The 144,179-nt window shown below is 45.7% G+C and overlaps 1 protein-coding gene across 1 annotated transcript; it reads right to left on the bottom strand.

The window, feature by feature from the left end:
• Window positions 1–46,161: 46,161 nt before the first annotated feature.
• Window positions 46,162–112,131, bottom strand: LOC310922066 (Krueppel-like factor 9; the record flags this gene model as incomplete). Its single annotated transcript, XM_083882386.1, is given in 5 exon segments — window positions 46,162–46,361; window positions 111,062–111,310; window position 111,313; window positions 111,316–111,455; window positions 112,032–112,131. Coding segments are annotated over 5 exon segments (690 nt in total).
• Window positions 112,132–144,179: the final 32,048 nt, after the last annotated feature.

Raw genomic sequence — 144,179 nt, 5'->3', positions numbered from 1 at the left:
AAGAACTTAAGACACCGCTCAAAATTCTGCATCTTGCTCCTATCTACTTCCATTCTAAAAACCCAAAACCACAAATTTTCACCTGTCCTGGGTTGCAGTGTAGGCTGTACACAAAGTATTTATTCTATCACCATCTTCATGAACTGTTGAAACCAGGTGGGCTAGTGTTTTCCCAAGCCCCCTGCCTTTTCTGCTAATGGCCCATTAACGCCTTTGGGGTGTTTTCTGCTAATGACTTCTGGGGTGTCTCCTGCTAATGGCCCATGAGTCACAGGTAACTCCCTCCAGGGGTTATCTCTGTTAATGGGCCATCAAGGACCCATTTCACACTTCTCATGCTATTGTGAGATGCTCTGCCCAGAGGGAGGAGCCAAGCATTCTCACCTGGATATAAGCTGGGATTTGGGACAGTGCAAGCAGCACTTACCCACTGGATTCCCAGAGGACCAGAGCTCCCAGACCTTTCTACAGGATCACTGCTTCAGGAAGAGCACTTCACCTGGACTGCTTCCACCATCCTGCTCAGGTTGTATTCTGACCCTGTCAGTGATCCTTTGTGTTATTGCATTTATTTTATTTTATTTTTACCTTTTTACCTTTCTTCTCATTAAATTATATCTCTGACTTGGAGCCTCTCACTCGTTTTGCTTTCAAACCACAACATTTCTTGGTGCCCAACGTGAGGCACGAGGCACTGAGAAAAGTCAGAACTACAGTTTTGTATTTGAGAAGACACCTGTTTGCTATGATGCTCAACATGCTTACATGTGTCTTATACCTATCTCTCTATATTTTTCCACACATGAGGCACTATCTGCCGGTCTTAATGCTCCTGTGTAGACCAGGGTATGGTACTAAAATTGCCTTATTAATCTATTATGCCCATTGCTTGATAAACTCCGAGGCAATGAACAGCATTCAAAATATATACCCAGTTTTGGATTCGTTTTCTGGTCTAGGATGCTACATCTGGGGCCTCAACAATCTTACCCAGCCCCTGTGGGGAGGAGTAAAGAATGATTTTTTCCAGCTTTTCAGGCATAACACAGCAGTTTTTGAAAATATGGAGTACCCTCATGATACCAAGGATAGTATGATGTTGTTGTTAACCCTGCTTTCTCTTCTCTGCACAGCCCTTTGTTTTTTCTGCACCATGCTTAGGATCAAAACACTACATGGTGTGATACAGTGTGTTCTTAAGGAAGAGGAAGAGGGAAAGAGAAGCAAAACAACAGCATCATCATCTACACAGAATATTGCAGAGGAGAAAGAAGCCAAAAGTGAGGCAACGGTGTCCACATCTATGCAGACTGTCACAGAGGAGAAAGAAACCAAAGGTGCTGTCAGCATCTCCAAACAAACCGTCACTGAACTGGAACCACCTAAACCAGTAGCAGTTGCCACCACTCAGAAAAAGAAGTCAAGGAGCAAATCAGTCCCCGTAGTGACTGACGAGGATGCAGCAGGACCTTCGCAGCCAGCAGAGGAGACAGAGATAGAGATCATCACTCGCTCTCTATCCCTGGGTGAGTTGCATGACCTGCGAAGGGAATTCACCCGCCAGACCGAGTCCATCCTGACCTGGCTGCTCCGCATCTGGGACGCTGCAGCCAATGACACCATTCTGGATGGAATTGAGGCCAGGCAACTGGGATCGCTGTCTCGGGATGTGGTCATTGACCAGGGGATTGGGAAAACCCAAGAACCTCTCAGCCTCTGGCAGCGACTGCTAACAAGTGTGAAAGACAGATACCTTTGTAAAGAAGACCTCCAAGTGCACCAAGGCAAATGGAGCACAATAGAACAAGGTATCCAATGCCTGAGGGAATTGGCTGTGCTAGAGATCATTTTTTCAGAAAACGAGAGATTTCCTAAAAACCCAGATGATGTCCAGTGCACATCACGGATGTGGTTGAGATTTGCACGGCTTGGACCAGAGATGCACTCACGTTACCTGGCAACACTGCAATGGAGGGAAGGTGAGGACAAGGTGGGTGTCTTGGCTAATAAATTAAGAATTTACGAGGACACTGTCATCGCGCCAGTTCGCACCCATGTCTCGTCTGTGGAAACAAGACTGGCGGAGCAAGTCTGGAGCTTGATTGAAGAAGGCCATCAGAAATTAAAAGGACTTAAGGAAGAAATTTACCATATCTCACCAGAGCCGACGAGAGTCTCTGCCATTAGGAGCAGGCGTCCCCCAGCCAGGGAGAGAGGATACACACCACGGGGTAACCTCTGGTCTTTTCTTAGAGAGCATGGAGAAGATATGAAGAAGTGGGATAGAAAACCCACTTCCACTTTAGCAGCCCGGGTACGTGAACTGAAAAGTGGAACACCTACCACAAGAAGCCCATCTAGAATCAAGGTTGCCCCAGTCTCTCATAACTCCAGACGGTACAGAAATGATGATATGACTGATCCTCTGGAAGGGACCTCAGAAACATACGTACAGGAGGAGAACAATGTATGCCATGACCAGGAATAGGGGTGCCCTGCCTCTAGCCAGGAAGAGGAAAGGGATAATCGGATCTACTGGACTGTGTGGATCCGATGGCCTGGCACATCTGACCCACAAGAATATACAGCGTTGGTTGACACTGGGGCCCAATGTACCATGATGCCATCAAGGTATGTAGGAACAGAATCCATCTCTATTTCTGGGGTGACAGGAGGGTCCCAGGAACTGACTGTATTAGAGGCTGAAGTGAGTTTAACTGGGAACGAGGGGCAAAAACACCCCATCGCAACTGGTCCAGAGGCCCCATGCATTCTCGGCATAGACTATCTCAGGAATGGATATTTCAAAGACCCGAAAGGATATCGTTGGGCTTTTGGAATAGCCGCAGTTGAGAAAGAAAACATCAGACAGTTGAATACTTTGCCTGGTCTCTCAGATGACCCCTCTGCTGTGGGACTGCTGAGAGTCGAAGAACAACAGGTACCAACTGCCACAACAACAGTACACCGCCGCCAATACCGCACTGACAGAGACTCTGTGATTCCCATACATGAGATGATCCGTAAACTGGAGAGCCAAGGGGTGGTCAGTAAGACTCATTCACCTTTCAACAGCCCAATATGGCCTGTGCGTAAGTCCAGTGGAGAATGGAGACTGACGGTGGATTACCGTGCTCTGAATGAAGTCACGCCACCACTGAGCGCTGCTGTGCCAGACATGTTAGAGCTTCAGTACGAGCTGGAGTCCAAGGCAGCAAAGTGGTATGCGACCATTGACATCGCCAATGCCTTCTTCTCCATTCCTTTGGCAGCACAGTGCAGGCCCCAGTTTGCTTTCACCTGGAGGGGCGTGCAGTACACCTGGAACCGACTGCCCCAGGGGTGGAAACACAGCCCCACCATCTGCCATGGGCTGATCCAGGCTGCACTGGAGAAAGTTGAGGCTCCGGAACATCTGCAGTACATCGACGACATCATCGTATGGGGGAACGCCCCAGGGGAGGTCTTTGAGAAAGGAGAGAATATTATCCAAATTATGTTGAAAGCTGGTTTTGCCATTAAACGAAGTAAGGTTAAGGGACCGGCTCAAGAAATCCAGTTCCTGGGAGTCAAGTGGCAAGATAGACGTCGTCAAATCCCCACAGAGATAATAAACGATCACTGCCATGTCCCCACCTACCAACAAGAAGGAAACACAAGCTTTCCTAGGTGCCATAGGCTTCTGGAGGATGCACATTCCTGAGTACAGTCAGATCGTGAGCCCTCTCTATCTGGTTACTCGCAAGAAGAACGATTTCCACTGGGGCCCTGAACAGCAACAAGCCTTTGTTCAGATCAAACAAGAGATTGCTCATGCAGTAGCCCTTGGCCCAGTCAGGACGGGACCAGATGTGAAGAATGTGCTTTACTCTGCAGCCGGGAAAAACGGTCTGTCCTGGAGCCTGTGGCAGAAGGTGCCTGGGGAGACTCGAGGTCGACCATTGGGATTCTGGAGCCGAAGCTACAGAGGCTCCAAAGCCAACTACACTCCCACAGAGAAGGAGATCTTGGCCGCCTATGAAGGAGTTCAAGCTGCCTCAGAAGTGATTGGCACTGAAACACAGCTGCTTCTGGCACCCCGATTACCAGTGCTGGGGTGGATGTTTAAGGGAAAGGCTCCCTCCACACATCACGCCACTGACACCACATGGAGCAAATGGATTGCTCTCATCACACAGCGCGCCCGTATTGGGAACCCAAATCGCCCTGGGATTCTGGAAGTTATAACAAACTGGCCAGAAGGTGAGAATTTTGGATTATCGTCTGAAGAAGAAGAAAAGCAAGTAACGCGTGCCGAGGAAGCCCCACCATACAATGAGCTACCGGAGACTGAAAGACGATATGCTCTCTTCACTGATGGCTCCTGTCAAATTGTAGGCGCTAACCGGAAATGGAAAGCTGCAGTTTGGAGCCCCACACGACAAGTTGCACAGGCTACCGAGGGACAAGGTGGGTCGAGTCAGGTTGCAGAGCTTAAAGCTGTCCAGCTGGCTTTGGATATTGCTGAACGAGAGAAATGGCAGAGGCTCTATCTCTACACTGACTCATGGATGGTAGCTAATGCTCTGTGGGGATGGCTGAATCGCTGGAAAAAGGCCAAGTGGCAGCGCAGAGGAAAACCCATCTGGGCCACTGACATTTGGCAGAACATCGCTGCCCGAGTAGAGAGACTGACAGTGAAGGTTCAACACGTGGACGCGCACGTACCCAAGAGCCGGGCTTATGAGGAGCATCGCAACAACGAGCAGGTGGACAAAGCTGCCAAGGTGAAAGTATCCCAGGTGGATCTGGACTGGCAGCACAAGGGAGAACTGTTCTTAGCTCATTGGGCCCATGATGCCTCTGGTCATCAAGGAAGAGATGCGACATACCGATGGGCCTGTGACCGAGGGGTGGACCTTACTATGGACAGCATCTCCCAGGTCATCCACAACTGTGAGACCTGTGCTGCAATCAAACAGGCCAAGCGAGTGAAGCCTCTGTGGTATGGTGGATGATGGCTGAAGTACAGGTATGGGGAAGCCTGGCAAATTGACTACATCACCCTTCCCCAAACCCGCCAAGGAAAGCGCTACGTGCTGACCATGGTGGAAGCCACCACTGGATGGCTGGAAACCTACCCAGGGCCTCATGCTACTGCCCGGAACACCATCCTGGGCCTGGAAAAACAAGTCCTGTGGAGACACGGCACCCCTGAGAGAATTGAGTCGGACAACGGGACCCATTTCAAAAACAGCCTTATAAACACCTGGGCTAGAGAACATGGTATTGAATGGATATATCACATTCCTTATCACGCACCAGCTGCCGGAAAAGTTGAACGGTGCAATGGACTACTAAAGACTGCCCTGAAGGCACTTGGCGGGGGGACCTTCAAGAATTGGGAAATGAACTTAGCCAAAGCTACCTGGATGGTCAACACCCGAGGGTCTATTAATCGAGGTGGTCCTGCCCAGTCTGAACCCTTGCACACAGTGGATGGAGATAAAGTCCCTGCAGTACATATGAAAGAAATTTTAGGGAAGACTGTTTGGATTAATCCTGCCTCAGGAAAAGGCAGACCCATTCGTGGGATTGTCTTTGCTCAAGGACCTGGTCACACTTGGTGGGTAATGCAGAAAGATGGGGAAACCCATTGTGTACCACAGGGAGACTTAATTTTAAGTGAGAACAGTGTGTAACATTTTATTCTCTATGTGTATGCATATCTTTGTAAGAATATATTGATTTGGATATGATGTAGATGGTAATAGAATAAGGGGTGGATTATGTCCTGGGTTGCAGTGTAGGATGTACACAAAGTATTTATTCTATCACCATCTTCATGAACTGTTGAAACCAGGTGGGCTAGTGTTTTCCCAAGCCCCCTGCCTTTTCTGCTAATGGCCCATTAACGCCTTTGGGGTGTTTTCTGCTAATGACTTCTGGGGTGTCTCCTGCTAATGGCCCATGAGTCACAGGTAGCTCCCTCCAGGGGTTATCTCTGTTAATGGGCCATCAAGGACCCATTTCACACTTCTCATGCTATTGTGAGATGCTCTGCCCAGAGGGAGGAGCCAAGCATTCTCACCTGGATATAAGCTGGGATTTGGGACAGTGCAAGCAGCACTTACCCACTGGATTCCCAGCGGAGCAGAGCTCCCAGACCTTTCTACAGGATCACTGCTTCAGGAAGAGCACTTCACCTGGACTGCTTCCACCATCCTGCTCAGGTTGTATTCTGACCCTGTCAGTGATTCTTTGTGTTATTGCATTTATTTTATTTTATTTTTACCTTTTTACCTTTCTTCTCATTAAATTATATCTCTGACTTGGAGCCTCTCACTCGTTTTGCTTTCAAACCACATCACCTTGTGACAAACTAAAACACTATCTAATTTAAACTTTTTGTTGTTTTCATTTCATCCATAAGTGTTCAAAGTTTTTCCCATGGCTTAAGGTCAAAGGTAATGCTTTCCTGGTGTCCCAGCAAGGGTCTCGGAGGCCCCAGGGCAATTCGAAGGGTTTTCCCCATGCCCTGGACTCCAACATCATAATAGTTAGAATATACAAAATTATGCACAATGCAATTGTTCACCACTCACTGACCAATGGCCAGCCATTCCCCAAGCAGCAGTCCCCAGTCTGCTTTCCCCTTCTGGTTTATATGCTGAGTATGATGTCATACAGTATGGGATATTCCTTTGGCTAGTTTAGGTCAGCTGTCTTGGCTGTATCCCCTCTCAATTTCTTCTGCCCTCCAGCCTTCTCACTGACAGGGCATGAGAAGCTGAAAAATCCTTGAATTAGCATAAGCATTACTTAGCAACAAATAAAAACACTGATGTGTTATCAACATTATTTTCATAAGTAATCCAAAACGCAGTACTGTAGCAGCTACTAGGAAGAAAATAAACTCTATCCATTATAAAACCAGGACAACTATGTGTGGAGGTTTACAATGCTTAAAAGAATGAGAACTGCAAGTATATGACCGTAGGATGTAAAATACTTGACTGCTATGTGTTTAAGATGGCTCCATTATTCACAATCGAACGTATCAAAAATAAGTTAGAAGAGCATCAAAAAGAAGCCCCATTGATGCATTCTCTAACATCATATTTATTAGAGGAAATAAGGGAATCTTTCTCAGTATAGTAGCAAATCAGACAACAGAGGGAAACAAATTATGTACTAAGGCATGTAAAATGACGGAAAACTGGCTTTTGCAGGATCAGAAATATGTGCTGATCAGTGTAAACAATACTCAAGGTTGTGACTGCTTTTATTTTAAACCAACATATTTCTTTCAATTGCATATACTTGTAAGAAAAAAAGACAGGGAAAACATACCTCTGATAAAAATGGCTGGGCTTATTTCTGTGCTACATGGAGTAGATATTCATATATGTACAGTGCTAATCTGAAAGATTGACAAACTAGTATTTAGTATTGTGCATGTTTGTTCCATTTTTTAGAAACAAAGCATTTTAAAAATCAGTGTTGTACACTGATTCCTTTCAGAAACTATTATGCACCAAGCATGTCAAATCTAATATCTATACTGAACTAGAACAAGTAGGTCAATCTGAGCAGAGGTGTTTAAGTAGTAGCTAATTAAATATTACAAAAACCCAAATTAGCTTATGTCAATATTTTAATGACATTTGGACAGGTGCCCAGTTAGCTAACAACTGACCTGCTGCTGCCTATTTGCCCACTATAGCATGTTTACTGTAAAGATTTATACAGCAAATTTTGATTTTCCAAGTCAAAATTTTTGCATGTAGAATGCATCAAGCTGTGAGCACATGTGAACAATAGTGTATGCTTTCTAAAAGAACATGCAAAATTCAAGCTGAATCAGAAAAGCAATTACAGAATCCATGGCACTAGTGTAGTACAACCACATTTCTTTACCAGAGCATAAACATGTTTAGATTTATTCAGACATACATCTTTGAGTTCTGATGACAACAGAGTTGACTACAAATTATTGTCACAGTTCAAGGAGGAGCTTCACAAGACGTGATCTTCAGCAGGCAGGCACATCTCAAAGTAAGCGAATAGAGTTGGCACAAAGATCTCATTGGAAAAGGGGACTCATACTCTGAATGGCTATCCACTAGAACTTGAGCTGAGAGTGCCTTTAAAAAAAAACCTGAACAAGTGAGCAGTGACAAACAACGATTTCTAAAAATATAGGCTATATCTGAGTTAGAAAATTAAACATGTAGCACTTTCTATTCTGCAAGTAATTCTCTAGAGGCATTCCTGTCTGTCTGAATTTTTCAGGTATTTCAAAATAAAATTTCATTTATTGAGATTGCCATCTATGTTTAAAATAATGATTTATAATAATGCTTAGAAAATGTCTATAAAATATTACAGTCCAAGAAAGAAATTTAATTCAGCTTGCACTTTTTAAAAACTGCTAGCTGAACTGTTTTTAAGAAGAACTTTGTGATGTACTGCTATTTAATATTTAAACATGATTAGTTTTAGTTTAAGCTTGAAAATGACCATATCCACTTTTTAATTCCAGTATTTTACAAAACAGTTGTCTATTAGTTTGTATTAAGCCATATGAATACAAACTGTGTTAAAGAAAAAACATTAAAGATGTTCTAATGGAGCATGGTACCATTCATTGCTCAAATGCCTAACAGCTCAGAAATGATACAGCAACATGCTTTTTTCTAAGCACTGTAAAGAGAAGGAGGATCACTTATTCTGGCCTCTCATCGCAAAAGCATAACTGGATCTTTCAAAAAAAAAAAAAAAAAAAAAAGTCTAATATTGGCAATGCATTCCAGTTGATCTAAGATCAGAAAGATATAAAAAAAGAAAAAAATCTATATAGTAATCAAGATGAATTATATACCTAGTAGCAGTTTAAAATATTTCATTTGTCTTCCAAGATGGACATTTTTTTGTTCTTATATAAACATGGATCCTGAAGTCCAGATAAAAGGATTTGTGTGATCATATCCTTACTATCCTGCAAAGGAAAGCAAAAAAGCACCAGACTCAGGTGTTTATTGCTGATACACCACTTTCTTAATAAGTCTTCCATCTATTAAAAGCTTTAGTAAATACTGCACTTTTGATGCTTACCAATTTTTGCCTTTTTAAAATTTTATATATTCTCTGTATTCTTTACAAACATATTTAGAACTCTGTAGCCTATTAGTGCATTTGTAGCTAGTTTTCCCAGTACTTTTCCCTGCCCTGATAGGCAGAAAGACAAAACATTCCAAAGCCCCTATCCTATCTTGGTTCTCTATAGTCCTTCCGAGCTTGTCTCTCCGGCTAGCTCTGCTCTTCAGATACCATATAAACGAGTTAATCCTTTGGTTCCAGATTTCAGACAGAGACGTTGTCACAGTTAGATACACGAAAAGAACCACACTCACCCGTCAGGGAGAAGCAGGGAAAAGAAGGCAGTTTATTATGATTTAGGGTTTATATAGTATTTGGGATTTGGTCAAGGATTGGTCATAGAGAGGAACACCTCTCTGACTCCAGTGGTCAATACAGAAGTCCATCACCGAGAGGAATGAAAACAATATAGACTGTTTTGAGAGATTTTGAAGGAAGGTATGTAAATTATCATCAGAAGGCTTGGTATTATGGCAATATCTCACCCTTTCTGTGTTAGTGTAGTGGTGTGGTTTTGGTTTTATCTGTTTTATGTATGTATTTGTTCTTTGTATTAAGTTCATTTTTATAAGTTATAATGGCTTGCTCCATGCTACCCATGTTCCACCCTTATTGGTTTCACCCCAACCCCAGTTATATGTCAGTCAGAAGTTATCCAGCCCCTGGGTCTTGTCTGTCACTTTGGGGTCTCTCCCAAAAGTCTGGAAAGTTCCAGTAAGGACTCCAAGTGATTGGACAAGACTTCAGCTGTTTCCTCACCCGAGTTATTGATTTGTTACAATGTATGTCATTTATTTGGAGAGCCATACCCTCTTGGTCCCTGATTTGTCCCCAGTTAAACCCATCCCTGAGTTCCTCCCTCCAATAAAAGGTGGTGCATTTGGGGGTTTCCCGCTTTTTTTCCCTCGCTTTTCCCCCCGCTGCTTCTGCTGAGGAGTGTCTGCTGGAGCACATACCCTGATGAATAAAGCCAGCAGTTAACCCAGAACAGCCTCCCTCTTTTTTCCTGCTGTTGTTGCTTCACTCCTTCAAGCAAGAAAGAACTCACAGGGGTCGGTGAGGTTCATTCTGCTACTGAGCTGTACCCTTCACTGTCGAGGTGTCAGGGCTAGCCAAGGCAGAGACAAGACACCTCTACATGTTAGGAAAAAAGAAAAAGAAAAAAGAAGAATGAACATTGTTCAGTCTGGTGGAAGGACCATTGGAGTGAACACTCACATCCTCTGCATCTGAATCATCACTTGATGGTTCTTCCATTTGCTGCCCTTCATTTGGTCACAGTCTCCAGCTTTCAACATGGCAGGGTTAATAGAATTCTGTGGCACCAGTAAGGTGCTTGATGGCATGCAAAGCTTTGCCAACCAATTCTGCAGGGTTTCACCCTGCATTCCCCATTTTGGTTTAAAAGTTGTTTTTTTTTTTTTTTTTTTGGCCTCAACGATGTTAGCTGAGGAAAGAACACACAATCGCAGAATTGCATGTGGTGCTTTATTTCAGAGTTTTGGAAGCCAGGGGTCTGGACAGACGACCCAAATCAGCTCACCAACATGCTGAAATGAATACAATTTTATACCTTTCTTGTTACATAAGATTTGTGTTAATCATTAAACTCCATTGTTCCATTGATTCCATCCTGAGGAACAATGGTCTGCGTGATTCTTGCTCAAGATTCTGGTTGGAGAAAATAATCATATTTAATTACCAAACTAATATCACAATCGAAAATTCTACCATGCGTCATACTAATGATTATATCGGTACAGATCCTCCTGACCTAACTTTACTCTTTAAGGCCTGTACGTTCTACTAGTATTCCCCCCTTTCTCCCCCTACCACCTGAGCAAAGTTATACTTCATTTAAAACAACAGCATGGAATAACATCCTGGTTACAGTGAAGCCGATCCCCTGTTCTCGGGCCCTTGCTACTTCAGAAATCAATTTAACCCTATGCTATCAATGACACAACACAGAGTCGTCAACAAATGAAGCAAAGCAGCATTGCTGACTCTCTTCAAAACTGAATGACTCAACTGCTGTGCCATGTCGGCAACACAAGCGAAATCCATGACCAAATTGAAAGGTTCCTGGGAAAACTTGGAAATGCCATGACAGCAGCCCTCAATGCAATTGGGCTGACCCATCTTCATGACCTACCAAACTGGCCACTCAGATCCATCCTCCAAGTAACAATGGCCTTTCCTGTCCTTCCCAAATCGTCAGTAACGACAGTGCACTGGCTCCTCGGTATTATTAAAGAATTTTGGCACGTGCAATAGCTCATGGCTGGGCAGATGACAGGTGATCTGCCCTAAAAAACTTTCAGATCACTTCACAGAAAAACACTGCTTGCAAAGCTCCGTTCAAATGCCTCCCATAAAACTGAGAGTATGAATTTTACAAAAATCTGCACCCATCAATCGCAAGCACTGTTGCCTGCATTTAATTATCAATCGAGCAAAGCTCAAACAAAAGGATCACCGTCTTTTGCGGCTGGTGTTGAGCAATCTGCTCAGACAATGTATCTCATCTTCTTTGCGGCTGAAATCGAGCAATTAGCTCAAACAATGTATTTTTCTGTGTTTTGTGGCAGATGGGGCAGGATGACCCAGTCCAAAAACGTGCAAGGGATTGGACATTCATCATTCCATTGGCCCACGATACCTGTAGAATGCAACTAAATCACAAACAATCTTTCAGATTTACAATGAGGATCAGCCAATCTGCGGGAAGCATGGTGGCAACAGCGTATCAGCCTGAAACTTCTCCATGCTGTCCACCACGGCATTAACTTTTCAGAGGTCTTGCAACAACCTCCATTTCCCAGAGTTCTGTTTTGATGCAGAAAACAGGAATGTCCCAAGGACTGTCCCAGATGATCCTGGTCCAACAGCTCTTGAAACAAGGCTCAAAGGGTGACTAAGTTGTCTTGAGAGAAAGTCCTTTCCCCAGTGCCAAGGGGCAAGGGAGAGGAACGCAATGTCCATTCCAGGGACAGACAGGGTATAAATCGTCCAGAACAGTCTCTGGCCAGAACCACAATTCCGTGAGCTTGAGCCAGCCCGGTAGCTTCAGAACAAGCAGTCTTCTCGCCACTGGCTCTCTGTTCTGTGAAGAGAAAACTCAAAAACACAAGGTGAACAGTCGTGATCTCCCCAGGGAGGCGCTGGCCTCCTGGTGCCCATGCCCCCGCCTGTGCCCGAAGCGCATCCCCCGGGGCCAGCAACCACTGCAGCCCCGGGTTCTGTGGGAGGCTGTGGGCCCGGGCCCGTCAGCTCCAGGGACGCTCCAGCCCCAACGGAGCCCGTGTCTGTCGGCAGCGCAAGAGCGCTGTCCACCGCAGCCCGAACAGGGGACCCAGTTTCAGCCACGGGCCGAGCCGGGGCATGCGCACCCGGCGGGGGACAGACCAAGGCCATCCCACTGTCCTCCTGATCCAGCACGGGGGAGGGACGAAGCGCTGGGAGGGGCGCAGATGGCAGCGCCGCGGCACCAGCCCCCGCCACGGCCACAGCCTCAGCAGGTGGCGGGGAAGCCGGCGCAGGCGGCGCGGGCCAGGCTGCACCTGTGAAGGGGGCGGGGTGCGGCGCTGGGAGGGATGCGGCCGGCGGAGCCACGGCACAGCGCCCCGCGACACCCGCAGCCTTAGCAGGCTGCGAGGGGGCAGGCACAGGCTGTGCGGGCGGGGCAGCCCACGCGGAGCAGGCGGGGTGCGGCTCAGGGCCGCTCGGGCCCGAGCCAGCCCCTGCGGCATGGGCTATGGCTCTCGCCGCGCCCGGCAGGGCAGCCATGGGGAGGGGAGGGGCCGGCATGGTCCCGCCTGTGCCTCAGGGATCCATCGGGGGCGCCGTCCTCCCCGTGTGGAGCGGGACGGACTGCTCGCCCTTTGGGGTCTCCTTCACCGCTCCAGGCGCAGAGCCCTCTGCGGCCGCCTCCGGCGGAACCTCCACCGCCCCCCCCCCCCCATCGTCGGACGAAGTTAACTCCACGTCCACTGCTCCGAGGGGGTATTCTGCGGCAATGTCACACGGAGACGCCCCAGCTCCGGCCTCCAACAGAGGCGCTGGTCAAGTCAACGACCCCTCATCCCCCCCAGCGCAGGAAGGGGGCGGGGGGGAACACCCCCCCAATCCTCCGCCTCCTGGGCGCAGGAATGGGCTGCGTGGGCGACACAGGCCCCCACGGGAGCTACCCAGCTCTTATAATTTGCCACAACATCATAAACCTGTTACCAGAGCTGCACTAACTCCACCAGAGGTGCATCGCAACTTGCAGTCGAAGCCCGGATAAGGAAGGCACCAAACTGGCCCCAGGCATCCCATGCCAGGGCATTCGCAGCGTCAGGGAAAGACGTGTAGTATTTTCCACAAAAATACAAATGCCTAAGATCGTTGCCAGAAATGGGAGCCTTTTTCTGCTCCAGCTTGCCTGGCCAGAATTCCAAGGCCTCAGCCTCAAACACGGAGAGACAGAATATCATTTCCAGAAAGGCTACTCACACACACACAGAGCTGTTACCTGAAAACAATCTGACTCCACTCCCTGCAATTCTCCCGAGCGGTCACCAGATGTGACCCAGCTGCAGTCAAGACACGGACGGCGTCACCAGTTGTCACAGAGACACGAAAAGAACCACACTCACCCGTCAGGGAGAAGCAGGGAAAAGAAGGCAGTTTATTATGATTTAGGGTTTATATAGTATTTGGGATTTGGTCAAGGATTGGTCATAGAGAGGAACACCTCTCTGACTCCAGTGGTCAATACAGAAGTCCATCACCGAGAGGAATGAAAACAATATAGATTGTTTTGAGAGACTTTGAAGGAAATGTAAACTATCATCAGAAGGCTTAGTATTATGGCAATAAGACGTGACCTTGCTTGGAAGAAAGGAGCAGCTCACACTTGGTGTTACTTAGGAAGGTGTTTATTCAGGGCGAAGGCCCAGGTGGTCAAAGCGTGAGTGAGTCTGAGAGTTCTTACTTGCCCTTATGAACATGGGCGTTACCGATTGAAATGAGAGGGAGTGACTTAAGTACAGGGGGGTTTGACATTGCCATATAGGGGTAAAAGGGGTATGGATACCTGAAGCTTTGGCTAATCCACCTGGCTCATCTAGAGCCATCAAGAACCAGGGGTGTGTTCACTGATAAGATTCAAAGCTATACAATGGCCTAGGCCAGGGCTATTAAGAGACATACAATGGGGAGGGCCAGGGCTATTATGTGGCTTAACGACCGTGATCAAGGGAAGCAGGGTGGGGGTGGATGAACACTTACAGAAACTGGGATACAAAAATTATACAAACTTTAGAAAACCCAAAATGCACACTGCAACAGTTCTCCTTAGGAGCCAAGGGTGAAAAACAGCTCTTAGAGACACATTTTCATCAACAAAGTACAGCTAGTACCAAGGGAGGGGCTCCAGAAAAGGATTGAACCAGAAGGGGGAATTACCTCATCACCTGTGCTTCTAATTGGGAATTTTTGTCAATTACACTAATTTACTAAACTTATAAAACTGTATGCACCCCCATGGAGGGTGGGCTTTTGTGGACATTTTTCCATAACTGCCCCTTGAGGCCTCCAATAAAGATCCACTTTTATATTACCTCCTATACTAATATTATCTTGAAAGTGTGTTGTTTCATTTCTAGGTTGAAGAAGGCATCACTATGATACCCAGATCGACAGCACAATACTTTAATATCATAGAAGATTTGTATCATCTAAGATTCCTGAATTCTCTCTGCAAAACACAGCACATGCCAGCAATATTCCAGTATAACTACATATGACTACCCTGCATGCATCTTAGTTGGTCCGCATCTAAAAAAATCAAGATATTTTTAACAAAACCAAGAAGACAACCCTAGAGATTTGATATAAGCATACAGAATATGCTAAATTGTCTTGGTTTGGAGACAAATTCTAGCAGAAAAATGCTCTAAAATGAGTGGTTTTCTCTTGAGAGGGGGCTTCAATAACTCCCTTTTCTTCTGGCATTTAGAGAAATGAACATCAGGGGATGAAAGTGAAAAAAAAAGTAAAACTGTTTATTAACAAAGTGTGAGAAATGAACCTCACTTTAAAATTTTTAGAGGTTTAATAAGGGATAATAAGGGACAAATCAATAACAGCACTGAGTGCTTGGTGACGGCCAGTCACACCAGCTAACTATAGCAACTCTTCTTATATACTTTTTCCATTACATTGGTCAAATACACATTCGTAAAGATTATACATATTCAGACATTTCTTTGCAATCATTTGCATGTCTTGAGAATTCTTTAACATGGTTTTAGAATATGTGCAGTAATCATGTATTGTTGTTTTGAGGGTCATGTGTCACTTCCTCACAACGGCCTCCTGTTCCATGGTTTCAGCAGGCGACAGTTATGGATAGTCGAAGGGTCAGTAGCAGGGGTCCTCATCACATCCATTCTTTAAATGTTATCTGACCCTGCCGATGGTTTTAGCTATTTCCATTATTGTAAGTTAACCACAAATACTTTAAATCAACATCAGCTATTTCACAAATATATCTGAGTTATTCTCATTATCGTCAGTTAGTTACAAAAATAAAAGCATTAGTTATTATTTCACAACTACAGCTACTTCTGCAAAAGTTAACATTATAATGCACAACACATAGCATCTACTTTAATATTTTGTGAAAGCCAAAACTATAATATATGTTTATCACACTGTCCACAAACTAAAATATCATCCATAAATGATGTTCTGAGGATATGAGCTACACAGGGGCTATGGCATTGGCCACAAAAAGCTGACAAATTATACTATATCAAAAGTAGTTAAAAGTGATTACAAACTGTACTATATCAAAATTTTTGTCATTAATAATAATTTGCAAAAGCCAGTACATAATAGCGAAAGCCAACAACTACATAGTTATTTACAACACGAAGAAAGATACCCACAAAGCACAGGAAAAAAAAAAAGAAAATTGAACCTTACACCCCACCGCCAACTCATCCCATGGTCGAGAGGCAAAGATGACGACTGTCTTTCTTTGTCTCTGTGAGCAGAGGAGAAAAGAATTCACGCAGCAGCTGGGAACCGGTTTGATTTTCTGGTCTTCTCGCAGCCAGCAAAGTTGGTGCAGTTTAATGTCCCTTCTTTCACTGGCTTGGTCTTTCTGGGGTTCGGACCAGCCGGATCCACCCCACAGGCTCCCTGGGCTGGAGAGAAAAAATCCAAAAAAACTGCCGAAAGGATTTGCTGGTGCAAAGCTTCCAGGCTAGGGGAAGGAAAAAAAACCCCCAAAAAACCCCAGAAGCTTCTTGCCTAAGTTGGTGAAAATTAATCCACCAAAAAGGCAACAAAGTAGCAATCCATGTAGCTGCTGACTACACCTGAGAAAGAGATTGAACAGAGCCTGCGTCCAGGGTTTCCAGGCTCTGGCCCTACCCCCTGGTTCATCTTAAAGATACTGCCAACATTTCTCGGCATAAAGCTTAGGGAATAAAGTATGACCATAAAATCACCCTAAGACATAAGTTAAGTGCAATTAAAATTATAGTCTTCTACACTGACATACATTATGACATCCTGGTCATAATTATGAGCACATCAGAAATCTATGAAATAGCAGAAATTATGACATACATTATGAAATCCTGGTCATAAAGATAGCATGACAGCCAGCAAGATTATGACCATGGACTTCAGGAGAGCTAACTTTAGCCTCTTTAGGGATCTTCTTGGAAGAATCCCACTGGATCAGTCCCTGCAGGAAAAAAGGGTTGAGGAGAGTTGGTCAATGTTCAAGGCTCACTTCCTCTAGGCTCAAGAACAATACATCCCAATGAGAAAGAAGTCAGGCCATGGGCACAAGAATCCTCTGTGGATGAATAAAGAACTCCTGTCATTGCTCAAGTATAAACAAAAAGTTCACAGGAGATGGAAGCAGGGTCAGGTCACTTGGAGTGAATATAGAGAGGTGGTCAGGATAAGTAAAAATAAGACTAGAAAGGGCAAGGCCCATCTAGAATTAAATCTGGCCAAGCATGTCAAGGATAACAAAAAGATCTTTTTCAAATACATAAATAAAAAAAGGGAAACAAAGGATAATGTGAGTCCATCAGTAAATGGAGAGGGGACCCTGGCAACAGAGGACACAGAAAAGGCAGTTACTGAATGCCTTGTTTGCATCGGTCTTCAGTGACAAGACCAGCCCCCAGGAATTTCTGACCCAGGAGACCAGGGTAAAAGAATGCTGGGAAGAAGACCTTCCCTTGGTAAAGGAGGATTGGATTAGAGAACACCTAAACAAACTCAACATTCACAAGTCCATGGGCCCTGATGGGATGCATCCATGACTGCTGAGAGAGTTGGTGGACATCATATCACAATCATCTTTGAGAGGTCACGGAGATCAGGAGAGATGCCTGAGGACTGGAAGAAAGCAAATGTCACTGTGGTCTTCAAAACAGGCAAGAAGGAGGTCCTAGGGAACTATTGGCCAGACAGCCTCACCTCAATCCCTGGAAATGTAATGGAGTGCCTCATTCTGAAGGCCATCTCTTGGCACATGGATGGCAAGAAAGTGATCAGGAGTACTCAGCATGGGTTCACTAAAGGTAAGTCATGTTTGGCCAACCTGATTTCCTTCTATGATAAAATATCTACCTGGACTGATAAGGGAAGACTGGTAGGTATTGTCTACCTCAACTTCAGCAAGGCTTTTGACACTGTCTTTCATTAAATACTCATAGGCTAACTCAGGAAGTGTGGGTTGGATGAGTGGAAAGTGGGATGAACTGTAAACCAGTTGAGTGGCAAATCCCAGAGGGTTGTACTGAGTGTCACAGTCTAGCTGGAGGCCTGCCATTAGTAGTGTCCCCCAGGGTACTATACTCGGCTCAGTGTTGTTTAACTTATTTATCAATGACTTGGATGAAAGGGTAGATGCCTCCTCAGTAACTTCACTGGTGACACAAAGCTGGGAGGAGTGGCTGATACCCCAGAGTACTGTGCAGTCCTTCAGAAAGACCTCAGCAGGCTGGAGAGATGGGCAGAGAACCATCTGAAATTCAATAAAGGCAAATGCAGGGACTTGCACCTGGGGAAGAATAACTCCATGTACCAGTACAGGCTGAGGAATGACCTACTGGAAAGCAAGTCTGCAGGGAAGGACCTGGGGATCCTGGTGGACAACAAACTGTCCATAAGCCAGCAGTGTGCCCTTCTGTCCAGGAAGGCCAATGGCGTCCTGGGGTGCATTAGGAAGAGCATTGACAGCAGGTTGAGGGAGGTGATCCAGCCCCTCTACTCAGCCCTGGTGTGGCCACATCTGGAGTATTCTGTCCAGTTCTGGGCTCCTCGGTACAAGAAGGATATGGAGCTCCTGGAGCACATCCAGTGAAGAGTTACTAAGTTGGTCAAGAGTCTGAAGAATCTTTCTTATGACAAAGGCTGAGGGAGTTGGGCCTGTTCAGCCTTAAAAAGAGGCAACTGAGAGGAGACCTCATTATTGTGCATAAATATCTAAAGAGTGGGTGTCAAGAGGATGGAGCCAGCCTCTTCTCAGTGGTGCTGAGCAATAGGACAAGAGGCAACAGGCAGAACCTAATGCACAGGAAGTTCCACCTGAACATGAGAAAGAACTTTTTTACTGCGCAGTGATCATGCACTGGAACAGGTTGCCCAGAGAGCTTGTGGAATTTCCTTCACCACAGATAGTCAAGAACTGTCTGGACACAATCCTGTGCCAGTGTTCTGGGACGATCCTGCTTGAGCAGGGAGGTTGGACCAGATGACCTACTGTGGTCCCTTTTAGCCTTATCCATTCTGTGATTCTGTGGTCTGAATATACTATGAAATGAAATGGTGAAATAACTTTGTTTTTCAAGCAGAGGGTGGGAGGACACACATTTCAGGAAAAAATAAAAAATGTCACGTTTTAGGCTTCCAGGATTACTCACCTGTGATAAATTAGTAGTGGGACCACACTAGCAAAGGAACTGCAGAAATTGTCTGACAGGAAAGCAAGGGCTGTCTTCCACAAACAAATGTGAGAGAAGGCAAAGTATAAACTAATCTGTTTTGTTCTTTTAAAATCTAAATTATTGCCCATCCTAGTTATTATTATGTCTGTAAGTCTTTACAGAACTTAATGTTATAGTTCCATTTACAAATAAATGCAATTGCAACAGAGATTTTAAAAAAAGATACTGATGTTTTATTGCATTAGTCATTGCAAAAAGACTGATGAAAACTGATGCTCTGAGAAAAGAAAGCAAAGATCAAAAAAGATTTTAAATAGCATAACAAGTAGGATTAATGGATACAGTGAGTAACGAAAGTTTGATATATTGTATTTAGCTAATAAATTAAATGATTTTAAATTTTGTTAGGAATTGTACTGAAACTAGTTAAGAAATCTATGTTTTTGTAACTTTGTTATTTCAATTTTTATAATCCTGTTATTTTAGATGCTTTTCGTTTTAGTTAATGGATAATTTTGTTTTAATAAAATGAAATTAATGTTGTGGGAAAGAACAGAGAGTAACTCAAGCTTAGACTCTGATAAATGTACCTGTACTAAAGAGGGTTGCTACACCCCAGAAACTTCAGTCAAAAGATATTGTTTTAGTTAGAGAAGCCTTGGAGTTATTTTATTACTAGAGATGGAATAAATGTCTAAATAAGCAATTAAAACAATAGGATAATAAATGGAACACCATAAGAGGAAAAGGTGCATGCATATGATGTAACTGGATGGATACAAGAAGGGGGGAAATTACGGGAAGCCTTTGTGTTACAAAGTATATAAACCCTGGAAAGTTTTTGTTTCTTTGGATATTCTCGGCAAATAAATGACCACTTGTCCTGACCTCTGGGCAGAGTCATTACTGGGATGCAAATTCAACCACTCCTAAGTTGTTGAATCCTAAGTGTTATAAATAGCTATGTAGTTACTGTCTTTAACTATTATTAGCTTCTGTAAATTATTTTGATATAGTACAGTTTGTAATCTCTTTTTAACTGCTTTTGATATAATATAATTTGTCAGCCATTTATGGTTAATACCCTTATCTCTGTGTAAATTGTATATCTTAGTGTAATAAATATATATTATAGTTTAAGCTTTTACAAAATATTAAAATAAAAAATATATACTGTATATTATAACATTAACTTTTGCAAAAGTAATTGTAATTGTGAAATAACTAATGCCGTTATTTCTGTAACTAAAAATAGTGAAAAAACTAATGTCAATTAAAAGTACTTATAAAAATAGCTAGAATGCCTATATGATAAATAACATTGGAAAAAAACAAATAACATCAAAAGAACAAAAAAAAATCTACCACTGACCCATCAACTATCAGTAACTGTCAAACCACAGACTAGAGGGCCTCATGAAGAAGTAAAATACACAACTCTCAAAATCACATCTACATTGTAGCACATACTCTAAAAAATGAAGTCAAAATGCGCACTAAGATAAAAAAATCCTGAAAAATGTAAACTCAAAAAAATATTTAAATATATATCTTTATTAATATACATTTAACCAATGCAATGAAAGAGTATATAAAAAGAGTTGTTATAGTTAACTGTGTGCTTTCCTGCAGTTTGCCAAGCACCCCAGCACTAAATACTGCCCCTTATTAAACTCTTAAAGCTTTAAAAATTAAACCTTGTTTCTCACATAAGCTTTTTAGCTTAGCCCTTTGTTTTGGGAAAAACGAGGTTCACTTGTAGCATTGTGGCAGGATTGTAAAATGCTGCTACCTTCTTGAAGCGTCTCCTTCAGAAGCCGCTCAGAGCAGGCCACAGGAACAGCCATTTCAAGTCCATGCACACATACATGCCTCAGCAAAAGAAAGACAGGAAGGGCCTCCTGTATGATATTTTCCAGCAAGGTTTATTTCAGCATGCAGAAGGGATCATGGACAGAAGACAAGACCATGTGCTGTGTGCCAGCTTAAGTATGTGGTACAGTAGACAATGATCTGATGGCACAGGGGCAGTACAAAGGGTAAGGCAACCTATAGAGGGGTATAAGGGATGAATGATTGGGAAGGGCAGGGTTAAGTGACCAATGAAGGAAGCAATCCAGGGTAGATTGGCAGTAGTTCTGCAAGACACCATGAAGGAAGTCTTCTCTTTCAGCCTAGGCAGAGAACCTCTATGGTAAATCTTTCCAGGGCAAAGCCTGGAAGTTTCCCTGAGGGGGTTTTTAGGGTTCGCTTATTCACTCTCCTGGTAAAATTTAAAAATTTAATAAAGGACAAGAGGAGACAAAAATAAAGCAAATTTTAACGGCCATGTACTTGGCATTCAGCCGAGTCCACACCTGCTATTTTGGAGACACTCTTTACATACCTTTTTAATTGCATCATCCTATTGCATATTCATAAACAATTATGCATATTTAAACTTTTCCTCAAACTAGTTTACATGTTCCCAGAACTGTTAAGCATGGCTCCTCCTCGAGTCCACCTTTTTAGAGCATGCACATTTCTTGACTGTAGCCTTAGTCTGTTCTTATTATCACCTCCAGCTTGGATTTTGGTCCATACTTTCTACAGATGGTAGGTGCTGATAGTTGGCATATCAGTAGCAGGGATCTTCATCATACGTTCATTGGATGTTATCCCAACCAAGCAGGCAGTTAATTATCACAAGCATAACTATATCAGCTATTTCACTACTATGTCTAAGTTTAGTTAATAGCAGAAATAAAAACTATATCTTTATAGCAAAGTTACTTTAACAGTATACATATAGCATCCATTTTAATATTTGTGAAAAACCAGTATTACAATATGTATTTATAACAATTTCAATTGGCACCCCAGATGGGACCTCTCCTGTATTTGGCTGCGGATTTCTTGGGATTAAAGACCCTCTAGGCCCCACTCTCGTATTTCGGTGAGAGATTCCTGTCTGAAAAGGCTTGTCACATTGATAAAAATGAAATTTGGAATGTTTGTCTTGTAATGTAACAGTGGAAAGCCACCTCTGTGGCACCCCCCCCCCAGACCACCTTAAAAACAGACAGCGAAAGCTCCATTCAAAGAAGTCCATCGCGAGCGCCGCCGAGGTCCGAGAGAGAGGGCTTCGAAGGGAGGCAAGGCGCGGGCCTCGCCCCCCCCCGATTCCCCCCCCGTGCGGGCGGCTGTCTGCAGCTCCCCGCTCCCAGAGCGAGCCACTGGGGCAGAGCTCGTCCTCGCAGGCTCCGTGCTGCGGCGCGGCGGCGGCGGCCTGGGGTGAGAGCGAGAGACAGCGTCGCAAGCGCCGCCGAGAAAGCCGAGAGCGAACAGAGCCGGCCGCTCCTCCCAGCGCCACTGCGACCCCCATCCGCAGCCAGCCGCCGCCGAGAAAGCCGAGAGCGGGCAGGGCCGCCCCGGCCCCGACCCCCGCCGCCACCGTGGGGCTGGCTCTCAGCATCCCCGCAGTCCCCGCCGCTGCCGAGCCGCCCGCCCTGGCGCGGCTCCAGCCGCTGAGCAGCCGGCGCGAAAAACCCCAAAGCCCGCAAAACCACCACGTGGCACGCCCAGACCGCCGCCCCGCTCCAAAAAAAAAGAGAACCCACGCCCGCCACGTTCCATCCCCACCCCACAGCCCCGGCGCTGCCCACCATCGAAACTTCCAAGACGCCATATCTGGTTGCGAAACTGCCATGAGAGCCCGCAGCCCCTGCTTCCCGGGGGCGACCCTGTACATGCAAATTAGAAATCCGAGGTGCATCTCGGGACTCTTTTAACACCAAAAACCCCTTATAAAAATAAAACTAAGTAAAATTAAAACACACAAAAACCAATACTAGGCCGTGTAAACCCTAAAGTATCAGGGGAACTGATTTTTCCAGTTTTTGTGACTCGCTGTGACTTGAAAGTACCAAGCCAGAAGTGAGACCCCGAGGAAAACAAAGGAAATTCAGAATGTTAGGTATACTCCCGACGAGGGAAGAGTTCTCCAGCTCTGCTGTCCTGCTGCAGAACTGAAAGGACCCTCCTCCTCCACAGCGCAACGGGTGGCCACAACCCCTCGAGCAACCATTGTAAGAGCTGATTAATAAAGGCATTTTAAGGAGAAAAATATTATCTCCACCCTTATTTTAACAATGGGAATAGACAAGATTCCCAATTTTAGGTAAGAAAAAGCATCCATAACAAGTTTTGAGTTTTGGAGTTCTGACCATTCCAGGGTTTGGATGCTGTACATAAGCCGAATCATGTAAGAGATGCAGGACAGAGGGTATCCAGTTGCTAGCACCATGAGATACGCATTTGTTTGGTTTGTAATATCTTTCTTTTATTCCGGGTTGACATTTTCATCAACATAATGGATTGGGTTTTGGAGTCATAGTACTTTGCACAGTGGCATTGATTTGGGCATATTGTTGTTTTAAAACCAGCATTAGTGCTGATACTACCTGTATTTGGGTGTGAGTAGGCAGATTCCGTAGCTGTGGAATATCGACACTTGAATGAAGAGATGGGACTACTGGAAGGCTATTAAACTATTTATTACTCAGATAAACATCAGCCTCAGAGGTCGTGAGATTTTAGAGGAGTAACAAGTCAGCCATAGCGCAAAAGTAGTCACAAGTTTCTTTGTTACAAGGCAAGATATAACATTCTGATCCAATGGAAAGTTGCCACAGAGTTTATTTTGTTTTTCTAACCTATCACCTTTGCTTAATTCTGCTGCACTGCATCTATCCTTCACCCAATAGCATGCTACCTCATGTACACACATATGCTTCTATTATAACATCTAAACTCTTAGCTTACTCTATAACATCACATTACTACACTTTAAAACCCTTCACCATCTTATCCAATACAGTTTCTTACTTAAGGCATATCCTTACTTGTAACTATAGGAACGTAAGTTTATAATTTTTCTGTGTGCCTTTATCATTGCATCAACCCAAGCTTCTCCCAAGGCTGCAAATCAAACCCTTCAGTATCTGTGGAAGTTTCTATCTTTCCATTTCCCACAGTGGAACCCCCCCGTTGTGTTTCTGTGTGAAGAAGTAGCAAGGTAAACTCTGATTGGTCTGTTGAATAAAGTGTATGCTGATCGGTTTAGTGTGAGAGAGTATATGCGCTGTGTGTATTGTGGTTATGTTTTGTGCATAATTGATACCCTTTATCTGTTGAGCTTACAGTGTTTGCACTATAAAGATACAGTTTGTATTGCTAAATATGTTAAATTTGCTGTGGTTCTTTTGAATTCATTGTAGTTCCCATGTAACTATTGATAGGGAAGATGTGTGCTAATGTCTTTACAAACAATATGATGGGTGAGGGTATGGGTGTTAACGTCTTTGAAATGGGTCTTACTGTCTCTCCTAACTTCAAGCAGCAGGTTTGTTAGAGAGCCCAGACAGCCTGATTCCTGAAACAGACAAGTGGGTCTGCACAAGCCTGAATTTTGGAACTTTGCAATAAAATAACAGGTTCAAGGCAGGATATGTGGCAGGCAATTCAGGAAGACTGTACCTTCCTACAACCTCAGCCAATGGGGAAAGGAACAGGCTGGGACTGGCTGGGAGTTTAGGATAAAAGGGGGCTATGCCCTCTGAAACATATAGAGAGAAAACTCCGGGGCTATGTGCCCCAGTGGACTCTTTCCCTTTATTCAAATAAAGCTGAAGGACTCCTCTGTCTCCTTTATGGACAATGACTTTTAATAGTGTGATTTTCCATACACTATAATATTTATTGCTAGGTGATAGCCGCTGAGCTTGTCAACTGATCTATTTGATTCAGAGCTGCTATTTCCTGTGTGTGTGTGTTTGACGAATCAGCAAAACAGATCACAAAGCTTGTCTTGCCAATTGCTGCCGTGTTTGTTAAGTTTATACCAAGTGTTCTTGGGGTAATTGCAGACAATTTTATATCTGGGGAAGGCACTAGGGGGAACCTTTCTACAGTAGTTAAAAATTTCCTGTTTTAAACCATCTATACCCATCCCTTGAGCATGTTAAATGTTAATACAAGAGAGCCTAACTGATGCAGTGGGAAGGCTGACCTGAAACAGAGACTGGACAGAGCTAGAGAATAAAGTAGGAATTTACTGAAAGGCCTCCAGGATCCACCTTGGGCAGGACAGGAGCCTGACCAGGGCTACACCCAAGGTGAACTTAAAGTGGTCACAAAAATGGCTAACCAGTCACGAGGTCTTACGTTTTTATAAGTTTTGGTCCATTTGCAGATTGGGGTTTAATTGTCCAATTACAGCTTCAGGTTGTGATGTCCCATCCTTCTTGTTTCTCTCTTTGTGTTCACCATTGTTTATGCTTTCGAGCCTGAAAGTTTTACTCATTGTCCTTGGTCTTCAGTAAGAAAAGGATTTGTTTTGTCAACCTACTCTGTGAAGAGAGCTTACTAGCACTTAATATGAGGTTCAGAACTACACCCCTAGGCAGCACAGAATCTGAAAAACATGAAAGCTAAAACTTAAGGCATCATTTCCCCCCTTCAGAGGCTTGAAAAGGCCTCTTCCTTGTCGAGTCTCTATTCTAAATATCAACTAGTAATAGGTATTCAATAACAAATAAGTATCTAACAATAGTAAACAGCTAATAATAATAATCTAACAACAGATAAATATCTAGTAACAGTAAGCAGCAAACAACAGTAAACATATAATAGTAGATAAATACCTAGAAATAATAATTATTATTATTAACAGTAATAAACACCAACCAGTACTAATGTCTTGTACAGTTAGATATCATGCAAAGAAGATTAATGATTATTGTGAACAGTTCTTAAGTACAGAGGAGAAATCATTTAAGGCATGCTTTCATCTGCATCAGTATCAGTTTTTACAGTTGTTTCAGGAGCAGAAGCTTTCTTAACTCTGGAGTTGTGAATCCAGGGTCCTTTGCCAGGAACTTTGACTGCAGTGAAGGTGGTCAGCAGAATTTGGAAAGGTCCTCTCCACCTGGCTTGTAGAGGATCATTGTCCCACCACTTAACATAGAACCACTCTCCAGGTTGGATAGGGATGTGCACGTGTGTCCAGTCCTATGGTTCTGGATAGCACGATGTAATTTTAGAGCTTCTACAAAGTGGAACCTAAAGCCTTTAGATATCTCTGCAAATCATGTTTCCCCTTCATGTGAATTTCACCTGGAATATGTGGAATCTGATATGGTCTGCCATATAGCATTTCATTGGGACTGATGCTATCCCTCTACCTTGGTTGTATGTGAATTCTCAGTAAAGCTATAGGCAAGGCCTGAACCCATGTCATGGATGTTTCTTGACAAATTTTGCTAATTTGTGTTTTGAGAGTCCCATTCATACGTTCAACATTACCACTCGCTTGGGGTCTATAAGGTGTATGCAGATCCCAAGTAATTCCCAGAATACGACTAACTTCCTTAACCACTGTTGCAACAAAGTGTGGTCCCCTATCTGATGACATTCCCAAGGCAACCCTGAACCTTGGAATTATATGATTGAGCAAAACTTTCACCACTTCCTTGGTTGTATTAGTGCGACAGGAGTAAGCCTCTGGCCATCCACAGGTGTCAATGAATACCAGTATGTGCCAGTATCACTCTTTGCATGGTAACTCTGCAAAATCTATTTGCCAGTAATCTCCAGGAAGATCCCTTGCCTTTGTTACTTCTAACACAACTCTTTTCCTCATGTCAGGGTTGTTTTTACAGCAAATTTCACATTGGCTCACTACTGATTGTATATAATATCAGTAATTCCCTTTCGTATTACTACCTTTCTTAGATGTTTCAGAAGGTTTTCTACCCCAAAATGTGTGCTTTCCTGTTGTCTCTGAGCTAGCTCTGAAAGGATATGGGGTGAGACTACAACCTGATTTGCTGGTGTAGCAACCCACCCACTTTCTGTGATCTCAGCTTAAAGAAACTTGATTAGTTTGTGGTCTGCTTGGTCATATTTTGGGGTGAACCCTGACAAATCAAACTCTTTTTGTGGAATTACTGCGAGAATACCTTTTTCTGCAATCTTTGCTGCTTTACCATCAAAGCGGTTTCCTGGTTCTGGAGTGGTTTTCCCTTTTTGGTGACCTCTACAATGCATGATAGCTACTTCTGCAGGTTTTTTAATGCTCTCTAAGAGGGTGAGTATTTGTTCAGCATGTTTGATTTGATTACTTTTAACGTTCAACAGTCCTCTGTCCTTCCAGATGGCTCTATGGGTGTGGACAGCACTAAATGCATATTTCAAGTCAGTCTGTATATTTACGTTATTTCCTTCACTCAGGTCTTGGGCTCTCATCAATGCAATCAGTTCAGCTTTCTGTGATGACACATCTGCTGGCAGGGCCTTTGCCTCAATCACCTTATCCTGCTTGGTTACTGTCATCCTTTTGCCATTTCTCATGAAGCTGCTCTCATCTGTATAAAGCTCCCAATCTGGAATTTCCAGGGGCATGTCTTTCAGGACAGGTCAGCTGGAATAGACCTCTTCAATTGTCTGTAAACAGTTATGTTCAGGCTCATTGTCAATTAAGGTGGAGGACAAAAACATGGCAGGGTTAACAACAGAAGTTGTTCTCAAGGTAACATCATCCTGTTCTAATAATACTGCTTGATGTTTAAGCATCCAGTTACCAGATAGCCAATGCTCCCCCTTTTGTTCCAGTACAGCTTCTATGGCATGGGGTACATACACTACAATGTGTCGCCCAAGGATGAGTTTTCGGGCTTCCTGGATCAGGACAGTGGCTGCCACAGCCTTCAGACACCCTGGCCAGCCTTAAGCAACATTGTCTAGCTGTTTGGAAAAGTAGACCACAGCCCTCCGTTGGTTCCCAAGGTGCTGTGCTAGTACCCCTAAAGACATATTCAGTCTCTCATATGCAAAATGTTTAAAAAGCTTAGTTAAGTCAGGTAGTCCCAGTGCTGGAGCTGACATTAGAGAGTGTTTCAGCTATTTAAAAGCTGCTCTAGTGTTTTCAGTCCATATGATAATTCCTTTTTTGGCTGCTTTTAATGCTCCATATAGGGGTTTTACCAGCAGTCCATAATTTGCTATCCACAAATGGCACCAACCTACCATTCCCAGGAAAGCTTGCATCTCTCTCACAGTATGGGGCTCTGGTAGTCAACAAATGGCTTCTTTCCATTCTTTGTTGAGCTGTCGGTGTCCACAGAAGATCTCAAATCCCAAGTAAACTACTGCTTCTTTGGCAATCTGTGCTTTGTCTTTAGAAACTTTGTACCCATTCAGTCCCAAAAAGTTTAATAAACTTATGGTAAGTCGTACACAATCATCTCTAGTTTTGGCTGCAATCAGGATGTCATCCACATATTGAAGAAAAACTCCCTCTGACTCCTATCTTTCCCAGTCCTCTAATTCCTTTGTTAGCTGATTTCCAAATATTGTTGGGCTGTTCTTGAAACCTCTGGTAAAACTGTCCAAGTGAGCTGAGTTTTCCTTCTTGTCTTGGGATTTTCCCACTCAAAAGCAAAAAGCTCCTGGTTGTTTTTATGCACAGGAATGCAGAAAAAAGCATCCTTTAGGTGCACAACAGTAACCCACTCTTATTTGTCTGTCAGTGTGGTCAAAAGGGTGTAGGGATTGGCTACCACTGGGTGTCTATCCTCTTTAATTTTGTTAATCGCTCTTAAATCTTGTACTAATCAATAACTTTCCATCTGCTTTCCTAATAGCTAAAATTGGGGTGTTGAATTTGGACTCACATTGCACTAATAAACCATGTTGCAGAAAATTTTCAATTACAGATACCAATCCCTTGCGGTTCTCTAATTTCAAAGGGTATTGTTTTTGCCTTACCGGTGTGGGTCCTGGTTTGAGTGCAATACTCACTGGTTTTGCTCATTTGGATCTTCCTGGCATATCATTGGCCCACACTATTGAATTTACCACATTTCCAACTTCAGCAGGTGTTATAAATGAAATAGCTGGATTGATAATCAAAAATAAAATTTATTTCACGTAACAGTGATCTCAGAAAAGTCACAGTAAAAGGGACAACTCTGATCCCGGGATCGGAGCTGGGTGAACCTCGGACTGGCCTCTATCGCACCAGTCTCCCCTCGTTCACAAATCCTGCCACCGAAGGTGCAGTTTATATACAGTTTATTTTCCCTAAGGCAAGGTTTCTTTGTCCACTTCTGCTCAGATCGCATATTCATGCATCTTCTTTTGGGACTTCTGTTCTCTGAGATGGCTTTCCGGGCAGGGGTGAGAGATTGATTAGATTTCCGAGAATGCACACTCCTGACGACTCTGGGCTTGTGTCTTAGATGTATATCTGGTATCAATCACCTAAGCGGAAGCTGACTCACCACCGCTGATGGCCCATCATCGTCGGCTGCAGCTCTTTTTCTGTTGTAAATTTGTGGTTCCTCCTTGGAGCTGCCCGTCCTCTTACAGTTGCAAATTAGCCTTCCCCGGTAGCCGCTTGTGAGTTCTCAATTCTATATTTCCTAATTCCCAAGCACAAATTATTTTATACAGACATTACACATAACAGCAGGGATTTCCTTACATTTTTCCTGTATAAAAAATGCAGCAACTTGGACAAATTTATATTCAGGAATGTCAGGCGATTGAAGAGTCGGGGTTTCCATGGTTTGCATCATGAAGCCGATTTTATTGAACACACTGCTGGTTTATACACCTTTCAAGCATAACAATATCTATGTCTCTTAGTTACATTGCTTAACTATGGGCTAGTACAGACTTGTACAGGCTTGTATTGTCTTGCATACATACATACACCCTGATCTTTTCCTCCTTCAGGGTCTTGCCTCAACTTGCCAGGGCTTGTAGCCCTCTAGCACATGTACTTCTGTAATGAGTTCAGCAGTACTTTGAATCCTGCTTCTAAGCTGTATTCCTACATTTCCCCCTTCTCTTTCCACGTTTAAGATCTTTTTTGTAGACTTATCAATCAGTATCTGAACACATTGTAAAACACATGGCAAAAAAATCATCATAAGCAACAGTATGGCTAAAACATAAATTACTGTTTTAACTAAATGCTTAAGCCCCCATCTCCAAAGTAGGTGTTAAAGTTACTCACTATTATTTACAACCTTTAATTTCGTAACATTCTCTCAAAAGGTCTGTATGCTAGCATGAATAGATTGAGAGTGGTCAGACAGATTAATGCAACACAAGCCTTCCAAGTCTTCACATCTATGTCCTGGAAGTCCTACTTCTGTTTTTATCTTGGTCACAAGGGTTGATTAACAATTAGGTAATTTTGTTTTTCCTCTGGGTCTCATTTTCTTGGAGGCGATTAAGGTTTGTTCAGATGAGCAAGTAACTACTTTGGACCTGTTGGTGATAAAATACACGCATACCTTCTCCCTAGGTTAGTAAATTAGCTAGGTCTTATCATTGTACACTCAAAGATCTTTACATAAAAACTTTTAAGAATTGCCTCTGCACATGCAAATCTTTAAAGCAGTATTGCTCTGCTAGAAATCAAATTTGATTTGCTTTGAAAATTTTTACTGTCAATATTAATGTAAATGTTCCTAAAGAGCCATACTCTCCCTTCTTTTTTTTTTTTTAACAATATATGTGTCTTTTATTATGAACATAAAGGCAACATAAAAAGTAAAACAATATGTGACAAAACAATAAATTTACACTAAGCAAAAATAAATCAAATAATATATGCAATTAGTTATATATAAAAAATTAAATGGTGATTTAAAACAATGCATTATCAATTCTCTAAATACTATACTATTACCCAGAGTCTGCAATAGCTAGTAAACCTCATTTTAGAGTGAGGGCTTGGAGAACTATTCCCGGGTAGAGGTTTCCAAGTTCACTTCAAAAGGAGGTCTAGCTATTATGGATCCAAATTTGGCAAGTCAAAATTACCTGAGTACAGCCTTGGTGCAAAAAACACTTGGGTTTATTGGCATACTTCTCAACCAGTTAAGACTAGGACTTGGCCATTGCTCAGGCCTTAACTGGAAGAGTTTCTTTTAAAGCGAGGGAAACCCTTAAAATAATGGGAAGTTGGATGAGAGCAAACACAGATCCAGCCACTATGGTTAATGCTACGTTTCTCTGTTTATTTCATCTAAAATGGCAGGTTATATAGACTTCTATATAGTATACAGTTACATTCTCATTGGCATACAGCACAGGGAAAAATACAAACAAACATTGTTTTACTTGTTCCTTAAGGTGACTAAAGTGTTCACACTAATAACTATACTTATTAACCTCTAGAAAACCCACTATCCCTTGTTAACACCTTAACACCGAATTTCTAACTGCACCACAGGCTTCACAGGCCTTGGTGTGGGGCCCAGGCTGGGGTAGCTCAAACCTCACTCCAAATATAGATCATGCCCTCATTCTCTAAGTAATTCTGCAACATCATGGTAACTGGATATGGGTAAAGAAAAAGGCTGTAAAGGAGGGGGGCTTTGATATCACAGCGAAAATAGTCGTGCCAGTCAGGCTTCATGGCACATGGGGAAACAACCCACGGTGGGAATCCCTTGCTTATTTGGAAATTAAGGTACTATGCCACATGGCTACAGAACACAGGCTGAAGTCTCCCTTTTTTGCTAATTGTTGTCAACTCATCTTATGACCCCTCATGATTTAAAGGGACTGGTGAACTTATTATTAACCCAAACTCAATATGCTATTTTTGATGCTCATTGGAAGAAGGGGTTGGAAAGTAGGGCCAGTCTCCCCAGCTGTGGTGGAAAGCATGTTTTAAATTTTGCTCTGTCTGGACTGGCTTGAGGGCTACTGCATGAATTGTTTCCTGTTTACTTCAAAGGTTTGTTGCTGCTCAGGGCTCCATTTGAAATCATTCTTCTTCCAGGTCACTTGATGAAGACGGCTGACAATCAGACTGTAATTTGGAGTGTGCATTCTCCAGAAACCTACAATGCCTAAAAAAGCTTGTGTTTATTTCTTGATAGTTGGTGGAGACATCGCTGTTATCTTATTAATCACATCTATTGGGATCTGATGACATCCATCTTGCCATTTTATTCCTAAAAACTGGATCTCCTGTGCACATCCCTTGACCTTACTTTTTTTTATAGCAAAACTGTCTTTTAGGAGGATTCGGACTATTTTCTTCCCTTTCTCAAAAACTTCTGCTGCTGTATTGCCTCACATGATGACATCATCAATGTATGGCAGGTGCTCTGGAGTTTCACCCTGTTCCAGTGCAGTCTGGATCAGTCCATGGCAGATGGTAGGGTTGCATTTCCACCCTTGGGTGTGGCCAATTCCAGGTGTATTGGATGCCCCTACAAGTGAAAGCAAATTGTGGCCTACACTCTGCTGCCAAAGGGATTGAGAAAAGCACATTAGTGATATCCATTGTGACACCACTGGGCTTCCTTTGACTCCAACTCATATTGATGCTCCAGCATGTCTGGTTGGGCAGTACTCAGCAGCAGCATGCCTTCATTCAGGCCATGGTAGTCTACTGTTAGTCTCCATTCTCATTTAGATATTCACATTGGCCATATGAAACTATTAAAGGGTGAGTGGGTCCTGCTGATCACTCCTTGGCTCTCCAGTCAACAAATCAATTTATGGATCGGAATCAGGGAATCTCATTTGTTACAGTATTGCTGCTGGTGCATGGCTGTGGTAACAATCAGGACCTGTTGCTCTTCAACCTTAAGCAACCCCATAACAGAATGGTCCTCTGAGAGTCTTTGCCAAGGATGCACAGAGCCTCTGATCCAGGCACAGTGGGGTACTTTTGCATTCATTCCCAATCAGACTGATTCCAGCCTCCAATACAGTCAGCTGTTGAGATCCCCCTGTCACTCCAGAAATACAAATGGGTTCAGCCCCTGTATAGCTTGAAGCCATTAGGATACACTGTGCACTGGTATCTACTAGAGTCTCATACTCCTGTGGGGCTGATGTGCCAGACATCTGATCCAGACAGGTAAGTAAACCCGGTTGTAAACTCTTTCTGGCTAGAGGCAGGGCCCCTCTAATATTGATCATAGATTCTCTACTGTTGTGGTTTAGGAATGGTATTCTCCAATAAATGCTCCCACTAAAACCCACATGCTGCTTCCCCTCCCTCCTCCAATTGGAGGCACAAAAGGCAAAGTTCACAGGTTGAGATAAGAACAATATACTAGAAACAGCAGTGAGAGAAGAGAAGAAAAGGAACAGTAACAGCAACAATATTAATAACAAAAGTGTACAGAAAAGAGACAGATTCATGTGAAAAAAAAAATGCTTACTGCAGAGCTCTTACAGAGTTCAAGTCCTGATTGCAGCTACACCACCTTGACCACTCCCTCTGGCTCAGGACTGGCACCACCCAACTGCTCCGTTGGTCTTGGGACGGATGCCACCTAAACTGCTACCTCCATCTCAGACTCAACCATACCCCATCACTCCATCTGCCACACTTGCTCAACAGTAAGGAATCCCTTCTCCCTGGAAAAGAGTCCCTTCCCCAGGCCCTGTTGCAGTGTGCATTTTGGGTTTTCTAAAGTTCTGTATGGTTTTGTTATTAAGTTTCTGTAATAGTTTACCCCTACCAACCCCCCTTTCCCAAATCCCTGTTGTTTCCCTTACAATAGCCCTCTCCCAGTCCATTGTAAACCTTCCCTGATAAGACCCATTGACACACCCTAAGGTGTGAGTGCTCTGGCTAAAATTAGGTGACTCAGCCAGGCTTCAGGTTCCCCACTCCTCTTTTGCCCCAAAATGACCATGCCAATGCCCCCTGTTCCTAAGTCACTCCCCTTCATTCCCAAAGGTAATGCCTCCTGTACTTAAGGGCAGGTAAACCCTAGAAATCTTCACAAATCTTCACTTGCACCTGGGCTTCAGCCTGAATAAAACCTTCCTGGTCCCCAAGTGTGAGTCCACTCCTTCTTCCAGCTGGGAACACATCTCTGTCTGGGGTTTGGACCCACAAATAATAACTCGTTTATATGGTTATCTGAAGAGCAGGCTGGCCAGTGGAAAGCTTGGAAGAAACCATAAGGCCCCAGCAATGAGGTGACATAGTCTAACCTCAGGGTCCCAGCCATGCCCCCTCCTGACTACTGCAAAAAATTAACCCTGTCCTGGCCTAAACCAAGACCTTATCCATCCCTTATTCTATATCACTACATCAGGCCCAGATCCTACACATTCCAACTATATACATATATATATAAATATACACAAGCTCAAGTATAATTTTCTATTGACGATTGAGAAAGAGATGGGAAGACTGATTTGCTGATCAGAATTCTTTTCTCCTGAGATATCCAAAAGCTTACATACTATTCTAGGAAGGCTAGTAATTTTTTACTACGTGTGGGCGCTATTTTGCGGACACACAGAGGACAGCGGGCAGCAGCAAGTCAGACATGGAAAGTTTCTTTATTTTCTAACTCCGTCAACTTATATACACTTTGTACAAAAGCCAAAAATTGGCTAAAGAAATTGCCACCTCATGAACCTCGTTGGTCACTATTACCATCAATCAAGTTCCTCCTCCCAGAGGAGAGCTATGCAAACACATAGATAAATTCTAAAAATACATGTAGTTTACATGAAGCTGTGTGAGAATCATGCTGCGAAGATTCAAACACTCGAAAGCAAGAAAATTCAGGGCAACAACAATGACTGGGTTAAACATCACACAGACAAAACTCATACATTTTACATCTATTGCTTGCAGTGGTTTCATTCAATCTTCTCCTTAATCCAATCATCTTGTAATCATCAAATCTCTGTTCTTGCCAAGACATCTTGGTTATCAAACTAACTATGCTAATTAAATCCACAGTACCCTCTGTCCCATGTCCACAATTTTCATAGTCAATGGCCATCCCTCCAAGACATCTGTTGAGTTCATTTACTCTCTGACCCTGGGGTTCTGGAGTGGGGGATGCAAAGGATCTGAGGCCTGTTCCACCCCAACTGAAAAAAAGAGATGCTGGCAGCTTATGAACGGGTTCCAGCTGCTTCAGAAGTGATTGACACCAAAGCACCGCTCTTTCTAGCACCCTGACTGCCGGTGCTGGGCTGGATGTTCAAAGGGGAAGTCCCTGCCATATGTCATGTCACTGATGCTCCGTGGAGTAAGTGGGTCAAGCTGATCACACAATGAGCTCAAATTGGAAACCCCAATTGCTCAGGGATTTTGGAAGTCATCACGACCTGGACTGAGGACAAAAATTTCCGATCATCCTCAGAGGAAGAGAAGATTACATGCACTGAGCAGGCCCCATCACATAATCAGCTACCTGAAAATAAAAAGCAATAGTAGTGGGAGAAGGAATACCTAGAAAAACTTGAAAAAAGTAGAAAAACAAGACTCAAGCATAAAAAATAGCCTTGCCAAGATATTTGAAGCTGCCTCATACACCAATCAACTCATGGATTTCATCAAGTGCTGAAGTATTTTTTTTAATAATAATTCAGATTGGTTTACATGATCCCACACTCTCCAACTCAAATCATTCAAAACATTAGGGTTTTTTAATATTCTTTTTTTTTAATTTGAACATTTTATATATATACATATGTTAAAAAACAGTCTAATTTTTCCCCTTTTTAAAAAATTTTATATTATTTAAAAGACAACTTATCAACAATGCAAATACAGTACCAAAAGAAAACTGACACTGGTTCATAAAGTCCCTTGGGAAGAAGCCCTTAAAGACCAAGGGGCCCAGGAAAGCTGGACAGGCTTTAAGAGGGAAATATTGAAGGCACAGGAGCAGGCTGTCCTTACGTGCCAAAAGATGAGCTGTCGGGGAAGATCAGCCTGGCTGAGCAGGGAGCTTTTGCAGGAACTCAGGGAAAAAAAGAGAGTATCGCCTTTGGAAAAAGGGGGAGGCAACTCTGGAAGAGCATAGGGATATCATTAGATCATTGTTGTGGTTTGAAAGTAAAACGAGTGAGAGGCTCCAAGTCAGAAATACAATTTAATAAGAAGAAAGGAAGATAGCCCAGAGGGAGGATGGCTTGGGAAAACACTGCTCCAACAATTGGATTCAACAGTTCATTAAGATGGTGATAGAATACTTTGTGCACATCTTATACTACAACTCAGGACAGTCATGTAGGAAGAAAATTAGAAAGGTGAAAGCTGAGTAAGAACTCTAATCTGGCCACTTTTGTAAAAGATAATAAAGTGGTTTTTATAAATATATTAATAACAAAAGGAGGCCCAAGGAAAACCTCCATTCTTTATTGGATGTGGGGGACAATATAGTTACCAAAGACAAGGAAAATACTGAAGTACTTAATTCCTTCTTTGCCTCAGTCTTTAACAATAAGACCAGTTATCCTTAAGACAACTGGGCCCCTGAGATGGTAGACAGGGAGCAAAAGGGACCCCCTGCAATCCAGGAGGAGATAGTGACCTGCTGTGCCACTTAGAGACTCACAGGTCTATAGGACCACATGGGATTTATCCTAGGGTGATGAGAGAGCTGACAGAAGAGCTTGCTAAGCCACTCCATCATTTATCATCAGTCTTGGTTAACTGGGGAGGTCCCAGATGACTGGAGGTTGGCCAATATGTCGCCCATGCACATAGAGGACAACCAAGGGATCAGGCCCAGCTAACATGGGTTTAGGAAAATCAGGTCCTGCCTGACCAACCTGATCTCCTTTTATGACCAGGTGACCCCCCAAGTGGATGAGGGAAAGGCTGTGAATGTAGTCTACCTGGACTTTAGCAAAGCCTTTTATACCATCTCCCACAGCATTGTCCTGAAAAAGCTGGCAGCTCATGGTTTGGACAGGCACACTCCTTGCTGGGTTAAGAACCGGCTGGATGACCGGGTGTCACAATCTGCTAATAAAAGCCGGGGTCACGATAGTTCGTTAACTGATCTCAGAGTGCAAAAACAAAACAGAGGAGATTTCAGTATTAATCAAAACAGATGCACTTTTATTGAGTGCCAACAGCAAATGCGATAGAAGGATTTTAAAAGAAATAAAGGATAGAGAGAAAAAAGAAAGAGAGGGTGGGTAATAGCTACCAACAGAGAGATGAAATCCTCATGGTCCAGCCAATAGAGCCATCTTCTTCTGTGGGGTGATCACAAAGTCTTTGGTTAACTCAGGGGTCTTTTATAGTCTTTTCCAAAGCGACAGGCAGTTGACCAAAAGGTGGGGAGATCATTACGGTGTGTTCGTTTTGAGAGAATGAGAACAGGTACAGAAACAGACCGGTCCGTCAGCAAGTACAGTCAATTCACCGTGACTTGCCCATTGTTTCTGCTCAGGTTCCGATGGAAATGCGTGGTAGATTTTTCCATCTAACACACCTACAGGCAACACTTGGCAGACGTCCCACCTCAGCCAGGCCAGAACTCCTGTGCTGGGGTTTAAGAGTCCTTTAGGGGTTTCAGTCTCTGTCTTTGATGATGGTCATGAGGCAGATGAGGGATCTTCAGACCATCTCTTACACTGGGCCCAGAGAATAGTGGTGAATGGTGCCACATCCAGTTGCCATTTGGTCACTAGTGGTGTTTCCCCGAGGCTCAGTATTTGGGCCAGTCCTGTTCAATATCTTTATTGGTGATCTGGATGAGGGGATCAAGACCACCCTCAGTAAATTCACAGATGACATTAAGTTGGGTGAGAGTGTTGGTCTGCTGGAGGGTAGGAAGGGTCTACAGAGGGATTTGGACAGGCTGTATCAATGAGCTGAGGCCAATTGTATGAGGTTCAACAAGACCAAATGCTTTATCCTACACTTTGGCCACAACGACCCCATGCAGTGCTACAGGCTGGGAATAAGTGGTTGGAAAGTGGGCCAATGGAAAAGGACCTAAGGGTAATCATCAACAGCTGGCTGAACATTAGCCAGTGTGTGTCTGGGTGGCCAAGAAGGCCAATGACACCCTGGCTGGTATCAGAAATAGTGACCAGCAGGACCAAGGAAGTGATTGTTCCCCTGTACTCAGCACTGATGAGGCCACACACTGAGTACTGTGTCCAGTTCTGGGATCCTGTATCAGGAGGCTCTGCCTGGAATGGGGGTAAGAGAACTTGAACAATACCCTATTTGCAAAGCTACCAGCAGTGAATGGAGAAGGGGCCATCCTGCTGCTTTTGGTGTTGATCGATGATGAAAAAATCAATCTGAAAGCTAAATATTCTGATAGCGAGATAAAATATGGTAGACCTGATAAAATACCCGCATAAAGGAACTAACAGGTGATACTACTGATAAATTATCTGTAAGGAATAAGAGCTTGACTCAGCCAATATATCAAGCAACAATCAATTTATTAATTCATTAATTCAAATGATAAAATATGAGCAAAGCAGTGCACTGGGTACAGTGGGAGTTTCCCCTCTAGCTGCACACCAAATTCTGATTTTTGCTGGTATTTATTGAGCATCTTCATAAAGCACTTCTCAGCAGGTTTTTTTTGTTGTTTCCTCCTAGTTTCTATTTGTGAAGTCCAATTTCTATACCCCATTGTGATCAGTTCCTATAGGTGATGTTGAATTTCTATACCCTAAAGTTGTAAATCAGTGATGGTGATGTTCAATTTCTTTTTCCACAATCATACATCAGTGATGGTGAGGCCCAACTTCTCTTCCCAGGGCCGTAAATCAGTGATGGTGATGTCTAGCTTCCTTATATTTGTGATGGTGAGGTCCAGTTTTCCTTTCCAGGATCGTAAATCAGTGAGGGTGATGTCTAATTTCCCTCACCAGGATCATGCATCTGTGATGATGGGGTCCAGTTTTCCTTTCCAGGATCCTCAATTTTTTTAGCTTAAGAGAAGCTCACTTCCTTCTTTTATTTAGGTGATTACACTTTTTTTTTTTTTTTATTCTAAAGCTGTAGTTCAAAATCTCTTATTATAAAGTGGTTCAAAGCTTATAATAATTTTGTTTCAATGCAAATAATAATACTTATGCACTCTTCTATCCTACATGCTAAAGGCCTAAAAAAAGCCTTAAAACTTATATTGTGAAAACTTTAAAACTCATATTATTCACTTATCAGCATGCAAAATATTTGTCCAAAATCCTCTTTCCATGCTTTTTCCTTTGTTTATTAAAACTCATTTTTATAACTGTCCCGTAGCCTCATTCCACACATTTCACAACAACTACACAGGCCACCTTTTTTTTTTTTTTACCTGACATGAAACACAACCTCACATTTCACATTATCTAAAGCTGCAGAGCTGACACAGATGTCCTGGAGACATATGACTGACAGGCAATCTGCTATAAAATCCCAGTCTCAAATTTTAATGGCAGTGGCTATTAACATGTCTTTTCTTGAGGTGTGAGTTCGGACACCCCTCAAGGTTATTCCTTGAGACTGAGTAAAAGATTTGCCCATGGTTGTTGGTATGGGTGAGTAACATCAATCTCTACTTAATAATTGTTTTTGTCAGCTTTAATACAATTGTTTTGACATAAGTGCTTCAATGTTGCTTCATAGTGCATGCACTATAGTAGTTGCTATAGCTCCTATACTGTGTAGTAAATAATTCTGATAAAGATATTTTTGTCTAATCGTTATCATAATAAATCATATAAATTTATATTAATATATTTGTTTTGCCATCCTTAATTGTGTGGGACAAAGTTGTATAAAGGCTCAATTACACCTCTATAATCCTTTACACATTAATTGTTGACAAAGTGTAGGGCTGATTTGATCCAGCCACACCAAGACTCCTCTCTGGGAAGGAATTTAGAAAGCAAGGGGGTCCTTTCTGCACCTTGTGACTCAACAGGACGGATTCTCTAATAAACTTTGTATGAAGTTCCCACTCTGCCCATGTCAGTGCCTCAATTCAGGAAGGATATTGAGGTCCTAGAGCGACTCCAGAGAAGGGCAATGAAGCTAGTGAAAGGTCTAGAGCAGAAGTCTTATGTGGAACAGCTGAGGGAGTTGGGATTGTTTAGCTTTGAGAAAAGGAGGCTCAGGGGAGACCTTATCACTCTCTACAGCCATCTCAAAGGAGGTTGTAGCAAGGTGGGGGTTGGTCTCTTCTCCCAGGCAACCAGAGCCAGGACGAGAGGACATAGCGTCAAGCTGCACTAGGGGATGTTCAGGTGGGACATCAGGAAGAATTTCTTCACTGAAAGGTTGATTAGGGAGGTGGTGGAGTCAACATCCATGGAGGTGTTTAACAAAAGACTGGATGTGGCACTCAGTGCCATGGTCTAGTTGACAAGGTGATGTTCGGTCATAGTTTGGACCCAATGATCTCAAAGGTCTTTTCCAATCTAATTGATTCTGTGATTCGTGGAGGCTGTTGAGCTAGACCATGTTAGTACAAACACACTCCCCTGGAGAGAAGCTAGACAATAATATAGACATGCCCCCTTAGAAAGGGAGCGGTTAGGCCAGACAGAATATAAACACAACCCCCTAAAGGAGAAACCCTGGAAAACAGCTCTCTATGTTATGGTGAAGAAATGTGTTAATCAGTTATACCCCATTGGTTCTTTTTTACCCCAGCCGATTGGTCCATTTTGGATCCTTCTCCTGATTGGTCCCTTTCCCAATTCCTCTCCCCATTGGCCAAGTTGTGAAACCCCACCCCTAGCTACCCTATATAATCCCACTTGCCTTGGGCTCTCTGGTTCTTTCCCTGTGGACTTTGTGGAATAAAGAAGCTTTCCTGGAGATCGGAAAGACTCCATCTCGCTTTTACTCCTGTGTCACCCAGGGCAGTAAACGCAGCCCTGCTGCTCAGGCAGCCTCACAAAGAGCAAATCACTGCACTTGATAGTGCACCTAAAAGCTGATCACTTTGCACCTAAAGGGTGCACAAATAGCTGAATCACACTCTGCCTGAGAGTGCCTGTGCCTCTGTCAATCTAAGTGTCTTTTTAAAGACACTTCTAGCGAGGAAGGTGGCAGCACCTTCATCACCGGACCAGATCGTGACAGTGGTTCTGTAATTACAACTGGTTAAATTGTTGGAATATATTTTTTTATAGTTTTATAGATAACTAATCTGTAAACCAGCATTTTGAAGTATATGTTCAGTCTGGTCTATGCTGTACTAAGTTGATCTGCAAAGTGAAAATAAGTCTGCAATGAAAATTTGTTCAAAACAGGTGTTGTATAGCTATACCTTTAAAACCACAGCTTCTCTATAGTAACAGGTTTTCTTAGCCAAGGAAAGGATGTTCTAAATTCAGCACTATAAAATATTTCCAAAGTAGTGCAAGTACATACAGTATTAGAGAACCTGATTGTCCTTTATTTCCCAATATTTGCAACACTCTTTCAAAACTTGACTTCAGGATGCAAAGAACTAACCTAGAGTTTGTATCTGTAGTGGTTTGAAAGCAAAACCAGTGAGAGACTCCAAGTCAGAAATACAATTTAATAGGAAGAAAAAAAAAAGTAAAATAAAATAAATGCAATAATTCAAAAGACCACTGACAGAGTCAGAATACAACCTGATACCCTATTGGCCAGGCTGTTGGAAACAGTCCAAAAGCAAGCCCTCCTGGAGTGGCAGATGTGATCCTGTTGGAAGTAGAGATGGTCCTGTAGAAAAAGGGTCCAGAGACGGGTCTGGTCTTCCTTCGGGAGTCCCGTGGGAACACTGGATGTCTGGTGACACTTGTGGCTCCTTTTTATCTAGGTGGAAATGGTTTTGTTCCTCCTCCCTGGGTAGAGCATCTCACAATGGGATGATGTAATGTCACGTCATTGGTGAGCTTTAATGGCCTATTAACAGAAGATATCCTCATGGAGGTAATGGGAGAGTGAACAGAGATAAGAAACAATGCCCCACCTGGTTTTAATCACTGGCTTGTTATCAGAAAGGCAGCCGCCCCCTCACTCCTGGAGTTACAACAGATAAAGAAAAAACACCTCCCCAAGGGGTTTCAACAGATGGAATAAACTTTTTTTTTTTTTTGTTACATAAACCAAGACAGTATCATGCTAGATTTGTTCAAGATGTCTCTGCTTATTGCAAGGAGGTTGGACTAGATGACCTTTAAATGTCTATTCCAACCCAAGCTGTTCTATAATTTGATGATTTGTTGTTTGCTTTTACTAAATAAAAAACAACAACAAAAAACCCACCATAAGAAAAAACCTTAAAAAGCCAAACAAAAAAAAAAATAAAATATAAATCTCCAAACTTGATAATTCCCAATATATTCTATTAGTGGTTAATCGCAGAATCACAGATTGGTTAAGGTTGGAAGGGACCACTGGAGATCATCTATCCCAATGTCTCTGCTCAAGGAGGGTCTCCTAGAGCACATTACTCAGGATTGTGTGCAGATGACTTTTGAATATCTCCAGGGAAAGAGACTCCACAACCTCTCTGGCCAACATGTTCTCAGTCATCTTCACAGTAAAGAAGTTCTTCCTCATGTTCAGGTAGAACTTCCTGTGTTCCAGTTTCTGCCCGTTGCTTCTTGTCCTATTGCTTGGCACCACAGAGAAGAGCCTGGTCCATCCTCTGACATCCTCCCTTCAGATACTTATAGACATTGATAAGGTCCCTTCTCAACCTTCTCTGGGATAAACAGGCCAGCTCCCTCAGCCTTTCCTCATGAGAGGTGCTTCAGTCCCCTAATCATCTTTGTAGCCCTCTGCTGGACTTGCTCCAGGAGCTCCATGTCTTTCTTCTGTTGGGGAGCCCAGAACTGGACACAGCACTCCAGATGCTATTTGACCTGCTGACAATGCTCTTCCTAATGCAGCCTTCTTGGCTACAAGGGCACACTGCTGACTAATGAATGACATTAATCCCATTTGTCCTATGAAGAAATACAGTATACATTAGAGCAAATCAGATTCTGTTTAGGAGTGGAGTTTGTTTCGGTGAAGTTTTTTTTGGTTTTATGTTTACTTTTTTGGTTTTCAGAAATAGGGCTTTGTCACAAGTAATAATGACATGTTTGCATGTACCATGGAACAAAGTACTGCCATCTATCAATTCTTTTAGAATGTGAAGAAGCAATGACAGTTCTTTAAATGTGTATTCTACCCCAACTATTCAAGCTTGGATCCCTAAATGAGGACATTTACATCCATATGTAGGTTATTCCTGGTAGCCAAAACATTTACGTATTAATTTAAGAGGTGTTTATCAGCTATAGCTCCGCACTGTAGTTGATAGGATATGAGGGTGTTTCATATTTTGAAGGCTCAGGCCTTAAATTTCCAAGTACTTAATTTGCCCTACAAAATGGCAACTATACAAACTGCATGACAAACTCTAAAGTTTGTGTGATCTTCACAGAGAAGAATGAAGATGAATGTGAATACTATTTTGAATGTCACTGGGTTACACATTGCTGTGACTCCACTCAACAAAGTAGCTTTAACAGGTAAGCAGAACAATTCTTTATATTTCTAGATCAATAGAAATACTGCAGTTACCTACTTTTATTAGGAAGATCATGTGGTGCTACAACTCAATTTAGACAACAGAAATTAAAGTTTGGTTTCTAAAATAAATGTTTCAAAAAGATGAAACAAAGTAAGAAAATGTTTTTCACAGAAGAAAGCACATCTTTTTTTATTGCATAGACTGCTCAATATTCCTAATGTCTTAAAAGCAGTTCTCCTCACATAGATGAAATTTATTATGAACTATATGTAAACTATTTCTAATGCTGAAAGCTATATACAGCAGTAGAAGAAAATATTGTCTGAGTTGATTTTTTATGTATGTTTCTAGGAAGAAAACTTTTTATCAGGCAATACAATAATATACTGTACTTACAGATGTACTAACAATAATTTTGTATAAAATGTTTACAAGATAACCTACATTCATTTGTGGGGGAAAGACTTTGGATTTCAGTATGATTATCCTGAGGTGAATTTGGCCCAAACATTCTAAGGATTGCACTTCCCATTCCTCTTCTAGAGGGGCAAAAACAGAACAGAAAAATGTTTCTGGAAAGAAAAATGTGTAAGTATAATTCTATTCTTATAAATAGTTGGGGAGGGGAAAAAAATCACCAATACCCTCTTTTAACAGCAAAGATAGAATATTCAGATAATGACAATGATTTAAAGTTTTCTTTCAATGATATTTTTGCTTCTCTTAAAGAGCAAAACATAGTTTTAAAATAAATAGTCTTTCTCAATATTTGATGTGTCATACATTATACAGGTACAATGCAAGGTACCTAGAGCAGCTTATGACACTGGAAATATTATGACATACTTTCTGTGTTGTATTTCCAATTAGTTCATGGCTTCCCCCCATACTCTACAGCAACAGCTATAAGGAGATATGTGAACCCTTTCAAAATGGTCTTTACAATAATTTTAGCTGTTTTCCTTAATAAAGTATTTTTAAAGAAATGTCTACTCTCTCCATATGCACACACAACTGTGATTGGATTTTGCAGGAGTTAGGTAAGCATACAAAGAGAATAAATCTTTAAGGCAAGTATATGAAGAGAAAAAAACTTTAAAAGGAGCAGTTTATTAAGGTAACAGCTGCTGTTGTTCATTAATTCAAACAAAACACAGTAAAATAAAACACTGTTAGTGGCATTTCTATAGTAGAGTACTGTATTTATTGTCAAATGAAAGTATAGGGTTAACTGAGAGATGTATTTTTTTTTTGTCCTCATACCCCTGACACATTACACAGGCCGATTTCTATTTTTTCCAAGTAAGTAAACAATAGAGCTAAATACACATACTGTCAGTAAATGACTGAGCTGTTGTGACTTTCTTTGCTTTAAGTGTCTGAATTACACACTGGGAAAAGTGCATCTTATATTCAAAAGTATAGTTAATACAAAGAAAAGTTGAAAAAAACACGTTTACTTTAATGGGTCTTCTTGAGTATAAATTCACTTTGTAGTGGTGTGGAATTGGGTTTTTTGATGGTGGTATAACTTTGTATCCTTGTTTCTGTAAATGTTCATCCACCCCCATCTCCCTTCCCAGATACCTGTAATTAAATCACATAAAGGGTTCCCCTTTTCCACAGCATGTCCCTTAATGGCCCAGGCCCAGTCTATTGTATGTTATCAATACCCAAGGCCAGTGCTTTTCTCTCTGCTGATAGCCCCAGCTCTGCCCATTGTGTCTCTCAATAGCCCGGGCTAGCCCATTGTATCTTATCTGTGAACACACCCAAGGTTCTTGATGGCCCGGGCAGGCCAGATGGCCAGAGAGGCCTCGGGTATCATCCCACCCCTTTCAACCCCTAAATGGTAATGTCACATTTTCTCTTTTTGAGTCACTCCCCTTAATTTACATCGAGTTCCACCCCTGTTCATAAGAGCAAGACAGACCCAAAAAATCTCTCTCTGGTCCTCACTCTCGGATACACACTCAAGACTGGAACACCTGGACATATGCCCTGAATAAACACCTTCTTTACCACCAATTGTGAGTAGCTCAATCTCTGAAATAAGCACTCTTCTGCTCGGGGTCCGGACCTGCCTAAAACTTCACCATATCATGACAGAGCCCAGCAAGTCGGAGGGCTCTCTGGGAACTGTGATATTTGTTTTTGTGTATCAATCAGACGCTATTAATAACGAATGCAATGTTTCTCTTAACTGCCTTTTTAAATGAAGGATCATTCTGAGGTGGAAGTAACTCCACTTTTAAAATAAGCTATGGAGTTTTTACTTGAGAATTATTTAAGTGACTCAGAATGTGGGTTTACTCAAGAAATTTTAAATACAAGCAGCATTACATTGTTCAACAAAACATCTCCATGATAGCAATCAGCAAGACCTTGGAATCACACTACTGTAGTGTCATAGGCCAAACCATCCAGTCAGACATATATACACCTGTGTCAATGCTTTAAGTTACAAAAGAAAGTCATTGTCTAGACCAATCACCATCCCTTCACTCCTTCTGCAATCTACCTGTTCAAGATCATTGTTCTTAGAAAAGGGTGAGGAAGGAGTCACAGAGTATTATTTTTTAAAACTTTGGCTACATGTGGTTTCAAACTGAATAGAAACTCAGAACATCACAGCAGTGGACTGCTCTTGCATTATTCACCATGCCTTTGTCATGCCTGTCTTCCTCACTCCTCTCCCCAGACCAGTTCTGCCTTCACAAGGAGATGGACTTTTTGGATCACTTGATCATGCTGAGGTGAAACTTGGTCTGGGACCAGGCATGCTTTGTCAGGTGGTTGCTCTGCATGAACTGCTTCTCACAGAGGGAGCATGTAAACTGTTCTTCACCTGTGTGGGTTCGGTAGTCCCAGGTAAGCTCATCCGAGCGAGAGAACTTTTTAAGGCAGCTGGACCACTTACAGGGGAATGGTCGCTCACCTACAGGAAGGAAAACATGACAAGAAATTTAGGTGAGGGATATAAACACCAGCACGTACAAGCTTTTTAGCAGGACAGCTTAGAAGCTGGAGAATATGCTGCTGAAGGGAAAAGCCACCTTTATTTATTGCCATGGTGTCTGTCTGCAGAGCTGTTGATCACTTACTCCATCAGGTTGTAGTTTCACCTCTAGCAGAAGCCAAAACCCCCTCAAATTATGTGAAACTCACACTAGTGCAGAACCTTACATGTTTCTGAATGTTATCATAACAACAGATGAGCTCTGCCTATTCTTGTACATTTTTGATGTTGTGCTCACTTCACTGTTTTGAGAAAGGAACACCACTGTTATTCCTCTAACACTTCCATTCTGCTGCATAAAATAATCTGTAACTGTTAGAAAAGAAGAAAAAAATCTCATCTAGGACAAGTAAGTCCACTCTGGGAAGAACTGAGTGGGGAGGGGATTGGGAGACCTGTGCAGCCTCAGGGTGGCAAATATGCACAGCAAAAATATTGTGGCTATAGAGAGAAAGCCTAAGCGCCTCCTCTTTTACTTTCCTTTTTGCCCAGAAATCCAAGCTGGTCTACAAAATAAAGGACTCCTCTCAGTCTTTCAGATGGCTGATTTGAGGGCAAGAAAATGATCTCATTCACAGCTCTATCAATAAAAACGTTTGCTATGATGGTAAAGAACAAAACCAAACACCTTTAACTAAAATACACTGCATCTGTGTTTTAAAAACAACAATGTAAGGAGTGAGCAGTATTCACTATAATTTACCTAACACCCCAAATCCCTGCAGTTCACCTCTGCAGGTTGCATGGGCCTTGCATTGCTACATACCAAATTCTGCAGATCTGGGAAGTTGACTGTGGTGGGTTGACCTTGGTTGGCTGCCAGATCCCCACCCGACCACACTCATTTTCCCTCCTCAACAAGACAGCTTGAGAAAATAAGATGGACAAGCTCATGGGTTGACAGTCAGACTACTTTGTCCCAAAATGACCGGCATTTGGTAGTATTAGCTAGATGAGCAAGAGTTTGCATGTTAAGGCCTCTTAGGCCAGCCAAAGCATAGCCTGCTTCCTGGGCAATTTCTTTCCTCATCTCACAGCAAGACTGGCTCTTGGTCAAGGAAAAAGACAGCAGAAATAGTAAAATGCCAATTTAGTCTGGTACATTAACCCAGGGCAGGGTGGAAACATTACTGCAAGAAATTCTGACCTGTGGAAATTTTTTTTACATATTTCTTGGCTTCCTGGTGTATGTTTTTAAACATGGTTGGAAGCCTTTCTGTATAAAAGAAATTAAAGCTTTATGTTTGCTCATATACCCATAAAGGTATATCAAAGCTACAACCCAGGGCAATACTGGGAGGTGTGCACAACCATACAGAGCACTTGTGTGATGGCACCATGCTAACTGCTCTCTTCTGGCTTTGTTTGATGTCTGCACATGATATTTGAGTCAATATTTCACTTGTACTAGCCTTTTACTATCCAATGGTTTCTGTCACAGCTTCTTGAAGCAGGCATCAGTAGGAGGTGCAGAAAAGCTTTCTAGATTCCCCAGGGAATGTAGGAGAAGTGATATAAAACTTGTATGTCTGGAGGCATCTAGTAAATGGCTCTATATCAGGTACCTACACTCCAGAGCAGTGGAAAAAGTTCAGACATTCTGCTCCTTTCCTGTGGTGGTGCTTAAATTCAATTCCAATTGGGTTTTCACTGCTCCAGTTTGGTTTTATAAGTTGTGTTTTATAATTTTGTAATTATTACTATTGTTTAAGATGGCCTCTCCTTCCCTCTCCTTCTCCCCTTCTCTCCTTCCCCCAGACTTTCCCGCCAAAACCTTGGTTGTCCTGGTAACCCTATCCCATAACAGTTGTTTACCACTTTTCTGTTAAGTGTCAATCTTTAAGTTATATAACTTCCCCACCCCCTCATCATGTATTCCTCCTCCCCAAGTTACTTATTATTGGTTCAAAAGTTGTGCATTCCCTCATTATACGTTGGCAAAAGGTTGTGATTGGTCCCACGCAATCCCACCCCTGTAACCCACTCAATAAAGAGCCGTGGCATCCCGAGGTCAGCGTCTCTCTCGGAGCGCTGCCTTGGGGAACACGCACCCCTTGGTTGCACATCCTGAGAGTCCCGCCTTTCTATTCTGCGCACTATCCGCACCGTGGTAGGGTTTGCTCACGCCTCTGGCAAAGTGGCCCCCGGGTTGTAGTGGCGGCAGGGCTGGCCGGAGCTGCACCCATTGGTAAAGCCGAACCACTGCAGTCTGGCGCCCAACGTGGGGCTGTCACGCGTGGGCAAACAACAGACGACCCGACGGCGACGGCACTGACGAGGCGCACTCAGTTCGAGAGCGTCGCGGGTGAATCCGGTCGATCGGGACCTTTACGGATTTTTCATTGTCGTCGCGCCTCCTGGTGGAAGCAGCCTTCAGGTGCGCTCCCGGGAGGACGAAGAGGGTAGCTTCGCAGCACCCAGTGGAGTCCTCTTCGGTGCGGATTGATCCCAAACCAAACCGCCGTACCCACGCAGGAACCAAGGGAAGGGTAAGTGTGAGCCCCTAGCCCTCACCCTACCCAAAAAGGGGGATCCAGCCCAGGACCTGCTGTCCTGGGGGGATCAAGCCGCGCGGCACTCGGGGGGGGGTTGTTTTCCTCTCTCGGGTTTTTGTTTAAAGGTTCCTGGTTTTATTTTGTTTTGTTGGTTTGTGTTTTGTGTTTCCGCGGCTCCGAGCTGGTGCGCCTGAGCCCAGCTATCGGGATCGGGAGCGACACGGCCGAGTCCGTGGTCTAGTGGTTAGGATTCGGCGCTCTCACCGCCGCGACCCGGGTTCGATTCCCGGTCAGGCGGGACCGGGACCGCGGGAGCGGCGGGACCGGAGCGGCGCCGTGCTCGTTCCTTGGCCGGCCCGGGCGCGGGAGACCGAGGTTCGATTCCCCGACGGCAAGCTGGAGCCCACCCCGTTTTCAGTCTGCGCACGGGCGACAGACGCAGTTTAAAGCGGGTTTTTTTGTTTTACGAGGCACCTCCGGGGCGGAGGCAGTGGGGGGGACTGCCTGACCGGAGTTTTCGTGCTGGGATTCGATTTTTAGTTTATTTTTGTGTTGCGGTACGGTTTGGAAGTTAAGAATGGGTGCCAAGCTCTCGGCAGAGCAGAAAGGCGTGTTTCGTTGTTTTGTTGGCGTTCTCAGTTTTAATAATGTTAAGTTTTCCGAAGGAGAGCTGAAGCGGTTTGTGCGCATGCTCTTTCTGCACTTCCCCAAGACTACGCCGGAGGTTGTGACGGAGCTCCGATTTTGGGGGCCTGTCGTTTTAAAACTTACCAAATTGGCCACCTCTGGGGACGAAAAGGCGGCGAAATATCTGTTCTGGTCCCAACAAATTCGGACCGCCGTAAGAAATATGAAAGGAGTGCAGAAAGAGCAGTCTCCTGGAGAAAGCCCTGTTTCCCCCCGTTGTTCCCGTTCTGTGTCCCGCTCCCCGTCACCCCGCCGCGGCATTCTCAGGGACGCAGCGGGCAAACCCCAGCCCGCCAGCCCTGGCTCCCTCAAAATGCCGACCCCCCGCCCGGGGCAGACAGGGCAGTCTGCCCGGGACATCCGACGGAGCCCTGGCCACGCTCCCGAGGAATTTTCCCTTCCCCGAACCTCCCTAAACAAACCCCGAGTTCGGTTCAGCGTTAGCGGAGGAGAATGCACACAAAATGCCCGCGCGGAGCCGCATGGCGACCGCATGGCAAGCGCACGTGGCGCTCATGCGGAAAAGCCGCATGGCGACGGCGTGGAAAGCGCGCATGGCGACCACGTGGCAGGAGCAGGCGGCGCCCATGCGGAAGGCGCACGCGGCGGCCACGCGGGAGAGCCGCGTGGCGGCCACGCGGGAGAGGCGCAGGCACGCGGCGCCCGCGCGGCAGAGGCGTGGAATGGCGGCGGCCGCATGGCGCGATCGTCCTCTTTGTCCACCCTGCCCGCCATCCCGCTGCCGGAGGCGCCGCTCGCCGCCGCCGCCATGGCCCCGCTCCCGTTCCCTTCCCCTTCCCAGTCTCCCAAGTTTTCTCCCACCAACCCTTTTCTGTCCCCTTCCACTCTTCCCCGAGGCCGTCCCTCTCCTGAAACCCCTCCCTATGACCCCCCCACCTGCCGCTCCTCCCAAGTCTCCACCCAAAACCACTCCTCCGAAGGCGTGCCTTTCCCAGACCCTGACACGCCCCCCTCCCGTCGCAAGCCACGCCCCTCGGTGATGCGCAGCAAGTCCCGCCCACTGCCCTCCGGTTCCCACGCCCCTTCTTCCGGTTCCCACGCTTGGGGCTTGGAGGGGGAGGGGTGGGATCCAGGAAGTGATGACCCCCATGTCCCTTCTCTCGCTCCAGTTACCTACAGGAGGGGTAGGGGAGGGCATGAGGAGGCAAAATGGCAGCAATTGTCCCAGAACGTGGTCAGGGAACTCATGAAGGCCCTCAAGGAGTACGGCCGCATGAGTCCGTACTTCCTTGGCTTGTTGGATGGCCAGATTACCGGGAGTGATGTAGTCCCACATGACATCAAGTACCTTTTCCGGTGCTTGCATTCCAGAACTGAGTATCAGCTCTGGTTTGCAACCTGGAAAAGGCACTTGCAGGACGCCCTCCCAGGGTGGTCAAACGATCCTGACACGGCTGTAGACAATGAAGGAAACATGATTACGCTGTCACAAGTAATGGGTGAGGGAGAATGGGAGATGCCACAAAAACAAGCTGAAAGCCTCCCAAGGCCGTTGTTGAAACGAATTGCTCAGGTTGCTGTGAAAGCGTTTTCCACCATGCGGCCTTCCGGCCCCATGGAATCCTATTTAGATATTTTTCAGGGACCTCAGGAAAACTTCCTGTTGTTTGTGGAAAGGCTTACGGTAGCCATAGAACAGCAGGAAGAGGACGAAGTGGCAAGGAACAGGCTTGTCACGTCGCTGGTGTTCAAGCACGCCAATCAAGTCTGCAAACAAGCCATGCTCACCCTTCCACGGAATCCCAAGCCGACATTACAGGACTATGTCGAGGTGGTAACTGAGGTAGTCCCCCTGATGACACCGGGAAAACCAGAAAGGCCGGAACATCGAAAGAAAGCCGTGAATGCAGCAACCGCAGCGACCCCAACCTTCCATCAGGACAACGCGGCCGTGGTACCAAAACAAGGGAGACAGTCATCTAGAAATGCAGCTGACAGGCCTTGCGCCTTATGTGGCAAGCGAGGTCATTGGTGGCAAGCTTGCCCCCTGAGACAGGAGTTTCAGGAATTTAAACAAATGAAAGAGGGAGGAGGAGGAAATGGGAGGGGAGGAGGCTCCCAACAAAAAAACGAATAAGGGAGCGCGGAGCCGCCCAGTGCGATGACCCCAATCGGGCGGTCCAAGCCGGGGGAGGGGGAATGGGGAATGTTGATTTGAGTCGCACCGGACATGACATTTTAACGAGCTTGACTTTTTCTTCCCAGAGGCAGCAGAGGAACCCTCTGCAAAGTCCGAGAGAGAATTCACCAGACGAGACAACGGACTCCCCTTTGAGGAGTCTTTCACCTGATGATCCTGACCCGAATATGCCTGTTCCTTTCGCAGGAAAGTCCTTGACAACAACAAGCGAGGGAGTGCCCTTTCATCTTCAACTATCTGATACCCTGTGGATCCGTGATGATGAGTGGCACCGCGTGGCGGTATCTAAAAATCGAGGTACCTGGCACAAAATTGGCACAACATATGTAGTCGTGGGGGATTGTAAACATACCCCGCCGGAGGTCGAGATTGTTCCCCAAACCACTCCTGCGGATCCCGAGTGGTTTGAACTCTGGCTCCGCTGCACGAGTCCACCCATTTATCTGTCAAAGGGACAGATAGTCGCCCAGGCAATACCATCACTCCCCGAAAGGGTGTGTCCCGAGGGCGACTGCAAGACCTGCCACCCCCAGATAAGCACAGTCATGAACATTACACATGACAGACCTGAGGAGGTGTGCAAACTAAGGGTGGGCGGGGAGACCACCATCATTAAGGGTCTCCTTGACACAGGGGCGGACGTAACGGTGATCCCTGAACACCTATGGCCGTCACGTTGGCCGTTGCAAACAGTAGTTGAGCAAGTTGAGGGTGTTGGAGGCCTTCAATTGGCCAAAAAATCTAAAAACATGGTACAAATTAAGGGGTCCAATGGGCAATTGGCCAACATCAAGCCCTTTGTTTTGAACTACAAAGCACCCCTGTGGGGGAGAGATGTCCTGGCCCAGTGGGGGGCAACAATTGAATTCCCTGACCCTCCACAAAATTTTCGGGCTGCGGTCACTGAACAGCGCCCCACCCAAAAACTGAATTGGAAAACAGATTCTCCAGTTTGGGTGGAGCAGTGGCCGCTTTCTAAAGAAAAATTAAAGGCGCTGAATGAGCTCGTGGAAGAGCAACTCCGAAAGGGTCACATAGAGGAGACCACCTCTCCTTGGAACACCCCGGTGTTCGTGATACAGAAATCCGACAAGACCCGATGGAGGCTTCTCCAGGACCTCAGACAAATTAATGAGGTCATTGAAGATATGGGATCTCTCCAACCAGGGATGCCTTCCCCAGCCATGTTGCCCCAAAATTATAATCTGGCAGTAATTGACATCAAAGACTGCTTTTTTCAAATTCCTCTTCACCCCGACGATGCTCCGCCGTTTGCGTTCTCGGTTCCTAACATCAACCGAGAGGCCCCGAGGAAGAGGTATCAATGGCGAGTTCTTCCCCAAGGGATGAAAAACTCTCCCGCCATTTGCCAGTGGTACGTGTCTTCCTTGCTGACCCCCGTGCGTGCAGCTGCACACCAGGCCATCATCTTTCATTATATGGATGATGTGCTCGTGTGCGCCCCCAGCGACGACCTGTTGACGCATGCGCTTGACCTGACAGTGGCTGCACTGGTTGCTGCAGGGTTCGAGTTGCAGGAAGCAAAAATTCAAAAGATGCCACCATGGAAATATCTTGGCCTCGAAATTAATAAGCGGACCATTGTTCCGCAAAAATTAGCTATCCAAACCAAAATTGAGACCTTAGCGGATGTGCACCAGCTGTGTGGGGCTTTGAACTGGGTGAGGCCTTGGCTGGGTCTTACCACCGAGGACCTAGCACCTCTTTTCAATTTATTGAAAGGGGGAGAGGGGCTGAGTTCCCCTAGGTCACTCACCCCGGAGGCACAGAAAGCACTGGAAAGGGTTCAAGAGTTGATGTCCACCAGACAGGCAAATCGTTGCCATGCTGATTTGCCTTTCCACTTTGTCATTCTAGGAAATCTGCCGCACCTCCATGGAATGATATTCCAATGGGACAACGGGGTGACCAGCATACCCCGGAAGGACCGAGGCGGGAGAGATCCTCTTCTTATTATAGAATGGGTCTTTCTCAGCCACCACAGGTCCAAGAGGATGACACGCCCACAGGAGTTGATGGCTGAACTAATCCGGAAGGCCAGAGTCCGCATTAGGGAACTGGCCGGTTGCGACTTTGAGGTGATCCACGTACCAATTCGGTTGAGTACGGGCCAAATTTCAAAGGCAATGTTAGAGCACTTGCTTCAAGAGAACGAAGCACTTCAGTTTGCCCTGGACAGTTACACTGGTCAAATTTCAATCCATCGGCCTGCCCACAAAATTTTTAATTCGGATGCTCAATTTAAATTAAATTTAAGGAGTGTTCAGAGCAAAAGACCGCTCGAAGCCTTGACAGTTTTCACAGACGCGTCCGGAGGGTCCCACAAGTCAGTGGTGACTTGGAAAGATCCTCAGACTCAGCAGTGGGAGTCTGACGTTGCTGAGGTGGAAGGATCCCCTCAGATTGCTGAGTTGGCCGCAGTCGTCAGGGCCTTCGAAAGGTTCTCTGAACCATTTAATTTGGTAACCGATTCGAGCTATGTTGCGGGTGTGGTGTCCAGAGTGGAGAACTCAGTTCTCCAAGAAGTGACTAACATTGCTCTGTTTAAGTTGCTCTCGAAGCTGATAAGGCTAATCTCCCACCGAGAGCAACCGTTTTACGTGATGCACACCAGGTCGCACACGGATTTGCCGGGGTTCATAGCGGAGGGAAACAGGAAGGCTGATGCTCTTGCTGCCCCTGTCGCGAAGGCCCTGCTGCCCGACGTTTTCCAGCAGGCAAAGCTCAGCCACCAACTCTTCCATCAGAATGTGCCAGGTCTGGTCCGAGGATTCAAACTGACCCGAGATCAGGCCAAGGCCATTGTGGCGACCTGTCCCAGCTGCCAGCGACATGCAGTCCCAACCCTGCATGCCGGGGTGAACCCCCGAGGGCTGAGCAGCAACGAGGTTTGGCAGATGGACGTTACTCATGTCTCCCAGTTTGGGAGGCTGAAGTACGTCCATGTGTCTGTGGACACCTTTTCTGGAGCAGTCTATGCCTCCGCCCACACAGGGGAGAAAGCAGGGGATGTCATTAAACACCTTCTCCAAGCCTTCTCTTTCCTAGGCATCCCTAAGACCATCAAATCAGACAACGGGCCAAGCTATGTTTCCAAGGAGTTCCGCAACTTCCTCCAGCAATGGGGAGTAGAACACAAGACCGGCATCCCCTACTCCCCGACAGGCCAAGCAATTGTGGAGAGGACACACCAAAACATCAAAAGAGTCCTCAATCAACAGGGACAAATTCTAAAATTGGAGTCACCCCAAATTCGATTAGCCAGGGCCTTGCACACAATTAATTTCCTAAATTGTTCATTCGAATTTATGAATCCCCCAATAATTAGACACTTTGGAGGGAACCCAAATTTAAAATTAGAGTCCAAACCGCCAGTTCTCGTCAAGGACCCGGAGACCATGAGAATGGAAGGTCCACACGATTTAATCACTTGGGGACGCGGGTACGCCTGCGTATCGACACCCACCGAACTTAAATGGGTGCCGGCCAAGTGGGTGAGACCTTATGTTCCCAGGGCCTCCAAAGGGTCAGACCATCAAGTGAAAAATGTCGCTTGGCGAAGGAAAAGGAAGCCCGTTGGTCCGGAGGAAGAGAGGTCTGCTCCTTCCTTCCCCATTCCTCACTGGCTTTTTGTTAATTAATTTATTTTGTTATATTTCAAGTTACAGAACAGCCCAGTCGGATGCCAACTGAGAGCCCCAGGAGGACGGCGCATCTTCCATCTCGCGATCGTCCTGACCGTCCTTAGTCAAGCCATGTCCTGGGAGGTTCCGCAGCCTAAGGCTAACATCTGGAGGACCCTCGCCAAAGCCATGGGGCAGGACCACATTTGCCTGTCCCAGGGCTCGGCGCAGGACCCTATAGCGTCCTGCCTAGTGGGGATCCCTTTCCAGGAATCGGAGCTCCCCCTCGATCTCCTGAAATTAAAGGCGGAGTTTAACAGCCATCCGCCTCCACCCCCAAGATCGGGTGGCCGGCACCGTGCCCCCCAGAGAATCTTTCCCTACCCCATCATCAACCCTTTGATTTTATGGCGAGAATGGGTCTCAGCCTACCTCCCCCGAGCCCAAAGCGAACCTCAAGAGCTGGAACTCCTGGGTTCGTCCCCTGCCCCAAATTGCATTCAGTTTGTGTTTACTCCCCCCCAATGGGAAGCCAAACAATACACCAATCTGTTGCAAGTCAAAGAGGCCTACTACGCCACCCCGTGGTGTAGGCGGGTCGCCCATGTAAAAATGGCTTCTACCTTTGGTGTGGTCCCTCTTTCCCTCCCCAAAAGTGTCTTTTTAATTTGCGGTGACCGAGCGTTCACAGGCATCCCCTCTCGGCTTTTAGGAGGCCCATGCACCCTGGGCAAGCTCAGCCTGCTGGCACCAAACAAAACCACAATCATGAATTGGATACTGAAAAATTCCACACGGCACGCACCAGTCAAAAGGCGAGATCTGGCAAATCTCGACCCTGACTGCAAATCGGACGTCATCCACTGGTCCAAGGCGAAAGTCATAACGGTTTTTCTCCCTTGGGTTTCAGTGGCAAAAGCTTTGGGTGAATTAGGCCAATTGGAATGTTGGGTGTCTAAGCAGGCCAACCTGACTTCAGCTGCCCTGTCAGACCTCCTCAAAGACGAGGAAATAACTAGGCAGGCCACGCTGAAAAATAGGGCAGCTATGGACTACCTCTTACTCCTCGACCACCACACGTGTGAGGAGTTTGCGGGTCTATGCTGTTTTAATTTGTCCTCCAGAGCGGAAAACGTAAGATCCTCCATCAAAAAGATCCAGGACATGGTCCATGAAATCAAACAAGAGACTAAGGACTGGTTTGACCAACTGTTTGGAAACTGGGGACTCTCAGGCTGGGTCAATTCTGCAGTAAAAACGGGACTCCTAATTTTGTTTTTGTTACTCATCATTGGAATTGCGTTTGGCATCATCCGACGATCCACTCAAAAGACCATCACTGCAGCCACCTCTTCACTCAGCGTGAACAACGTCTGGGCCAGTGTTCCTCCCGTCGAAGAGATTGAGATGCAGCAACTCCCGCCATGGGAAGACGAGGAATACCCTGACCCAGAAGACTTTTACACCGGAGACTGATGACGAGAGGTGGCTCACGGAACAAGAACAGTTTCAGGAAATCTATCCCCCGAACAGATACTACTAAAATCCATCACAAAAAAATAAAAAAGGGGGAGATGTGGTGGTGCTTAAATTCAATTCCAATTGGGTTTTCACTGCTCCAGTTTGGTTTTATAAGTTGTGTTTTATAATTTTGTAATTATTACTATTGTTTAAGATGGCCTCTCCTTCCCTCTCCTTCTCCCCTTCTCTCCTTCCCCCAGACTTTCCCGCCAAAACCTTGGTTGTCCTGGTAACCCTATCCCATAATAGTTGTTTACCACTTTTCTGTTAAGTGTCAATCTTTAAGTTATATAACTTCCCCACCCCCTCATCATGTATTCCTCCTCCCCAAGTTACTTATTATTGGTTCAAAAGTTGTGCATTCCCTCATTATACGTTGGCAAAAGGTTGTGATTGGTCCCACGCAATCCCACCCCTGTAACCCACTCAATAAAGAGCCGTGGCATCCCGAGGTCAGCGTCTCTCTCGGAGCGCTGCCTTGGGGAACACGCACCCCTTGGTTGCACATCCTGAGAGTCCCGCCTTTCTATTCTGCGCACTATCCGCACCGTGGTAGGGTTTGCTCACGCCTCTGGCAAAGTGGCCCCCGGGTTGTAGTGGCGGCAGGGCTGGCCGGAGCTGCACCCATTGGTAAAGCCGAACCACTGCACTTTCCCAGGAAAAAAAACATTTCTTATAATCTATCTCAAGAAAGCTCTTCAGCCTGCAGAAATGATGAATTCTATTTGAAATTTGGTATCTAGGTTGGATAACAAGGTGCTGCTGACATCTGTGCTCTAGTCAGACATTCCCTCCCCATACATGTTTTTCCCCTTACTACTGCTAAGGCTCACAATGAGCAGAATAAACCCTTAAAAAGAAGGGGTATTGTGTACTATTTCCTTTGTTGCCAACATGCTAGTTTTAAAATAAGCTCTAGCTTGTTTAACCTATATTTTAACCTAGTGGCCACTGAATTATGAGCAATATCATAGAACCATATGCAATAGAATCAGAACAAGAGAGAAAACTTTATTCAAAAGACATATCCAGGGCAGCTTACAGAAGCAACAAATAAAATAAATTCATTTAAAGGTGTTACAGTGACAGATAGTCTGTAGCTGGACAAAATAAATCTGATCATAAGAAATTTAATTTGGCTAACCTGGCTTGTTCTAGAAACAAATCCCTAGGTGAACAACAGAACTCAAACAGAGACATCAGCCAACCCCATCCAAGCCCTGGATGCAGACACATCACTGGCCAGAGATCTGGGTGGTGCAGAGATTCCCAGCCAATTGGCTATCCAAGCCCAGGAAATTCAAACTTCCTATAAAAGGAAGCTTTGGACAATAAAAGAGGTTGTTTGCTGATGACCCTCAGTGTGTAGTGTGTCGTGCTTCTGTCTCCAACCCACAACCATCACGTAACAAAAGGTTATTGGAATAGGTATTTTCAGAATTCCCATTCTTTGGCCTGTTTACCACCTGGGATATAGTGGTGGACATAACATTTCAAGCTAACATCAATTCTCTATCGATCTTTTCTGAAGTCTAAAGAACTTGCACTTCTGCACCAGATCCCGTGTGGATATAAAGCCATTGTGGATACATTTGATTTCTGTTCTCTCGCTCCAGTTGATCTTTTCTCCCTGCTCCTTCTCATATGCTCTCTCTCAAACTGAGTTTTTAATTCCTCTGCAAGTTTAAACTCTGTATCTAATCTGCTTTTTATAAGCTGAGGCAGAGTTCCAGGAGAGTGGGGGCACAAAAAAAAAAAAAAAAAAAAAAAAAAAGAATATAAAATGTGCATTAGTAGATTCATTAATAGCATAAATCCTGATTCATTATTTGTCCTCTCACTACAAGATGCTATTCTAGATGTAGATGACTGAGGTTAGGAGCTTCAGTTTAGTGGCTTCAACAAAGATAACTTAATTTAGACAAGCAACTGATAAAGAAGTTCTGGACTGTCTAATTTTTCCAGAGGGAAAATGAAAAAGCAATGTTTGAAAAAGCCGAAGACAAAATTGATAAGCACATACTTCGGCTATTAAAGTCTAATAAAAGGAAATGCACTAGGACTAGAACAAACTGAGCTCCTGTGATGCAGACAATTTTAAGTTCACTCCACAGTTTATTAACTTCAAATTAAATAAATTACTGGAATTGTTTGAGCAGTGATTTTACAGAAGACTTTCAGAAATTGCTGGTGGTGTGAATGGAAGTCTGACCAACAGCTTTGTTTTTCTGGCTGACAGTAGTGAAGTTGGACACAGCCATGTCTGGGATCTATGTTAGTTAATGCAGAAAAATTTGTTATCAAATAATGCTTATGATACTACTTCACACATTAACAAGGAAGTCAAATGAACTGTAGTTGCAATTGCATGAATGGACAGCTAATTAGACACCCTTGATTGACTTACAAAAGACACCATCAGGTACATGGTAGGACTGTGCTGCCTAGGATGCATAATAGCAACTATATTAAGTATCAAAACTGAAGAATAGTTTTGAGTTTGACTTATGGGATGCAGTGTCTGTACTCAATTTCCATTCTGCGTCTAGCCGTGTAGCATGTCATAGCTGTAGCCGTTATCTACTGCTACAGGGACTTCCATCTCTGCCTGCAGCACATACCCTAAAATCCAGAGGTAGAGCCACAGCACGGCTGTCCCCTGCCTGCCAGGGATTTGAGGGAGATGATGGGAAAGAGGGAGAAGGAAAAGCACACAACTATGTAAAGCTGAAATAAGGAAATCTTTTTCCATCTGGTAAGACTAAGACTAATTAGGGAAACAGGACTACATGAAGCCAGAGGTGGGAAGGGGAGGGAAGAAAAAAAAAAGGAAAAATGAGCAGTCCCACAGCTTCAACTCTATGTGGTTTGAATAGGAGAATTTAGCATACCTTCTTGTCTTTGTCTTCCAAGATCCTTCTGAAGCTCTGTGGCTGCTGAAACTCAAACTTTCTAAATAAATCTTGGTATCCTGAAAAGATCTGGTCCTGAACTACAATCCTTGACTTAGACATGACCACAATAAGCATTTTTTTCTTTTCTTCTTGCTGTGAACCCACTCAGTCACCACTCCTGTGTTTCTCAGTGTCTTACAAAGTATCAAAGGTTCTGTAGATGGATGAGTGCAAAGAATATGGTCTTGCTCATTGCAGGAAAAAAAGATGGACTGGCTTTCTTCCTTGCTTCAGATTAGCTGTTATCTCAGGTCTCTTATTTTTGTCTTCCAGTGTCCTTGTTTTTCCCACACTCTGAATGAGCAATTTCCTGTGGGACATGTGGACACTCAATCAAAATCCAACATATTCTGATGAAGACGAATTACACAGGCATCTGTACATGCACTTCTGAGCAGTGAAATTTCAAGCAATCTTTTTCCTCTTCTGAGAGAGCCCAAAATCGGATCATTAAAACATGGTAACCAAAGCTATAGATGCTGGCGAGAAACAGCATAGAGCAAGATCAGCAGTGAGGATGATATATATTTATAAAACAAGGACTTCTAGAACACTTAAACACCATACAGCTAGTCTTGCAACAGATTTAACAGACCTCTAATCAATGTCAGGTGATTACAGAATAGGCAGCAGATGAAAAAATTTGCATCAATAAGTTTATTCTACCAGCATTCAGGACTTAACACCACAGGTTGAATAAGTTGTTAAAAATGCCACATTCAGCAATCAAGTACCTGTTCATGTAAGCAGCTGTTGAGTGGTGGTTTTGAGTTTCTTTCAAAAAAAAAAAAAAAAAAAAAAACAACCCAAACCCAGATACAAAAAGACCCGCTACAATCCAACTCTCCTGAACTGTTGGGAATTCTAGCTCACATCTTGAAACTGCAAGGCACGGTCTTTCTGTTACCCCCATCTGATACAGTGTCAGATGTAAGGAACATCCTTGGAGATTCTCTACTGTATTACATCCCTCCCCATATGCCCTAGAAAAGGTTTGATTTGGGGGAATGTGCTCCCTTATGTCTATTAGTTAGGGAACCTACCTAGGAGAGGAAAGAACTCATCTGAGAGTTCAATTCACACTTTCCATAGCTGAAAGGAATATCCTCAGCAATAGCCACTCGGGTTCTCTGGGACAAGTCTTTGCCTTTTTTCCTTTTCCATCTTTTCTCAATTTGAACTTTCTCCATTTTGCAGTATTATTTAAATATTAACTGAGCAATGGAGAGAGACCAACTCAGCATGGTGCTTAGGTGTAGGCATGCACCTCACATGGTGGGGTCTGCACCCCCACAGTAGCAGGAGTTTCCATTTTAGGAAAGGATTTGGCTTTCATTCTTTGTTTTACTTATAAGGTAAAAAACAAAGAGTTTGATACCTTATTTGTCTGCGTTCCAGCACAGACACCTGTTTGATCCTTGAAGCTGTACCTCAAAACCCTGTTACTATTTCTATTGGGCAGGATGCCAAGAATCCCGCCTTACTTGTTGCATACTTAAGAGAGTGCACAAAGACTTTCAGTGCATTTTGGGGTGTTGTAGCAGGTGCAAAGGTCCTCCTTGCTCCTGGCACGGCTCTTCTCTCTTTTGTTCTGTATGGTTTGTTGTTTTCATCTTAATTAAAACATTTTTGCTTTTCAAACACCTCCAATGGTGCCATTTTGCTAATATTTTTAAGCCATTCTGGGGCTGCTGGCCAAACCCAGAGGTGATGCACCTGCAAGGAGCTTATAATACCTGGCTCCCCATAAATGCATCACTTAGGGCACTTACCTGTTAACAAGAAGGTTTGGGTTCCTGTTTCATCTAAGTAATTAAGTGCTTGTTAAAGAGGAACAGCTTCAACAAGGTAAGGAGCATAAACTTTCTCTGATCAGAGGAGTCTCTTTCTAAACTCCACAGAACAGGAACCTGAAAACTGGTCTTTCAGCTACTGATGGCATTTTCTAATTACTGAGCTGCTAGGTATAATAGCATTATGGAACTTATGCCCTTCCTCCTCTCTAGCACAAAGGAATAACTTGGCATAGGCACTTTGCTTCAGAAGAACGTTCATGGCTAGGCATCCTGAGCAAATATAGGACCATCTTTCTCTCCAGCCTAGAGGCAGACACTGAACTACCAACATGCTAACACAGACAGCCCTATGCACAGCTGGGGCTCACTCTTTCAAGTGCTTGGCTCTCCTTCTGCATTTCTGTTGCAAAGTGTTGTGGTTTAAAAGCAAAACGAGTGAGAGGCTCCAAGTCAGAGATATAATTTAATAAGAAGAAAGGTAAAAAGGTAAAGACAAAATAAAATAAATGCAATAACACAAAGGATCACTGACAAAGTCAGAATACAACCTGAGCAGGATGGTGGAAGCAGTCCAGGTGAAGTGCTCTTCCTGAAGCAGTGATCCTGTAGAAAGGTCTGGGAGCTCTGGTCCTCTGGGAATCCAGTGGGTAAGTGCTACCTGCACTGTCTCACATACCAGCTTATATCCAGGTGAGAATGCTTGGCTCCTCCCTCTGGGCAGAGCATCTCACAATAGCATGAGAAGTGTGAAATGGGTCCTTGATGGCCCATTAACAGAGATAACCCCTGGAGGGAGCTACCTGTGACTCATGGGCCATTACCAGGAGACACCTCCAAAGGCCATTAGCAGAAAAGGCAGGGGGCTTGGGAAAACACTAGCCCACCTGGTTTCAACAGTTCATGAAGATGGTGATAGAATAAATACTTTGTGTACATCCTACACTGCAACCCAGGACATAATCCACCCCTTATTCTATTACCATCTACATCATATCCAAATCAATACATTCTTACAAAGATATGCATACACATAGAGAATAAAATGTTACACACTGTTCTCACTTAAAATTAAGTCTCCCTGTGGTACACAATGGGTTTCCCCATCTTTCTGCATTACCCACCAAGTGTGACCAGGTCCTTGAGCAAAGACAATCCCACGAATGGGTCTGCCTTTTCCTGAGGCAGGATTAATCCAAACAGTCTTCCCTAAAATTTCTTTCAAATGTACTGCAGGGACTTTATCTCCATCCACTGTGTGCAAGGGTTCAGACTGGGCAGGACCACCTCGATTAATAGACCCTCGGGTGTTGACCATCCAGGTAGCTTTGGCTAAGTTCATTTCCCAATTCTTGAAGGTCCCCCCGCCAAGTGCCTTCAGGGCAGTCTTTAGTAGTCCATTGCACCGTTCAACTTTTCCGGCAGCTGGTGCGTGATAAGGAATGTGATATATCCATTCAATACCATGTTCTCTGGCCCAGGTGTTTATAAGGCTGTTTTTGAAATGGGTCCCGTTGTCCGACTCAATTCTCTCAGGGGTGCCGTGTCTCCACAGGACTTGTTTTTCCAGACCCAGGATGGTGTTCTGGGCAGTGGCATGAGGCCCAGGGTAGGTTTCCAGCCATCCAGTGGTGGCTTCCACCATGGTCAGCATGTAGCGCTTTCCTTGGCAGGTTTGGGGAAGGGTGATGTAGTCAATTTGCCAGGCTTCCCCATACCTGTACTTCAGCCATCGTCCACCATACCACAGAGGCTTCACTCGCTTGGCCTGTTTGATTGCAGCACAGGTCTCACAGTTGTGGATGACCTGTGAGATGCTGTCCATAGTAAGGTCCACCCCTCGGTCACAGGCCCATCGGTATGTCGCATCTCTTCCTTGATGACCAGAGGCATCATGGGCCCAATGAGCTAAGAACAGTTCTCCCTTGTGCTGCCAGTCCAGATCCACCTGTGATACTTTCACCTTGGCAGCTTTGTCCACCTGCTCGTTGTTGCGATGCTCCTCATAAGCCCGGCTCTTGGGTACGTGCGCGTCCACGTGTTGAACCTTCACTGTCAGTCTCTCTACTCGGGCAGCGATGTTCTGCCAAATGTCAGTGGCCCAGATGGGTTTTCCTCTGCGCTGCCACTTGGCCTTTTTCCAGCGATTCAGCCATCCCCACAGAGCATTAGCTACCATCCATGAGTCAGTGTAGAGATAGAGCCTCGGCCATTTCTCTCGTTCAGCAATATCCAAAGCCAGCTGGACAGCTTTAAGCTCTGCAACCTGACTCGACCCACCTTGTCCTTCGGTAGCCTGTGCATCTTGTCGTGTGGGGCTCCAAACTGCAGCTTTCCATTTCCGGTTAGAGCCTACAATTCTACAGGAGCCATCAGTGAAGAGAGCATATCGTCTTTCAGTCTCCGGTAGCTCATTGTATGGTGGGGCTTCCTCGGCACGCGTTACTTGCTTTTCTTCTTCTTCAGACGATAATCCAAAATTCTCACCTTCTGGCCAGTTTGTTATAACTTTCAGAATCCCAGGGCAATTTGGGTTTCCAATACGGGCGCGCTGTGTGATGAGAGCAATCCATTTGCTCCATGTGGTGTCAGTGGCGTGATGTGTGGAGGGAACCTTTCCCTTAAACATCCACCCCAGCACTGGTAATCGGGGTGCCAGAAGCAGCTGTGTTTCAGTGCCAATCACTTCTGAGGCAGCTTGAACTCCTTCATAGGCGGCCAAGATCTCCTTCTCTGTGGGAGTGTAGTTGGCTTCGGAGCGTCTGTAGCTTCAGCTCCAGAATCCCAATGGTCGACCTCGAGTCTCCCCAGGCACCTTCTGCCACAGGCTCCAGGACAGACCGTTGTTCCCGGCTGCAGAGTAAAGCACATTCTTCACATCTGGTCCCGTCCTGACTGGGCCAAGGGCTACTGCGTGAGCAATCTCTTGTTTGATCTGAACAAAGGCTTGTTGCTGTTCAGGGCCCCATTGAAAATCGTTCTTCTTGCGGGTAACCAGATAGAGAGGGCTCACGATCTGACTGTACTCAGGAATGTGCATCCTCCAGAAGCCTATGGCACCTAGGAAAGCTTGTGTTTCCTTCTTGTTGGTAGGTGGGGACATGGCAGTGATCTTGTTTATTATCTCTGTGGGGATTTGGCGACGTCCATCTTGCCACTTGACTCCCAGGAACTGGATTTCTTGAGCCGGTCCCTTAACCTTACTTCGTTTAATGGCAAAACCAGCTTTCAACAGAATTTGGGTAATCTTCTCTCCTTTCTCAAAGACCTCCCCTGGGGCGTTTCTCCATACGATGATGTCGTCGATGTACTGCAGATCTTCCGGAGCCTCCCCTTTCTCCAGTGCAGCCTGGATCAGCCCATGGCAGATGGTGGGGCTGTGTTTCCACCCCTGGGGCAGTCGGTTCCAGGTGTACTGCACGCCCCTCCAGGTGAAAGCAAACTGGGGCCTGCACTGTGCTGCCAAAGGGATGGAGAAGAAGGCATTGGCGATGTCAATGGTCGCATACCACTTTGCTGCCTTGGACTCCAGCTCGTACTGAAGCTCTAACATGTCTGGCACAGCAGCGCTCAGTGGTGGCGTGACTTCATTCAGAGCACGGTAATCCACCGTCAGTCTCCATTCTCCACTGGACTTACGCACAGGCCATATTGGGCTGTTGAAAGGTGAATGAGTCTTACTGACCACCCCTTGGCTCTCCAGTTTACGGATCATCTCATGTATGGGAATCACAGAGTCTCTGTCAGTGCGGTATTGGCAGCGGTGTACTGTTGTTGTGGCAGTTGGTACCTGTTGTTCTTCGACTCTCAGCAGTCCCACAGCAGAGGGGTCATCTGAGAGACCAGGCAAAGTATTCAACTGTCTGATGTTTTCTTTCTCAACTGCGGCTATCCCAAAAGCCCAACGATATCCTTTCGGGTCTTTGAAATATCCATTCCTGAGATAGTCTATGCCGAGAATGCATGGGGCCTCTGGACCAGTTGCGATGGGGTGTTTTTGCCACTCGTTCCCAGTTAAACTCACTTCAGCCTCTAATACCGTCAGTTCCTGGGACCCTCCTGTCACCCCAGAAATAGAGATGGATTCTGTTCCTACATACCTTGATGGCATCATGGTACATTGGGCCCCAGTGTCAACCAACGCCATATATTCTTGTGGGTCAGACGTGCCAGGCCATCGGATCCACACAGTCCAGTAGATCCGATTATCCCTTTCCTCTTCCTGGCTATAGGCAGGGCACCCCTATTCCTGGTCATGGCATACATTGTTCTCCTCCTGTACGTATGTTTCTGAGGTCCCTTCCAGAGGATCAGTCATATCATCATTCCTGTACCGTCTGGAGTTCTGAGAGACTGGGGCAACCTTGATTCTAGATGGGCTTCTTGTGGTAGGTGTTCCTCTTTACAGTTCACGTACCCGGGCTGCTAAGGCGGAAGTGGGTTTTCTATCCCACTTCTTCATATCTTCTCCATGCTCTCTAAGAAAAGACCAGAGGTTACGCCGTGGTGTGTATCCTCTCTCTCTGGCTGGGGGACGCCTGCTCCTAATGGCAGAGACTCTTGTCGGCTCTGGTGAGATATGGTAAATTTCTTCCTTAAGTCCTTTTAATTTCTGATGGCCTTCTTCAATCAAGCTCCGGACTTGCTCAGCCAGTCTTGTTTCCACAGACGAGACATGGGTGCGAACTGGGGCGATGACAGTGTCCTCGTAAATTCTTAATTTATTAGCCAAGACACCCACCTTGTCCTCACCTTCCCTCCATTGCAGTGTTGCCAGGTAACGTGAGTGCATCTCTTGTCCAAGCCGTGCAAGTCTCAGCCACATTCGTGATGTGCACTGGACATCATCTGGGTTTTTAGGAAATCTCTCGTTTTCTGAAAAAATGATCTCCAGCACAGCCAATTCCCTCAGGCGTTGGATACCTTGTTCTATTGTGCTCCATTTGCCTTGGTGCACTTGGAGGTCTTCTTTACAAAGGTATCATTCTTTCACACTTGTTAGCAGTTGCTGCCAGAGGCTGAGAGGTTCTTGGATTTTCCCAATCCCCTGGACAATGACCACATCCCGGGACAGCGATCCCAATTGCCTGGCCTCAATTCCATCCAGAATGGTGTCATTGGCTGCAGCGTCCCAGATGCGGAGCAGCCAGGTCAGGATGGACTCGTTGGTCTGGCGGGTGAATTCCCTTCGCAGGTCACGCAACTCACCCAGGGATAGAGAGCGAGTAATAATCCCTATCTCTGTCTCCTCTGCTGGCTGCGAAGGTCCTGCTGCATCCTCGTCAGTCACTACACGGACTGATTTGCTCCTTGACTTCTTTTTCTGAGTGGTGGCAACTGCTACTGGTTTAGGTGGTTCCAGTTCAGTGACGGTTTGTGTGGAGATGCTGGCAGCACCTTTGGTTTCTTTCTCCTCTGTGACAGTCTGCGTAGATGTCGACACCGTTGCCTCACTTTTGGCTTCTTTCTCCTCTGCGATGGTCTGTGTAGATGATGATGCTGTTGTTTTGCTTCTCTTTCCCTCTTCCTCTTCCTTAAGAACACACTGTATCACACCATGTAGTGTTTTGATCCTAAGCATGGTGCAGAAAAAACAAAGGGCTGTGCAGAGAAGAGAAAGCAGGACTAACAACAACATAATACTGTCCTTGGTATCAAGAGGGTACTTAATATTTTCAAAAACTGCTGTGTTATGCCTGAAAAGCTGGAAAAAATCATTCTTTACTCCTCCCCACAGGGGCTGGGTAAGATTGTTGAGGCCCCAGATGTAGCATCCTAGACCAGAAAACGAATCCAAAACTGGGTATATATTTTGAATGCTGTTCATTGCCTCGGAGTTTATCAAGCAATGGGCATAATAGATTAATAAGGCAATTTTAGTACCATACCCTGGTCTACACAGGAGCATTAAGACCGGCAGATAGTGCCCCATGTGTGGAAAAATATAGAGAGATAGGTATAAGACACATGTAAGCATGTTGAGCATCATAGCAAACAGGTGTCTTCTCAAATACAAAACTGTAGTTCTGACTTTTCTCAGTGCCTCGTGCCCCACATTGGGCACCAAGAAATGTTGTGGTTTGAAAGCAAAACGAGTGAGAGGCTCCAAGTCAGAAATATAATTTAATAAGAAGAAAGGTAAAAAGGTAAAGACAAAATAAAATAAATGCAATAACACAAAGGATCACTGACAAGGTCAGAATACAACCTGAGCAGGATGGTGGAAGCAGTCTAGGTGAAGTGCTCTTCCTGAAGCAGTGATCCTGTAGAAAGGTCTGGGAGCTCTGCTCCGCTGGGAATCCAGTGGGTAAGTGCTGCTTGCACTGTCCCAAATCCCAGCTTATATCCAGGTGAGAATGCTTGGCTCCTCCCCCTGGGCAGAGCATCTCCCAATAGCATGAGAAGTGTGAAATGGGTCCTTGATGGCCCATTAACAGAGATAACCCCTGGAGGGAGTTACCTGTGACTCGTGGGCCATTACCAGAAGACACCCCCAAAGGCGTTAATGGGCCATTAGCAGAACACACTCCAAAGGCCATTAGCAGAAAAGGCAGGGGGCTTGGGAAAACACTAGCCCACCTGGTTTCAACAGTTCATGAGTATGGTGATAGAATAAATACTTTGTGTACATCCTACACTGCATCCCCGGACACAAAGGAAGACTTGTCTGGATTCTGCTGGGTGACCTGGCTCTGCAGAGATCAATATTGCAAGTATCTGAGGGAATAGCTGAAAGTAGCCACAGTCAACAGGCCTGTGGGGCCTACCACAACCAGGTGGACAACAGGTAAGCTCAGCTTGCTTAGAGCAAGCATTGTCCTCACTGCAGTGTACTCTTCTGTTCTCTGAAGATGTGGGTAAAGAAGGTTAAATGGTGTTTAACTTATCGAGTTGCTAATGCAGAGACAAGCTTAGCACTTGTGGCCAGAAACACATGCAATGAAACTGAAGTACATTACTGGTGTCAATTTTATGTGTATTCAGAACGATAATGTATTTTTTATTATTTAATATTATTTCATTAGTCAATATTTCAGTGGGCTCTTCAGTATATTTATAGTGTTCTTAGACTATTCAGTCATCATAGCTTACATCCAGATGATAAACTACATTACCACAAATAAACATTTTAAGTTTGCTGTGGGAATGCAGGAATTGTTTTATAGTTTTTAGCTGAGTTTAGTATAGTTTTAATTCTAACTTTAGTCTAGTTTTAGTTAATCTATATGGGCCCCCTGTCCTGGAATTCTTTGCTTATCATAAGTTGATAAGGGTTTCTATGACAACTTTGGTCTCTGCCCAGAGACTGCTTCCCATTGGTCCTTTTCCCCTGGCCCATCTTTTTTATGTATCCTTTCTCCCCCTGTCCATCACGGAATTCTTATCTCCAAGGTCCAGAACCTTCGAAGAAGATTCGACCAGCAGTTGGCAGATCCCCTAGAGACCACTCCCCAATTTACCTCGGATTTGTCAGTGTTTAGGTAATTCAGTTGGCATTTGTTGCTTTGCTTTGTTTTATTGGTTTACAACTTGTATCCACCCCTTGAACTTGTCCTGGACAAAAACCCCCTGCAGCCCAGGTTCGAGGTCTCTCTGGAGGCATCGGACTGGAGGCAAAGGGGTTCCCCTGTGTCCTGGGTTGACAGTGCCTCCTATCCCATATCATGGACTGCCTTGTTATGCCTAACAGCTGTCCCTGTTTTCCTGTTGGCTTGACAGGCACTCGCTCTCTGCTCTCTGCTCAGCTGCTGGCTTTTTGGCTGCTCTGGCTTGGCTTTTTGCTGCTTTGCTTGCTCTTTTTCTCTTTCTGCCGCCTCTGTTTGTTTTTTTTTCTTTCCCTCTTTTCCCTTTCTTCCCCCCCCCCCTTTAAGATTTTGGACCGGCACCGGACCTGACCTGACCTGAGAAGTCCGAGGATCTCCGGAGCCTGCGAAAGAAGCTCTGCGCCCTCCCCCTCACAGTAACCTGAGCTTTTTTTTTTCCTTTTTCCCTTGTGTCGGGGGGTGTTTTTTCATTTGTCAATAAACCGTTTTTTTCCACTTTGTTCGAGAAATTCCTTCCCAAACCCAGGGCTGGGGGAGGGGTGGTAGAGGTTTTGTTATTAGGGGATTCCTTTGGAGGTTCTCCCCTAATTTATCCTAAACCAGGACACCCTGTGACCCCCTGTCAGGGTCCGCAAACATATGCGGGGAACCTGATGGTTCGTTTTGGAGATCTCAAAGCGCAAAAGACACAACAGGGGACAAACCAGTTTGCTTAAACAAAAAATGCACTTTTATTTAGTGCCCACAATGCGATAGTAGGGAAAGAAAATAGAGAATAGTGAGAAAGATAAAGAGGGGAAGGGGGATTATAGCTACCACGTGGAGAGTCGGAGGTCCTCAAGACGTAGAGATGCCCATAGACGCAATCTTCTCCAGTGGGGTGATCACAAAGGGTGCACGGGATCCGCAGAGTCTTTATAGGGTGGTCAGGAAGAGGACCAAGGCGAGTGGAATGGAGCCAAAGAGGGCACAGGGCCAAGGCAGGCACCTGCGTCAAAGTTGGGTGCTCAGGAACAAGCAGCAAGCTGTACCCTTCTAGCACGGTCAGTATAACCAGCTCAGTCCACTGTAACGAGCTGCTATTGTTCTTGCATTCCATTCTCATGGAGATGCGTATCAGTCTTCGGCAGGCGCCCCACCTCAGCCAGGCCAGGGGCTCTCCCCAGTCTCTCCGGGGGTCTTGGTCTTCAACCATCGGAGACAGTTGTGAGGCATAACACATCCTCGGACAGACTCTGACACCCCCCGAATAAACCTCTGTTCCCCGGATGTCTCTGAGAGTCCCCTCTTTCAAACCACAGCCGTGACAGTGTAAGTCGAGGTGCTGCAGAGCCAAGAACTCACAAACTGGTTCTGTTGAGGCGTATCAGAGCTGACCGGGTGGTCCAGCCGAACACCGGGCTGACCAGAGAAAGATACGCACCCCAACAGTGTGCTTTGTCATTACTACCCCAGAGTTTGACCTTTTAATCTCAACTTGGCTTCTGCCTGTTCTTCTGGCTGCAGGTTTCAGAGCTCTGCAAGGCAATGACAGTGTGGTGCAGAACAGTACTGCAGTTAATGAAGGGAAATGATCATTCCCACATGGCTAGGAATGCAAGAGACACAAAAAAAGCACAGATGATGCCTACCACATGGTCTTCAATATCAACACAACAGCATGCAGGAACTCAGTAGAGCTGCATTTTCAATATATTCATCTGGCAACAGGAGTTGCATCTTATGAACAATGCCTGCTTACTGTTTCGCTCCTACATGTGTACTTCCTTACATGGATTGAATTAATATAACCCATGCAAGCTTTGTGGGGTGCCTTTCCCCACTATGTAACATATAGTCACTTAACTTTATATTTTGAAACAGAAAAAAGCCCTCACAACTGAGTCAGGCAACACTGCACTTAATCTTTACGATTTTTGCCTACCTTTTTCAGCTAGCAAGGCTTCCAGTCAATATTGTCATATTTTTCTAATACCTGGCAATATGCCTATTGGAATCCGAAGAATTTGCATGTTTTTGTAAATCCTTGAGAACAGGTTTTGCAGTCAAAGATCTGGGTTTAGCAAATATGTCCTGCTGACTCCACTTTTTTCTCTTCAGTCTTATCACAAAGGAATTGTCAATGTGTCACTGCACTGAGTAAATTTCATTTTATGTTCATATAAATTCTCAAAAAAAACTCAAGCAGAAGACTGCCAACATATATGAATGTGTAAAGTCTGTCAATCTAGTGAAAATATACAATATAAATAACAAAGAAATACAGTCATAGAATCATTTAGGTTGGAAAAGACCCTTAAGATCATCAAGTCCAACCATTAACCTAACACTGCCAAGTTCATCACTAAGCTGTATCCCTAAGTGACATATCTACAGTCTGTTCCAATGTTTGCTAAGCCTTTTGGTGAAGAAATGTTTCATAATATTCAATCTAAACTTCCCCTAGTGCAACTTAAAGCTTTTTACTGTCACTTGTTATTTGGGGAGACTGACACTCACCTAGCTACAATCTCCTTTCACACAGTTGTAGAGCAAGGTATGCCCGAGCCTCCTTTTCTCCAGGCTAAACAACCAAACTAAACTGATATGGTGCCTGGATCAATGGTATAATATCTATATTGCACCACTAATAAATTGTTGATTGTCTTTCCCTTCTACTACAAATGCTCCTCAGATTCACCTTGTAGAATGGCCATCTGTGGATCCATGCTTCTGCCCACAACCTACTACTGACTATGAGTTAGAGGAAAATGTCAGAAGAGTTTAAGAGTGTATCAATTGCCTAATATTACAAACTATTGTTTTGACCTGATTTACAAGATGGCAGTTGACTATTGAAGCCAGGGATACCACTAATAATAATAATAGAGGGTTGGACGAAAGCAACTCAGATCCGACCACTGTGCTTACCTCTTCGTTCTTCCTCTATTTCGTGCAGAATGGGAGTTTATATACATTTCTACATAGTTTACAGTTACAGTTACATTTTCATTGGCACATAGCAGAGGAAAGAATGCAAACATACATTATTTGGTTTACTTTTAAGGTGGCTAACATGTGCCTATTAATAACTCTATTCAGTAACCTTCAACACCCCATTATTTTTCCCAGACACCTTAATAACTAATTCTAACTGCACCACAACTTTACCAAATAATTTTATCTGCGCCACAGGCTTCAAGGCCTCAACAAGGCCTCAGGTCAGGCCTCAGTTAGGGTAGTTCAAGATCCAGATATAAATCATGTCCTCCTTCTCTGAGGAATTCTGCAACAGACTATAAAACCTAGTTAGAGGGAAAACTTTTCATACTACAGGATTTTTTGTGCATCTAACCTTAATTAAGAGTACCTGATATAGACATGAACTTCCCCCCAAATTGTAACACTAAATTTTGGGAAGTGTCTGGTATTTATACACTCTGTCACCACCTCTCCCCCAGGTGAGTTAAATTCTAAAGGTCTTGTAAGAGGCATCTCACAAACTAACATCATAGTACCTTCTCTATCCCTGTTTCTAACCTGGAGGATCTGCTATGAGATGCCATAAGCCCTTTAACTGGCTCGCATTCACACCATCATAATAAGTGTACATTCTTTATTTTCACTTGCCATTCTTTTCCTTTCTTTTGGTATTTTGCCTTTGCTCAATGGTCCCTGCCCAGGCCTTCTGGCTAAGATTGCTTATTTACTCTCATGTCTGTACTTATTTTCCCTGCAGATCCTCCAGTGTGCACATTTTCCTCTTTTAATTTCCCCCTCTCCCTCTCCTCATTTTTGACGTCAACAGTAAATCTACATATTACTGGGGGTATCAAACCTTTTAAACTACCTATTTAAAGAAGTCTTTGCATTTTCAAGATAATCCTCTGCATATCTGCTCTTACTTCCAGGGCTCTGGTTTTGTACACATTGCCTATGTCTGGGCCTTTTTCTGTGCTCAGAAAGCCCCAAGGGGAAGTCTGCAAGACTTGCTCATGCCACCTCAATACTCAAGACTGTTGTGCAGAAAGACCATTCTTGTCATCTATACTGCTATTACCAAACTTGATCAGAGTTTATCTGTCCTATTCTCATAATACTACCTCAGTAGTATGAGACTAAGTTAAGATTCCTTCATATTTCATGTCCTCCACCTGCCCTCCTGACAAACAGCTTTTGACTTCTGAGCTTTGGGATAACACCATGTTTTATCTTCTACTTGAAGTGCAACATATCTCAGAGATGCTATGGGAAATAGTTCAAACAATCTTACCCATAACAGTGTTCCTGTCCAAGACAGGAATGAAGTTTAGTTTCAGTGATGGGCTTCTCCTTGTATCACAGGCTTTTGCAAGGTAATAAATTCTGATTATAGATATACATCCAAGATAGAGAGAAGTACCTGATTATATCACAGAAACACTGAGTCTGGCAAGAAATTAAAAGCTGACCCTCTTGAAAAGAAGAGAATTCAGACTTCCTTAGCTTCCTCCTGCAAATCCTATTCTAAGTTATACTGAATTCAGTGGGAATGGTGTGACAAGCAAGGGCATATTTAAGTATGATGTACAGTACCATCCACTGACCTTTTTTGGTAAGATCACCACAGAAGACAGCCTTTGATGGATGTGCTGAGCGTAGCTGGGATGGGGTTAACTTTCCTCATAGCAACCCAAATAGTGCTACGCTTTGCATTTGTGGCTAGAACCATGTTGATAACATGCCAATGTTTGGCTAGTACTGAGCAATTCTTGAACAGCATCAAGGCTGGCTCTCCAAATACCCCACCTGGCTCAAAGGCCAGGAGGTTGGGAGTGGGCAAAAGGCTTCCCAAGTAACCATAAGTGGGAAGGAGGACCCTGGTATTTATAGGCCAGTTAGCCTGACCTCAAAACCTGGTAAGGAAATGGAGCAGTTTATATTGAGTGTCATTACACAGAACGTACAGAATGGCCAGGGTATTAGACCCAGCCAGCATGGTTTAGGAGGGGTAGGTTGTGTTTGACCAGCCTGATCTCCTTTTATGACCAGGTGACTCGCCTGGTGGATGAAGGAAAGGCTGTGGATGTTGTCTATTTGGACTTCAGCAAGGCTTTTGATACTTTCTCCCAGAACATACTCCTAGAAAAGCTGGCAACCCATGGCTTGGACAGGACCACTCTATGCTAGGTTAAGAACTGGCTGGATGGCTGTTGCTTCGCGTATCTGTCTCTCAGGTCAGCTCAGCGTCAGCTGAGCCACCTGCTAGCTGTGATACGCCCAACAGTACCCTCGCGTGGGTTTTTGGCTCCGCAGCCCCTTTGCCTTAGCTGTCTCGGCCGTGGTTAGAAAGAGGGGACACTCCGGAGGCTCAGGGAGAAAAGGTTTTATTCGGGTAACTCAGGGGGCAGCCCCTGGTTCCAGGCCTGTGCCTCTGGGGAGTGACCCCGGGCCTCGGTTACAGGGGGTTTTTGTTCCCCCAAAATCTCAGGGGTGGACACAAGTTACAGAGACCAATCACACAAAGCCAGGTGGGTAAGGTCAAAATGCAATACACAACATTAACAAATCAGGTGGATTTGGGATGTGGCCCTGGGAGACTCACCAATCCCTGTCAGACACCTCTCCTGAAGGTCTGGGGTCTGGGGGATGGTGGACATGTGGGGGAGAAATACAATGGGATGGGGGAAAACACAATAGGACGATCGAAACCCAGGGCAGAGGATTAGAGTTGTCTTGGCAACTCTTATCAACCTCTGATAAGCACATTCCAAGACAGTAACTTTACCTGGCTAGGGTTAAAGTCCAAATCACATCAAACCTACAACTAAGAAACTTCTGATACCATTCCAGCACCCCCACACCTCCCCCTTTTTCTTTTATTTGTGTCACTGGTCTGGAGTGTACATATCTGAGTCACACTCGCTGCTGGAGTCAGAGTCCGGTGGGAATTCGATGGCAGGTGTCACTGAATGCACTGAGGGGGCAGTAGCGGGGAAAATTGCATTCATGATCAGGCTTTTGACCAAACCAGAAGCAATGGCTACAATTAAGATGATGAACAGAAACAACAGTCCGGTTTTGATCCACGAGCTGGCAATGTTAGAGAGTCCAACACCTTTGAAGAGGTTGTCAAACCAGTCCCCTGTTTCTTGTTTGATGGACTCGACCATTCCTCGCAGCTGCTGGATTGATTTTTTGATGTTCTCAGCCTTAGATGATAAAACTCAGAAAAAAAAGGTTTAGTTATACAACCAACGAAAACACTCCTCTGGGGGAAACAGCTCTTCTGCTTCCCCCTCATGACAGAAAACCCAGGAGGGAAGAGTAATTGGGCTGGGAGGACTTGCCTCTGGGCCCGCATCCTCTTCCTCCTTTTTCCTCCTTCTCCAGGAGGCCACAGTGACCTGGGGTACTTTCATTTCCGAAGCCTTGGGAACATAGGGTCTCACATTTCTGGAGGGGATCCACCGCAAACCGGTGGGAGTGGAGACGCAGGCGTATCCACGTCCCCAGGTTACTAAATCATGGGGACCCTGTATTCTCAAAGTCTCTGGATCCTTGACAAGGACCTTTGGCCTTTCCCGGGGCTCCAACTGTGAGCTCCCACGGAAATGCCTTGTCACCGGCGGGTTCATGGTTTCAAAGGAACAGTTAAGAAAATTTAACGTGAACAAGGCACGGGCTAATCTTACAGACGGTGGCTCAATCTTGAGAATCGGTTGCTGCTGGCTGAGGACTCTTTTGAGGTTCTGATGAGTCCTTTCTACAATCGCCTGGCCTGTCGGAGAGTGGGGGATCCCAGTTTTGTGTTCCACTCCCCATTGTTGCAGAAAACTGCAGAATTCTTTGGACCTGTATGCTGGACCATTGTCTGTTTTCAGGGACTTTGGGATGCCCAGGACAGAGAAAGCCTGGATGAGATGCTTGATAGCATCCCCAGCCTTCTCCCCTGTGTGGGCAGAAGCAAAAACAGCTCCTGAGAATGTGTCCACAGAGACGTGCACGTATTTCTGCCTCCCAAAGGGGGCAAAGTGCGTGACGTCTGTCTGCCACACTTCACAACTGGACAAACCACGGGGATTCACGCCTGTGGGCATGGATGGGATGGCATACCTGTGACATTGCGGACAGCCAGTCACAATCGCCTTGGCCTGGTCACGGGTTAAGTTGAACTGCCTGACCAGACCTGGCGCGTTTTGATGGTGAAGCTGATGACTGATTCTGGCTTGCTCAAAACGGTTTGGCAGAGGGGCCACCTCCACAGGGGCAGCGAGAGCATCGGCTCTCCTGTTTCCCTCTGCTATGAAACCTGGGAGCTCTGTATGCGACCTGGTGTGCATCACATAAAAGGGTTGCTTCCTGTGGGAAATCAGTTTGACCAGCTTGGAAAGCAACTTAAATAGAGTGACATTGGAAACCTCCTGCAGCACAGAATGTTCTGCTCTAGAAACTATCCCTGCAACATAACTTGAATCTGTTACCAAATTGAAGGGTCCAGGGAACGTCTCAAATGCTCTAACGACTGCGGCCAGCTCGGCAACCTGAGGTGATCCTTCCACCTCAACCACCTCTGATTCCCACCTCTGGGTGACGGGGTCCCGCCAAGTCATAACTGATTTGTGGGACTTTCCGGACGCATCAGTGAAGACGGTTAGAGCCTTAAGAGGCTCCTTGCTTTGGACACTTTTTAATTCCAATCGAAATTGGGCATCCGAATTGAAAATTTTGTGGGCAGGCCGATGAATAGAAATTTGACCAGGGTAGTTATCTAGGGCAAACTGCAGCGCTTCGTTCTCTTGAAGCAGATGCTCTAGCATAGCTTTTGTAATTTGACCAGATTTCAATTTGATTGGCATGTGAATGCACCCAAAGTCACAACCAGCCAGTTCCCTAAGGCGCATTCTGGCTTTCCGAATCAGGTCAGCCATCAATTCTTGTGGCTTTGTCATTCTTTTGGTCCTGTGGTGGCTCAGAAAGACCCACTCTATAATAGAGAGAGGATCTTCTTTGCCTTGGACCTCCCTTGAATTTTTGAGGGTTTTGTTGTTCCACTGAAAAATCATCCCATGGAGATGTGGCAGCTTTCCTAAGATGATGAAACGAAAAGGCAGGTCAGGTTTGCATCTGTTGGCCTGTCTGGTGGACAATGCATGTTGAATGTTATCCAGTGCAATTTTTGCCTCTGGGGTGAGGGCCCTGGGTGAACTCAGTTCAGCTCCCCCTTTTAACAAATTGAAAAGGGGGGCCAGGTCTTCGGTAGAAAGACCTAGCCAAGGTCTCACCCAATTCAGAGCTCCACACAGCTGATGGACATCTGCAAGGGTCTGAATTTGGGTTTTGATTTCCAATTTTTGAGGAACAATAGTCCTCTTCCCAATTTCCAGCCCTAGGTATTTCCAGGGTGGCATCTTTTGAATTTTGGATTCCTGTAGTTCAAAACCTGCATCAACCAGTGCAGCCACGGTGAGGTCAAGGGCATGTGCCAACAGGTCATCTGTTGGTGCAGAAATCAACACATCGTCGAAGTAATGCTGGATTATCACTTGGGGCACCGCTGCACGCACAGGTGCGAGCAGGGAAGCAACATACCTTTGACAGATCACTGGCGAAACTTTTAAACCCTGCGGAAGGACTCTCCACTGATACCTCTTTCGTGGAGCCTCTCGGTTCAAGGTGGGCACCGAGAATGCAAACCTTGGGGCATCATCAGGATGGAGGGGAATGTGAAAGAAACAGTCCTTTATGTCAATTACAGTCAAACTCCAGTTTTCGGGGAGCATGCTTGGGGCAGGCATCCCTGGTTGCAGGGATCCCATGTCCTCAATTACCTCATTAATTTTGCGGAGGTCATGGAGGAGCCTCCACCTGGTCTTATCTGCTTTCTGAATGACAAACACTGGAGAGTTCCACGGTGAAGTGGTCTCTTCAATGTGGCCCTTTTTCAGCTGTTCTTCCACAAGCTCATTGAGCGCCTTTAACTTCTGTTTAGAAAGTGGCCACTGCTCTATCCAGATTGGTTCATCTGACAGCCAATTCAGTTTCTGTATAGGGCGCTCCTCAGTGACCACTGCCTGAAAAACCTTTGGAGGGTCAGGAATGTTAATCGTGACTCCCCATTGGGACATCAAATCTCTTCCCCACAGAGGTTCATCAAAATCCAAAACAAATGGGCGTAGCGTGGCTATTTGCCCGTTTGGCCCTTCAATTGTCACTGCCTTTTTTGACTGCTTGGCTAGTTGCAAGCCTCCAATACCATTTACATGTTTGGCAATGTCCTGCAGTTCCCAATGTGATGGCCACATCCTTTCTGGGACGACCGTCACATCAGCAGCTGTGTCCCAAGCTCCTTTAAGGAGTTTGGATTCCCCACTCATAGAAAGCTTACAGAAATCTTTTGGCCTGTTTGAGCCTATCTTTTTTACCACAGCGACAGTGGTGTCTTTGTCGCTTTCTCCTTTGCCACTCTCTGTGGCACTTTCCTCTGGACTAGTCTTTACTACAAGTCCTTGCACTGCAGGGATGGCCTGGGCAATAATTTGCCCTTTTGGTAGGAAGGTGGGTGGGTTTTCACTGCGGAGCCACACAACAAATCGCTCTGGGTCAGTTGTGATTGTCCCAGGGGCGATCTGTATGTCTGAGGGGGTGAACTTACAGTCCCCAATGACCACAAATTTTGTCTCCACCATGTGCCACGTGCCGGGTTCCTTTGAGACCATGGCTGTTTGCCACTGACTGTCCCGCAGGTGAAGAGGCTCAGCCAACTGGAGCCTAAAGGGCTCATACCTGTCCGCTGTTGTCAAGGATCCTGATGGCTCAGGCAATACTATGTGCCTCGGTTTCCCTTGTTTTGTCAGGTCCTGTGAAGAGAGAGACAAATCTGGTTTAGGTGACCTTTTTTCTTTTTGGGTTGTTTGGGCTGCCCGATTGGGATCGTCACGCTGGGCAGTTCCGCGCTCTCGAATCAGTTTTTTGACACCCTGGTGATCTTTTTGTTCTCCCTCCCCTCATGTTCCCTTTCCTGTTTTAAGAAATTGTCAAATTGTCCCTTCAATGGACACTGATTGATCCAGTGACCGCTTTTTCCACACAGAAAACACTGGCTGTTAGCACGTGCAGGAGCGTTCTTCTTGTGTGGTTCTGGTGTTTTAGGTGTTTCCACAGCCGTAGCGGTGATTTTATGGCGCGTTTTCCCCTCTCTAAGGGCTGGTTTCCTGCAGCGTGGGACGACGGCACTGACGGCTTGTAGCATCTCTTTGAGAGGAGGTGTCGAGCCTGGTTCTCTGGGTATCAGATTTATTGCAGCAGTGCACTCCTCGTTCGCATGAGAGAAAGCCAACTGCTGAATCACTTGTTTCTGTGCCTCCTCTCCATTAAATTGCTGTTCCACAGCTGAAGCAAGTCGCTCCACAAATTTGACATAGGGTTCTTGTGGTTCCTGAAAAATGTCTAAGTAATATTGTGAGGGGCCATCGGGCCGCATTTTCAGAAAGGCTTTGCATGCTTGATTAGCTACAAACTCAAGGACATTTTGGGGAATGTTGGTGGCCTGGTCTGAGGCTGCTTTCCAATCCCCTTCCCCTAACAGGTGGTTTAGGGTAATAGGATTGCCTGCATTATCAGTTGCTGTGGTTGGGTCCTCCAGCAAACCTGGCAATGCAGCTTTCAGCAGTTTTTTCCAAGTGACCTCCCATAGCTCAAATTCCATTTTGCTTGAGAGGCACTTGAAAATTTGCTTCAAATCAAAAGGTACAACTGTGATTCCACCAAAAGAAGTAAACAACAAGCCTTCGAAATAAGGGCTATGTCTCCCATACTCCTTTAATGCCTTCATGAGGTCTTTAACAAGCGTCTGTGACAACGCTTTCCAGGTGGCTACCGTGGTTCCCTGCCCCCTGCTCCTTCGGTATGTCACCGGAGTAACTGTGGGTACCCCATCTGCATTGGCACCCCCGAGCTCCTGCTTCTCTCCCTCCCGGACCCCAGCCGCTGCCTCATGTTCCCAGTTGTAAGCTGGGGGCGGCTCCCAGCCTGCCTGTGGCACGGGCGGCTGTGGCCGTTGAAAGCTTGGAAAAGCATTTCCCAAAAAAGGTGCAGTCGGGGACACCGTGTTCCCGAGTGGGGGGTAGGGCGGGGGCGGTGCCGGTGGGGCTCCCCCTGTGGGAGGTGGCTGCGGGGGGGCGGGCTGGGGCAGGGGCGCCCCGGCCGCGCCATGGGGGGGCGGCAGGAACGCGGGCTGGGGCAGGGGCGGTGCCTCGCTCGCGCCGTGGGGGGGAGGGAAGGGGCTCCACGGCGCTGTGGGGCGCTGCTGCGGCGGGGGGAGAAAGGGAGGGGGGGCCACGGAGTCCGGTCCGCTCAGCCACTGTCCCGGTAACCCGGCAAAAGCGGCTGCAGCGCCGGCATTCGGTGGGGGGAGGGGAGCGGGCGGCTGCGGTTCCGGGGGGGGGGAGGCAGCAGCCCAGGCAGTCCCAGCACTGGGCGGTCCCAGCACTGGGGGAGGCGCCGGCAGCCCGGGCAGGGGCGGGGCAGCCGGCAGCCTCGGCGGGGGAGGAGGGGCCGGCAGTGCCGGCGGGGGAGGGGCAGTGCCTTCACAGTAGGAGTGGGGTAAACCCCACCCCTGGCTCTGAAGGGGCAGGGGAAGAGGCGGGGGAAGGGGCGTGGGGAGGGGCGGGGGAAGGGGCGGAGGCAAGCCTTGTGAGGAAAAAGGGGGCGGGTACAGGGAAGGGCCAGTAGGAGGGGGCTGAAAGGCATTCTGGGAACAAGAAGAAGGGGGAAGGGCACAAAGAGGCTGCACCTCGTGGCTGCCGCCATTATGGAGGCCTTTTCCTTTGTTCTCTGGGGAGGGGGGGGTCTCTGTGTCTCCCTTCGGGGGTTTCTCACAGCCGTTTTCGCTGCCGGACCCACCCGGGCTAGTTGGGGACTGGTGGTCTTCCTCGGCGAATGAGAAACGGACTCTGGGTTTGTTGGCTGGGGAAATCGGGGGGGTAGTGGGGGGGGTTTGGGCATTCTGGCCAGCCAGACTGCCCCGGGAGCCTCTCGCAACCCGGCCGTGGCTGCGGGGGGCGGGGGATCCAGGAATTCTCAAAATGCTTGGCGAGGGGGAACCGTGGGGGGCCGGAGCATTTTTTAAAATACCTGGGGGGGTTTTGGGGGTTTTAGGGGACTTAGGGGGCTTGGGTGACCTGGAGGAAGGAAAAAGGGGAGACCTGGGGGGTTTGGGAGATTTCGGGGAGGCCGGGGGATGGGACCGGGGGGGTTGGGGGGACTTGGGAGAGGCAGGGGGAGGGGTATGGGGGGAAGGGACTGAGGGAACGCTTTGGGAGAATGCAACTTTGTTATCTTGCATTCCTGTGATCTCTTTTAAGGCAGCTTTTATTTGCCACGGCCAGAATGCAAATTTTGCAGCCAGGACGTCTCCTGACTTCCCTAATTTTTCCAACTTTTTAGAAGCATTTTCCCAGAACCAAATGCTGTTCACTTGGTCCGAATTAACATTCGGAAAATGCAAAAACAAATACCTAATAAACTTTTTCAGTTCCTTTTTTGAGTATTTAACTTTGGCAACAATTAAAACTCCAATTAAACTTTTAAAAACCTCTTTCTGGGTGGTGTTTAGTCCGTTTCCCATTCCGACTAGCTGTTATCCTTTTCCACCACCCCTTCCCAGCAAAACCACCCCCCAAATCCCTGTGGGCGTCCTTTCCTAGGGGTAAGGGCTTCCTTCGGGTGGACCCCCGGTCCCCCCCTGTCCCGTCCCTCCTAGGGTTCCCTGAGGCTTCCCAAGCCTCTGTGGTGAGTATCCTCCCCTCCCTTAGAGGAAATATACTCACCAAGCCCTCGGGACACTGGAGACGTTGCTGGGGCAACCACAAGCCGGAAGGGGACTCCTCTGGGCAGGAGCTGTTCCCTTCTTCCACCAGGGGTGCTTTTTAGCAACCCCAGTGGCTCCGTGAAATGCTGAAGACCTCGGGACACGACAAGGCGACGTCCTCTCAGAAGGTCTCTGGGTCACAGGGTCCGAGTCTTCCTCAGGCCTCCGTGTCAGCTCCCACGGCACAGCGGGTCAAAAGGCGTCTGCAGGCCCCACGTTGGGCGCCAATCTGTTGCTTCGCGTATCTGTCTCTCAGGTCAGCTCAGCGTCAGCTGAGCCACCTGCTAGCTGTGATACGCCCAACAGTACCTTCGCGTGGGTTTTTGGCTCCGCAGCCCCTTTGCCTTAGCTGTCTCGGCCGTGGTTAGAAAGAGGGGACACTCCGGAGGCTCAGGGAGAAAAGGTTTTATTCGGGTAACTCAGGGGGCAGCCCCTGGTTCCAGGCCTGTGCCTCTGGGGAGTGACCCCGGGCCTCGGTTACAGGGGGTTTTTGTTCCCCCAAAATCTCAGGGGTGGACACAAGTTACAGAGACCAATCACACAAAGCCAGGTGGGTAAGGTCAAAATGCAATACACAACATTAACAAATCAGGTGGATTTGGGATGTGGCCCTGGGAGACTCACCAATCCCTGTCAGACACCTCTCCTGAAGGTCTGGGGTCTGGGGGATGGTGGACATGTGGGGGAGAAATACAATGGGATGGGGGAAAACACAATAGGACGATCGAAACCCAGGGCAGAGGATTAGAGTTGTCTTGGCAACTCTTATCAACCTCTGATAAGCACATTCCAAGACAGTAACTTTACCTGGCTAGGGTTAAAGTCCAAATCACATCAAACCTACAACTAAGAAACTTCTGATACCATTCCAGCACCCCCACAGATGGCCGGGCCCAGAGAGTGGTGGTGAACAGTGCTGCATCCAGCTGGCGGCCAGTCACTAGTGGGGTCCCTCAGGGGTCTGTGCTGAGGCCAGTTCTGTTCAATATTTTTATTGATGAAATGGATGAGGGTATTGAGTCTTTCATTAATAAATTTGCAGACCACACTGAGCTGGGAGCGGGTATCAGTCTGTTGGAAGGTAGGACGGCTCTGCAGAGAGACCTAGAATGATCGGATGGATGGACGGAATCCAATAAGATGACATTTAATTAGTCCAAGTGCCAAGTCTGGCATTTTGGCCAGAATAACCTCCTGCAACATTATAGCCTGAGGACAGCGTGGCTGGACAGTGCCCAGGCGGAAAGGGATCTGGGGGTTCTGGTCGGCAGCCGGCTGAACGTGAGCCAGCAGTGTGCCCTAGTGGCCAAGAAGGCCAACAGCATCCTAGCCTGTATCAGGAATAGTGCGACCAGCAGGACCAGGGAGGTCATTCTTCCCCTGTACTCAGCACTGGTGAGGCCGTACCTTGAATACTGTGTCCAGTTCTGGGCCCCTCAGTTCAGGAAGATCATTGAGACACTTGAATGTGTCCAGAGCAGGGCAACAAGCCTGGTGAGGGGCTTGGAACACAAGCCCTATGAGGAACGACTGAGAGAGCTGGGATTGTTTAGCCTGGAGAAAAGGAGACTCAGAGGTGACCTTATCAGGGTCTACAACTACGTGAAAGGTGGATGTAGTCAGGTGGGGGTTGGTCTCTTTCTCCAGGCAGCAACTGACAGAAGGGGAGGACACAGTCTCAAGCTGTGCCAAGGGAAATATAGGTTGGATATTAGGAAAAAGTTTTTTACAGAAAGGGTGATAAAATACTGGAATGGTTTGCCTGGGGAGGTGGTGGAGTCACCATCCCTGGATGTGTTTAAAAAAAGACTGGATATGGCACTCGGTGCCATCATGGTCTAGTTGAAGTGGTGTTGTTGCCATTTGATTCAATAAACTGTATTTAGATAGTAGTAAACCTTAATAGTTGACATTTAATTGACATTAGTAGTAGTCATGCTAAGGCTTGGTAGGCCGCATGTAACCTGTAGATGAACTGTTATAGCAGATTTTGTAATGTAAGCAGTGTAGCTAGAGATAATCACTTATCTTAAGGAGTGTATCCATTTATCTAAGGAATGTACCTTTTGGCAGAAACTTAAATGTCAGAGAGATTATTGTACCAGGTAATGAAAATGAAGTAAGAATTTGTGATGATGAAGAAATCATGTAAAGAAACATATAAAAACCCTGTGATTTTTCTGTGAAATGGGGCTCTGTCTTTGGACGCTAGTCCACAGGCTCCCGGGCCCTCAATAAAGCACCGCATAAACGACTTCAGTTGTTTGTGTCTTCTTCGGATCGGGCAACAGTTTTCTGGCAACCGCGGCAGGACTCCGAAGGTGGCTGGAGCGGTTCGCCTTCTGATCCACTCCACGCCGAGTGATTCTTGGGGAGTCATCGGTTCGTGCCCGACCCCTGCGCCTGGCGGACGACTGCAAAAGGTAAGCCCGAAGGTGCTTTATTTTCTGGTTCTGGTTTGGGTGCCTGCCCATAGGATGAGGCGGCGATCCTCGCAGGGTTGGGCTAAGACGTCTGGTTGGTCTGGTAAGCCTAGGCGCCCGCTGTCAGACGCGACGAAAGCTGCGCAGGTCCGGCACTTGCCCCTCGCGGCGTCGAGAAGCGGCAAGTTGGATTGGTCTGGTATTTATCTGGTATTTATTTATTTTTGTTGTGTAAGTGTGTGGTATGATTGATTCTGTTAAACTGTCAATATTGATTGTGATTATCATTGTTTGTACGTTGCTGCATATTGATTGTTGCGCTGTTGTACAGTTGTAAGTGAAACCGGTTCAAAATGCCATTCAAGGCACTTAAGTCTATGGTTCAGTTCAATAAGGGTATACCCGGAAATACTCCGCTAGGATGTTTATTGAAGAGGTGGAAAAGTGAAGGGTTTTTCCAGGAGATGAGTAAGGATAAGATGATTGATTATTGTAATCATTGGTGGCCAGAATATGAGCGAGAAGGGTCGTCATGGCCAGAAAATGGTACTGTGGATTACGATACCCTGAATTCATTAATGCAGTATTTAAAAGAAAATGAAAAATGGGATGAGGTACAGTATTTAGACTTGTTTTATTTACTGCGCCGTAAAAAGGAGTGGCAGACTGAATGTGGAATAATGGTATTGGAAATTCCAGAGTGCGGGGGTTGTAAAGAGAAATCTAAATGTGTTCGGTGCTAAGCCTTAACCTCTCGACCAGAAGAGGATTTGTCTTTAATGGTGTCACCCAGTGCGCCTTCTGCTTCACCCCCTCCTGCTGTCTCACCCCTCCCCTCTGTCTCACCCCATTCCTCTTTGTATCCACCGTTACCAGAAAGCAGTACAGAGGAAGAGGAGGAGGAGGAAGAGGAGATGGCAAACATAACAGTGGCACCAGGGAATGCTAAAAAGGTTGTTATGCGTCCTCCAACCCCCTCCCCTGTTTCTCCCCAAAATCAGCGAAATACTCAGCTCGCGGCACGAACTAGACAGGGACGTAAGAATCATGGGGAACCCCAGCTTATTGCCCCTTTAAGGGAAGCTATGGGACCCCAAGGAGAGAAAGTGCTTGTGAAAGTGCCTTTCTCCCCAGGAGATTTGGTGATTTGGAAGCAGTCAGCAGGCAGTTACCGTGAGAATCCTGAAAGAGTGGCACAGGTGGTCAAAATGATCATTAAAACCCAAAACCCAGATTGGAATGACATGCAGGTTTTGTTAGATACCTTAATGGATTCCACTGAAAAAGAGATGGTGTTGCGGGCAATGAAAGAGCGTGCTCGAGAAATGATTAGACTGCATTTAGCTGGAGGGACTGTGAATGACTTGGTACCGAGTGATGATCCGGGATGGGATCCGAACAGGGGTAAAGGAATGGAATCTATCAGGGAATATCAGGAGTTGTTAGTAGAAGGAATCAGGACTGGAATGCCTAAAACACTAAATTGGTCAAAATTGTATTCAGTTAGACAAGATAAGAATGAATCACCTTCAGCGTTTTTAGAGCGAGTTAAGGAAACTGCTAGACGCTTCACTGATTTGGAAATCGACAGTGAAGCAGGAAAATTGCAGCTTGCTTTAATCTTTTTAGGTCAGACACAGGAAGACATACGTAAGAAACTGCAGAGATTAGAGAGACATGACACTCGAGACTTGGATAAAATGTTAGAAGTGGCTTGGAAAGTTTATAATAATAGAGAAAAAGAAACGGCCAAGAAACAGCAGGCGAATATATTAGCTATAATGCAGCAAGCCGGTGATAGAGGAAGAGGCATAAGTGGTTTTGGGCGCGGTCGTGGCTTTGGACGTGGTAGGGCAGGATTCCAGAATGTTGGATTTGGAGGACGGGGGATGGCCCCTCCCGGTCCCCAGCAAGGAGGGATTGCTCCCAATCAGTGCGCGTTCTGTCGTCAGATAGGACACTGGAAAAATGAGTGTCCAGTGAAAGCTGGACTGGGAGGAGTGCCAGGAGGAGTACCAGGAGGAGTGCCAGTGAATAGTCCAGCAGGTTACCCCATGAATCCAGAAGGTGTCGCCCAAGCATTAGTTTTGGGAAACTATCAGAATCAAAGCTGACTAGAACAGGACTTGAAGGTTAGAATTGATATTGATGGGAAAGAACAAGAATTTACTGTGGATACGGGGGCAACGTATTCAGTTTTAAATAAAAGATTGGGACCTATTAGTAATACTACCATACAGGTAGTAGGGGCTACAGGACAATTGGAAGAAAGACCCTTTTTACAACCATTAAATTTGAAATTTGGAGGGAAGGAATTGGACCATCAGTTCTTGTATATGCCTAATTGCCCCAAGCCATTGCTGGGCAGAGATTTATTGTCATTAATGAATGTCAAAATTATATTTGAACGTGGAAGGGTAAAATTAGAAGTTCCGGGAGAAGAAATTGCTAAATTGTTTGTAATAAAGGAAATTGATCCCTCCCCTATCCCCATCAAAGTGGATCAAGCTGTAGTACCTTGGGTATGGGAGACAGGGAACCCTGGAAAATCAAAGGCTGCCCAGCCAGTGGTAGTAGAATTAAAAGAAGGGGCTCAGCCAGTCAGAATAAAACAATACCCAATTAAATTAGAGGCTAAGAAGGGTGTTGCTCCTTTGATAACTCAGTTTCTAGCACAAGGGATTCTGCAGGAATGTGAATCAGAATTTAACACTCCTATTTTTCCAGTTAAGAAACCAAATGGTAAGTATCGGTTAGTGCAAGATTTAAGGGCAATTAATAATATTGTTAAAGACATTCACCCAGTGGTTGCCAATCCGTATACTTTATTAACATCTGTGTCAGAAAAATTTAAATGGTTTTCTGTTATTGATTTAAAAGATGCTTTCTTCTGCATCCCTTTGGCATTGGGAAGTAGGAAATATTTTGCATTCGAATGGGAAAGTCCTGATACTGGAAGAAAGAGACAGCTCACCTGGTCTCGGTTGCCGCAAGGTTTTAAAAACAGTCCTACAATATTTGGAAATCAATTAGCAAAAGAATTAGAAGAATGGAAGACTGCTGAGGTAAGAGAGTCACCTTTCTCTTATGTCATTCTCCAGTACATGGATGATATCTTTCTAGCAACAGAGGAAAAAGGAATGTGTCTGAAATTGACTATTGCTTTGTTGAATATGCTGGGTCAGGCTGGCTACCGAGTGTCAAAAGAAAAAGCACAGTTAATAAAAGAAAGTGTAATATATTTGGGATGTGAAATCACCCAAGGCCAGAGACGGTTGGGAGTCAATCGAGTGGAAGCTATTTGTGCTATTCCCCTTCCCAGGAACCATCAGGAATTAAGGTCTTTTCTGGGAATGGTGGGATGGTGCAGGTTGTGGATTCTGAATTTTGGACTTCTAGCTAAACCATTATATGAAGCTTTGAAAGAACCGCAGCTGAACTGGGATCGACAAAGGAAAAAGGCCTTTGAAGACTTGAAACAGGCCTTGAGAGAAGCTCCGGCATTAGGCCTTCCAGATTTAAATAAAGACTTTCAGTTATATGTGAATGAGAGACAGAAATTAGCACTGGGAGTGCTAGCTCAGAGACTTGGTTCTTGGAAACGCCCGGTAGGGTATTTTTCAAAGCAACTAGATGCAGTAAGTGCTGGTTGGCCGTCATGCTTGCGGGCAGTTACGGCCACAGTGATCCTCATCCAGGAGGCCAGAAAATTGACTTTGGGGAGGAAAATAGAGGTATTTGTGCCTCACATGGTACTGGCAGTTCTGGAACAAAAGGGGGGTCACTGGCTTTCGTCCAGCAGAATGCTACAATACCAAGCAATTCTGAGAGAACAGGACGATGTGAATCTGAAAATAACTAATCATGTTAACCCAGCAGAATTTCTCCGCAGTGAGCAGGAAGAAGGAGAACTAGCACATGACTGCATGGAGGTGATTGAACAGGTGTATGCCAGCCGAATTGATTTGAAAGATGTCCCAATGGAAAACCCGGATTGGGAACTGTTTACCGACGGGTCCAGCTTTGTGGAAAATGGTACCAGGTACGTGGGATATGCAGTGGTGACAGTTACAACCGTAGTAGAGGCAAAGGCCTTGACCCCTGGAACTTCAGCTCAGCGAGCTGAGATCATTGGACTCACTAGGGCCCTAATGCTAAGCTCAGGAAGGAAAGTGAATATATGGACTGATTCTAAATATGCTTTTGGGGTTGTGCACATTCATGGCGCCTTGTGGAAAGAACGAGGATTGCTGAACTCTCAAGAAACTACTATCAAATATAGAACTGAAATTCTAGCCTTGCTAGATGCAGTACACCAACCTGAAAAGGTTGCAGTAATGCATGTGAGAGGTCATCAGAAGGAAGAAGGAAAAATATATCGAGGAAACAGGTTGGCTGATATCACAGCATGAGAAGTGGCCAGAGAAGTATGGATCCAAATGGCTTTGATACCCACTAAGGTGAGTCCTGTAACTCTACATTTGATCCAGGAACCGAAGTATTCTCCAGATGATGAAAAACTAGCATCACTACTGCAAGCGCAAAAGAATGCAACTGGATGGTATGTAACAGCCATGGGACAAGTTGTAGTTCCCACCCGAATCATGAAAGCTATCTTAGAAACTGAACATAATAAATGCCATTGGGGAGCAGAAGCACTAGTAAAATTTCTAAAAAGAGAAGTAATTTCTAACCAGATGTTAACATTGGCAAAACGGGTGAATGCCATGTGTTCAACTTGTTTGAAGAATAACCCAATAGTTAGGAAACAGATCCAGTTAGGGAAATTACAAGTGGGACCCGAACCAGGAGATTACTGGCAAGTAGATTTCTCAGAATTACCGAAAGCACAGAACTTTAAGTATCTTTTAGTGTATGTATGCACTTTTTCAGGATGGCCTGAAGCCTTTCCTTGTCGAACAAATCAAGCAAAGGAAGTAGTCAAAACACTGTTGAAGGAAATTATTCCTAGATTTGAGGTACCGTTAGGATTGTCATCAGATAGAGGCCCACACTTCATAGCAGGAATAGTACAAGAGGTGGCTAGGATGTTAGATATATCTTGGGACTTACACACCCCTTGGCGACCTCAATCGAGTGGTCAGGTAGAGCGGATGAATCAAACAATTAAGGGACAAATTAAGAAAATTTGCCAAGAGGCAAAAATACAGTGGCCACAGGCATTGCCATTAGCATTGCTCAGAATTAGAATCAAACCCAGGGAGCGATTAGGAGTTAGCCCATATGAAATCCTATATGGGAAGCCATACCATGCTAATGTGTTGAAAGGGGATTTGCATGTGCAAGGTGATCAGACAATATTTGGTTATGTCATGTCATTAAACAAAACTCTTAATGCCTTAAGGGGAGCCCTGCAGTGGAACCGACCTGTGCCACTAGAAAATCCGGTGCATGACATCCAACCAGGAGACCGAGTGTATGTGAAAAATTGGTCCACCCACCCCTTGAAAGAAGCATGGGACGGCCCACGTCAAGTGATCCTGACAACCTACACTGCGGTAAAGGTCGAAGGAATCGATTCATGGATCCATTATACTCGGGTCAAGAAAGTCCCTGCACAATGGGAGACTCAGTCTCTCCAACACGGATGATTTTTCGCGGAAAGTAGCATTTTTAATTATATTGTTACTGGTAATAACGAAACCAATTCTTGTTAATGGTTCTGTTGTAGTTGCAGTCACCGAACCAGTGGTTGGTGTTATGGACGGAATGGATGTGAATCTGACCTGTTTTATAATGAATGACCAGAAAACTGAAGTCCAGAAGGTACAGGCAACCTGGAAGAAAGGTGCTGATTATCCAGAAGCAAATATTGTCACAGTTTGGGATAAGGATGCACAGAGAGGAAATACCACATTACAACTGAAGCAAGTCAGGCAAGAGGATATGGAAAGATACATGTGCATTGTAAAATCCCGAGAAAGCTTTGATTATAAGCAAATTAAATTGAGAGTAGTGCCCTGGAAATTGAGGAAGGACACTCCATCCCAGGAATCTGTAGAGGTAAAACCCCCCTGGACTGTACAAGGTATGTGGGATGGACTTCCTTTGAAGGTGAACTGTTCATTTGTGTTAAAACAAGAATGTAATCAGACATTGCAAGTTAAATGGTGGAAAGAAAACAATCAGAAATTATGGGATAGAATAGACCAAGGAATTAGCTGGTGGGAAAAGTCTGGAAAAGGTATCGGATGGTTGAATATTAGTAACCCTCTAATTTGCTCTACGGAAGGAAAATACTTGTGTTTAGTGATAATGTGAATTTGATGCCGATTATGGAATAAGAATAGTAGAAGTTGGACAAGGAACCAGGCCCACTCACATAGTATCCCTAATAGAAAAGAAGCATAGAGAGCTGAGAGATACAGAAGTAGCTGTACATCAAAGTCACGAACAGAAGAATTTGGTAGTAGGATTAATTAGAGATTTTGGGATAGTGCAAAACGTATCCCGAATCACAGCATGCTTGCCACTCCCACAAGCGGCAGGAGAATCAATTCCGTGGGGAATAATTCCTATTCCATTACCACCTAAGGCGATAGAAAACACATCTACCGTATGTCACATTGAAAGGAAAGAAAAAGAAATAGTGACTGTTGAAAAAGTATGGCATGCAGCACTGTATGGCTATAGAGACGTAAAAGTTAAAACAAAGCAACCTTACCAAGAAGTTAAGTGTCAAAATATAAGCCAGCAGCATGTGATTTGGGATGACTGGAAAACCATATGGGGTCCGAGCTTATTGGAACATTACAGCTATATTGGAGCAGTGAACTGGTGTATACAATGGACAGGAAGTAAAAATCAAACCCTGGTGGAAGTCTATAAGACAGAAACCTCTACAAGAGAAATTAAAGCAACTAGGGAAAGCTGGAATTGTACTAAAGTCATTACATGTGATACCCCTGAAAGTCAGATCAGTCTAGCTCCTCTTAGAGTATTACTTAAGTGGGGATGTGAATGTAGGAAAATTAATCATACAATTATAGGAGAAGTAGCCGCACTGAGCAGAAACAGTGGAATTAAAAGAGCTGTAAGTTGTAGAGATACTACAATCAGAAGTCCAGGAAATCTAGTTTGGGTAATGGGACATGGGCAATGGACTACACATATTCCTATAGATGGGCCTGTGACACAAATCACTCTAGGAGTCCCCACCCTTTGCCCTCTGTGGAAACAATCAAAATTAAAATATAACCGGAAGAAAAGAGAAGTAGATGCATTCACTGAGCTAGAAAATGAATGGCACGAGCCTGATGGTGGAGTTAAATTTGGGTGGGCTTTGGAATCACTATTTGCACCTGTAGCCACCTACAAGAACAGAGAAATGCTGTACAAATTGCTAGGACAGACTAAAAGATTAGCAGCAGCCACTAAGAAAGGATTCAAAGATATGAATTTGCAATTGCAAGCCACATCCCGAATGACTTTGCAGAATAGGATAGCATTAGATATGCTATTGTTAAAAGAGCATGGTGTGTGTCAGTATCTAAAAACGAAAATTGACCATTGCTGCATCCATATTCCAAACATGACCATTGAAGTGGAAAAAGATATCTCTCAATTAGAAACAATTGAATCCAAAACAAAAGAAATTGAAAAAGAAGCACAACATAATTGGATCGGAGAAATTTTTGAATCTTTAGGACTTCAGGTTTCTGGATGGGTTTCGTCAGCAATACAGTACATTCTGTTGTTTGCAGTTCTATTATTAATTATTTGGTTAATGTATAAGTGTGTTTTAAGAGTCATCGAAAAAGAAACAAACCGTACCAGAAGAGTGATGAAAGCCTTGACAAGAACTAACGAAATGTACCTGCCTCCTCCGAAATATGAAGTAGGTATCGGGCAAGAAAATCCAGCGTATGAAGGACCCGATGATAATTAAGAGTTGAGCATCCTTGCAGAAGACTGAAGAATGCTCAAAAGGGGGGAATTGTTGCCATTTGATTCAATAAACTGTATTTAGATAGTAGTAAACCTTAATAGTTGACATTTAATTGACATTAGTAGTAGTCATGCTAAGGCTTGGTAGGCCGCATGTAACCTGTAGATGAACTGTTATAGCAGATTTTGTAATGTAAGCAGTGTAGCTAAGAGATAATCACTTATCTTAAGGAGTGTATCCATTTATCTAAGGAATGTACCTTTTGGCAGAAACTTAAATGTCAGAGAGATTATTGTACCAGGTAATGAAAATGAAGTAAGAATTTGTGATGATGAAGAAATCATGTAAAGAAACATATAAAAACCCTGTGATTTTTCTGTGAAATGGGGCTCTGTCTTTGGACGCTAGTCCACAGGCTCCCGGGCCCTCAATAAAGCACCGCATAAACGACTTCGGTTGTTTGTGTCTTCTTCGGATCGGGCAACAGTGTTAGGGCATTGTTGGAGTCCAGGAGATCCCCTTGGATGACCTGGGACCTGAGGAAGGGAATTTGAGCCCTGGACAGGGGGGTGTGGAGCCGGTCCAGGGGGCTCGGAGACCTTCGCACAGAGTCCAGGAAAACATCGGGTTTGATTTTAGTCCATGGGAGAGACTTCCGACACAGAGAGAGGAATTGCAAATCACCAGGAAGTGAAAACAGTAGCTTAGCACAGTAGAAGATGCAAAATTCAGTAGTTTTAGGGTTCTTAGAATAGAGGTAAATGGGGGACAAAATGGTGGAATTTGGGTGGTACCTCATGTTCTTCTCCTTCTCCCTTGTCCGCCATCTTTTGGGGTGGTGATGACACAAGGTAGTTAGAGTGGATTGGGTCAAAGTAGAAATGACCCTTTTAGTGTAAGCACTAGGCATTGGTACAAAATAGTAAATAACCGACACGTAGTTATCTGTATAAATGTAAGGTGACCTCCCATCGGTGGGCAGTCACCTCATGTCTCAGCCGCTGTCCGGATCTCGGCTGGGAGCGGAGAAAATTCTGAGATATCAAATAATAAACATCACAAGAAACCTGAAAACAAGGCCTTGAAGACTCCGCTTTTTTTATACCAACGCGACTTGGGGCTTTTAGAGGGCCAAGGACTTTAAACAACTTAAATCTCAGGTGAGGAAACCCTCGCCAAGACAGCATGGGTTGGACTCAATGATCTTGAAGGTCTCTTCCAACCTAGTGATTTTGTGATTCCATTTCCAGGAAATGGTTAAACATCTGCCTACTGATGGGAAATTGAAAATTACTTCCTTATTTTGCTTTTGTTTTTCCTATTCAACTGACATTATCTCAATCCACAGGTCTTCTTGCCTTCTGCCCCAGTTTGAGACAAATTTAGGAGGAAACATCCTGAAGGCGTGTCTCCTCATGAAGAAGCAGATTCCAGCAGCCTCTCCCTCAGTGGTTCTCACAGGTTAGAAAGGAATTTCCCTTGGAGAAAGTGGAAAAAAAAACATTTATTTAACAAGCAGGGTACTCACAGGCATGAAAAGAATTAACAATATTAAGTAATAAAACCTTTGAAAAAGATATTATAAATTCAGAGTCTTTTCTGTAGGTGTGGCTCAGTCTCTCCAAGTCCGGAGCTGGCTTCTGGGCCTTGGAGGGGGACCCGGGTGATGTCCTGGCGTCTCGGATCAGAGAAAAGCTGAACAGTTCCAGAAGAAGAAGCCACAGTCCCAGTAAAAACTTTTTGTCTTAGCTGACAAAGAGAAGCTAGCTTAAAAAGCATAGAAAAAAACTCTCCCTCTATGCTAGACAACACAGTTGAGAGAGAACCCAGGGGAGAAAGTGAGCTCTGCACACATACTGCCCACCGAAAGAATTCCATCACTTCCCCCCTTTGGATCTTAAAGGCCTAAGGCTTATATCAGGCATAAAGAAGACAACAGGGGATACACAGCATCATAAAGTCACCCTAGGACACCTTCCTTCTATTTTCTACTCATTCTTCAGGAAAGAGGAATGAGAGAGGCAAGTTAGCTGGTGGCTGGAATCAATCCACTGCAGCATTACGGAAATTTAGGTAGACTCAAAGTTATTTTACAGCTATTATACAAATAGTTTTGTGTCGCTAGAGGACATGAAAAGAACGGCACGCACACAGTCAGTCGTCAGGGCAAAAAGAGAGTGGTTTATTTTAGACCTCAATTTATATAGATTTTGGACAATGACCACGGATTGGACAAACAAGGTTGACACCTCTCCAACCACAGTGGTCAAACTAGAAGTCCATCAATTGTCCCTCCTCCAGAGAGGAATGTAAACAATCACTTTGTTTACCTGAAAATCTGTGAGAAACTCCACTACAAAAATGCAAACATCAGAAGGCTGAAAAAGATCAGGGCAACAGTTTTGGACTCTGAAATACATAGTGCCTTTGAACCAAAAGGTTTAGAGAATTACTAGTGAGATACAGACCTTTAAACTCTGAACATCAAGTCTTTTAACTTTATTTTCTCTTTCACATCTAACTTTCTTTAGCTGATCAAATATGGTTTTGTGAATTTTTAGACTCTCAACATAACACGGCACAAATCAGTATTCAGAGCTTTTCACCTTGCTTAGTTAGCATCCAAGAGTAAAAAGTCATGTTGGTACAAACAAGATCATAGGTGTGAACCAAAGTCCCAAAGTCATTGTCCAAGATTGAGAGACTGAGGTTAAATATTAAAATATTATAAAATATAAAAAAATTTAGACCAGGAAGTTTTTAATTGATAGCTGTGTACCTAATTCAACTAAAGGCTACAAAGCATCAAGAAACCAAATTGATGGCCTGACTAAGAAGTGGAAGGTAGGTGGAAGGGATTAAAAAATCTGATATAAATGAGGAGGGAGCATTAACACTCTGCAATATGTAGTTATGAATAACTCTGGGGGCTCAGTCAAATCCAACTGTTGTTATAGAATTGTTTTGCCATTTATAAAATGTAATTAGCATTAGCAACATCATTTAGTATTTTGTTTGGAACAGTATTAACTGTTCACATTAGAAAGCTCTCAGAGTAATTTACTGCTGCATTTTTGTAATGTTTTTAATCACACAGGACTGCAGTGAAGATACCTTAGTGTGTCCAAGTTAAGCATTTAATACTTGGATTTATGTGTCACACACAAGTGAATGGCCTTTGTAACTCTCATACCTCTTCAGAAGATACTTAGAACTATATTGCATATAGCAAGCATTGTGGGTTGTACAGTATATTAATTTTCATGTTAACACCCAAAATGCTATCCCAGTTGATGTCTATTTTGGTCCCCATATCAGAGTGGGTATCCGAGCACTAAATGGAAATAATAATAATATATCTCCCTTGACACCTGTGAGCTAATGTCCAGAAGAGGATTTGAGCTGAAATCTTTGAGTTGTTAACACAATAATCCCTAGGGTAGATATTGAGGTTATTTAAAGGTCAGAACTGACCATCTTCCTTTCTTGCTCATGGAGATGGTCTTAATTCCACCTAAACAGAGTTCACCACTGAATCACATCCAGTAATCCTTTATCCTGACCTCTTCAGTCAAGCACATAAATCTCCTAGCACATAACAAATCTCCTAGCAGGGCATAAGGAGATAACCAGCTCCATGTCTCTTCCATTGCAGTACAAATATAGCTAAATGAACAGGGAAGTCAGAGCAATAGAAGTTTTCCCAATGTTCCAATTTGACCATGCCCTACTCAGACAGCACAAAATACTAAAGCAATAACTTGTAACATGTTCTCTCAGTGATAAATTAAGTTTTTACTTTACCACTTACTATCAATGCCAATATACAAAATTCAGAAAATAAGTAATTTACAAAACAGACATTAAGCATGTGGCAGTGTATTTCCTTTACTCCATGCCTTTCCCTACTCATACACAACCATTTAATCTAGATGTCCTGGTTTAGGAATCATATTCTCCAATTTAGTGTTCCCACTTGTATTGGTTTTGCATGGCCTGGTTTTTGGTAGCAGGGGGGCCACAAAGATGGCTGCTGTGAAAAGCTGTGGGAAGCTTCTGCCATGTCCAGCAGAACCAATGGCTGATGGCTCTGAAGATGGACATGCTACTGGCCAAACCTGGGCCAATGAGAGAGGTTGGTAATGCCTCTGTGATGACATATTTAAGAAGAAAATCAAAACAGTCACAGTTTTTCTCCTAGTCAGAAAAAGAGGAGTAGGTGAGAACATGTGAGGGAAAACAGCATGAAGACACCAAGGTCAGTGGAGAAGAAGGGGGAAGAGGTGTTTCAGACTCCAGAGCCGAGATTCCTCTGCAGACTGTGGTGAAGACCATGGTAAAGCAGGTTGTCCCCTTGCAGCCCATAGGTCCACTGGGGAGGCAGAGATCCACCTGCAGCCTGTGGGGGAGGTGTCCATGCCAGAGTCCGTGGATGCCTGGAGGAGTCTGTGATCCAGTGAGAGACCCAGTGGAGAGAGAGGACCCCTCCTTCCAGGCTGGAGCAGCCTGTCCTTGGAGGACTGCACCCCATGGAAAGAGAGACCCACATTGCAGCAGTTTTGGGAGGACTGTGTGCCTGTAGGGGGAATTCACCTTGCAGCAGGTGCGGTAGGACTGCTGCTCATGAGAGTGGATCCACGTTGAAGTTCATGGAGAACTGTCTCCCATGGGAGGGACCCCATGGTCTCACAGAGGAAGGACTCCTGTCCCAGAGCAGCAGAAGAAAATCTCAGTGATGAACTGACCCAAAACCCCCCATGCCCTGTCTCCCTTTACTGTCGGTGGGAAGGAGGGAGGGGATGGGAGGAAAAAAGGTGTTTTAAGGGCTTATTTTACTTCTCATTTTCCTCCTCTGATTCTATTAGTAATAAATTCACTTTGTAACTTTGAGTCTATTTTGCCCTTTGTGATAAATTTTGGGTAAAAATTCGGGTATAAAATAATAACCTGATGTATAATAAGGAATAAGGTTAATAAAATTGTGAAATCCAGTATAGGGCTAATCGTTTCCCCCCCCAGCCTGCCAGTCTCAGTTGCAAAGACAGGATGAACCTCATCAAGCTAGACAAAGACACTGGCCAATCTCGATAAGAATCACTTCCTTGCCAATGCAAGGAAGAAATTCCTTCGTGACAACGATACCAATCTCATCAACCTGCTGGCTATCCCATCAGCTCTCCGGCGCAACAAGCAAAATGAAATCAGCATAAGACTAACACATGAAATTGACATAAGAAAGAGTTTTTCCCGGAATGAGACAATGAGACCTGACGAGATCCGGGAAGGCCATCGAAAAGAAATTCGGACTATTCAGCCCATCCTGGACACCTGGACTGCCTAAGGGCAGAAAAACCCTATAAAATGCTGGACTGAAAGCTGCATCTGCGTGGATTGGGGAGTCTTGTACCCCGGTACGGACCCCTATCCACCCAGCGCGGCGCTGACCATTTCCTATTTTTGTGGCTTTCTCATTTTTCTTGTGCTCGATACTTTGTTATTAATAAATTGTCTTTTATTTATCCGATATTTGCCTTTGCATTTATAACAGATTTGGTGCCGTGACTCGGATTCGGAGGAAGCTGCGGGGACCTGCGACCCAGGAGGGTACCCCTGCCGAGTTCGGCGGCCTGGTGAGTGAGGAAACCCCGCGGCTCCACCCGAACCTCCGAACCAAATTTAGGAACGAGAAAGCCACAAACTAGGACAGGGGAGAGAACGGATCTGGGGGCAAAAGGAGCTCAGGAAGGCAAAGGGCCTTCGAAAAGCCGCGGCTTGCAAATTGCTCGTAAAACGTCTATGTGCACGAAGACATCCACGCAGGAAAAGGAGCTGTAAGTACTGCTGGTTGAGCGGGTGATCAGGCGAGTGTGTGAGACGTGATCTGATCACGAAGCAAGTGTGGACTTCAAGGTCGCATTTCCGTATTCCCGCGAGGGGAACGGTCGGCCACGAAGGAAGCGATTTCGTGTGAAACTCTCTTACATCGCTCGTCAAAACCGGGATGAGGGAAGTCTCGGGGACCGATCACAGAGTGGGCAAAAAGGGGAAGGGTACGTCCTGTTGAGCTCGGGAATTGGTAAACCCTTTTGGCCAGCGGACCAAGGTAAGGGTCCAAAAAGGAATCCGAAAGGATTGAGAACCGATCAGGAACCCCCGGCACAGCTCGCTGGAGGGGTGAGTGATCGAAAAAGCCCCATCCCCTGAAAAAGGAAAAAACACAACGCACAGGCAGAAAAAGTCGACTCGCAGGGAAATTTTAAGATTTGGTTAGGAGAACTTGAAAAACATGGGACAGAGAAAGAGTAAGCCCCAGAAAAAGACCTCAGAAAAGTGCCCCTCTGGTAAGGGAAAGGGAACCATGAAAATCCCTCGAAACAGTCCCTTGGGGTGGATGTTGGAACATTGGGGAGATTGTCCAAAAAGAAAAGAGAAATCTAAGGAAAAAATGATTTATTATTGCATGGATGTGTGGGGTGGTGAAGAATTGAGGAACCACCTTACGTGGCCAGTCATGGGAACATTTGAAAGTTGGGTATGTAGTGAGTTAAATCGCTATGTGGAAAATAAGAGCCCCTCGGACCCCGAGGAGAAGGAATACGCCCGGCTCTGGTTAAACACCCGAGCGGGCCTGTTTCTGATGAAACAGAAAGGGCGGCCCGGAACCGGGACCGAGCCCTGAGAACCCCTGGACCACCTATCACCTCCCTACAATGGGTTAAATTCCCCACCCTCTCCGGAGCAAGTGGTGCCCACGGCTCCTTTGGATCCTCCGAGCCAACTCTTGGGGGCACCGGCATCCCAGGTGGGGAGCCATGTCTCTCCTCCATTGTCCCCTCTGGCAGCTTCCTTGCTGCCCTCCCCACTCTTGCCTCTTCCGTCCGGTTTGGGTCCGTCGGCGGCTCCCCCGCCGATAGACGCTATAGCCGCGGGAGCCCCTTCTGAGGTCCTTCCTGCGCAAGCTTGGGAGCACTCTCATTCACTTTTGCCGCCGCCACCAGGGTTGGCCCGAGCGGAGGAGAGACTCCCTTTTGCCGCACAGGCGGCAATCCCGCCCCCACAATCTGGGAGGGGGAGACAACCCACTGCTACCAGTTCTCCCCCTGCTAGCAGAACCCGATTGAAAGCAAGGATGGTGGATGATGAATGGGGAGAGAGTGAGAATGAGGGACACAACCTACTTCCACTGAGGGAGGTACCCACGGCCCCTCGGGTAATTGGGTTTGTTAACGTACCCCTCAACACAGGAGATGTAAGGGCATTTAAGAAGGAAATGGGACGATTGTTAGACGATCCTTTTGGGGTGGCAGATAGGTTGGATGAGTTCCTGGGAAGCAGTATTTATACCTATGAAGACCTGATGGCAATCCTAAGGTCTTTATTCAACAACGAGGAAAGGGAAATGATAAAACAGGCAGGCATCAGAGATTGGGACAGAAGAAACCCACAAGGGACACCAGGGGACCAAAAGTGGCCCAGCTCTAGCCCGAGCTGGAATGCACAAACAGAGGACGGGAGGAGGAGCATGGTAGACCTGAGAAATATCATAATCCAGGGCATTCGGGAAGCCGTCCCAAGGGGTCAGAATATTAGCAAAGCTTTCAATGAATGTCAGGGGAAAGATGAGTCCCCCACTGAATGGATTGAGCGACTAAGGTGAAGTCTGCAGATATATTCTGGGACGGACCCCAATTCCCCTGTGGGGGAGGTGTTGCTCAAAACACAGTTTGTAGCGAAATCCTGGGAGGACATTCGAAGAAAGCTTGAAAAGATAGATGGCTGGCAAGACAAAAGCTTGCAAGAGTTGCTGAGGGAAGCCCAGAAAGTTTACATGAGGAGGGAGGATGAGAAGCAGAAGGTGCAAGCCAAGGTTTTGGTAGCGGCAGTGAAGGAGGTTCAGAGACAGGAACAGGCTTCGGGTAAGTATAAGACCTTACCCCGGAAGCCTTCAGGCCCCCGCAAGGCAACCCCAGACACCAGAAGGGAATTGCCTGAGTGTTACTATTGTAAAAAGGCAGGACACCTTCGGAGAGATTGCAAGAAAAGGATAAGAGATGAAAAACTGTTCCAGGAGGATTAGGGGTGTCAGGGGCTCTTCACTTTGGGGACCAGAACATCTAACGAGCCCCTGGTAAAATTGAAAGTAGGTCCCCAGCGTCAAGAGATCGTTTTTCTGGTGGATACCGGGGCAGAAAGGAGCACCTTGCAGCATTTACCAGAGGGATGCACGGTCAGTGAAGAGAAAGTTGTGGTGGTGGGGGCAAAGGGGGATCCTTTTAAAGTACCAGTGATAAAGAGCGTAGAAATTGAATCAGAGAATAAAGTTTGCTTGGGAAATTTGTTGTTGGTGGAGGAAGCGGATTACAACTTGCTAGGGAGAGATATGATTATCGCTCTTGAAATTAGCATAGTTGTAAGAATCTCCGATCTCGTGGTAAGAATGTTTAGGCTCACCGAGAAGGATGAGGCAGACATCAATCCAGAGGTATGGCACTCAAAAGGGGAGGTTGGGAAGCTAGAAATAGATCCCATTCACATTATAATCGAGAACCCCGAGGACCCTATACGGGTCAAACAGTATCCCATTCCTCTGGAAGGAAGAAAGGGATTGAAGCGGGTAATCGATGACCTTTTGAAGGGAGGAACAATAGAACCATGCATGTCCCCCCATAACACCCCTATACTGGCTGTGAAAAAGGCAGATGGAAGCTATCGGCTAGGCAGGGACGAAACTGTTACAATATGTGGATGACCTGTTAATAGCTGGACCTTCTGAGGGAAGTGTGAGGAAATGCACGGTGAAATTACTAAATTTTATTGGAGCTAAGGGATTGAAAGTTTCAAAATCCAAACTACAGTTCACGGAGCCTGAAGTGAAATATTTGGGTCATTGGCTGTCCCAAGGGAAAAAGAAATTAGACCCTGAGAGGGTCGCGGGAATCATTACATTACCCGCTCCAAAAACTAAGAGGCAAATACGCCAAGTGTTAGGGCTCCTGGGATACTGTAGACAATGGATTGAAGGTTTCAGTGAGAAAGTGAGATTTCTGTATGAAAGATTGAACACCGACAGGGTGAAGTGGACTGAACAGGATGAATTGGATTTCCAAAAATTGAAAGAGGTTCTCATGACAGCCCCAGTACTGACCCTTCCAGATGTGAACAGAGAATTCCAATTGTTTGTAGATGTCAGCGGACAGACTGCACAGGGAGTCCTGACTCAGGAATGGGCCAGCAAAAGGAAACCTATAGGATTTTTATCTAAAATCCTGGATCCCGTGAGTCGGGGATGGCCTACGTGCCTGCAGGCCATCGTCGCAGTGGCACTCCTGGTGGAAGAGGCAAGGAAAATCACCTTTGGAGCCTCACTGGTAGTTTACACCCCCCACAATGTGAGAAACATTCTACAACAAAAGGCAGAAAAGTGGTTGACTGATTCCAGGCTTCTGAAATATGAAGCCATTCTGATCAGCTCCCCGGGACTGGAGTTAAAAACCACCTCAGCACGGAACCCGGCACAGTTCATGTTTGGAGACCCCTCCGAGGAACTGCTGCACGATTGTGCTGAGATTGTGGAACTCCAGACAAAAGTAAGACCAGATTTGGAGGATCAGGAATTGGAAGGGGGAGAAAAATGGTTTGTGGATGGGTCGGCGAGAGTAGTGGAAGGGAAAAAGAAATCAGGGTACGCAGTGGTGGACGGCAAAACGGGAAAGGTGGTAGAGTCAAGCCCCCTGAGGCCCGAATGGTCGGCCCAGGCTTGTGAGCTTTACGCTCTCCTGAGGGCTTTAAAAAGGCTAAAGGGAAAAAGGGGGACCATATTCACCGATTCTCGGTATGCATTTGGGGTGGTTCACACTTTCGGAAAGATTTGGGAAGAAAGAGGTTTAATAAACACAAAGGGGAAAGGCTTGGTACACGGGGAGACATGTGAAAGGGCCTGCGTGAAATGCCTTCCCCTTGCTTTGCTGAATGTAAGAACTATGCCTCACTCTGATACGGGGCTGTCCCCCTTTGAAATGTTGTATGGGATGCCATACAAACACGGAATGCCAGTGGGACATCCCCGAGTCGAGGATGTGCAATTGCAACCTTATCTCATCACTGTAAACAAAAATTTACAGGAGCTTCGAAGGCGCGGACTCATTCCCCAAAGCGCTCCTCTCGGGTTTCCAATCCACCAGATCCAGCCGGGAGACAAAGTGTTAATCAGGACTTGGAAAGAAACCCCTCTCGCTCCACAGTGGGAAGGACCATTTCTAGTGCTGCTCACGACCAACACTGCAGTTCGAACCGCTGAGAAGGGTTGGACTCATTCATCAAGGGTAAAAAAGATCGAGGACCCAAAAACCTCGGACTGGAAAGTTTCCACCCCTCCTGGAGAACTCAAAATCAAGCTCAGGCGTCAACCTAAATGGCCAGTCAGATAAGTTGCAATACCCCAGACTGTGAATGTTTTCCTTTCATTCATTTTGAGTGTGTATACTGTAAAAAAGTTTGGGTCACCCATTGTCGGGGAGGGGATCGGCCTAGAGGTCTGTGTACTAACTGTCTAGTTGAGGAGCTGGAGAACACAAACTGTCTCTTAATACTTGCCACTCGGGCCGGACTTTTAGAATTAGACTCTCCTGAGTGGTACCAAATTTTCAAAAAGGGAATAAAGGGAAAATTGGACGCTAAAGCAGAGCCTCTAGCAGTTGAGTGCCGGAGGACCATCAAAGTACCTTGCCGAGGGGATACAATCAAATTATCCCGGTGGGCAACCTACAAGAGAAGGTTTGCCATCAGGACCACACGGGCCCCTGAAGCATACCCTTGCTGCCGAGAAGATGGTTTACCCCGCTGTATGTTCACATACGGGCGAAGGGCAAGGCAGAGGGGTATTTCTGTGGGGAATCCTGACAGTCCTGGGTCTAGCCGTGTGCTAGACCAAGGGGGCCCTTCCAGGGGCGCTCCTGGGGGAGAATCCTCCCACGAAGTGTGAATGGTGCTTAACAGCTCCAGAAACCGGGCAGATAATGGATTGTCCTCTGGAAAGGCAGTTGGGTAATTGTTGGGCTAGTGGCACTCGATTTCACCTTTGTGAATTGGAAGGAAGGGTCCGGTGCCAACGCTCAGGGGCAAGTCCTAAGGGCAGGCTGTTCAGGGATCCTGCTCACTCATTAGACAAAGGCGCGAACTCGAAATTCCTTACCCGGTGCAAACATGTCAACAATGTAACAAAACTGTATGGGTGGGAGGAAAAAGGCAATCTACTTTCCTTGCCTACTACAAGGTGAATCCCCTGTGTTACGACAAAACGAAACTAAAAATATGTAATATGGGTGGAAAATTGTATTGGGAAGGGAAGAACCTCAAACATGAGGAAATAGTTTCCTTAGATTCCGACCCATCATCTTCGATTTATTGCCTCCGGGTGATAACCGTGTGTGCTTGCAATTTGACCAGGCCTTTTGTTTCTCAAAGAACGAGGAGGGGATGGATCCTGAAAGTAAAATGAAACAGGTAATGTTGGAACTCAGGAGACAGGAAGCCGAGGCCAGAAAAAGGAGGATTGAGCAAGAAAGATTAAGGTCGCTCAGTGAGCAATATGAACAATTGGAGAAGCAATATGGGGACGGGGGATTTCCGGCCCCTAACCAAAATCTCTTTGTAGAATTGGAATTAAGGTCAATAAAAGGAACGAATTTTTAATTTGATGAATTATTAGGCGGGGGACTGTGATAAATTTTGGGTAAAAATTCGGGTATAAAATAATAACCTGATGTATAATAAGGAATAAGGTTAATAAAATTGTGAAATCCAGTATAGGGCTAATCGTTTCCCCCCCCAGCCTGCCAGTCTCAGTTGCAAAGACAGGATGAACCTCATCAAGCTAGACAAAGACACTGGCCAATCTCGATAAGAATCACTTCCTTGCCAATGCAAGGAAGAAATTCCTTCGTGACAACGATACCAATCTCATCAACCTGCTGGCTATCCCATCAGCTCTCCGGCGCAACAAGCAAAATGAAATCAGCATAAGACTAACACATGAAATTGACATAAGAAAGAGTTTTTCCCGGAATGAGACAATGAGACCTGACGAGATCCGGGAAGGCCATCGAAAAGAAATTCGGACTATTCAGCCCATCCTGGACACCTGGACTGCCTAAGGGCAGAAAAACCCTATAAAATGCTGGACTGAAAGCTGCATCTGCATGGATTGGGGAGTCTTGTACCCCGGTACGGACCCCTATCCACCCAGCGCGGCGCTGACCATTTCCTATTTTTGTGGCTTTCTCATTTTTCTTGTGCTCGATACTTTGTTATTAATAAATTGTCTTTTATTTATCCGATATTTGCCTTTGCATTTATAACACCCTTGAAATGTTTTCTCCCGGTCCTTATCTCACTCATGAACCCTTTGTTAATTTTTTTTCCCTCTCCTCTGCCCAGCTGTAGAAAGGGAGGGTGAGTGAGCGACTCTCCTGGGACTCTCCCGGGTGCTTGGTTTTGAGACAGTCAAACCATGACACCACTGAAAGCACTCCAGTCCTCGAGCCACTTAATCACTTCCCCCTCCCGTGTTTTGGACTGGAGATGAGAATTGGAGGAACAAAAGGTAAAGATCATGGGTTGAGATAAAAACAATTTACTGGAAACAGAAATTAGATAATAAAACAAACAATAGCAACAACAATAATAATAACAAAAGTGTACAAGAGAGGCAAGTGATTCATATGCAAATACTCACCACTATACCACCCAGAGCCCAACAATACCCAACCTGTGCCATGCTACCCCGACCAGGAAGGGGTTCCTTCCCCATCCCCAGAAAATAATGTGAGGTGGTATAGAATAACCTCTGGGTCCCAGTCATGCCTCTCCTGGCTACTGCAAAAATTAACCCTGTCCTTGCCAGAACCAGGACACTAGAGAAATTTTCAAAAAGTCTACAATTACTGTGCTCTTAATTGGTAGGCAGAAACAGGAAATAAGATTTACTGGTGTCCTGGGCTGACAGTGCTCTCTATCCCATATCGTGGACTCCCTTGTTATGTCTAACAGCTGTCCCTGCTTCCCTGTTAGCTGGGCGGGCACTGTTTGCTCGCTCTCTCGCTCTCTGCTTGGCTTCTGGCTTCCAGGCGGCTGGATCCGCTTTTGCTGCTTTGCAATTTCTGCTCTTTTTTTGCCTTTTCCTTCTGTCTCCTTCTGCCGCCCCTGTGCCTTTGTTTGTTTGTTTGTTTGTTTTTCCCTTTCCCTCTTATCCCCTTCCCCCCCCTCCCCCTTTAAGATTTAGGACCGGCACCAGACCTCGATCTGAACGGAAGAATCCGAGGATCTCCGGGGCCCATGAAGGAAGCTCTGCGCCCTCCCCCTCACAGTAACCTGAGCTTTTTCTTTTTTTTTTTTTTTTTTCCCTTGTGTCGGGGGGGGTGTTTATTCATTTGTTAATAAACGGGTTTTTCCACTTTTGTTCGAGAGATTCCTTCCCAAACCCAGGGTTGGGGGAGGGGTGGTAGAGGCTTTGTTATTAGGGGATTTCTTTGGAGGTTCTCCCCTAATTCAACCCAAACCAGAAAAACTGGTATTAAAGAACACAGCCTTATGAATGAAGACCTTATGAAAAATGTCATCTCAGCTGAGATTACTTATGATAACAGGAATAACAGAGTAAAGAAGCCAATTCTATATGGACAGTGGCTAAATCCTCTAGGGAGAACGAAAGCCAAAAGGCGCAATTTATCACTGTGCATGAGAGATAGTACCTCCCTTAGCAAGGAGCTATGCCAAGAATTAACCATTCACTTCGCATAGCCCATAACAGACAGAGTATGATGCCAACATACAACACAACTTCAGTACTCAAGCCATTACTAGGATCCTGAAATATTCAGATTCCCTGGCATGAAACAAAACCTAAAGAAACTAAGGGCTATCAAAACACAGACTGCAAAACTGATAAAGTAAAACTGGCTTCAAAAAGGTAAAAAAAGAAGTTGAGCATTGTCAAATACATATTATTTCAAAGAACCGCAAGATAGCTTTAATTTCTTGAGCCAAAGTCACTGATTTATTTTTAGAAAACGGGCCAAAAATCTTTACAATTGAAAGAGAGCAAAATGCCATTAGTGCCTCGGAAACTTGCTAATTTATATGAGCAGAAATTTTGCCTCAGTATTCTTACAGAGCTTAATATTCTGAAAAGTAGCAAGGATTTCCTTACAGTCAAAACATGCTCAGCATCTTTTTATAAAGCTGCTCTGCCACAGCCAATATTATAGCAGACATCTGCACACGGTTTATATGGCAAGGTTATGGGAGAGAAAGAGGAGGGGGCTCCAGGGGTTGCCTGTATCAGGGTCTTCCCCTGTGCCAGAGACAGTTTCAGCCAGCTCCAAAATGAACCCACGACTGGCCAAATATGAGCTAATCAGTAATGTTGGTAGCACCTCTGTGACAACATATTTAAGAAAGGGTAAAAATAATAATGCTGTGGAGCAGCTGTGAGAGGAGTAAGAAAATATCATACACAGACACAGAATCACAACGTTGGAAGAGACCTTCAAGATCATTGAGTCCAACCCATGCCCTAACACCTCAACAAAACCATGGCACCGAGTGCCATATCCAGTCTTTTTTTAAACACATCCAGGGATGGTGACTCCACCACCTCCCCAGGCAAACCATTCCAGTATTTTATCACCCTTTCTGTAAAAAACTTTTTCCTAATATCCAACCTATATTTCCCTTGGCACAGCTTGAGACTGTGTCCTCCCCTTCTGTCAGTTGCTGCCTGGAGAAAGAGACCAACCCCCACCTGACTACATCCACCTTTCACGTAGTTGTAGACCCTGATAAGGTCACCTCTGAGTCTCCTTTTCTCCAGGCTAAACAATCCCAGCTCTCTCAGTCGTTCCTCATAGGGCTTGTGTTCCAAGCCCCTCACCAGGCTTGTTGCCCTGCTCTGGACACATTCAAGTGTCTCAATGTTCTTCCTGAACTGAGGGGCCCAGAACTGGACACAGTATTCAAGGTACGGCCTCACCAGTGCTGAGTACAGGGGAAGAATGACCTCCCTGGTCCTGCTGGTCGCACTATTCCTGATACAGGCTAGGATGCTGTTGGCCTTCTTGGCCACCAGGGCACACTGCTGGCTCACAATCAGCCGGCTGCCGACCAGAACCCCCAGGTCCCTTTCCGCCTGGGCACTGTCCAGCCACGCTGTCCTCAGGCTATAATGTTGCAGGGGGTTATTCTGGCCAAATTGCCAGACTTGGCACTTGGACTAATTAAATGTCATCTTATTGGATTCCGTCCATCCATCCGATCATTCTAGGTCTCTCTGCAGAGCCGTCCTACCTTCCAACAGACTGATACCCACTCCCAGCTCAGTGTGGTCTGCAAATTTATTAATGAAAGACTCAATACCCTCATCCATTTCATCAATAAAAATATTGAACAGAACTGGCCTCAGCACAGACCCCTGAGGGACCCCACTAGTGACTGGCCGCCAGCTGGATGCAGCACTGTTCACCACCACTCTCTGGGCCCGGCCATCCAGCCAGTTCTTAACCTAGCATAGAGTGGTCCTGTCCAAGCCATGGGTTGCCAGCTTTTCCAGGAGTATGTTCTGGGAGAAAGTATCAAAGGCCTTGCTGAAGTCCAAATAGACAACATCCACAGCCTTTCCTTCATCCACCAGGCGAGTCACCTGGTCATAAAAGGAGATCAGGTTGTGTGGGGATACAGCTAGAGAGCCATGCTGGGAGCACTGCTCAGCTCATGACAGAAATGGACATGTTAGCGTTAGTCAGCCGCAAGCCTTGGCAACCGAAAGCAGAAGTTTGAGAAAGGAATGTAAGAGACAGCGATGTGCTTGGTACAATACGTGCTTAGCAAGCAGAACTGAGATAAGACAGTACATACCTGTGTTAGTTAGTGCAAAGCATGACTTAAGCAATGTACTTGGCAATATTACTTGTTATATAATGAAAAGGTATATAAAGTCAGCTAGGCGTATCAATAAACGGCTTCATGCATGCAACCTATGGAGTCCATGTCTCTCTGTCAATCATCGTCAAGGTTGGTCAAATATGACCTACCCCTCCTAAACCCATGCTTGCTGGATCTGATACCCTGGCCATCCTGTACGTGCTGCATGATGGCACTCAATATAAACTGCTCCATTTCCTTACTGGGTACTGAAGTCAAGATAACTGGCCTATAATTACCAGGGTCCTCCTTCCCACCCTTTTTGTGAATGGGAGTCGCATTGGCCAGTTTCTAGTCATCTGGAACCTCACCAGTGAGCCAGGACTGTTGGTAAATGATGGAGAGCAGTTTCACAGGCTCATCTGCCAGCTCCCTCATCACCCTGGGATGGATCCCATCTGGTCCCATAGACTTATAAACATCCAAGCAGCTCAGCAGTTCCCTGTCTGCCTCCTCCTGGATAACAGGTTGACCATTCTGCTCCCTGACACCATCTACCAACCCAGGAGGACAGTTGTCCTGAGGACAAGCCATCTTCCCACTAAAGACTGAGGCAAAGAAAGCGTTAAGCACCTCCTTTTCCTCATCTGTAGTTACTAAGTTCCCTCCCATGTCCATGTCTTGGTTTGGCAAGACAGGTATCTGCCAGGGAAAGCTGAAGTTTCCCTTGGAATGGAGAATGTAACCCCCACCCTTTCAAAATTACTATAATTTTGCAATTAAAGGATTTTCAGGCAAAGATTTGGGAATAGGAATAACAGTTCTTTACTAGAAATATTAAGAATTCAAATATAGCAGTACAAAACAAACAAACAAACAAAACAAACGGAAAATCCTAGAAACCCTGACAGAGTCAGAAATACAACCTGTCACCCTGTTGGTCAGGGTGTTGGAAGCAGTCCAAAGTAAGCCCTCCTGGAGGTGCAGATGTAGTTGCGTTGGAGTAGAGATGGTCCTTGTAGAAAAAAGGGTCCTGTGATGGCGAGATGGGTCCTGTCTTCCTTCAGGAATCCAGTGAAACAAACAGTGTCTGGTATCCCTACGTCTCAGTTTTTTATCTGGGTAGGAACGGTTTGGCTCCCCCCACTGGGTGGAGCATCTCACAATGGGATGTTGTAATGTGTCATATCATTGGTGAGCCTTAATGGCCCATTACCAGAAGGTATCCCGCAGAGGATGGAAAGAGATAAGGAACAATCCCCCACCTGGTTTTAACAGCTGGCCCATTATCAGAAGAACAGCCTGGAGTTACAAGAGATAAGGAAAACACCTCCCCAACTGGTTTCAACAGATGGAATAGAATAAACATTTTTTGGTTACATAACCCAAGACAGTACAATAGAGAACAAAGGTTGGTCTTACCCTTCCTTTTACCATTAATATGGTATGTGTCATAAACAATCCTGCAGACACAAGGGTCAGTGAAGAAGGAAGGGAAGGAGGTGCTCCAGGCACCTGAGCAGAGATTCCTTGATGGAACTATGACTTGTGGTGAGGAGTCCATGCTGGAGCAGTCTGTTCCTGATGGACTCTACCCCACAGAAAGCACCCATGCTGAAACAGTTCTTAAAGGACAGTATCCTATGGGACGGACCTCACGCTAGAGCAGGGGAAGAGTGTTAGGAGAAAGGAGCAGCAGATGACAGTTACAAACTGACTGCAACCCCTCTTTTACATCCCCCCCTGTGCCATTTGGGATGGGGAGTAGCTAGAGAAGCCGGGAACAAAGGAGTGAAGGTGAACCTGGGAAGAATTGAGTGTTAGCGTTTGAGGTTGTTATTTATTTCAAAAATTTGAGGTTTTTTTCCTCAAAGTCTAACTCTTATTTTTAATTGGCAATTAATTAAATTAAACTTCCCCAAGTAGTCTGTTTTGCCCATGACAGTAATCTCCTCCTTATCTTGGTCCATGAGCTTTTCTACCTTATTTTCTCCCTCTCTCCTGTTAAGGAGAGGGAGTGAGAAGAGCTAGGTAGGGATCTGGCAGCCAGTCAAGGTTAACCTACTGCATCAACTGTAATGAAGGTGACTGTCACATAACTACAATAGTTATGTACTGAGGCACTGGATCAGAAAGTCCAATTCAAGAAGCTCATAAATAAAAGCAATACAGTAATTTTGGAAAATGTCACTGTCAGTTTCTCTTCAAATTGATCCATTTACCGTATCCATTTAAAGTGTATTCCATTTTCCAAAGGTTACTACCTTTTTTTAAAAAAATAAGTTTTAGCAAGATTTTCCACAAGACTTGCTCTTCTGCTCCCTGCCTTTTTCTTCCATTAATTGCTGGCCCTTTCACACCAGAACTATTGGAGGAGCTGAGCTGGACTCTCCCTTAAGGATTCAGGAAGCCTATGTGAGTGCAGAAGGATGAGCCATGCCCCACTGCTGCAGCCCTGTCCATAGCAGCACTCCTCGCTGTGGCAGGCAGCTTGCTTAATGGTCACTGGCCTGGCAAACACAGCACCCAACCAAGTCGCACTATTTTAGACAATCCTGAGAGATCTCAGCCAGATTTACTGGGCCACCGATGTAGGACTTACATGGGACCCCTCTTCACAGGGTCCCCAGGTGAAGCATGGGAGGGGGAATAAGTGATATTGTGGCAAATGATCCCCAGAGGGTTCATCTGAGGACAAGCAGCTCCCACACACCCCGCCCCCCTTCCTCGTGCCTGCAGCTTGCCTGCATGCACTAGGTAGTAGGCTTTCAAGTGGGAGGACTTCCCATAGACTTTGTTGCAGTCACTGTAGGGGCACTTGTGCCGCTTCTCAGACACTAACTTCTCTTTGAGGGGCACAGTGTTGCATTGCCCTGGTGCCGAGTCGTGTGCTGGGCTCGACCTGGGCTCTGTGGTCATGTCACTGTCAGAGCCTACGTCCTCGTCCGGGCTCTCCATGTTGCCACTGCACACAGAAGGGACGCGCAGGGGTCAATTACTTGTTTAGCTCCGGGAGGGTCTTAGAAATGGTCACCAAGGTGCAGTAGTCCTTCCAAGCATCACTGGGGTTGCACAGATCCTTTCCCATCTGCTCCTCATGAGTCATTAAACTGAAGATCATGGACAAAGACTCTCTAACTAGTTAAAGTTAGAAAGTGGTTTGTTTATTAATATGCTGACAGGCATCACAGGAGTCATCTCTGAAAGGCATGACCACCCCATACAAGATTCTTTGCCCTCTATTTATTTCTCAAAGTCTTACATACAATACATATGCATAACTCCAGCACCTCCCATCCTCACTCTGTATTAAAATGAGGCTATTAGTCCTTCACACATCCGCAATTCTCTTGAATTTGGTCAGTGGTCTCGAATTGGGTCAGTGGTCTCAACGGATGAAGTCAGGAGCGTCTTCATCAGGTCTCTATGACCCTCTGGCACAATCCAAGGTCCCCTGCTTCATGATTGATTGATATAAAATCCAGGTGTTGGCCATTGTTCTACTGGTTTCAATCTGCTCTTATAACGGTTCACTTACTCTACTTCCTTCTATAAACAAGCTCATAATGGCAAACAATACAACAATTAGCTCTAGCTTAAGCATCTAATAATCATTAACCTATCATTTGTTTATCTAACTTACATCCTGATCAATACGAATTACTTCTAACCCTTAGCTAAAATCTTAACTCTTTAAAATCATTATTCACTCGCCTGGCACTTTCAACTGTGCTGCCTTGGGTATGGACGAGCGGTTGGAGATGGACACCAGGCATTGAGGAGCCACGAAGTCTATGTAGGGGACGGTCGACATAGTACGGGAGCAGCCCCACACTCTCTCGCACAGTCCAACTCCTGCTGCCGGCTGCACTTTGCCAAGAACCCCAGACGATGGGCAGCACCTCAATACACTCCCCTGGGGCCTGCCATGCTGTCACAACAACTGCTGCAAATCATGGTCTGCCAACCACTGGAGGGTTAGTCCAATATCGGGCAATGTGCCACTGGGACAAAACTCAGAGACACAGCTGCTGGAACCAACCTCGAGTAGTTCACTGGGGGATATTTAATAAAAGAAAACGTGAGGGGAAAAAAATAATTCAAATTTCCATTAGAGCTCATCTTTCACCTCTCCCTCTGCCCCCTCTCCCCTCCACCAGGCAATTAGCAAACAGAAGGAAGTGCTGAGGAACAGCGCTTTGCTGCTTGCATGGCGCTGAGGCACGGCCGCTAGTCAAGAGGAAACTGCTGGCTGCCTCGTGCACTCCTGCTGAGGAACAGCCACTACAAATCCCATCACATTAGGTTCGGAGCCTCCCCCATCGGCCAACAGACAGCACAAATCAACTCCATTTACCTTCTTGCTGCTTTGGTTCAGATGAGCCTCTTTGCATGGAGTGTGTGTCTGCCAGGTGGCAGACCTGCCAATCCCTGTGCTTTCTCTCCAGACTGTGTGCTAGTCTGGGTGCCTTGACCTTTAAAAGGGTGATGATGCAAGGGGAACAAGAGGAGAGGATTCACGTCTCCCGTGCGGCTCCCTTGTCTCAGCCTCTCCAAGTTTCAATTCACATCACCGACCTCTCGCCCTCCTACATGAGGGATGTGCAGTCCTGCCATCAGGGTGCAGGGAGTCTCCAGGGCGACCAGTGCTGCTGGTGCCAGCAGTGCCGTTTGGCATTGAGAGGGTTAAGTGTCTCGCTAAATTCCTACAGTCCCAGCAACCAGCCAGCTAATGAAAAATGAGCTGGGTGATGTCACTGGCAAGGGCTCGGCTAATCAGAGAGAGGTTTCAAAGGTTGTGCAATGCTTGTAAACCCTGTGGACTGGCCACAGCCCTGCAGGCCAATCAGCTCAATCAGGTGCTCCAAAACCTCAAGCACTCTGTAAAACTAGCAGACCTTCTCTCCACCCAATACAAGAAAGCACAAGTTTAGGGCGATGTAAAATTACTTAATGAGTAACCTATGAATGCATTCATATGTGTGTTTTTAGTTGACTCCCTGACTTTCCATCTGGAGGACTCTTATTAAGTCTCGTTTCTCCCTGCCAGGAAAAAAGCAGTCATGCCACAGACAGCTCTCCATCTCCCCGAGGAAACAGGAATGAACCTGCTGCTGTATGCACATATTCCCTCTTACAAAGAGACTTCTCAGGTCACTGTGCAGTGGATATGAAATAAAAACAGGTCCACAGTGCATGGGCCATTCCCTGACACCCTTTGACATACCTAAATGTTATGTAAATGATCAAAAGTCACACTTGTGATCACTGGGAGAGAGGAGGAAGACTTCATGCTATTGCTGATATACTGGGGTTGGACAGAGTGGACTATTTCCTCTGTTACAGAGGAGGTAAAAAACTTACAACCTCATTAGTCTCCACAAGTCTGTTGTAAGGGAAAGTTTCTTCTGGAACAAATTGTTGGTAACTGGTCCAACCCAAAGTACACAGGAAAAACTACAAATTTGGGTTTTGAGGAATATTTTAATGCACTTTTGCACACTATCTTGCATTCCTTTTATAGTCTTATACTTTGCAGAAATAAAAGAAACTTCCCTGCCACCAATGCCAATTCACATATCTTCCTTTCAAAACCCCCATTCCCAAAAAGTCAATTTTTGCAACAATGCAGAAAAGCAGGTACTTCCCAGGCCCTGCAAACACAAAAAAGAGTGCAAGAAACAGGAATCCAGGTTTCTTTCAAAGCCTCAAAGAAATTCAAACACTTAGTAACATGATTTATTTTAGAGAAGTATAAGAAAGCTAGTGGCAAAATAGTATGCCTTAGGGTATATGCTTATTTGTAAAACTTGTTTTGAAGGCCAGAGCATCACTGTATAGTCTCAATCTGCCTAGTCATGCATTCATCTTCATCTTGGTTTTTATAGCTGTCAAAATGCTTGAGTGTCTTGAGGGGATCTGGACAAGTTGACAGATTAAAAAATAATAAAAATCAAGAGTTATTTACTTGGATTTTCAGGACTCACACATTAAACTAGTCTTTTCTGCCTGTGAGACTGTATGATGTTAAAGTTATCGCCTGCATTTGCTACTATGTTGTGAGCAGCCAAACTCCCACCCAGCTGCTGTCTTCCTCATCCTCCTCAACAGCACAGGGGAAGAAAAAAAAAAGAAAAACTTGTGGGTTGAGACAACGACTGAGAGATTGATTACCAGATATAATCACAGGCAAAACAGACTGGACTTGGAGAAAATTAAATTAATTTATTGCCAAATAAAATAGAATTGGATAGTGAAAAACAAAGACAAATAAATCAAAACATCACTGTTGCGGTGTACATTTTGGATTTTCTAAAGTTCTGTATGTTTTGTTATTTGTTTATAATGGTTTGTTCTGACACCCCCATCCCCAAACTCCCCAGTGGTCTTTCCCTGATGATAGACCTTGTCAATCACCTTGTAAAGATCTGGAAGATTCTAGTGGAAATGCCCTGTGATTCGGCAAGGTACTCAGATACCACCTTTCTTCATTGTTCTGTTAAGTTTCCCTGTTCTGGGTCACACCCCCCATCCTCTTCAATTGGTTCTAGGTTCTCCCCTACTTGGGGTATGCCCCCAGGTACTTAAGGTGAGAACAGAGGGCCAGAGCTCACTTTTGCACGTGGGCAGCACCCTGGATGGAATAAAGCCTAGTGAAACCCACATGAAGAGTCCACTCGTTTCTTCCACACCGTCGATCACACTCCAGCCTGAGGTTCAAACCCATCAAATCTTCCTTATATGCTGGTCAGAGAGCAAGCAGATCAGGACACCAACATACATCACTTTCCCCTCACTCTCCTTTTCCCAGGCTCAACTTCAATCCCAATTCTTCTAACCACCCTGCTATGGAGGGAGGAGGGGGGAAATTAGACTCAAGACACAATAGTTCCTCTCAGCTTCTCCTTCCTTCTCACCCTTTTTTGCCCTTCTCCAGTGTGGGTCCTCTCCATGGGCTGCAGTTTAGCCAGGAAAAATCTGCTCCAGCATGGATTCTCCACAGACCACTCTTCCTTCAGAAAATATGCAACTACTCTACCATGGTCTCTTCCATAGGCTGTGGGGAAATACCTGTTCCAGTGCCAAGGAGCACCTCCTCCCACTACTTCCCTGACCTTGGTGTTCATACTGTGGTTTTCTACTCTCTTTCTGGCCTCTGGTGTTTTTAACCCCTTCTTAAATATGTTTTAACAGATGCACCACCAACTCTGTTTGGCTCATCATTGGCCAGCAGTGGGTCTATTGTAGACAGCTGTGTCTAGCATAGGGCAGCTCCTTACCTCTTTTCAAAGAGGCCACCCTTGTAGTCTGCTCACCTCCCTTCCCCCCATCACCCTTGCCAGATATACCCAATACAATACTGTTGCTCGTAACATATAGCAATATATTTGGATAACTTAGGCCATTCCCTGTACCAGCCAAACTGTTTGTAGATAAGAAGACACCTGCAGTCTTGTTTTTCAGAGTTCTCAGGAGTTCGTCAAGGCTACTGGAACAACAGGTCTAAAAATAAGGATGAGGAGCCTGAGAAACTGTCTACAAAAAATGCAAAATTTAGAGGACACACAACATGGTGATGGACCCTTGACCAATTAGCTGCCCTGTAGGATATGTGCTGGTCTGATGGACAAATGACTTAGCCAATCGAGAGACACCTGTATGTGTGGACAGTAGTGCTCGAAACTATAACTGTGGCTTAATGTAAACAATAAATCAGCTTCTGTTGGAATCATATTGATTAGTTTATTTCAGTGGCTCATTTCCCCCCTGCATATTGGTGACCCCAGTCGTCTCTACGACTGCAGAAGATTGAAGTAGACCAGGACTCTTTGAACTCTGATCAGGCACGAAGAGGGTCTGCGGAGAACACAGGTAGGGGGGGTAGGAGTCATGGACTCCACTCAGAGTACGGAGGCTCAAAGTCTTCGGAGGAAAAGCTCCGGACAAAGACATTGGAGTACGAAAGCACAAAGCTTTTGAGGAAAAGCTCTGGAAGAAGCAAAGCTTCAGAATGCCGCAGTGAGTTCACTGGATAAAACAGGTGAGGGGCCGAGGCTGGAGGAGATGGGGAAGTCTTTGTCCAAGGAAGAGGAGGCTACCCTGAATCTCCGGCACATTATCCTTTCAAAGAAAGGTGATAAGTATGATCAGGAGGTCATAAAGAAGTTATTAAAATGGGGTCAGGATAGAGGATTTTTTACCACCCCCAGAAGTGTATTTGATACTGTCCTGGGTAGTAGTGTAGGATGTACACAAAGTATTTATTCTATCACCATACTCATGAACTGTTGAAACCAGGTGGGCTAGTGTTTTCCCAAGCCCCCTGCCTTTGGGCTGTCTTCTGCTAATGGCCCATTAATGCCTTGCCCATGACTCACAGATAACTCGCTCTAGGAGTTATCTCTGTTAAATGGGCCATCAAGAACCCACTTCACGACTCATCATCCCATTGTGAGATGCTCTGCCCAGGGGGAGAAGCCAAGCATTCTCACCTGGATATAAGCTGGGATTTGGGACAGTGCAAGCAGCACTTACCTACTGGATTCCCAGACGACCAGAGCTCCCAGACCTTTTCTACAGGATCATTGCTTCAGGAAGACCAACTCATCTGGACTGCTTCCACCATCCTGCTCAGGTTGTATTCTGACTCTGTCAGTGGTCCTTTGTGTTATTGCATTTATTTTATTTTATTTTTACCTTTTTACCTTTCTTCTTATTAAATTATATCTCTGACTTGGAGCCTCTCATTTGTTTTGCTTTCAAACCACAACACCTTTTTACCTTTCTTCTTATTAAATTGTATTTCTGACTTGGAGCCTCTCACTCGTTTTGCTTTCAAACCATGACAGATACTCACGAATAAGACAGAGTGGAGACAGAGCTCTGGGAAGTGGTGAGCTGTAGAGAGCCTGACTGAAGAATGGCTGCGTTCCAAAGGACATATACTATGCGGCTAGTAAAAGTTTAAAAGGTCAAAGTGTCATTGAGGCAGATCTGGTTTAGTTAACAAAATGCAGAAGCTTCCTGAGGAATGTAGAGCAAGCCATAAAGATAAGGATAACACTAACAGTGGGATTAGGACTTAGCAACGTGTGCGTCATTGGCTGAGAGCCAATAAGGAGCTATACTTTTGCCATATGTATGAGCTAGTTATGAAGTGTATAAAAATGTAAGACAAATTGTAATAAAACGAGATATGCTGACCATGAAAGCATGAGGCATGTCTACCACGGCTCAATAAATCCCTTACAGTGAGCACCAGAGTTAAAGGCACGAAAGCGTTATGCAGGATGTGGAAGATAGTGATTATGGCTCTGAGGCAGTTAAAAGCAGAAAAAAACAGCCATGGCTGGAGCAGTTGCCGCGTTAGAGCCAGAGGACCCTGCGGTCGCATTCCCAACCTTTGCCTGAGAATTCTTTGCAGGGGAGGACTTTGTCATATTATCTTTGCCTTCTGCATCCCCAAGGCTAGACCCGCAGGCTCCACAGATGACTGATAATGCTAACAGTGCACAGCAAGAACCTGTGCCGCCTTCACAATCCCCAGCAGAAGTGGAAAAAATGGAGGTGGCAATGCCCTCACCTGCCCCCGCAACAGGGTCCCCCATGGGGAGTCTGGCACTTAATCCCGAAGAATTACCAACTGCATCAGAGGGCTGTGTTACCGATCCGCCAGCCTGGTTGCCACCTCGCTCAGAGCAGTTTACCCTCACCAAGCATACTGATGCACAGCAGCTTGATAGCACCAAGCATTCAAATGCACCGCGGCTTACATATACCGAGCAATTAGCGGCAGAGGTCAGCAGCCCCTTGAAGAGGAGGAGAGGCAGCAGGAGCAGAAATAGCCAAACTCAGAGCCCTGGTTGATAGGTAGATGATGGAAAGGCAAAAAGCCAGGTCGGTGCGGTGAGCAGAAGGAACATAGGGTGATGAATCCATTGAGGGAACCTCTTACTGAGGTGTCAATCCTGACCGAGGCAGCTATGATGATAGGTGATATCAGTTCACCAGAGGACATAGCCATGAGGGAGAGATAGTACTGTGGGCAGAGGAGAGAAGGAGGTTGTGGAAGTGCGATTTTGACTGGCACTCCGGTATGCGGAGAATGATGGATCCCCTTGTAACCCGACCCAACAGCCAAGAGCGTGCACAGCTAAGGGAAGAGGGCATGGATCCTGACCAGCGGAGGGGAAGCCCTGGATGGGATTCTCCAAGTCATTCTGGTCCTGGTGGTTATCCTGATCACATTCGATAGTGACATGGAATTAAACGTGATGCCTTGATTGAGGGTGAATTCGTTCTGAATGCTTTCCCGGTTATCACTGCTCCCAGGGACCCAAACCAACGCCAGTGGGCACCACTTGATTGGAAGCTTGCCCGTGAGGGGCAGAAGGCAGTGATGCAAAACAGTTTGATGAACCGGTATGTGCAGTCGCTGATAGATCATATATTTACTAGCTGGTTGTTGGTCCCTTTTGACTACAAAAAGTTGGAAGATGCCTTTCTAAAGCCCACACAAAGGTCTTGTGGCTAGTGGATTGGGAGCAGAGAGTGGAAGCTGCAGTTACCAAGAATTTCTCGCTCCCTCAGGGAGATCCCAGACAGTTTACGGACATGCTGCTGGGGAAGGGAGCTTATGTCAATCCACAGGAGCAATCCAAGTTAGATGTTGCAGTTTTACAGCAGTCCCAGGGATTGGCCAGAGAGCCACTTTGGGCTGTTTCCGATATGGGACTTCCGAAGCTGTCTTATGTTACTATCAGGCAGGAACCAAAAGAGACCTTTATGAGTTTCCTAGATCGTCTCAGAGGTGCACTTGACTGAGTTCCTGGAATGTCCTCAGATGTTAAAGTTGCAATCAGAGAACAGCTAGAGGTGGCAAACGCGAACCCCACATACCAGAAGGTTATATACTCGCTGCTATGCTCAGCAATGTTGGTAGACATGATAGAGGCATGTTCCCAGATTGGAACCAAGGAAGAGAAAAATGTGGGCTTGGCAGAAGCGATAGCAATGGCTGTGAAGCCGTTAGTCCAGCACGGCAAGAGTGTCGGTCTTAAGTGTTTTTGCTGTGGAAAGGTAGGTCACAAGAAGAGCCAGTGTAAGGCAGTGAAGAAAAGTAAGGCGACAACGCCATCTACTGACTCTTCAGGAAACTGCAGCAGATGTGACAAGTTTGGGCATACAGCTAGCGAATGCAAATCTTGATGCAAGAAGGACGGAACACCGCTGCGAAATGCAAAGCCAAGCGCAACAGAGGGGCATGCCATGACACAAATGCACTTTCAAGGCCACAGTCAGGCAGCTGCCTGGACCTTCTCATCTCCGCAACATCAGGAAGTGCTGGAGTGGATCTACAAACAGGAGTAGACGTCAGCTTGACTGATGCTACTGTGCAGGTTGTTCCATCCATGACTAATGGATCCTTGGGGCATGGACTCAGTGCCCTGCTGATAGGTAGGTAGGTCATCCATGTCAAAGCAAGGCATCTTTGTTTTGCCTGGACTGATTGATGCAAACTATGTGGGTAATACTGGTATCAGTGCATGCCATGAGCCCACCTTTTTATATCCCAAAAGGCACTAGATTGGCTCAGCTAATTCCTCTTAGGGCTCAGGTTCCTAGGAATGGGCTAGTTCAAGGGGAGATGGAGGTTTTGGATCAACAGGAACCCCTCAGGTGATGTTCACGATGCCATTGTCCAAGGATAAACCAATTAAACCTATTACTTTTCAGCATCCCAGTGGAGAGACACTGAAAGCTAAAGCTGTGCTGCTTGATACCAGCGCAGATGTGACCACAGTACCTTCATTTGCATGGCCTGCTGCATGGCCTCTCACCACCCTGGGGACACCAGTTATGGCGGTGGGGGGTATGCAGATGATCCAAGTTAGTGAATCACTCCTAACAGTGTGGGTTGATAATGAAGCACATGTTTGTGCCCAAGTAAGACCTTATGTGATGAACACAATGATCTGGATGTTGGGAAAGGATGCATTGAGCCAGATGGGTTTCTACCTTACTAATGAGGGTTTTTAGTTGTGGCCATTGAGGGGTGGCCGATCCTAAAATTGAAGTGGTTAACTGAAACACCCATATGGATTGATCAGTGTCCTCTGTCCAAAGAAAAGCTTGCCTATGTTACAGAATTGGTTGATGAACAATTGCAGAAAGGGCATATAATACCCTCTTACAAGCCCCTGGAACACATCCATTTTCACAATTCCGAAAAATCAGGAAAGTGGAGGTTGTTACATGACCTTCGGGCTATTAATTCAGCAATGCAGGACATGGGATCCTTGCAGGCTGGTCTACCCTCACCAGCAATGTTACCTGTGAATTGGCAATTGTTGATCATTGATCTGAAAGACTGTTTTTTCACAATCCCTCTACATGTGGACGATAGTGAGAAGTTTGCCTTCTCAGTGCCATCCATTAATAAGGCAGAACCAGCAAAAAGGTATCAATGGACCATTTTGCTGCAAGGGATGCATGAATCACCAGTGATGTGCCAGCTATATATTGCTTGGGCACTAGCTCCACTGAGAGAACAGTACCCACCGTATTTTATCTATCATTGTATGGATGATATTCTGATAACAGGAGAACATTTGGATGCCGAGAACCTGCTACCTGTCTTACAGTGACAATTGCAGACTGCCAGACTTCAAATTGCCCCTGAGAAGGTTCAACAACAGGCTCACCGGAAATATTTGGGAATGATTATTACTGAAGCCCAAATTCGCCTCCAGAAACTGACTATTTTCACTGACATTCAGAGCTTGACAGATGCTCAAATATTAATTGGAGACATACAGTGGATTCGTACCACTTGTGGTATAACTAATGAGGACCTTGAGCCTCTAATGCCATTGTTGAAAGGGAGTAGTCAAGCCAATCTGCGGCGTGAGCTAACTGAAAAGCAGCAGAAGGCTTTGACTCAGATTGCCACTAAATTGGGCAATTCCTTTACAGACTGCTGATCACCTGCTTTGCCATTGTCTGTGGCTGTGCTGAACAAGGAAGCCCACGCGATGGCTATACTGATGCAGTGGGATAGCCAGGCAAAACAACTACTCAAAATCTTGGAATGGGTGTATTTACCATTTAATTTGAACAAATCCATGACCACTCGACTGGAAGCTATAGTGAAATTTGTGATCAAGGCATGGAAACAGACATTGGAAATTGTGGGGATGGAACCCCAAAGTATTCTTCTTCCGTTAACAAAGGAGTACTTGCAGTGGTCAATGCAGAATTCAGACACAATACAATGGGCATTGTTGAACTTTTCGGGTCTTATTAGTACTCATTTTCCTCCACATGAGTTCTTTTCTTTTCATCAACAGGTTGAGGAATTACCTTGGTTATCAAGGCAACCTGTAGAAGGTCTCACAGTTTTCAGTGATGCCAGTCGGAAAAATTCTAAAGCAGGTCTGACTTTGCAGGATAATGACAAATGGCTCAGTGAAATCCTTGAGGGGCCAGGGGACTCCTTGCAGGTTCTGGAATTACATGCTGTAATCAGAGTGTTTGAGAAGTGGCCAAATGAACCCATTAACATTGTTTCTGACTCCCTCTATGTTGTAGGTGTGGTTGAGCGAAAAAACAGTGTTTTATTGGTGTCAGACTTTGGGCTTGAAGGGTTCAAGATAATGACAGATTTGATTGTAATGTGCTAGGTTTAGTTTATAGCTATTATAGCTGTTTGGCTATTAACTGGCTCACTGTATATTAAAGTCTAGTGCTCATTAGGCCCTTTTCTGTTACTCCTGCCCTTAGAGGGGCAACATGTTGCGACGTGGGAGCAGACCTTCACAGAGGACAGCAGGCAGCAGCTTGGTGAAACATGGAAGGTTCTTTATTATCTGACTCCAAAAGCTTATATACATTTTGTACAGAGGGCCAAGATTGGCCCAAAGAGGTTACAACCTCCTGACTCCATTGGTCAATATGACCATCAGTCAAGTTCTCTCTCAGAGAACAAGAATGCAAAACATACTGATAAATTCTAAGAATACAATATTGTTTACATGAAGCAGCGTGAGAAGCTGCTGCAAAGACTCAAACACTTGAAAGCAAGAAATGCAGGGGTGACACTTTTCACTTTTACTGCTTGCTGTAGTGCTGTGCTGCTCATCACCTTACGCTGCTATGCCTGGGAACATTTTGATAACAGCAATGGTCATGTGCCTGGGCTGGGAAATGGCCAGGGTATCGCTGTTGTTTCTGTGCTGCTGTACTGGACAGGCTGGAACTCCAGTGTGAACTCAAGTTGAAGGGACTGTGACCTGTGTATGGGTACACTCCAGTGCAGAACACCTCGAAGCATCTGTGGCTGTGGATAAGCCCATGCCAGAGCAGGTACATTTTGAAGAGCATGTGGCCGTGGTTATGTCCGTGCTGCAGCCGGTGCACCTTGAAACATCAGTGGCTGTACATGAGGTCAAACTGGAGCATTTCAAACTATGTGGCCATGGATAACACCCATGACAGAGTAGGTACACCCCTGGAAGGACTGCAGACAGGACTAAGTCCATGTTGGAGAAGGTTTACTTCTGAAGGGATTGTGGCCCATGGAGAAGGCCATGCTGGAACAAGTGCACCTCAAAGGGACTGGGGGTAAGTCTATGCTGTAGCAGGTATACTCCTGAAGAGACTGTGGCTCACAGATAGAGCTCTACTTGGGGCAGGTACTCACCTAAGGGACTGCAGTCTGTGGATAAGTCCAAGACAGAGCAGGGGAAAGGGAAGGAATTAATTGCAATGTTAAATCCAATGGTCTGGTCCAAAGAGACTGGGAGTGGAGACTGTAATATAAATATCTTTAAATTGTTGTAATCCATGAAATGAGTTGCATCTTATAGGAAATACTATAGCAGTAGCCACCTGAACCAGTGGAAGACAAGCCTTACAATAAGCAGTACAAATGCACCAGTAACCCAACCTGAGCTGGCTTTGGTGCCCAAAACCTCCATGAAACACACTCTCCATCCTGTCCTGAGTGACCACCAGAACAGATGGAACCCAAAGTCATGGGCTAAATAAACTCAATGGACATTGTGTGGACATTTGTGGACATTTTAAGGATATTTTACAGGCACAGTCCCTAGACTAAGGAAATTATATCTGTGCATTATATAAAAGGATGGGGAGGGGAGTTGTAGTTAATGAGGTTGTATTGAACAGTGGGGGACCTGAGCATGACGTAAATGGTATGGAATAAGGTGTGGAGAATGTGCTGGTTTGGGCTGGGGTACAGTTAATTTTCTTCATAGTAGCCAGTATGGGACTATGTTTTGGATTTGTGCTGAACACAGTGTTGATAATAGAGAGATGTTTTAGTTTTTGCTGAGTAAGGCTTATACAGAGTCAAAGCCTTCTTGTACTGCCCAGACAGCAAGTAGGCTGGGGATGCACAAGAAGTTGGGAGAAGACACAGCTGGAACAGCTGATCCCAACTGACCAAAGGGATAAACCATACTGTCGCTATGTCGGACACACAAAAGACACGCAGGCCGCAACAGGTCAAGCAGCTATGAATATATTTTAATGTCTGACTCCATCCTTATATACATTTTGTACAGAAGGCCAAAGATTGGCCAAAAGGGTCACCACCTTATGAACATCATTGGTGGGCTTGACCATCAATCTCATTCCTCCTCCTAGAGAAGAAATATGTAAACACATAGATAAAGTTCTAAGAATACAATATTGTTTATGTGAAGCAGCGTGAGAAAGCCGCTGCAAAGGCACAAAATTTCACAGGCAAGAAATTCAGGGCGACATCTCACCCTTTTACCATTAAAAAAGAAAAAAAAAAAAAAAAAAAAAAAAAAAGAAAATGAACAATGTTCAATTTCTGGTTGTGGAAGGGCCATCGGAGTGATCACTTGCGACCTCGACATCAGAGTTGTCACTCAGTGGTTCCTCCACTTGTTGACCTTCATGTTGGTCACGGTCTCCTGGCTGTCTGTTGGCCAAATTCTGTCTCTGCGGTCTCAGGTCAGGGCGAACACACTTCGCAGGTACCCAGCGAACTCCAGTATCTGTGGAGACACAAGCATACCCTCGCCCCGAAGCGATAAGGTCATAGGGACCTTCCCATTGCTTGGTGACTAGATTTCGCACCCGGACCTTCGCTCGGGGCTGATGCATCTCGTCCGAAGCCTGCAATGAAAGGTGGTGATTCAGGAAAACAGGGTTACTTGAGTTCTGCGGCACCGTAAGGTGATTAATTGTATACAAAGCCTTTTGCAACCGACTGTGTGGGGTTTCACCCTGCATTCCCCGCTTTTGCTTCTGGAGAACACGCTTGAGTGTACCATGAGCGCGTTCTACAATTGCCTGGCCGGTGGGGGAATGAGGGATACCCAACTTATGTGAAACACCCCACAACTGCAGGAACTGCTGCACCCTCTGTGAGGTGTAAGCAGGACCATTGTCGGTCTTGACAGCAGAAGGTATGCCTAAAACAGCAAAGGCCTGCCTCCAGTGGGCAATGACATCACGGGCCTTTTCTCCTGCATGAGCTGAAGCCCACATAGCAGATGAGAATGTGTCCACCGTAACATGCACATACTTGAGCCGGCCGAACTTGGCAACCTGGGTAACATCTGTCTGCCAAAGTTCCAAGGCCTTAAGGCCCCTGGGGTTTACCCCTGCCGGCAAAGGTGCAGCGACCGCGTGACAGTCATCACAGGACTCGACGATGTCACGGGCCTCAGTTGGTGTCAACTGAAACTGCTTCTGCAGCGTATGTGCGTTCTGGTGGAAGAACCCATGTGATGCCTTGGCCTGCGCGAGTGTATTAGGCTGAGGTGCTACCCACGCTGGGTTAGCCAACTTGTCAGCCCTCGCGTTACCTTCCGCTACGAATCCAGGCAAATTCGTGTGGCTTCGAACGTGCAGAACATAGTAGGGATGAACCCCGTCCTGAAGTGCACACCACAGGGTCTCCAGTAAATGAAACAAGGCAGGATTACTGACCTCTCTCAATACCGAATGACCCAACCGCTGAGCAATGTCGGCCACATAAGCGGAATCCGTGACTAAATTGAAGGGTTGCTGGGAAAATTTCTGAAAAGCCATGACGGCAGCCCTTAACTCAACCAACTGGGCTGACCCGTCTTCGTGGCCTTCCAGGACCTTCCACTCAGATCCATCCTTCCAAGTGACAATGGCCTTCCCTGTTTTTCCCGATCCGTCAGTGAAGACGCTGGGTCCTTGCACTGGTTCCTGGCTATGTTTGGGCCTCAATGAAATTTGTGTGGATTTGGCCACCTGCAGTAGCTTGTGGCTGGGCAGATGATAAGTGATCTGCCCTGTAAAATTCTCCAGAGCACTTTGCAGTGACACACTGTTTGCAAGGCTCCAGTCGAAATCTTCCCATGGTACCGGGAGCACAATCTGTGCAGGATCCACATCCATCAATTGAAAACACCGTTGTCGGCATTTGGTTATCAAACGAGCAATGAGCTCGAACAATGCCGTTGCCGTCTTCTGCGGCTGATGGGGCAAGAAAACCCATTCCAGGACATGCAAGGGGTCAGACCACTTGTCACTCCATTGGCCAATTATGGCTGTGGGATGTAAATCTGGAGTAGTGATGAACACAGTGACATCAATGGAGGGATCAATGCGATGAACCTGTCGAGCCGAAACAGCTCGCTGAACCTCCTCCAACACCTGACGTGCCTCTGGGGTCAGTGTCCAAGGTGATTTCAGATCAGTGTCCCCCTTCAACAGATCAAACAGAGGAGACAACTGTCCTGTGGTCAGTCCTAAATACGGACGCAACCAAGCGATGACACCCACCAATTTCTGGGCATCATTCAATGTGCGCACTGAATTTTCAAATTGCACCTCTTGATGCTGGATCGTACGCTCCAGTATCTTGACACCCAGATACTTCCAGGGAGGTTGCTTCTGAACCTTTTCTGGAGCCACCTGCAGCCCATTAGAATGCAAAGCATGGATCAGCTGAGGTTGAATCCTCTGCAACTCATCCTGGCTGGATGCAGCCACCAGGATATCATCCATGTAGTGAAAAATTTGGGCATTGGGAAACTGCCTGCGAACTCCAGACAAGGCTCGGGCCACATACCATTGGCACAGGCTCGGGGAATTTCGCATGCCTTGCGGCAAAACTCTCCATTGATATCGTTTTGCAGGCTCAGCATTATTAATTGCTGGCACTGAAAAGGCAAATTTCAGTCTGTCATCAGGATGCAAAGGAATTGTAAAAAAACAATCCTTCAGATCCACAACAAGGACCGGCCATTCTGCGGGAAGCATGGTGGGCGATGGCATACCAGCCTGCAGCGTCCCCATGCTTTCCATCACTGCATTCACTTTTAGGAGGTCTTGCAACAGCCTCAATTTCCCAGACTTCTTTTTGATGCAGAACACAGGGGTGTTCCAGGGACTGGTAGAAGGCTCCAAGTGACCCTGGTCCAACTGGTCCTGCACCAAATCACGAAGGGTGACCAATTTATCTTGGGGAAGGGGCCACTGAGGATCCCAAATGGGTTTGTCCGTCAGCCACCGTATAGGAGGCGTCGGACACACTGCGCCCTTTGACACAGTGGCCCCAATTAAAAATCCGTTCCCATGCGCACCCCCCACGTGGCCAGAGCATCCCTCCCCCATAAATTGGCAGGGGTGTCGGTGACATGGGGCCGGACAACAGCTGCCTGACCCTCTGGGTTCGTGATTGTCACCGGCTTCTGGCTCACGTAGCAATGCTTTGTCCCTCCCAGTCCTGCAACAGGCGTCCGCACTGGGTCCAAAGGCCAATCCGGGGGCCATGCAGCAATGGACACAATCGTGATGTCTGCGCCCGTGTCAAGGGTCCCGCGGAGATGAATTTCTGATGGCGTTGCACCAGGAAGGGACAGAGTGCATGTCTTCTCAGGACGTCTCTTCTTGGTCAGGACGTCTGTCCAGAAGACCTGAGGCGGTCCAGTGGATCCGAAGCCGCCATCTCCTCTCACCTGACTCTCTGCCCTGGGAACAGAGGACTTAAAAGGCACAAGTTGAGCAATTCTTGTTTTCTCAGGGATAGTGAGGGGAGGAGTGGACATGGAGACCATGGCATAAATCCTTCCCGTGTAATCTGCATCCACGAGACCCAGATGCACAATGATACCCTGAATGGTGGTACTAGATCTGCCCATAAGAAGGGCACTCAAACCATCACCCAGAGGACCAAAGACGTCCAGGGGGATTTTATGCACTGTGCTGTCCTTCAGGACAACCGTTTCAGCGGTGCAGACATCTACGCCTGCTGAACCGCAGGTGCTGGCTGTGAGCTTGTCCAGCAGATCTCCATCGGCTCTGGGGATTGGGAAGACACTTGTGTCTGAGCGCGCTTCCCCTTCGCGCTCCGCCGCCCGTTTCCCGAGCTCAACAGAGGTTGACCATTCACATGAACCGTTGCCTTACAAGCATTGGCCACGTGATTTGGTCGTCCACAACGTCCACAATAAAATGAAACAGTGGTCCCCTTTTTTCCTTTCTTTCCTTTCTTCTTGCCACTTTGAGCATTTGCCCATTTCTGCTTCCCACCCTGCTGCCCCTTCCAAATTGGCTGCTGGGTGGTAGCCCAGACAACCACCTTACCACCAGTGGTGCCCGTCTTCGAACAGGCCTCAACCATCTGCATGAATGAGGGCTTGCCTGGCAAGGCCTCAATGATCTTCCGGCATTCTGCATTGCAATTGCTCCTTGCCACAGTGGTGAGCAACACACCTCTGGCAGTGAAATCATTCACCTGTCGCTCAACTGAAGCCGTCAGCCTATCTGCAAACCTCAAGAAAGGTTCATCTGGTCCCTGAAAAATCGTGGTAAATGTCTGTTTCGGTGCAGCCACCTCCATTGTCTGTACCAATGCTGCCATGCCAAGTCTTTGACTCTGCTCCAGCACCAAGGGCTCATAGGTAATCTGCTTATTCACATCAGCAAATTCACCTACACCCGTTAACACGTCTGGCCCGACCCCATACCTAGGGTCATCCTGACGAGCCATCCGATTCTGTGCTGCAGCAGTTTCAGCCAATTGAGTCCATTTAGACTCAAACATGTCATATTCGACTGGCTGAAAAAGAACCTTGGCCAAACACCGAATGTCATAGGAAGGTAACACGTCTGTGTCTATCAGTCGTAGTGTGTGCATCATCTCCGGAGACCCCAGACCGTGTTTACCAATCCTATCGCGAAGATCAACCAGTGCCTGCCACGACAAATGGGCATGTTTCTTTCGGCCGGCATCTTTCACCACAGGGAAAGCTTGCAGCCTGGCTGGCGAACCATCATCGTCCTCTGACTCATGTCCCGCACGTTCCACAGGGACAGGGAGGAGAGCCCGTCTCGCAGCCCTTGCAGAGCTAGAGGATTCATCCTTGCCCTGCAGGGGGCGCCGTGCCGAACCACGGCCGCCCAGAGCTTCAGCCTTGGCGCGGACATCCTCCCAAAACCGTGCGCGGTCTCGCGGCCGGACCGTCACCCGGCATGGGGGCAGGGTCCAATGACCAGCTGAAGGGGACTCAGCGTCCCGAGACCCCGTGCCATGGGAGAACACCCGTCTATCATCGGCTGCTCCATCCCGTCCTTTAAAAGTGAACACCGCGGGGCTGGTTGCCGCCTCAGCGTCAGAGGCGGCGGCGCGCGAAGCGCTGCCCCGGCTCAGGGGTGGGGGGGAACGCAGCACTGGGCGGAGCGTGTCCCGCCTCGCCGTGGCACTGCCCCGCACTGCCTTCACAGGCGCGGGCGATTCGGGGGGAGAAGAAACCACGGGGGAGCGGCTGCGATCCCCACGAGAACGGGGGGGGGCTTGGGGAGGGCGACAAGCTCTTCGGCGAAACCGCCCGAAGACAACCCGAACGCCGCCCCATCCCGGGATTCCTGTCCGGCGGAGCCGCAGCCGCGGGGGGGGTATTGGAATCGCCCCCAACAAGGTCCCTTCGGCTGCGCGGACTCCAATGGTGGTGGTCCGGCGCCCCCGCTGCGGGGTGGACGTCTCGCTCTCCGAGGCTGCGCCCCCCTGCGCGGACCGCGGCTGCGCTCCAGGCTGCCTGGAGCTGCGCGTGCTTTGCCGATCCCTGCCGCGCCTCCGGGGCTGCGCCACCTTCCTTCACCGGGTATCTCGTAGACATACCACAATGCGGACAGTCCGCAGTCACCATCCCGTTTTCCCGGTCCAAGCGCGCCTTCGGCGCTTCCAGCGCCGGGAGCGCACGGGGAGGGGAAGTGGAGGGATCAGCCCCCCGCCGCCTCCGCGGCTTAGAACTCAGGTGCGTCGGTTCCGCAGGGCGTCCACGAGCCCCGGAATCTCCCGCACCCAAACGCCTACGAGGCGCGGGTACAGGTGGAGTCCGCACCGGGGACTCCAAGCCCGCCTCAGCGACTTTGCTGACGGAGGGCAAGCTGCCCTCACTGCTGCGCCTGCGTGGAGCGGGAATCGGTTTTCCCGCTGACATCGCAGGGGCGCGGGAGGTATCCAGTAAAGCCTCCGCACTCCAGCACCGCCTGCGAGGAGCAGGAACAGGAGAAACAGCCTCACCGTTTCCCCTGGCCTCCAGCCCGGAAGAAAAATTCAGGCTGGAGTCATCCTTTGAGGCCTCAGAACCGGGAGGTTGCAAAATGCCCAGCGCCCCTCCCAGCTTTTTCCAAGTAATCAACAACCTCACAGACTCCCTGCCCCCCTCTTCAGTATAAACCTGAAGCAGCTCGTCTTCCAGGGACTGCCATTCTGCCGTCAAAAAGCGACCTCAGGATTCCAAAAGAAACCATGGGTTCTTGCATAAAAAAACAACCCGTGGACGTCCCCTTGGGGTACATAGATTCCCTTCTTCCGTAGGACCTCAAACCAAAGGTCCAGCACGAGGGCATCATCCTCTGAGGACAGGGAAGAGACCATCTCTCTTACCACTCGTTACCTCAGCCACACAGGAAATGCAGTCTCCACACTGGAAACAAACGCAGTCTGGACACGGAAGGGTCCACCCGACGTGCAGTTCACACGCGAGGTCACCAGATGTCGCTATGTCGGACACACAAAAGACACGCAGGCCGCAGCAGGTCAAGCAGCTATGAATATATTTTAATGTCTGACTCCATCCTTATATACATTTTGTACAGAAGGCCAAAGATTGGCCAAAAGGGTCACCACCTTATGAACATCATTGGTGGGCTTGACCATCAATCTCATTCCTCCTCCTAGAGAAGAAATATGTAAACACATAGATAAAGTTCTAAGAATACAATATTGTTTATGTGAAGCAGCGTGAGAAAGCCGCTGCAAAGGCACAAAATTTCACAGGCAAGAAATTCAGGGCGACACCATACCATAGGGCATCATGCATAGAGTACAAAGCTGGGGGAAGAAAAAGGAAGAGGGGGCACTTGGAGTTATGGAACACACCAGAAAGGATGTGGAGACCCAGAAAGAGCTCCCATGAAAACATGTTCATGAGGTGGTCCAGTGCATCTTGGGACCCCTGTCTGCGTTGCCTGGTCAGCCCTGGCACCGGACTCACAGTGAAAGGTACGGTTCCATATTCTGTGATATGTCCCCGATCCTGTGGGTTCTTGCCTTCGGCAGAAGTGTGAACAATGGTGAAGAAAAAGGGAAGACTCTTTTGAGAAAATCAACTGGGGTTTATTAAGCCCTTGCAGGACCTGTACACACATAGAGAGAGAGCCCAGAAAAGTAGGTTTTTTCTCTGAACAGCACCTTAATATGGGGGTGGGGAAAGGGGAAGGGGACAGCTTAGAACCAGTCCAGTGGGTGAGGGGAATGGCTCAGAACATAAATGACAGTCAATAGAACAAATCAATAAATCCAGGGGAGGGGAGAACAGGGACCCTGCCAATCACTCGACATCCTCACTAGAATCTTCCAGACATCAGGGTGAGGCTGTAAAGTGGTGGACAGGACCCATAATTGTGATTGACACCTGAAAATCACTCGGAAGAAACCAAGAAGGGTTTAACATGGAGGTATGGGACAAATCATTGTAAAACAAAGAACAGATGCATACAGAAACTGGTAAAACCCAAAACCACATCACAACATGTTCAGGTCTCAGACTTCAGAGTGTCATAGCCTGTCACTGGTATGAGACAGCAGTAGAGACAACAACTTTATGAGGTGTGACCAGGTGGACAATCTGCTCAGCCTAGTGGCAAAGCTAAGGGTGGAAGTAGAAAGGTTAAGAAGCATCAGGGACTCAGAAAAGAAGATTGACTAGTGGAACCATACTCTACCATCCCTGAGGGCAGTCACATCACAAGAAGAAGAGGATCCCCTACCCTGTTGCCACTAGGCAGAAGGAGGGGACCTAATAGATGGGGGAAATGGAAAGAAGTTTCTGTTTGGGGCAGGAGGTGAATTCCCTCTTGGCCTGCCTCACCTACCCAGGTGCCCTTATACAGTAGGTATGAAGCTCTGGAATTTGAAGGCCAGACAAATGACATTCTGGATGAAGGTCCATCCAGGTTGGAGGGGTTACCTAGGACAAGTCAGTCTATCCCCTGCATCATGACCAGCTCAGTAAAGAAAGGGTAGTTGTCATTGGTGACTCCCTTCTAAGATGAACAGGGGGCCTGATATGCAACCAGACTAAATCCATAGGGAAATCTACTGCCTCCCCAGGTCTCAGGTAAGAGATGTTACTAAAAACTCTGTAGCCTGGTACAGCCCTCTGTTATCCACTACTGATTTTTCAAGTGGACAGCAATGAAGCCCCAACAAGAAGCCTGAGGACAAACAAGACAAGAGAGACCTCAAGCCCTTAAGACGACTGGTTGAGGGATCTGGAGCACAAGTAGTATTTTCAACAGAAAAATCATGCAGATAAATATCTGGCTCCAAGCCTGCTGTTACCAGCAGAAATTTGAGTTTATGCAATGCCAGTCCTGCTGGCACCAGATGAGGTTCCCCTGTCTCAAAAAGGGAAAAAATATCTTTGCAAAGGAGTTACCAGGCCTCAGTGAGAGAGCTTTAAACTAGATTTGAAAGAGTAAAGAGATCACTAGAGATCATTAAGATCACTAGAGATAATCCATTGGGCAGCATACCACTGTTTGAGGGGCAGTGTTGAAGCATTGATTTAGAAGAATTAAAGACTTTAGTTAAAATAAATATTGCTGAGGTGCTGAGGTGTCTTTTTCTGCCTCGGCTAGCCCTGACACCTCAACAGTAAAGGGGGCGGCTCGGTAGCAGGGTGAACCTCACCGACCCTGTGAGTTCTTGCTTGGTTGAAGGAGTGAAGCAACGACGGCAGGAAAAAGAGGAGGCTGTTCTGGGTTAACTGCTGGCTTTATTCATCAGGGTATCTGCCCCAGCAGACACCCCTCAGCAGAAGCAGCAGGGGAAAAACGAGGGAAAAGAATCTCTTTGAACCCCCCCAATGCAGCACCTTTTATTGGGGGGAGGAACTCAGGGATGGGTCTAACTGGGGACAAATCAGGGGCAAACGGGGCATGGCTCTCTGGATAAATGACATACATACTAACAAATTAATAACTCAGGTGGGGAGACAGCTGAAGTCTTGTCCAATCACTTGGGGTTTTTCATGGAACTTTCCAGACTTTTGGGAGAGACCCCAAAGTGACAGACAAGGCCCAGGGGCTGGATAACTTATGATTGACATAGAACCGGGGTTGGGATGAAACCAATGAGGGTGGAACATGGGTGGCATGGGGCAAACCATTATAACTTATAAAAATGAACTTAATACAAAGAACAAATACATACATAAAACTGATAAAACCAAACCCACATCACTACACTGAGGTAAGGTAGCTAAACTTCCCTTTTGTTAACAGAAGCCAGACTGAAGGAACTAATAAATCATTGAAAGAACTGATAAATCACGGAAGCTGTCAAACTAGGCTTTTGCATCCTGAATGATCAATAGACCCCATGAATACAATACAATCATAAATCAAATAGTCCTGGAAAACAGGATTCAGCTGTCACGTAACACTAAAGGTTAAAAAGTCAAAGAGAGGAAGACCCATCTTACTTCATCATTTTGGGACCCCACCCCATAAAAAAGACCACCAACCAATTTCAAAGAACAAACTACGCATGCTTAATGGCTTTTTGAGCTAATTACCATACGAAGTGGGGAATGGGATGTACCAGAGTTATGAATATGCATTTGTGTTTTGGGTATTCAATACTCCTGTATATAAAAAGACCCAGTGATCATCTGTAAATTGCGCATGTGTATTTGGGATCGATCCCGCATGCTGCCCAGTGTCATAATAAACATACACTTTCTAGCTTTAAACTGTTAGAGAGTCTTTGTCCGTCGTAGTTGGATATTAGTATTAGATCAATATCCATAGTTTTTTAATAAATCATTTGACGAGCCAGGCAGGAGCTGCTCTTTCTGGCCGCAGGGCCGGTGGCGTCTAGGACCCCCCTCAGGGCGTCCACCCAGAGTTTTTGGGGAGAGGGCTCCTACGACCCTGCTGTCCACCCGGCGAAAGACCAGAATCTCCTGGAAATACAGACAAATGCATGTTTAAAGAAAAAATATTGAATACAGGTACCTTTGAATAGAGGCAGCTTAGAAGTCATAAGAGACGTCTTATGCAAAGCAGAGACCTGACTAGGTTTTGGAATCTCCGCGGAGTGTTGTAATAGTTGTTGTGTTCCAGGTAAAGCTGGTGACTTGTTGGCTGCATCCCGAGTGGAGGGGGCAGCGGCGGCACAGAGCTGCTGGTCTTGGTTATAGGAGCGTAGTGGCTCCAATTTCGGTTTGTATTTTAAAGGTGCACTTTGGTAATCCATAATCTGAGAGGCTAGCCCGAGTTTTGAGACGCGGAGTGTCTCATCTTGGTCACGGTCCCGCACGCCAGCTGTGTGTGTATTACGGATGAATTTGTGTCTGTTTGGGTTTTTTCCTTGGTTGTGTGCTTAAGTGACTGTATGTGTTGTGAAGGTTTGTGTTGTAGGCATTTTGGTTTGTGTGATTTTAAAGTGTGTTACTAACCCTTGTAAGTGTTGTAAATTTAAAGTTGTAAGAGATTTTAAAACCCCCGCCGATCCGCGGAAAAATACCTCTGTCTGAAAAAGCGGAGGGATTCAGGGTGCTTACGCCGTGACTGGAGTTTGTCACAGAGAGCGCTGTAAGTTCTGACTGCATAACTGACAGTGTGATTTTAATCAGTGTGTTGTTCAGTAGAAAAACATCTGTGGGTGAATAAACTGTTTATTGTTTGTAAAAAAAAAAAGCAAGAGTAAAGAGTTTTGAGTGGTTTTTTTTTTGTTTCTTTGCAAGTCTATGCCCGACATACCACAGTGATCGGGCAGGAATCTGAGTTGCCCTGGTAACCGCAAGGAGCCAGGATTTGTAGCCTCAGGCTGTGTCTTTGAAATTCTGAAAAAGCCTGATGTGTTTGTTTTAACTGTTGTTTTTTTTGTGGAATGCAGTTTTAATTGTAAAAAGAGATCGGGGATCCCCCCCCTTTTTTTTTCCTCAGTGCGGGAGGATTTGTGGAGTGTTTTTGATCGGAGTCCGTAGAATTCTCAGAGACACTGTGTTAAAATCTTTAGCTGAGTGGGTTTGAAGTTGTCAAAAACCCGTTGTTTTGTAAACTTGAAAATTGCTAATACGCAAACAGGTTCTGGTGAAGGGGGGGGAAAGGACCTGGTCTGGTAGTTTTCTGCAAGAAAAGCAGAGAACCCAGAGCTTATGCCTAACGCTAGCAGAAGTGGCTGAAGGATTTTTAGTGCTGGGATATGCAGGTGAAATAGTTCATGCTGCGTTCTGTCAAAATTTCCGTTTGTCCCTTGGTTAAGTTGATTGCAATTTTCAAGCGTATTTTGGTAGTAATATACTCAGAGCAAAACATGATAAAAATTAATTTAATGAGTGATTAATAAGAATACATATTGCTAACTTTTTTAAGATTAACAAGCTGTTTTTTCCCTTTTTCTGGTTAAACTATATGCCCAGGAATAGGAGGCAAAGAACTGGCGGGCTATGATGGTACAGAAACCAAGAGGGAGCTGATTAAGTTATGTACACAGTGGTGGACACTTTATAAACTTGATGAGGGAGTGAAGTGGCCAGCATATTTTGTACCAGAGGAATACCAAGTGAAACATAAAAACTAAAGGACCCTCTGGTTATAATTAAATTGGGGAAGAGAAAAAAAAAAAAGAAATAGAATTCTTAATAGACACAGGGGCAGCATTTTCAGTGCAGAATAAAACCCTAACACCGGCTGTAACCAATAACTATGTTATGGTAAAAGAAGCGGCTTGCCAATCTTAAAAGGGCTAACTTTTACAAACCATTGAAGTACAAATTGGGGAAACAATGAGGAATTCACCGATTTTTTATATGCTGTCAGGGTCCGCAAACATATGCGGGGAACCTGATGGTTCGTTTTAGGGATCTCAGAGCGCAAAAGACACAGCGGGGGACAATTCAGTTTACTTAAACAAAAAATGCACTTTTATTTAGGGCCAACAAATGTGATAGTAGGGAGAGAAAAATAGAGAATAGTGAGAAAGATAGAGAAAGAGGGGAAAGGGGATTATAGCTACCAACGTGGAGGGTCGAGTCCTCGAGGCGTAGAGATGCCTATAGACGGGATCTTCTCCAGTGGGGTGTACACAAAAAGTGAGCGGGGTCTCCAGAGTCTTTATAGGTTGGTCAAGGCGGGGACCAAAGCGAGGGGCACAGAGCCGAAGGGAACCAAAGCGAGTGGCACAGAGCCAAGGCAGAAGTCACTTATGTCAAGGTTGGATGCTCAAGGACAAACTGCTAACCACACTCTCCTGGTACGGACAGACCAGTTGGGACAAGCAGTCTCGGCTCAGTCCACCATAACCAGTTCCATTGTTCTTGCATTCCGTTCTCATGGAGATGCATATCAGTCCTCCAAGACTCAACAAACGTTCCACTCCAGCCAGGCCAGGGGCTCCCTTCAGAGTTCGGAGTCCCGGTCCCCAACCATGGGAGACAGTTGTGAGGCATATCACATCCTTGGACAGACTCTGACACCACCTCGTGACTCATGACTGGCGACAAAGGTGTTCTTCCATCATATCACATCCTTGGACAGACTCTGACACCACCTCGTGACTCATGACTGGCGACAAAGGTGTTCTTCCATCAGCAGGGTTCCGTAGTCTCGTGAAGTCTTCAGGACTCGCCCACATTGGCAGCATATCCCAGGAAAACAGAGACAATAGAGAGGGTGTAGAAGAGAGGGAGAGAGAGAGAGAGAGAGAGAGAGAGAGAAAGGGAAAAATATGGAAAGGAATAAAAGCAAAATGAAACAAAAATTTAAAAAATTGATTATAACAATTTTTCACAACACAAATCACTAAATAATTAATATAACAATTTTTCAAAATAATCAACGTAAAACACTAAATAATTAATAAAATACAATCAATTAAAGTTATAAATTTATTTCAATTTTCAAACAAATACTTAATTGAAAACAATTTTCTTTCACAAAATTCCTTAAAGTTATAAAGTGATAACAATTTCCAAACAAAAACTTAATTTTTAATTAACATAACTAAAACAAAGAACACTAATTAAAGCAAGAAACAATTTCAAATTAATTTGCTGTTGCAGGCCTAACTTTCGCTGTTTAGGTAGTGCGTCTTGTGTCAATAACTTTAGGAATGTCTTTTGCAAAAGGGGTGTTAACTAAACTGTGTGCTTTCATTATAGATGCCAAATGTGTCAACCGCTTCATCATTTTCCAATTTAGGATGTATAAAATGACTGATAAAACAAGGCCCATTGAAACTAAAATCAAAAGGAATACAATAGGATGACACACTTTGTTCAGGATACCTGTAGCAGTAGGTGACCACCCAAAAAGGGTATCCCATCACCTGTATTCAGCATCCTTTTTCACCCTTTTCTTAACATGATGTATTTCCTTCATGTCATGATGAACTGTTACCAAAGTTTTCTGTCCATTTTTCTTGATCTTTTCCAAAATTTCTATCAAATCCTGGTGAAGCAAAAATTGCTTAATTAAGATCAGGTTCATTCCAATGGGGGCAGGCATTATCTGGTGAATCAGTGTGAAATTGGATTGCAAAAGATGGTAGGACGTGACTGGGGCTTTATAAGAGAAGTCACATCCTGTAATTGTGGTAAAATTACAAACACAAAAATTCGAGTGATTTTTAGTATCTACCATTACATTTTCTACAACTACAGCATCACAAACAGTCCTAAAGCATGCACACCCATTGCCTATATACACAAGCACTGTTCCAGGAGCTTCATTAGGATGTACTTCAAAATGACAAATATTTTGCTCAGTGTCCAAACTAATGTCCTGAGCTATGATTGCATTACTTTCACAAATGAAACCTTGCTCCTCCCTAACAACACAAGATTCTAAATTGACAGTTTACCATTTCTCACCAGTTTGACAGGCCCATTCCCTATGCTCAGAAGGATAGAGAATAGCTCCATCATGATTTATACCTAATGCAATGATAGGGAATATCAAATGTACTGAAGCATTGCCTATTGTTAACACAAAAGCTGTGACTGTGTTGGTATTGGGGTTATAGGTAAAGTTCACCAACTTCCACCAGGATTGGAATTCCCTTTCAAAATCATTTGCATTGTCCCAAACTATTTTCCGAATTTTGGTAGGAAAAATGCCTTCCTCACCTTCCCTTATGATTGCGGCAACAACTGTCTGCATCCATAGCTGTGCCTGGATGCAACTAAGGGCGAAAGAGATATTGTTTTGAGTAACATCCAGTGCATCAATTATCATTTTGTGATCTTTCACATATTTAATGTCAGGGTCCGCAAACATATGCGGGGAACCTGATGGTTCATTTTAGGGATCTCAGAGCGCAAAAGACACAGCGGGGGACAATTCAGTTTACTTAAACAAAAAATGCACTTTTATTTAGGGCCAACAAATGTGATAGTGGGGAGAGAAAAATAGAGAATAGTGAGAAAGATAGAGAAAGAGGGGAAAGGGGATTATAGCTACCAACGTGGAGGGTCGAGTCCTCGAGGCGTAGAGATGCCTATAGACGGGATCTTCTCCAGTGGGGTGTACACAAAAAGTGAGCGGGGTCTCCAGAGTCTTTATAGGTTGGTCAAGGCGGGGACCAAAGCGAGGGGCACAGAGCCGAAGGGAACCAAAGCGAGTGGCACAGAGCCAAGGCAGAAGTCACTTATGTCAAGGTTGGATGCTCAAGGACAAACTGCTAACCACACTCTCCTGGTACGGACAGACCAGTTGGGACAAGCAGTCTCGGCTCAGTCCACCATAACCAGTTCCATTGTTCTTGCATTCCGTTCTCATGGAGATGCATATCAGTCCTCCAAGACTCAACAAACGTTCCACTCCAGCCAGGCCAGGGGCTCCCTTCAGAGTTCGGAGTCCCGGTCCCCAACCATGGGAGACAGTTGTGAGGCATATCACATCCTTGGACAGACTCTGACATATGCCTAAAGCTCCATCTGCACTTTTGGGCAGAGATCTGCTAGAGTAGCTGGCGGCAAAAGTAATATTTAACAATGGGAAAATTATTTTGGAGGTAAAGGATCAAGAATATGTAGAACTGTTATGTTTAATTATGATAACCAAAGAAATTGAAGCTGCAAATGAAGAAGACAATTTCAAGAAAATAATAGATTAGATTTTTCCCCGAGTGTGGACACTACTGAAGGAGTGTCAGTCTGATTTCAACACTCCTATCTTGCCAGTGAAGAAGCCTGACAGGTCATACAAGCTAGTACAGAACTTAACAGCTGTTAATAAGATAACTGAAGGCTTGTATTCAGTAGTTGCTAACCCTTATTTCTTGTTAACTCATTTAACCCCCAAACTAACCTGGTTTACTGTTTTAGATTTGACAGATGCTTTTTTTTGCCTCCCTCTCCATAAAGCCAGTCAGAAAATCTTTTCATTTGAGTAGGAGAACACCAAACTGGATGGAAGAATCAGCTCACATAGCATGTCCTTCCCCAAGAGTATATTTGGGGAGCAGCTTGCAAAAGATTTAGAGTCTTGAGAACCTCCACCAGCGGAAACACAGTTGCTCCAGGGTATCAAGTATCCCAGAAGAAAGCTCAACTGGTGAGGCAAACAGTCATTTACCTGGGTTACGGAGTGAGTGCTGGACAAAGGACTTTGGGGCAGGATGCCAGACCCCAAAGCCTCAGACAGTGAAAGAACGTTTTTGGGCATAACAGAGTGGTATAGACTGTGGATCTATAATTATGAAATGTTTGTTAAACCTCTATATGCCTTGATCATGGATAGAATTAGAGAACTTCAGTGGACAAAGGAAGCTACTCGAGCCTTTGACCAGCTAAAGAAGGCCGTCATGTCAGCTCCAGCCATGGGACTTCCAGACCTTCCTTCCTCAGCGGGAGTATGGGAGAACCAGTGAGCCACGACTGCCTGGAGACCATCGAAACCACCTACTCCAGTTGCCTGGATCTGAAGGACACTCCGATTGAGGATGCTGAGACCTGGTTTACTGACGGAAGCAGCTACGTTGTCAGTGGAAAGCGGCATGCTGGGTATGCAGTTACCACCAGCAGGGAGGTAATAGAGTCTGGACCATTACCCACCAACATCTCTGCGCAGACAGACTACTAGTACGCCTTTGAGGTAGTCCATGCACACGGAGCCATTTGGAAAGAGAGAGGACTACTAAACATTAAACATTCACAAGAAATCCTAAAGCTGCTAGATGCTGTGCAGCTACCTGAGAGGATAGCAATCATGCTGTCCTGGGTTGATGGTGCCTCCTATCCCATATCGTGGACTACCTTGTTATGTCCAACAGCTGTCCCTGTTTTCCTGTTGGCTCGGCAGGCACTGGCTCTCTCTCTCTGCTTAGCTGCTGGCTTTTTGGCTGCTCTGGCTTGGCTTTTTTTTGCTGCTTTGCTTGCTCTTTTTCTCTTTCTGCTGCCTCTGTTTTTTTTTCTTTCCCTCTTTTCCCTTTCTTTCCCTCCCCAACCCCCCCACCTCCCCTTTAAGATTTTGGACCGGCACCGGACCTGACCTGACCTGAGAAGTCCGAGGATCTCCGGGGCCCGCGAAAGAAGCTCTGCGCCCTCCCCCTCACAGTAACCTGAGCTTTTTTTTTTTCTTTTTTCCCTTGTGTCGGGGGGTGTTTTTTCATTTGTCAATAAACCGTTTTTTTCCACTTTGTTAGAGAAATTCCTTTCCAAACCCAGGGCTGGGGGAGGGGTGGTAGAGGTTTTGTTATTAGGGGATTCCTTTGGAGGTTCTCCCCTAATTCATCCTAAACCAGGACACTTTTTGGTGCATTGGCCTGGGAAACCGAGTCAAAGAAAGTGGAAAAAACCTTAATAATAATACTGGTGGTTCTAATTGTTGTGTGGGTGTATCAGGATGTTTTTTTCTGGACTCATAATGGCATTCGGGGTGAAAGCCTGCCAATATTTCTGGTCCCTAGGGTTTTTTGAGGTTTTACTACCTCTGTGGTGTCTAGGGTTATTTCCTTACCTGGAGATAGCTTTGGTATTTCTCCTTATACTTAATTTGTGTAGCCGTGGGGCACTAATCAGAATACTTATGGGGATGGGCTTGTTTGTGATTGTTTACAAGAAGGCTGTAAATATGCTTGATGATTGGTTGTTATGGTTGGGCACTCAGTTTGTTAGGGGAGAAGCAGGGGAAGAGTTTTTTCAGCCTCTGTTTTCCCTCTTCTCCTTTGAATTGTTTATATCTCTATTAGAAAATATTCCGTTTCCCCTGAGTGTTAAAGAGACCATCTTTCTGGCATTTAATTTATTAAGTTTTCTCTATACTGTCTGCAGTTTATATAAAATGAAAGCTGAGATTTCCAAAGGGGCTAATGAGACTTCTGATTTAGGGGCAAGGCCAAGTAGGAGAAATCTTGAGTGGAGTGGGAAATGGGAAGATATGGGCCAAATTTTAAAGGAGTTCTCTGATCCTATAGTCTGGGACTTTCCATCTGAACAAATTCAGAACCCAGCTGAGGTGGCAAAGTATTTGAAAGAGAAGTGCCATGGTAATACCAAGGAGAAATGGATTATTGCAGTGAGCTGGGCCCTGGCATATGTTTATCATACTCTCTTAGATACTGAAGGGTGGCAGACAGAAGACAGGGAACAGGGAGATAAACTAGTCACTATCCCAGTCACTCAGGCTGCAGCTAATATCCCAGGCTCCAGACCAGTAGTTGAATCAGAGAGTAGGCCTCAACCAATGGCTGTTGCTGCTAATACAAGAGGTGGAAAGTGTACAAGTAAGACCGATCGCAAGGTGGAGGATGATGATGATAATCCAGGAGAATGACCTTCACCAAAATCAGAAACCACATCGAGGGGTGTAGGTTCTGGAGCCAATATTGATTCCTTTTCCCTAAAGGACCTTCGAGGCCTGAGAAAGGATTACAGGTGACAACCTGATGAATCTATAATAAGTTGGTTAGTCTGCCTTTGGGATGCTGCAGGGGAGGCTACAGTTCTGGATGGCACTGAAGCGAGGCATTTGGGATCTCTGTCACTTGATCCTGTTATTGATCAGGGCATGATGAGGGAGGCTAGTCCTCACAGCCTCTGGGAACGGATTCTGGATGGTGTAGCACAAAGATACCTGTGTGCAGATGACCTTTATTTGCAGCAGACACAGTGGAGGACCATAGAACAGGGGATCCAACGTCTGAGAGAGATGGCGGTAGCAGAGCACATTTTTTCAGATGATATAACAACTAGGAATCCAGACTTGGTAGCATGTACACCTGTAATGTGGAGGAAACTTGTGCGACTTGGGCCATCTGAATACGCCTCTGCTCTAGCAATAATGAAGCGAGAGGAGACATATGAGACTGTGCTCGATATGGCGAAAAAGCTTCGAGCATATGCTGATGCTTTACATGGCCCAACTCATGCCAGAATTGCAGCTGTGGAAACACGACTGCAGAAATTGGAAGACAAAATAGAGGAGAATCATAGGAAACTCAGGGAAGAGATTAAGGAGGACTTCCTCCAAATCTCGGCTGTGCAAATTAGAGGCCCTGGTATCCAACACAGGCGCTCCTTTGATGGGGAGAGAAGGTACACCCCACGAGCTGAGTTGTGGTTCTTCTTGCGTGAATCTGGAGAGAACATGAGGAGATGGGATGGAAAGCCCACTGCTGCTCTGGCACAACGGGTACGTAATTTGAAGGAAGGTAGGATTCAAAGAGGAAATCTCACTAAACAAAGAGCAGCTCCAGTTGTTCACAGCCAGGATGTCAAGTATGATGTTGATGATGACATGTCCGATCCCCTTGAAGGAACCTCTAAGACATATACCCCAGGAAAGAAGGATAATCATGCTTAGAGGGGCCCTGCCTCTAGCCAGGTAGAGGTTAGGGAAAATCGTGTGTTTTGGACTGTGTGGGTTCGTTGGCCTGGCACATTGAAGCCACAAGACTATACGGCTTTGGTTGACACTGGCTCGCAATGTACATTGATCCCATCGAGATATGTAGGGGCAGAATCGGTTTCTGTTGCTTCGCGTATCTGTCTCTCAGGCCAGCCCAGCGTTCGGCTGGACTACCCTGCTAGTCCTGATACGCCTCAACAGTACCTTTGCGTGGGTCTTGGCTCCGCAGTACCTTTGCCTTGGCTGTCACGGCCGTGGTTCGAAAGAGGGGACACTCGAGGCTCAGGGAGAAAGGTTTTATTCGGGAATCACAGGAGCAGTCCCTGGTCCCAGGCCTGTGCCTCAGGAGAGTGACCCAGGGCCTGGTTTGGGAGGGGTTTTTGTTCACCAGAAATCTCAGGGGTGGGCACAAGTTACAAGACCAATGAAACAAAGCAAGGTGGGTAAGGCCAAATGCAATACACAACATTAACAAATCAGGTTAATTCGGGTGGGGTCCTCGGAGATCCACCCACTGTCCGACACCTCTCAGCAGGTTTCGGGACTGGGGGATGATGGATGGGGAGGGGAGATGCATTGAGATGAGGGAGAAAGACAATGGGATGACCGAAACTCCAGGCAGAGGATTAGGTTGTCTTGGAAACTCTTATCAACTTCTGATAAGAACATTCCAAGAGAGGAGCTTTACCTGGCTAGGGTTAAAGTCCAGATCACATCAAACTTACAACTAAAAAACCTATGAAACAATTCCAGCACCCCCACACCTCCCCCTTTTTCTTTTATTTGTATTACTGTTCTGGAGTGTAGATATCTGAATCACACTCGCTGCTGGAGTCAGAGTCTGGTGGGAATTCGATGGCAGGTGCCACGGAATGCACCGAGGGGTAGTAGTGGGGAAAATTGCATTCATGATCAGGCTTTTGACCAAACCAGAAGCAATGGCTACAATTAAAATGATGAACAGAAACAGCAGTCCGGTTTTGACCCACGAGCTGGCAATGTTAGAGAGTCCAACACCTTTGAAGAGGTTGTCAAACCAGTCCCCTGTTTCTTGCTTGATGGAATCGACCATTCCTCGCAGCTGCTGGATTGATTTTTTGACGTTCTCTGCCTTAGATGATAGATTGAAGCAACACAGTCCTTCAAACTCCTCACATGAATGTTGGTTCAGTAAAAGTAGATAGTCAATCGCGGCGCGGTTCTGAAGGGTCGCCTGCCTGGTAATCTGTTCGTCTGATAGGAGGTCACTTATAGCTTGAGTTGTTAAATTTGCTTGTTTGGCCACCCAACATTCTAAACGGCCTAATTCTCCCATAGATTTTGCTATCGAGACCCAGGGTAAAAAAACTGTCAGGGCTGTGGCCTTTGCCCTGGACCAGTGGATAATTTCTGAATTACAATCTGGGTCGAGACTTGTTAGGTCTCTTTTCTGGATTGGTACATGGAGAGAGGAATTTT

The sequence above is a fragment of the Zosterops lateralis genome, assembly GCF_965231275.1.
Source record: "Zosterops lateralis genome assembly, chromosome: W".
Lineage (NCBI taxonomy): Eukaryota > Metazoa > Chordata > Aves > Passeriformes > Zosteropidae > Zosterops > Zosterops lateralis.
This window is presented reverse-complemented; position numbering and strand designations above follow the sequence as displayed.